Source organism: Lynx canadensis, chromosome B3 (genome assembly GCF_007474595.2).
Source record: "Lynx canadensis isolate LIC74 chromosome B3, mLynCan4.pri.v2, whole genome shotgun sequence".
In the NCBI taxonomy this organism is placed as follows: Eukaryota; Metazoa; Chordata; class Mammalia; order Carnivora; family Felidae; genus Lynx; species Lynx canadensis.
The window spans coordinates 46,577,819-46,703,138 of record NC_044308.2 but is presented as its reverse complement, the minus strand read 5'-3'; the positions used below and the strand labels follow the sequence as shown (position 1 = coordinate 46,703,138).

The window sequence follows — 125,320 nt, the reverse complement described above, 5'->3', positions numbered from 1 at the left end:
AGGACTTAATACATACAATACCATACAATGTATGTGATACATTTACCATCCAGTTAGTAAATGACTAGATAGCTAAATAAGCAAATGAAAATATGTCATTCTGCCAAGCAATGCAATTTATTTTGGTTTTTATTTATTTGTTTGGTTTTATTTATTTATTTTGGTTTTTAGTTGACTGAAGGTGGTCTCTATCCTGATCCTCATTTCAAACTGTCCATCTAGAATGAAATGGCAGGCCAGCTGAACTTTGGAGGATTTCTTTTATTCAAGTATTTATAACAGATAGTGAGGCTTTAAGGAGTTTTAGCTCATGGCAAGGTCAGATTTGTTTGTACCCTGTAGGGTTTTCGGCAGAATGAAATAAAGTGACGGTAACATAAAATACACAGAATCTGAATATAAACACGTTGAACAGAGCCATGTTCCGGCAGGCTGTGTTGAAATATACAATACAAGGAAAAATGGAGAGTTGAAAGTGTCCACTCATGGTGTACTTTCCCCTTTCACCCTCATATAGAGGACAAAGTTCTCTCTCCACCCAAGACAGGAAAACGTTTTCCTCCTGGATGGTTTTGTTGAGGGAGGGGATAGAGAAGGCGGAAGTGGGCTTCTAGTGGAGTATCCGGCTGGGTCTGGCTCCGTGGGAGACAGGATGCAGGCGAGCCAGGTCCCCCAGCCCCCTCTAATCAGGCTGTTTCCTATATGTGGTGGCCACATGATGCAACAGTAATAAACGCATTGTCCTGAAATCTAAACTGGGGCGGGAGGAAACGGCTGGCATTTATGATATGTCTGTCTTCTTATTCACTGAGAATGTGGTTTGGCGGAGATAATAAACACTGTCGGGATAGTGTTTTCAGAGATCTTTGTGGAAATAACGTCCGCAAAGATGATGAAGGGCTAAGACACTAATGACATCTGAAGCAGGACACTGCTCTCCCAGCCAGGCTCCGCTTGCCCCCAGGCCTTCCCCTCTGCTTCCCTCCTTCCATTTCAGGGTCCTCCCAGGTGTCCACAGCTCACTGAAATTGCCCTTGTCTCCTCCCTAGGGGACTGGTCTATAGATGGGTACAAAGGCCCAGCCCCCTTGCCTCAGTTGAGCACAGCTCTGAAGGGCCATCCTAGCTCCAGAGCGCCCCATGGGATCTGCCAAGGCCTGTGGTATGACTATATCACAGGGCAGGCTCTCCCTCTACCAGTCCTGCTTCCCCTACTCCAGGACAGACATGTCTCCTCGGGGCACCCCTGAACCTGTCCTACACACGTGCCCACCTCAGAGTGTGTGTCCCAGGGGACCTAAGACTTGTGGAGGCATGGAGGTAAAGGTATATAGTGTGTTCCAGAGAGTCAAAATAGTCCAAGCCTGCCAGACTGCAGGATGTGGGGCGGTGTCGAAAATACTGTTCAGGCAGCTCCTCCTGCATTTTGAACTGAAAATGCAGTGAAGGACCTGTATCTAGTTTTCTCCAGAACCTAGCTTGCAATACTGCCCAGTGCCACAGAAGCCTGACCCATTGTTATTTTTTTAAGTTTATTTATTTATGTTGAGAGAGAGAGAGAGAATGAATCCCAAGCAGGCTCTGCACTGTCAGCGCAGAGCACAAATCAAGAGATTGTGAAGTGGGCTGAAATCCAGAGTCGAATGCTTAACCGACTGAGCCACCCAAGTGCCCCTGGGGCTGACCTATTATAAGAGTAGATTGTTTGTGAGTTAGAGAAAATGGCAGTTTCTAACTTGAGTAGATAACAACAAGGAAGTGTTTGGGGATGATTTGGTTTATCAAGGCTTTTGGATGTCATAGCTACAAAGCAGCCCAGAGCACGTCCAGCCTGAGGGCCCTCAGTTACTGCGTGTAGATGTGAAGCCCCACAGAGGGGACATGGCTTCAGGTCAAGACAGGTAGCGCCAGAGCCATCACCGGAAGCCATCGTCGTTAGTCTTTCCACCAGTCCTTAGGAAAGTCTATATGTCATACCTAATAAGAACGGGGGGGGGGGGGGGTGCCTGGGTGGCTCAGCGGGTTAAGTGTCTGACTTGGGCTCAGGTCATGATCTCACGGTTAGTGAGTCCGAGCTCCGTGGCAGGCTCTGTGCTGACAGCTCAGAACCCGGAGACTGCTTCCGATGATTCTGTGTCTCCTGTCTCTGCCTCTCCCCCACTCCCATTCTCTCTCTCTCTCTCTCTCTCTCTCTCAAAAATAAACATTAAAAAAAATTTTTTTTAAAAGGACTGATTTTTTGGTGCCAGGCACTCAAGCGTTGTTCCAGAACCCTCTGCACTTCTCCTCCCTATCAGATCAAACCCAGCTTTTTGTCCTCCAATCATGGTCAAGTTAAATGTGAAAGCCATAGAAATCACAACCGGGGGGGCCTCTACCTCGTTGCACACCTGTTCAGTGTTTAATGCCAGATCTGGCTATGGGATGAGTGGCTTCTCTTCACCGCACTCCTGGGTTAGTGGGAACCCTCTCTTCTCTGGGGAAAGGGTCATCCAGAAGCCAGCCTCCAGCTGGGGCACTTGTTATGACCAATAATTGTACTCAGCTGCAGCACATTAACCTCTGATAAATGGATGAGTCTAGACTCACCACCGTGGGAAACAGCAGAGCTCAATTTTGGCTATGCCATCTAGAACTGAGGCTTGGTCTTTCGATCTCTCTGAGCTTGACAATTATTAACCTACATAATCAGATTCCATGTGAACTTCTCTTCCCAGATTAGGCACATTTCTTTTCTGGAAAGCTGCCTTAGAAAAGTGTCTCCCCAGCTGCTTGTGTGTTGCTAGCTTCCTATGAGCTCAACCTATGAGTTATTAAGGGTGAGGAGGGGAAACACTGCATAGTTACATATCTTTGGAAGACATTCCATCTACTTTAAGGCAATAAGTTGTATTTTAAATATGCCTACTTTTAACTTCGATTCTTTAAATTTTTTTGACTATGGAAAATTTTTTTCTTTTTAATGGAATACCTTTTAACCTCCTTGATGGTACTTTACCTCACATCTTTCTGAGCCTAATTTCTGTCATCTGTCCTGGTTCCTACACCTGGGCTTTCTGCCTGGGTCACTCTGTTGGAGTCACTGTTCTGTGTCTTCCCTGTGTCCCTCCCACACACCAGGGTTTGGCCTTGCTCTTGGGGTTTGCTCCCTGCTTCTGGTCCTGGTTTGCCTGGGACTGATGGGGTTTCCTGGGACCAGAGACTTCTAGTGCCTGAGACGAGAAGATCCCAGGCAAACCAGGACATATAGGTCATCTATCCTGAGCCTGGTTCCATGGCTGCAGCCCTGAAGCTCTCTGGTGGCCTCCCTCCCTGACCTCTCCGGGGATTCCTCATTGCTGGTCTCAGCCTACCTGGTGGAACGTACAGCTGTTTAACCTTCAACTCCCTGCTTCTGATGGATGGTCTGGGGCTATGATTGCAAGTTGTTCCTTGTCTTTCAGCTAAACTCAATCTCATCTGCCCCCTGCAGATGGACACAGACTTGAAGTTCCCTTGCTGCCCCTGTGAGCAGACCCTGTCCTGTCCCCAACCCATCCGCCTCAAGTGGGCTCAAGTGACCCTGACCCCCCCTGCCCCCCACCTCCCGCAGCCCTAGCTCTGAAAGGCGCATGGGGAGCTGAGTGGCTGTCAAGGAGGGTCATGGGACACGACCCTGGCTGAGAGGGAGCTGACATGTTTGTGTGGGAGGCAGAGAGAGAGGCAATGTGTCCAGGAAACAGAAGAAGCAGCAGCCCCCCAGGCCCTCCCCCTACCTCTGCCCTGTCACCACAGTTAAGCAGGGCTTGGAGGATCGGCACCTGGACTGATCACTGTTTGCATCTGGGAGACACACAAGTGTCTGCTGATGAATGAGTCTCTGACATCAAAGGCTCACTCGCAACTGAGGGGATGATGGAGGGATGGGGATGAGCACCATCATGTGTTAAAGCGGGTCCCAGCACAACTGATGGAGTGACTAATTTGTCCCTTGCTTTTCCTGCTGTAGATACCTTTCCTTATTCCTCTTTCCCCAGCCTTTCTATTCCCCTGCTGTAGGGAATTTTGTGTAGGTTAAAATCAGGAGTTCCTTCTGTTCGTTAAAGCTCTGCCTTATTGAGAGATGGGTGACATTTGTTCCTGAAGGGGAGGGCATGAGCTGACCTGTTGCAGGGCAGGAGGCTGAAATAGCCATATCAGAGGGAGGTGTGGACCAGAGGTAGATGTTTCTGCAGATCCTGTGAGCAATGGAGACCAACACCACTCCCATCCAGAGGTGCAGGGACCTTGCATGGATTGCGTATGTGTCGCCCTGGGGACCGTGGTGAAGACCACTCACTTATTCAAGAATGCTCTACTGCATGCCTGTTCAGTGCTAGGCACACTGGTGCTGACTCTGGGTTAGCGGAACAAACAAAACAGACTAAAGCCTGTGCCTTCGTAGACCTTGGATCTTAGGAGAGACAGACACAAACCAAATGCACGAGACTTGGGCTTTTGTAGGAGGAGCTGTGAAGCCACTGGAAGGGCCTGCCCACAGGATTGTGGGTTTACAAGGATCACAGTGACCTTTGTGTTGTGCATGGATTATGGGAGGGCAGGGGCAGAAGCAGAAAGGCCAGCTAGGAGGCTATATTTCAAGAATCCATGGGAGAGGTGATGGTGATGTGAAAGAGTTTAGATATTGGACATATTTTGAAGGTAAAGGTAAAGAGATAAAAGGTAAGGTATGAGATTAAAGGGAGAAATCAAGGAGGACTCCATGGATTCTGGCTTGAGCTACTGGAAGAATGCATCTCTATCAGCTGAACTGCAGAAGGCTATGGCAGGAATGGTTTCTTGGTAGGGAGGGGATCTTTCACAAAAATAACTGACGCCCCATTTCTCCCATTCCAGGCAGGACCACCTAGCCCATATGGCTGTGTGTGGATTAGAAATGGCATCCTTTCAGGTACCTGGGTGGCTCAGCAGGTGGAGTGTTCAACTCTTGATTTCAGCTTAGGTCATGACCCGCCGTCATTTGGATCAAGCCCTGCATCTGGCTCGTGCTGAGCATGGCCCCTGCTTAAGATTCTCTGTCTCTGTCTCTCCCTCTGCCACTCCCCCACCCCACCGCCCACCTCTCTAAAATAAAATCAAAAAAAATTAAGAAATGGCATCATTTCCTCCAGTGGGCACAACCCTATGCCGGGGGGGAACAGCTTACCAAGGGGAACATTAGCTCACACAGCCTGAAGCCCTGCTGCTGTGAACAACCCTCACAACAACCACATACAAAGGCCCTGACTACTGGCATATCAGAAAGACCCCTGCAGACGGGATGGCGCCAGGTGAGTACTTGGAGCAGAGTAAACTGTATTTAGAGAATTGTTCATATCCCCATGTCAAGTCTTTTTATTTTTATTTTTTTTAATGTTTTATTTATTCTTGAGACAGAGAAAGACAGAGCATAAGCAGGGGAGGGGCAGAGAGAGAGGGAGACACAGAATCCAAAGCAGGCTCCAGGCTCTGAGCTGTCAGCAGAGAGCCCAACCCGGGGCTCGAACTCGCAAACGGCGAGATCATGACCTGCGCCGAAGTCAGATGCTTAAATGACTGAGCCACCCAGGCGCCCCCCCATGTGAAGTCTTATAGTAAACGTTATACTTGCCTCAGCACCTATAGTGGAAGCCTGCTCGCATGAATTCACTGGAAGTATAGAGGCAGAAAACATGTTAACGAGTATTGTTGGTCTTCATTAAAAGCTAATGAATGCTGTTTTGTTTTGAAGTTATATGATCCTCTTTCATACATGCTAAGGGTAGATAAGTTCTCTATATGAATCTTTCTTTTTTTTCAAATGTTTTTCTTTATTTTTGGGAGAGAGAGAGAACGAGAGAGAGAGAGAGAGAGAGAGAGAGAGGAAGAGGCAGAGAGAGAGAGAGGGAGACACAGAATCCAAAGCAGGTTCCAGGCCCTGAGCTGTCAGCACAGAGCCCTACCTACGTGGGGCTCAAACTCACTGACTGCGAGATCATGACCTGAGCTGAAGTCACCGTTCAACTGACTGAGCCACCCAGGTGCCCCTCTATATTAATCTTTCTTAATTGAGCAAACCACATATAGGGAAAGAATGCCTTTTATTCTTTTCTGAATGTCTTACATCAGCATTGGTACTGATCATCCAATATATTTGCTTTGAAGAATTTGTTCCAAAGCTGAGGAGTGTTCCATTCTCTTTCATGACCAGGCGATTCATGCTTTTCTTTTTTTTTTTTTTTTTTTTTTTTTTTTTTTTAATTTTTTTTCAACGTTTATTTATTTTTGGGACAGAGAGAGACAGAGCATGAATGGGGGAGGGGCAGAGAGAGAGGGAGACACAGAATCGGAAACAGGCTCCAGGCTCTGAGCCATCAGCCCAGAGCCTAATGCGGGGCTCGAACTCCCGGACCGGGAGATCGTGACCTGGCTGAAGTCGGACGCTTAACCGACTGCGCCACCCAGGCGCCCCCATGCTTTTCTTTAGAAGGGACCTCACGTGCTATAGACTCTTTGTTTATATTCTATACTCTCATTCAAGCCCCACAACAACTCTCCGAGGTGGTAGGGTGACCTCCCATTTCACAGGGGAGAAGAGTGAGGTTTGGAAAGTAGGAATGACTTGCCCAGGACCCCTCAGCTGATACATAGCAGAGCCTGAGTGTAAATTCAGGTTTGTTTGGCTCCAGGCCCCTGCTCTCTATTGAACAGTGTTCCTCACACTGACTTCTCTGCTGTGAAACCTAGAATCCCACAGTCCCAGGGCCACAGATGTCCAGGATTTCAAGGGAATACATTCATCTTCTCTATGCCTCCTTCCCCACCTGATATCTGGGCTCCCTCTAGTCATCCTTGATGAGATGTCTTCACCTGTGGTTCCGGACACTGGTCCGAGCACTGGATGCTCGGTGATAGCATGAGGGAAAGTTTAGGAAGCTTATTAGAATACACATTTCTGGTTGTCATCCCAGAAATGTATTACTAGAAAGTTCCCAAGTGGCTTCAGTGCACAGCAGGCTTGGGGACTGATGATGGAGTGATAGGGAATGCCCTGCCTACTTCTGGAGTGGGACCTGCTCGTCACTTCCCCCCACCCCAAGTTCTGCCCTCTATCCCCTCTCCTCCACTCGCTCTGGCTCTTGAACCCCATCTCCCTGTAACTGTTACCTACTGGGCCTCCTTCTATACTTTGAGTCACACAGAACACGTATAACTGTTCTTGTCACAAGGACAGACTTAGAGTCACCTAACATGTCTCCATGTCCTTCCTTCTCTAGAGACAATATTCCCAGTTGTGTCACCTGCATCCCCCATTATTTGGTGCCAAGTTCACAGACCATCTGTGTTAGGTTATTCTGGAATCATGTGGGCGGCCCATGTTCTTTTAGTTGTGGCACCAGAATCAAAGGCCACACTGTAGGCATGGCGGGGCCAGTGCCACAGAGAAGGGCCCCTTGCCTCTCTGGTCCAGACCTTGCCTTCCTCTGAATGCAACGTGAAATTAGATGGGGTGTTCTGGGTCATGGGAGGATTGGCTTCTGTGGAGTTACTGGCCAAGCTGAGTTACACAGGTATCTTTAGCACCTGATGCTGCTGAGCTGGGTTTCCTGTGTCTGCTACTGGGGCCATTGTTGACTTTGAACCATAGATTTATTCCTATTGCATTCCTTCTTGTCAGACTCTCCAGCCTCTTGATCTTTTGGATCCTGCCTGTTCCCTCAGTAGATTGAGCGTTCCTCTGAATCTTTCAGAGCATCTGTTTTCACACTGGGATTTTTTTTTTCTTTTAAACTGGACTCTCCAGGCCACACAGTGGTTTATGGTTGTTGTTGCACCAGAGATCTTTACTCTGAGCAGTGACATATTATATACCCTTGGTATCTGTATGTATATCCAGGTTTTATATAGATATAATACATGATGTAGTGGACACAGTTGGTGCCCACCTAAATCTTCTTGGCCCTCTTACCAGCTCTGTGTCTCTTTCCCAGCTTTTTAAAGTATGTGTTCCGATGCTAATAGTTTGTACCTGTGACCTTCAGAGGATTTCCTATAGACATGGAGGTTCCTGCCCTTCCAGACTACCACGGAGCTTGGAGTGATACACCTCTCCTACCCTCTACCCCCGTACCACGGAATGACTGGCTAGTGTAGAAGTACAAACACCTTTTTATCTTAAGGCAGGACTGACTCTGAGGTGCAGTTTATACCCCAGAGCTGTCCATGGGATCAGGCTGGATCTGAAGCTTTCCCTAAAATGGTGCCCTTGCTTCCTTCTTCCTCTTCCTGTGTCTCCACTCCCTTCCTGGTTTCCTCTGGGGGCAGCTCCTCAGTAAGCACATGGATCTTTGGCTCAGAGTCTGTTTCTGGGAGAAGAAGGTAGTCATAGCATAAGTAGATGTATCAGATGTTCTACATGAGTATACCTACATAAACATCTCAGGGCGCTTTTATTTTTTAAAAAGCACACAAATATTTTCCACTGTAAGTTAGCTATTTCATTTTTGGTGTAGATTCAAATACAGGTATTACACATATTTTAATCGGTCCAAATGGGATTCACTGACAAGTTACCAATTCAGAAGCTTTGGGGCAAATCTTTTCTTTTTCTTTTTTTTTTCTTTTTCCTTTTGGTTCTCTGACTGGGAATTGAGTGGGTAAATCTAACTTACTCATGGAAGGAAGCACATGGTTACAAAAGGGGATATTCTTTGTACCTTTCTGCTCAGGAAGGTCCCTAATTCCTTTAACATTTCTCATCTGACTTATTCCTTCTGTTATGATCTTGTTTTTGACATTGGGTGGAGCTCACTTCCTCTTAAAGACAGTCAGTAGGCTGTCTTCCTGAAAGAATAAATACGTAAGATTTCCGCCTTTGCACCTGCAACTTTTCTACCACAAGCCCATTTAACTACTTGGAAAAGCCAGAACGACGCCTTCTGTTTAATGTACAGCGAAGCCCCACTGACTCCCTCTCCCTCAGCATCCGTACAGGTATTGATTGGTTGACTACTCACTAGGGTGACCTATAGTTCACAAAAATGCTCCAGCTTCTGGTTCGTCACTAAGTTCTGTTAAATTTCTGTCATTTGAATTTGTTACCTCCTTTCCTTTCCACCACTGCTGACTACCCTAGCACAGTTCCTCTTTATCTCGTGTCAATACCATATCAGTAGGCACCAAAATACTTGCTCTGGAGTCTCTGCCTTCCATCCAGACTGTTCTCTCTGCTGCCTGAGTACATCACTGCCCTGCTCTCAAACCTTCAGTGGCTCCCCATCACCCACAGATTGATTTTCAGCTGTATTCAAGGCCCTTCGCAATCTAACCTCTAGTAGCCAATCCCTTCTGCTCCGAAATTCAAGCTGAACTGGCTAACATGTATCTCCCAGACTCTCTGGCCCCTCAGCCCCAGTGTCCTGACTTTTCCTTCTCATTCTTCAGGGCCAGCCCCTGTGCTGCCTTCCCTGGGAAGCCTTTCTGCTCTTTGCTGCAGCAGCTTGGACCCCGTTCTCCTCTGCCCACAGTGCTTCACGTCTGCTTCTACCTCTGTAGAGGAGGTGAACTGTCAAACGCAAGGACTCTGGAGTCATGTTGCCTGGGCTGAAGCTTAGCTCTACCACTTACTAGCGTTGGTACCATGGATAAGTCACTTCATGTCCCTGCGGTATGATTTCCTCATCTGCAAAGCAGGAGACATAATGGCACCTTCCTCCCTGAGATGCTGGGAAGATTAAATGCGTTGATGTATTTCGACACTTTTAAATGCCGTGAGTGTTGTAGATATGGTAGATATCATTTTACTCTACTAAGTATCCGTCTCTCTTCCCAAATTGAGAGTAAGCTGCTAGAAAATGGGGGCTGTCTTACTCATCTCTGTGTCCCCAGTGCCTGGCACACAGTAAGCCCTTGGTCCATATTTGTTCAATGAGTTGGGTTATTGTTGCTCTGCCAGTGGTTCGTTTGTTCACGGGTTAACTGGCAAGTATAGGATTATTTTCAATAAACTTGTATTCCCCTGAGTGGGCCACCAGCAGGTGCCAGCCCCATGTCTAGACAGGTTGATAAATGCTGTGTATCTGGGTGACTTGGCCAGGGTATTGGGTTCCTCTCAGTCTGCTTTCCTTATCTCTAGGGCCTGCTCTCTGCTTCTCTGACACCCCGTGAATATGAGGTGTTTCTTGTCCTACTTTATCCAAAGGGGCTCTATAATTCAATACCCTTATCCTTGGGTTGGAAATGTGTCCTTCTTTTATTGTGAAAGTTTAGCCTCTGTTTAGCATTCAGAGCAGGAGACTATGCCAGGACTCTGGGATGTTGTGACAGCTGAATGGCAGAGGAAAAAAAGGGAAGCTTCAGAGATGTAAGAGTGAGGGGGCCACAAAACATCATTTGCTTGGGCTCACCTACTCTGTGTCCTTGTCCAGAGATTCACTTTCTGATTGTTTCTGCCCAGAGATAACGACAGACTCTGCTTCTCAGGACTTTGCTGGAGAAATGGGTCCCACCATAAGCCCCTCAACTAAAGATGCCAATAGAGAGTTTGGAGAGGGTTCAGCAGAGAGCAGCAACGACAATTCCGAAAGCAGAGGCTGGGAGGAGATGAGAGAGAATTCTAAAAGTAGGGCAAAAGAAGGAGGGGCAATTCAGCGATTGATTTCAAGAAAATAAAGGGTGTCTATACAGACATCTAGAATTTTCTATAGGCCTGTGCTTCCACAGGGAAATTCAGGGCAGCTCTTAGGAATGTGCGACTGGTACTGTGGATGGGAAGGGTGGCAGCTAAGACCTTTCTGTCATAGCTCCTGTTCCCGTGATCCCCAAGCAGTGATCCTTGGTCACCAAAGCTCAGGGTGGGCTCGGAGTAGACTGGAGCCATGTCGATAGGGAAGAGGGTGACCCTCCACCCCAGAGCCCTATGCTTATCTTTCTTATGTCCTGGTCCCTTCCAATCCTTCAGTTCTGCAGACCGTGGAGGACTGCTGGCCAGGGCAGAAGTTCTCAGCTTTGATTCCCCTTTGAAAGGAGTCAATCTTTCCTTTCTATCTTCTCCCAGAACTGTTCATAGAAACCTGTGACTATGACTTTGTTTGGATGTTGCTTCCATTTTAGATCCACTTTTCCACTTTGCATTGATCCCTCGATCCTGAACTGTCTTCCCACTTTCCTTCCTTTTGCTCCTCTTCCATTTTGGAGGTTCCCCACTCTCCTCTCTCTTGCAGTTCCATATGTGTTGGGCTGGCAGGGAGGGGCTGTGGTATCTGCCCATAATGGCCCTTAGTGAAGCCAACGTGGGGAGCTTTCGTAGCTGGGATAATCCTGGGGGTCTGACTGCTTCAGCTGGCAAACTGCTTGGAGACCCTAGCCTACCCTAGAAGCTGGGTTGGCAAGGATCTTGGTTTCTGTTTGGCTTGACCTTGAGTGAGTTGAAGTATTGCTCTCTAACTTCTTCATCCATTCAGCATTTAGTGTGCACTTGCAACAGGCCAGTTACTGTTCTAGGTACTGGGGAGGCAGAGAGGTAAACAAGATCCAGTTACAACAAAGAGCTCACAAGCTGGTGTTTAGTCTGCCGCTTTTGTACGAAACTATAATACAGTGTGGAAAGTATTATATTAATAATATGAAAAAGATTTGGGTAGATGGAGGGAAATTGAATCCTCGGACCACACTTTCTTTCAAATGCTGACTCCATCCTGGGTGGTCACTTGGGTGGTTGCCATAATATAAATAAACATTGATGATGCCAGGCTATTTGGGCTCTGTCTGAATGGCAGCCCATTTCCTTTCTCCTCAGGGCAAATTACAAAACAACAATAATCATTAGCTTCTTTCTACCAAGATAACCATGAAGATATTTCTAACCCATGCTGGCTTTCAACAGCCACATTCTGACCGTTATTTATTGAAGGGCAGACCCAGCTTTTAGTTTTACAAGACTCTCTGGAGAATACTGGGCTCTGTGAAAGTAGGATGGGAAGAGATCTCTCATGAATGACCTCTTTTCAGAAGGGTAGGTGGATGGGAGGGTAGTAAAAAAGCCGTAGACCTGTAGTTAGAACACTACAGGTCTGGTCCCAGTCTATTCACCAATTAACCTAATGTCCTTGAGCCTCAGTTTCCTCATTTGCAAAATGGGGACAAGAACAGTCTCCATCTTTTGGGTCATGGTGAGGCCTGGATGAGAACATGCATACAAAGCACTTAGAATGCAGGCACAGCTATGGTAGTGATGATGACAGCATATGTGACTTTGGGAAAGTCACTTAGATACTCTCGCCTGTTTCCTCATCTACAGAAGGAGTGAGTCTCACAGGAGCATTTGGAACCTTATTCAGCAACATTTCTTGAGCATCTTTCATTTTGGGGCCTCACTGGGGATTTAGCAAAGGGCAAGGCCTGGCCCTCACCCTCCAGAAGCTCACCACTGGGGAAGGGGAACACACACACACACACACACACACACACACACCGCTAACAGAATACAAGATCTCAAAGAGCTGTGAGGTTCACGAGTGTAAGTGTTCAGGGCAAGAAGGTCCTGGAGAGCTTGAAGGAGAGGCAGTGTTTGACCTGGGCTTTGAAGAGTGAGTGGAGGGAGATTGTCTTCCCCTGCTGAAAGACACTTTATCTTCAGGGTAAGGGCCAAACCGCTTGCCTAAGGACACCAGGTTCTCTGTCTCAGCATCCTGCTGCTTCTCTACCTTTGCCTCTACCAGGGCCCCTTGCACTGTGATATTTTCAGCACCTAAAAATATATTGTACCTTCTCTTGCCTTGTGCCCATCGTTGCACATACCGGTTCTTTTGGTCTGTAACTTGCTCCTCACTCTACTAGAGGGCGTAGCAGAGTGGACAAGCAAGGCACTAGGGGCTGACTGTGGGGTCTGTCATAGCTTTGCCCCTACCAGCTGGTGGGGCTTCTGCTGTGTTAGTCTCTTGGTGAGTTAATGTCCTCATCTGCAAAATAGGGGTATAGGATTAAATGAAAGTGGCTGTGAGGATTAAATGAGGTAATACATGCAAAGCACTTGCCAGCTGGGCCCACAGTAATCACTGAATAAATATGAGCAGTTGTGATAAACACTCTACACCTGGCTTGCTCCTGCTTACTCATCACCTCTGTTAGAGGTCTTTTCCTGCACAGGCCAGCAACTAGGGTCGGGTTGTTTTTTCCCATAGGTATCTCCTCTTCTACCAAAGCACCCACACCTGTCATCTATTCTAGGCGTCCCGACCAGATTGCAAACATCATGAGGACAGACAGCGCCAGTCAATTGTGTCGGCTGCTGGGAGGGACACACAGTAGGCACTCAGTAAATAATGAATGACACGGGGTGAAGTTTCCAGGGATGGGGAAGGAAGCCTCTTGGGGCGGGGGGGGGGGTGGCGGTGGGCCGCTGAGTACTGTGAAGATGAACAGGCAGGTGGACCTTGACACCGCAGGCGGCAGGGAGAGCCTGGGCGTCCAGGGGTTCCAGGGCTCCCGCCCGCCCCTGAACAGACCCTAGGCGGGCGCAGCGCCCGGAGCGGAGGACTGCGTTCCACTTTGGCCAGGTCCGCGCCCTGGGTAGAAAATGCAGCTAGACGGGTCGGGCGAGAGCGCGCGGGCCCCGCCCCCGGCCCCGCCCCTCCGCGCACCCTCCCCGCCGCAGCCGGAGCAGCTCCTGGGCCGCACCGCCCCCGCGCAGGGCGGGCTCCGCGCGCTTATTCCGCCCGGAGGAGCGCAGCTGCGGGCTAGCTGCCGGCCGCCGCTGCGGGATGCTGCGCTCCACCTCCACCGTCACCCTGCTGTCGGGCGGCGGCGCCGGGGCGCCCAGCAGGAGGGTGAGTAGCTGGGGGCGGGAACTGCCGCCGTCCCGCTTCCCCGACCCGGCAGTCCGGCTGTAGCGGGGTCTGGCGTTGGGGACGTGCGGGAGCGGGGCCCCGACCCCGACGCCCTACCCTGGACTCAACTCTCCCGTCCTGTCCCAGCTCCGGCCGTGACCCTTCTCTGGATGCCCAGCCAACGGCTCGTAGGGCTTAGGGGACTTTGTGGAATTCCCAGAAATTTCCTCTCCTTCCTGCCTTCTCTGTCAGGCCACGTTTATTGGCGGCACGAGTTTAAAAAGCAAGGGAAACAATTTCTGTGGTGTGCCTACTTGAGACTCACAGATAATGAATATCTTTAACACCCAAACTTGCCTCCTTTCAGCGATTAAAAGCAAAGGTCACTGGTCCCCGCTGGTGATAGAATAACACCGATTCTGGAGTGAGTTTAGCCAAGGTAGGCTTCACCTGACAAGGTAGAGATCAGCAGCTGGACACCTGGGAGCTCAGTGGTGTGGGATTTGGGTTTATGCAAACCGCTTTGTTCATTCTGATTTAAATATTGCATCTTTCCTCACCTCCCCAGATGCTTTGTGAAAGATGCTAGGCACGTGCTGTTGTATCTTTCCCATTCTGTATCTCTTCCAAGATCAGTGCCTCAGAGCGCACTGCCAGGGCCTTGGGCGGTGGCTTTTTAGTTCATCCCTTCTTCATAATATTCATATTTATCAATCAGTGCTTCTTTTCAGTGGTTGAGATTTCTCTTATCATGTTCCCCAAGTTTTAGCTAAACAGATGCTTAAGTCCAAGCCAGGACCCCCTTCGGCACTCCCATCTTCTAGTCTCATAGACATACCTGTTTACATTTCCATACCTCAACCAGGTGACTAGCAGTCCCCTTATGTGCTGCCTTCCTTTAGCTCTAGAAGGAAGACCTGTGTTACTCTTGGGTGTAGGCCAGGTGATGGATTCTGAGGGGGGCAGATGTGTGCACACGTGTGTGTGTGTGTGTATGTGTGTGCATGTGTATACACCAGACACCCAGGGTTGACAGAACTCTGGCTTCTCAGTTATTAGCTTTGTAAAGCAAGATCCCCATTGGGTCCAAGTGGGTTTCCAATCACAGTCCCAACCTTACTGCAAGACAGGCATTTGCCTTTTTTTCTATGGAAAGCTTGCTCAGTTGGAACACAATTGTGATTGAGAAAGAATGAAGTCACTGAAAAACCAGCCCTGGGCCTAGACAGAGGCACGGGGGGGACCAGAATGCATGAAATAGTCCAGTCCTTTTCCACAGATGGGTGGCTAGAGTGGGTGACTGCAGATGTGATTAGTGTACTAGGTAGCCCTTCTGAAGATTGTTTTTCTCAAATGTTCACTTTCAAGTATTTCATTGTAAGAACCACAGTGGACAGACTATTGGAAAGGCTTTGCCTTTTGAATAAGACAACCAAAGTACCTAGGACCAGAGGGGTCAGGGAGCTGAATCACCATGTAGGGCTGTTCTGAGTGCATGAGTACTGGTGCACTTGTTCAGGAAAGAAGATTTTTACAGGTTCTAGGATTCTCTTCATGATTTCCAACTCTGCTCATGATTTGCAAATGCCACGGGTCCTGTCTATGTGTATGTGTATGGGGGGCATTGTGAGAAGATACGATCTGTTGCTTGATTTTTTTAAACAACACTTGGAGATTTCCTTCTGGATGATACAGGGCTAGGTGTTGGGGCTTACTCTACCCATGGAGGCAGTCATTGTCACAGACTACCGTCGTACAAAGTGATGGTTGTTATAGTGGGGTCCATTGTGAACAAAGTCGGGTGAAGCTAACAGGAAGGGTTCTTCCCAAAGCATCTGAGGAAGACCTCCCTTTTCAGGAGATACTGGAGTTCAGTCTTGAAGGGTGCATAGGAGTTTGTCGGGTGATTGACAATGGGATACTGAAAGGAGGAAATATCACTCATTTAAATGAAGCTCTTGGTATATATTGTATCATAATGGCACATTGCATTTTCTTTAGGGCAAAAACGTTTATTTCTTGGAAAGATAAGAATGGGATGTCTTGAAATTAAAATTGTAGACTAAGTAATCATGGAAATTGTTCCTGAAGTTGAAAGTCTGTCAATAAACTCTGTATCATCCCGTCTTTCCTCTTGGCTGTTATTGGACAAGTGATGGTCTTAAACAAGAACATGCTAGCCATCAAAATAGCATTTCTGTTTTGTCCAAAGAGCTTACCAAATTAGGGACTGCAGAGGAACCAGGCTATGTTGGTCCAGATATTCAAGTAAACTAGCAATGGTGGTGACAGCTGACACTGAACAGGGAGTTTTCTGAGTCAGCCAGCCAGGGAGGTGCAGCCAGACCAGACTGTCACCAATTATCCCTTGTTCAATGGCTGCCACCTACAATTTGTACTTCCTTTTTATCTGAAATCATCTCTCAAAGGGGGGAAAAAAACTGGTGGGAGAGTAATTTCTGTCAGCTGATAAGCAAAGCTCTGAGTGGCATTTACGGATGCCAACCCATTTACGGGTTGTGAAATTAAAAAAACAACAACCCTACCTTCAGTTGCGCGCTAAAAATAGTTTTATCTGTGGCAACAACAGGAAGATAGATTGGCTGGAGAAGAACCATGGATGGAAGGATGACCTTAGAGAACGGGGGGAAACATTAAAAAAACTATGGACATTGCTTCATGATTTTGAAGGGAATTTTGTAAATGAAGTTAATCCCACTAAATGAGCCTTTGACATGAAAGGTCAGTTGTGTGGCCAGGTTGTGCTCTTTGCGGGGGGAAGGCACGTGTTGCTTTGTGCAGCCAAATACTTTTGGTTCAGCTGTTGAGCCGGGGCGATGAGAGGCATGCATCTGTCAAGAGTTTCCTCCAGCATCACACTGTCTTGATAATAAGAGACTCTTGGCTGGTGTTGCCGGTATCCTGGCCCCTGGGTGGTTCGTAAAAAGAAAAACAAAACAGAGGCAAACCCAAAAAGGCCACAAGGATAGGACTGTTTCGTAGCCTGCTCTTGCTGATAGTTCTTTCTATTTGGCAAGGGCTTTTTCTGTCAAAACCCAGCTGGCCTGCCAGTTATCCCTCCTTCACTAATGCACACTCTCCTAGGTCCCATTTCTGTCTGACTGGCTCAAAAGAATTTTCCTTAGGTGGCCACTGAACGGGTCAGACAGGTGTTTACCTCACTTCCTTTTCACAGAAACATATGTGTGCATAACTTCTGTATCTGTGGGCTCTGTAGGAAAGGACATGGCATCGGGTGTCTGGGAGAAGTTAGCTAGCTGCAGCACCCACCAGGGATGGGTGGGTCGGGGGCCCATTGCACCCAGGAAGCAGGCTGGCTCCCCACCAGGGCCTCCTGGAGCCAGCCCCTGACAGACCAAGTTGCAAAGTTTTGGAACCCTGGCATCCTCAGGGCTTAGCCCAAAAGCCTCTCCCACTAAAGTATGACATCTGTGCTTTGGTTCACCCATCTTCCTGTGTCAGAGGTAGGACGAACAGACCTGAGTCTTGGAGACTCTTAAGGAAACTCAAGATAGCGATCCCTTGGTTGTCCGGCAGAGGGTATGGAGTGGGATTCTGGCTGGTTCCTTGTCTCCAGTGCCCCGTGGGAGGGCTGCATATGTGGTCTGTGTCATGGTTCGTCTGCACTGAGTGTGCACACAAGAAACCCAGATGCTCGGCTTCTGATCTCTTGGAAAAGCCTTTCAAGTCAGTCAGCCTTAAAAATCGTCTAATCGAGCTCAAGGAGCTGTGGGTCCAGGGCTAACTAACCAGAGACCATGTTGAAAAGGTTCCATGTGAAATACTTGAAGCAATTACTTGCGTCATGGCCTTAGGGCTTCCCGCAGTGAGCTCTCCCAGCCTAGAACAGTTGCAGTGTTCTCCAAGCACACGGAAGAGTCACACGGGGGTATTTCCCTCTGCCCCACTTGAGGTGAGGGATGGTGCTAAATTTCAGTCACGCTGCTGACTCTTACTTACACTTTAAGGCCAGAGTGCTCTTTCTAAAATGCAAAATACAGAGCCCAATGACTCTGCTTCAGGAGCCCCCTTTGTCCTGCCAGCAGCGGCTACAAATTCCTTACTTTAGCATTCAGGCCTTTCTGATCTGGCCTTAGGCTTCCTTGTTCCCATCCCACACTTGTTCCAAATATTCCAAATTTCTTGCCATTCCCAAACCTTTCATGCTGTTCCTTGCCTCTTTCATGCCTCTCTGATGAAGGGGCAGCTTCCAGGAAGCCTATCTGAACTCTCCTTTTCCATGTTCCCCTAGTGGCCTGTGCACCCCGTCATTGCTTGCATCTACTGGCTGTGATTAACTACTTGAGGAGAGGGGTTAGGGACCCTGCCTCCCCAGGCCTAGTGTAATTGGTATGTAAAAAGAGTTGTGTGTCATCAGGGTCCTAAAGAAGCCACACTTCATACTCAGTTGGCAAACAGAAAACCAGGAAGAGAAGCTTGGGCTAAAGCCAGGCCATCACCTCTGGCTCACCTGGGCAGGAAGCAGGTGACAGAAGGATGTGAGTGCTGGCCCAGGTGAAGAGTTTGATGGTTCTGGGAAAGCCTCCAAATATTCCAGTCTCCTCATCCTGTTGAACAAGTTGGAGTTTCATTCCATTGGTTAAGTCAGTGGTTCACCCTAGTTATATGTAGAATCACTGAGAAGCTTAAAATATCTAAGCCTCAGACTCATTTAAGCCAGACTGTTTAAATGAGAACGTCTGAAAGTAAAGAATAACACCAGTATTTTTCAGGAAGCTCCTCAGGTGATTCTAATGTGCAGCCAAGAATGGGAACTATCTCTTGAATTATGACTGTCTCCTTATAGCTTTCTTGGAAATACCCTCCTGAGACAGTGTTCTGGAAGCTTCCTTCAAGTTTGGAAGGAGCAAGGTGGGGGTGTGGGGGCAGAGCAGGAAGTCCTAACACCCCGGGTCGCACTGCTATTTGTGTGCATTCACTTACCTGCATTTCCTGTCTGTATTGTGGCATTCCTGGGCACACTGTGTGCTTGTCCAGAAGGGAGCCATTGAGGGCAGGAAGGAGGAGCGCTCACTGTCCTTGTCTTTATGAATTTTGTCTGGTGTCAGTCCTGACACAGGAAAGAGGGGCTCTAGAGCACTTTATACCACCTACAAAAAGTGTCCCTGTATGCAGATAAGCTACTGTCCCCCGGGCCATATTTGGCCTTCTTGGCTTGTTTTGTTTGCCTCTGAGATATGAATGTTTTTTATGGTGGTCTGCAAAACCTAAATACTTAGTATTTGGCCCTCTACAGAAAAGGTTTGCCCCACCCTGATGTAGATCATCAGGCCTGCAAGTTCAGAGCCACAGCAGAGCTAAGAGGCCTACTCCAGGTGGGGCATGCCGTGTCTCACACAGCCTGACCCACATACTCCAAAGATTTTATGCTTGTGCTGAGCAGAGTGTGGTGTGTGTCCTTCCAGCCACAACCACAGGGACCACACCTGCTCTTGTTAGGTGGAACTGGGCAGGAACCCACAGTCACAAAGTGGACCAGGCCTTAGAGAAATGTAAATACATTTGGCTAATTTCCTTAGGGAAATCTTTGTAAACTGATTAGCAACACCATCCACCCCCACCCCGTCCCTGGGTCATCTTCTCCACCCCTTTTTATTCGAGAGGATAGTTTTCTCTTTGGTAAGCCCAGGTGCTGAGGCTGAGAGCATGATGGTATGTGGATCTCTGGATTCCCCCATAGATGGAGACCCAGCTTTCTGCCTCCACAAAGAGGGGTGGGTAGGTCAGAAACAAAGCCCCAGAGGACTTGGGGGAGCTCCCAGGTGCCCTGAGTTGCAGACAAGGGCTTTGTTGTGAATTTTCATGTGGAGGAGGCTTGAATACTAGCTGCTCCTCCCTGTTGTCCCTACCAGAGGGTCTGGTTTGAAGAAAGTGGAAGGCTCTCTGGGGAGTTTCAGGCTGTGTTTTAATTCGTCTTAAAAAGAAACTCATACTGACATTTAATTTACCGAGCAAGTGCCCATTATGTGTTGATACTATGCTAAGCAAAAACATTCAGAACATTCGCACATCTGTGCCTTTGGCCAGCCTGGAGCAAATTCCTTGCCTGGTAGTTGTTTGCTGTTATTCTGATGATGGATTCTCCAAACCTCAATGGACTGCAAAGTCTTATTATCTTTCTATACCTAGCTCAAATGTCACCTCTAGGAGCCTTCAGTATACTCCCGTGTCCAGTTAAGACTATTGTTCTTCTTATATTCTTACTGCTATATAAGGAATGCAGTTCTACCATGCCTTAACCACCAAGGTACCCTGCCTCTCAGGACTTTGTGTTGGTTACACTGAGTGTTCTTATTTGCTTTGTTTGGGTATGTTTTTGGATTCTGAGCTCTTGGGAACAAGGCTGTTTCTTTTTTATCTTGGTACCCTCATTGCCCTTAAAAATATTTTACAAGTAGTAGGTGCTCTGTAACCTAGTAATGAAATACACTGAATCTACCACCTTCCTGCTTTTGGTCCACTGGAAGATTCCCTTGCCTGTAGGGACAGCTAATCCCATAACTGTGGTGTTCCCACTAAGTAAGATTCAGTTTTCCTCAATGCTCAGAATACAGGGCTGAGCCTGCTGCTGTGGGAGCAACGACAGCTAGTAGGTGTTGACACATGTATGTGTGTGCGTGTGTGCACTTGTGCAAGTCTGTATATGTGTTTACACACCTGTGTGTATACATGTGTGTGCATTGGATGGGGTGCAGGAGAAAAGCACTTTTCTCTGCAAAATTATGCTATGGATTAGAGCAGCCTATCACAGAAGATTATTGAATATCATAGACTTGGATTGCCTACCTGGTGTGAGTTACACTTTGATGTTTGTGCAAATGCCAGCTGGTTTCAACCGGTCCAGGCAGCCTGGAGTCAGAGGTTTGCCTTTCTCTGGCAGAACTCGGATTCCTATCGGTGCTCCTGCCTGTCAGCTGGGAGAGCTGCCCCCTAGCTGGAATGGGTGGTTTGTCTTTGGCCAACATGACTGATGGTGAGCTCTGAAGGTTTGGTGCAAAGTTGGCCACATTGGAGGCATATAGTCCTGGGGCCATGAGGGGATGAAGCTTGCCCGTAGGAACGTAAAGATGGAGAGTGATTGTGAAACCAAGTCACTGAGTTGAAAGAGCTGGGGTTTTTAGATCCAGAGGAAAAGAGGTTCAGAGGGAAGGAGGCCCTGTGTAGAGAAAGGGGAATTCTATTCCTGCCCTGAGGTCAACCCCAGGTCCATTAGGGAGGAGTTCTGAGGGAACAGGAAGCTGGAGGTGCTGGGTAGCAAAATGGGGTATCTCGAAGGTAGGTGACCATGTGTGTGGAAGTGCTAACATATATCCCACATGGGCTCTTTTACCTGTGCATGGAAAATGTTATCCTCAGTCTCCCACCTGGCAGGTACATTGGTGGGTGGGGGGGTTCCTCTGTAGGTTGGCAGTTTGGACTTAAAAGGCCTTTTACAATCCCATCCCATTCTGGGTTTGTGGGCTGCAGGGTGGTTTGCTCAGAAGCCACCCTGTGGATGGGTGCAGACCAGGTCAGGGGGTATATTAATTTGCTAGGGCTGCTTGAAAAGTACTACAAACCAGGTGGCTTAAACAACAGACTTTTATTATCCTCTGGTTGGGAGCTAGAAGTCCAAAATCAAGGTATTGACAGGGTTAGTTCCTTCCAAGGGCTGTGTGGGAGTGATCTGTTCCAGGCTTCTCTCTTTAGCATGTTCACATGCTCTTCTCCCTATATATGTGTCTGTCTGCAAGTTCCCCTTTTTATAAGGATATCTGTCATTTTGGGTTTCTGTTTTTTTTTTATAAAGTTTTTTTTTTTAATTAGTGAGAGAAAGAGAGTGTGTGTGTGCGCGAGTGAGTAGGAGAGGGGCAGAGAGAGGCGGAGAGAGAGAGAGAGAGAGAGAGAATCACAAGCAGGTTCTGAACTACCAGTGCAGAGCCTGATGAAGGGCTCAAACCCACCAACTGTGAGGTCATGACCTGAGCCAAAATCTAGAGTCAGATGCTCAACTGAGCCACCCAGGTGCCCCAAGGATATCAGTCATTTTGGATTAGGGCTCACCCTGATGACCTCAGTTTAACTTAATAACCTCTGTAAAGACCCTTTTTCCAAATAAGGTCACATTCTGAAGTTCTGGGGTTAAGACTCCAATATACAAATGTTAGGGGGACACAGTACAGCCTATAACAGGGACAAGCCCATGGGGCTGGGTACTCTGGGTGCTGCTGGGGCCCTCTTTGGACTTTTCCAGTGGCCAGATACTTCTCCCTGGGAAATCACAGCAGGTTCTGGCTGTGACATTGGGGTGAAACAGACATATGGCGTTAAGCATATTCCCATTGTTGTGCAAACATCACCACCATCCACCTCCAGGATGTTATCATCTTCTCAAACTGAAACTCCATACCTGTTAAGGAATAACTCCCCACTTCTCTGTGTCCTCAGCCCCTGGCAATCACTGATCTGCTGTCTGTCCCTAGGAATTTTGACTATTCTATATACCTTGTATAAGTGGAGTCATACAGCTGAGAGAGCTGTCATTGTGTCATACCCATGTCTTTGCACGATTGGCTTCCTTCACTTAGCATAATGTCCTCAAGGTTCATCCATGTTGCACCATGTGTCAGAATTTCCTTCCTTTTTAAGGCTGTGTGATATTCCGTTCTGTGTATATACCACATTTTATGTATCCATTCATCCGCTGATGGACATTTGTGTCGCTTTCAGTCATTGTGCATAGTGCTGCTACGAACATGAGTGTATAGACTTTTAAATAACTTTGTGCTTCTGTATATGCATGTCTGTTAGAGAAAAATTCAATATATAGCCAAGGAGAAAGCACTTTCACAGTCCAGTCACCACTGTGTATATTTTGGCCTTTGTCCCTCTAGTTGTATTTTGACCAGTGCAGGTGAGATACGATCATTCTATACATACTGTTACAGAACTCGAGCCAAAATCAAGGTATCAACAGGGTTAGTTCCTTCCAAGGGTTGTGTGGGAGTGATCTGTTCCAGGCTTCTCTCTTTAGCATGTTCACATGCTGTTCTCCCTGTATGTGTGTCTGTCTACAAATTCCCCCTTTTATAAGGATATCTGTCATCTTGGGTTTCTGTTTGTTTGAATGCTATGACATTACTCGGTAATGTCCTCGTTTTGAGCAGCAGGGTGGTGAGTTGCCTGATCTGGGCCAGGCAAACGTTGGTCTTATCCTCAGAGTCCCCTGTGTGGTTGGTACGATCACCTCATTGCTAAGTGGGGGAGACGGCACCAAGAAGCACAAGGTCACCCAGCTCTTTGTACCTCTGGCACGAGTTTGTAACTGGCTTCTCCTCTCCGTCTCTCCTAGGCAAATGTCTGCAGACTGCGGCTGACTGTACCTCCCGAGAGTCCAGCTCCAGGGTCAGGTGAAAAGAGGGTCGAAAGAAAAGAACAAGTAAGCCGTCTCCGAGCAAAGCTCTGACAAGTTCTCATCTTTACTCTCTTTTATTTTCACCCCGTCCCCCGCGTCCACCCCCCACCCCTCCACCCCGGTCCTCTAGCCAGTGTATTCACAGAGTCTGAATGTCAGTGATCTGCTGATGAAAAGCCCTCTCGACCTTGCCACCCCATCTTCCATCTTCCCAGAAGCCAGACTGCCCTGCCCGGCTGGCCCTGCTGGCCTCCTGCCCCTGCTCTTGTTTCCTGGTGAACGCTGGCTCTGTGTTGCCTCAAAGCTGTGGGGACGCTGGCCTTAGTGGCAGGTGCTGTGGCAGGGAACGAGTTTTTCCTGAAAGAGCCCAGTCCTGTTGAGTCAAAGGGCCCATTGTGAGCTGCCTGCGGCTGAGCCTTTCTCAGCAGCTGGAGGCGGAAGGCCCAGCTCATGGTGGAGGCCGCCTGGAGAGGAAAAGCCCAGCAGGCAGCCCGGGCACAGGGCGAGGGCACTTGGCTGGAGGGAGGGGGAGGTCATCAGATTTTTGTGCCAGCTTCTGTGCTAAGTGCTGGGCCATGAAGATAAGTCTGACCTTGTCCTTGTCTTGGAGGAGCTCGAAGGTTTTCGGGTGAGGCAGACCTGTGAACAAGGTTGATGTGACACTCAAGTGTTAGGATCCGGAAGTGCAAGAAGAGCTCCAGGACCACGGGGCAGGGAATAACTGACTGCCTGGGGAGTCACTGAAGCAGACTTAAAGGCTGCATAGGAGGTGCCACTCACTTCCGGGTCTGTTGTCCCCGGCAAGCCATTTTTCTCATTCACAAATAGTTATGGGGCGCCTACTGTATTCCAGGCGCTGTGCATGTGCGTATAGTATACCACAGTATATACTACACTGTGAGTAGAGTAGTGAACAAAGCAGTGAGCAAAAACATGCCTGTCACTCACCGAACTTATCTTCCAGTTGGAAGGAGAATGAAAATTTTTAAATAAAGCATATTTTATGGAGTTTAGAAGGTAGTAAGTACTGATGGAGACACCTAGAGCAAGAGAAGGGGATGAGAGTGCCAGGGGTTAGGTAGTAATTTTTCTTGTGTGTATATTTTGTGTAAGTATAAAAGAAAACAGTGAAATGATTTAATATATGACCATATAAGTTTTATAAATGGAATGACAATGACACGCCTTGCTGTGAAGTTGACCACACGTGGCCACCTGTGGAAAAGGAAGCTCTTCATTGAGTGGTAAATGGTTGATCATGTCCCTAAGTTTACTGTTGGGCTTTGTCTCTCCTTCCCTTCTCTTATGCTCTTTTCCCTGCTTTCTCTAAGGACCAAGCTGCCTGAACTAATTTTAATAATGAGTGACAGAGAAAGGAAGGAGGGAGGAAGGAAAATGAGGTTATGATGAGGTGCAAGGTTAGAGAATGTAGAGTTGCTTATCTGCTTAAAGAGAGAGGAGAAGTCCCACCAAAGGATCCAGAAAAATGGCTGGTTGCAGGTGGGAACAAGGCAAGTACCTGGTGAACCTGGAACATCTCATGCCGGAAAGCAAGATGGCACTCACCCAAATGGGGTCATAGCAAAGGACCCAGAAGCTGGTTTGAAAGTGGTCTCACTGCACTGGCAAAATTGGAACAGCTTTACATCAAAACTTACAACAAACTTTACAACAAAATTCCATCAGAAAGTGATGACAGTAATGGGCTTTGACACATTGAATAATTAAAAAAAAAAAAGATTCAGTAGTTTACAGTAATCATCAGAGATTTAAAAAGCAAAAGCTCTTTTATAGAACTTCAACTGACAAATTTGGAAAGTCCCTATTTTATAACCCCAGGTTGGTTCCTCAGTGGATGCAAAGACTAGTTAGTGGAAGGTTATTGTAGAGCAGTATTTTCACATGGCCCCAGAGTATCACCTCATAGATTACTTTCACTTCCACACTCAAAACTCACAGGGGCGCCTGGGTGGCCAAGTCGGTTAAGCATCCGACTTTGTCTCAGGTCATCATCTCACGGTTCAGTTCATGAGTTGGAGCCCCACGTCAGGCTCTCTGCTGTTAATTCTGAGCCCAGTTCAGATCCTCTGTCTCCCCCTCTCCCTGCTCCTCCCCCGCTCTCGTGCTTGCTCACTTTCTCTCTCTCTTCCTCAAAAATAAACATTAAAAAAGCAAAGGCACAGTGGTGCAGTCTGGCAGCCAGCGTTTCAACCACGTGGTCCAATCTGGCTTTACCAGTAGTGGGCCAACCTGGTCTGTGCGCTTCCGAGGTGATGCAGTCAAGTAAAGCACAGTATCACCTACGTGATATTTGTGCCAGATGGTTTCAGCTGAATCTAGTAATGAGGGAATAGCAAATCCCAAAATGTGGGACATTCTTTAAAAACAGTTGGCCAAAGGGAGGCTAGGAAGAGTTAACTTCAAATGTAACAGGCGAAGCTTGGTTAGATCAGGGATCAAAAAAATAAAAAATATCTGTAAAAGTCATAGTGGGATAACTGTACACTTTTGAATATGAACCACACGTTAGATATTATTGAACTAAATGTGACTCTTCCTTATATAGTCAAACCATTTTTTCGACTGTGTGTAGCTTTGAACATTGTCTGAAGAAAAAGTTTGGGGGTAAAAGCTCCTAACCCAAACGACCCAGCTGGATCCCTGTTGTTGACTAGATTGAGTGGGGTGCTGTGCTGCTGGGGGGTGTCCCCTTCTGCCCTCTCTGCTCTCCTGACTGTTCTTTTAGAGAACTGGCCCTGAGCTGTGATCAGGAGCTTATGGGCTGCTCAGCGCACGAGGAATCGGAGGGAGCACTTTTAGTGTTGTTGTTGTTTTTAAATTTTTTTAGTGTTTATTTTTGAGAGAGAGAGCATGCGTGCATGCGCAAGTCGGGGAGAGGCAGGGAGAGAGGGAGACACAGAATTTGAAACAGCCTCCAGGCTCTGAGCTGTCAGCACTGGTAGAGCCTGATATGGGGCTCAAACTCACGAACTGTGAGGTTGTGACCTGAACCGGAACCAGACACTTCACCAACTGAGCCACCCAGATGACCCGAAGGAGCACTTTTTGAGGGGGTGGCCTAAGCTGGAGAGAGTGACAGGACAAGGGCCACAGTGGCTGCCCCATATGCATGGCACGGGAGGTGGGAGATTTGGTCTGTTGGAGTTAGATCTGAGCCGCATGCCTGGGCAGATGTTGATGAAGGGCACTGACCCTGGTGCTATGAGCCCTTGGAGGGTGCGTCCCCACTAAGAGGAATCAAGCATTCCCAAGGATGGAAAGCATGTGTTCTATGTCAAGCGGGAGTTGGTAACCAAGTCGTGTACTTCGATCAGCCCCTTTGTCTTAAACAGTGCTTTTCAAACTTTTCAAAGCAATAGGTCTCTTTTTTGTTTTTGTTTTTTTAAATGAAAATAAATGTTATTCTGGGCCCTCATGTATAAACCAGGCAAAAGTGTTGCTAGTGGGGGCCAGGGTCCCTCCGGTTCTCCCCGGCTCCTCCTGTGGGTACGTGAGAACCTCAGGGCTGCGAGGAGCACAGGGCAGAAGCTGTGAAGACAGCATGTGCTGTGAGCCCTCTCACACTGGGTGGGCCCGGTATGCAGCCTAAGTGCCCGTCTGCAATGCATTGGTGACTCACTGCAGAAGAGCTGGCGTGGACAGGGAGAGGGTAGGGCCGGCTGCTTCCCCAGGACTGAAGTCCTTGGGTGGTGGTTGCACTCGAAGGTACGGGTGGTAACTGTGAGGCTGTTCTGAGTGGTTCCGTCACCACGTTCTGGCCAGATTCCTGGGCCTGAGTCACTGGGAGCCAGAGGCCAGGCACGAGCGAGGAGGCCCTGAAAGGGACTGCCTGCTCTCATGTGCCATCAGCATTGTTGCCCCTCCCTGGGACACCATAATCCTCAAAACTGCAAGGTGCCAAGAACTCTGGATGACCTTCCCTGGTGAGATGACTTGGGTTCCTTGGAGGGGCCCGTGGTGTGCAAAGGTGGGGGGATAGGAGCTCGCTCAGGTATGGAAGCGGAAAGATACCAGAGGCCTGATGGGCTTCTGATGAAGTGACACTGCTCAGAGAATATCCAGGACCCTGTTAGAGCTGTAGCTGACTGAGGGAAGGCCTGGGCCTTATTCTTTGACACAGTCATGGAAGGTGCTGAGCGTATTTTCAGGGCCTGGGATTCCATGGGGCAGCTGGCCACACATAGATGCCCTGCCATTTGGGTCATTCTTCTGTGCACTCTTCCTGAAATCCCTGGAGAGGAATCACTCACTCACAGAGGCAGGGTGTGGCAGATGGTATATTTTCCCCAGCTTCGTGATGGTGTGTTTGGAGACTTCTGGGAGCAATCACAGCAGAGGCAGTGTCTTTCTTTGGAGTTCTGGGTTCCTGGGGCGTATGTGAGAGGCTTCCTGCCCTGTGGCAGACCATTCCTGCCTGCTGCTTTTAGTCCTTCTCTTATAGAAGGTACCTACTGCCCCGAGACTGCCTTTTGCAGGCCACAGTTGAGCTCCCAAACACTTATTTCTCTGCTACTTGGTTTACTTACCCTGAAAGGAAACACAGTAAGGCCTGGTTGCAAAGAGTAACTGAGCTAATATATGGGAGTGACTGCCACAGTGCCCTGTAATACTGATTACAGAGGCAGTGACTCAATGCCAAATCTCAGCTCTTTGAATGCCAAGCCCAGTCCTTTCTTTGCTTTTCTCCCTCAGACCCTCTGGGAGTCATGCCCCTTCCTGCAACTGTCTGTCCGGCATCTTCCTCTTAGGCTGTGCCTGCAGCATCTTTGTTTGCTGTCCTTAGGTCCTTCTCCATAAATCTGAGCATCCATCTGCCATATCCTCAGGCCTGGTCTCCTCTCTCGGCAGACTTGACCTCAGAGAACTCATGCTCTCACGGCACTGAGCTTTCTGGGGAGTTGCTCACCCCACCCGTCAGCTCTTGGCCATGCCAGTTTTCTGTGTTCTCCACATGGTGGTATTTTTTAGAATACAGATATTTAATCACCACATTACCATTATTTTGGTATTTAAACATATGAAATCTGGATTATTTGTATGAACCCAGAAAATTCTAGGCTGCATTACGTTTGGAATGGAACATAGGTATTCTCATTTCGAAAGGGTTCTGACCCCATTCTTCTGTTTTAGAGCCTCTTGAGGCATCTCACATTCCCATTGCCCGATGACCAGTGAGGATGATTGTGTTTTCCTAACATTTGTTCTTCATGTATATTTTACCCAGAGCCATTTGAAACGAGGGTATGTCTTTTTATTTTGTTTCCCAGAGCCTAGCTCCCTGCCTTGCACATAGTAAGTGCTTAAAGAGTGACTTAAGATTCGGTTTTTGTATTAGCTTCTTGGGCTGCCGTAGCAAAGTACCATGAACTGCATGGCTTAATCCACAGAAATTCATTGTCTCACAGCTTTGGAGGATAGAAGTCTGGGCTCAGGGTGTCCGTCAGCAGGGCCATGCTCTCTCTGCAGGCTCTGGAAGAATCCTTCCTTGCCTCTTCCAGCTGCTGATGGTTCTGGCGGTCCCTGGCTTGTGGCTGCATAACCCTGCTCTTCCTGTGGCATTCTCCCGGTGTGTGTCTGTCTCCAAATTTTCTCCTTTTTGTGAGGATACCCATTATCCTGGATTAGGGCTCACTCCAATAACCTCATTTTAATTCACCCTATCTGCAAATAAGGTCAGATTCTGAGGTACTGGGGGTTAGGGGGTACAACACATTTTTTCCTTTTTTTTTGCAGGACACAATTCAACCTGTAACAAGTTTCTTTGTAGAATGTTATCTTAAATTTTTTTTAATGTTTATTTATTTTTGAGAGAGAGAGAGAGCGTGAGAGAGCATGAGGGGGGGGGGCGGGGGGCGGGGAGAGGCAGAGAGAGAGAGGGACACCCAGAATCAAAAGCAGTCTCTAGGCCCTGAGCTGTCAGCACAGAGCCTGACGTGGGGCTCGAATTCACGAACTTTGAGATCGTGACCTGAGCCGAAGTCGGACGCTTAACTGACTGAGTCACCCAGGTGCCCCTGTGGAATGTTAACTTAAGTTGTATCAACAAGTCAGATAAATTAGTCATGGGCTTTTATTTATATATTAAAAATCATTAAAAATATGGGAGAGGAAATGCTATTAGTTTGTGGGTACAAATTTCATGTTCAGAAATTGGTAAATGTGGAGTATAATGTTTACAAAATTGTTGAATATTAAAATTCACATTGGTGTAGAATATTTTGAAATTAACTCCCTATCATTTTCAAAGAATTTTGTGAGTGTATATACCCCTGTTCCATGTAACTCTATATGCAGTGTATTCTTAGACACACATATATACACACACATAGCAGTAAGAGACAGAACTAACACCAGCTGTTGCAGATTTATCAGTTAAATTGGGTCTCACTGCATGCTTGAATTTTAGTGAACATGACCTGAGCTCTCCCGATTCTGAGTCTGTGTGATAGTGAAGTCTTTTGCAAAGTGACAGGGTAATTTGAAGCAGATAATATTTTCAGTAGCTGTTAACATGCTGCCATTGTAGATGTCCTGTAATGACTTCTGTTTTTAAAGAAGCTGTCTCTCTTTAGACCTTTAAGAACTCCGGTGAGGGAGAGCAGGTCCAGGTGTATGTATGAAAAATGGGGAACTTTCATACCCCAGTGTAATGTTTCAAAGGAGGAAACCCTTGCCATTCAGTTTTATTGTCCCCTTTCCCTTAAAAGCCCTGGATGAGTAAGCATGCTGAGTCCTCGTCCTTGTCCTTGGTGTGACTGTTTATACAACATCATGGGCTGTTGCCAGGGGAGGGAGTGTCCTGCCAGGATTCAGATCGAGGTCAGGGCTGTGCTGAGGGTGTGCAGGACTCCACGTGCCTCTCAGAGAGAGCAGCCCCATGAGGATGGGCAGAGGCCTGGGTTCTAGTGCTGGTTCCTTCACTATGGTGGCCTTCCAGGCGAGTCATCTCTGGGCCTTAGTTTTCTCTTCCAGCAAATGTAAATATTAGACTAGAGTCACTGTTTTTCCAAATTTCTCTAGCTGTGGAACTCCTTATTCAACTGAATACATATGAGAAGTCCATCGGTAAAAGAAGAAAAGTGTAGTGGCTGTGATTTCAAGTAAGGCCAGGGCTGTGCCGGCTGCTGCAGCAGTATCCCAGGCCCGAGCCTTCTCAGACACCACAGAAGGGTGTGGTATCATTTCTAGACCCACTGGACCACACAGCTCTTCTCTTTTCTATTTTCCTGACCTCCTGAGACTGTGATTGTCTCCCCATGCAGAGAAACAAGGCCAGTCAAGGGGTGAACATTCCTCTGTCACAGCAAGTCTGATGGCTGGGATGAAAACAGCAAAAAGGCCCAATAAGAGGGAAGCAGACAGACAGAAGCATCCAGACAAACACGTAGACTTTAGCAAGATCCTAGATACTCAGAAATATAAAGACATGACACCGCCAAAGCATGACAATGCTAGAATCTATCAGAATCTACTGGTATGGCCCATGGCATACACTGGGTTTTGTGTATATTATTCTGTGTATTTCTGGAACCAGCCTCTGAAGTGGGTGGTATTATCCCCCCTGTACTGTTCAGGACCCTGAAAGTCAGTGCAGTAAATAACTAGCACAGAGCCATGCAGCTAGTACACGGTGGATTTGCAGTTCTCACTTGGGTCTGTGCCATGGCCATGTTGCCATGGGAATGTCTACTTGCACACTTTCTCCTATCAGGAAAAGTCTGTCTAGGATATTTATATTTTATCAGTCAAGTTTATCTAAGGTGTGTACTCTACAACTGAGTTCTAGCAAAAGAGTTCCTGATTTTCTTCTCCAGATACTCTTTTCATTTTCCCTGGAGTTGTTGGGCCTAAGCAGCTGTTGTCTGCCTAGAAGCTAGAAGACAATATCTGTAAGAAGTTACCTCCTATCAGGATACTATTATTAGAACTACAGTCTCTTGGGGATTTCTGCTTGGCTAGAAGATTTTCTTTTCCTTCTCATCGTTAAGCATTCAAAAGTATTGGTCTGTGTCCAAGCATGACATGATGATTTTATATAAAATGGTCTCTTCAGTCTGAGATTCACAGAAATGACAAGTACCTTAATAAGCCAGAGATCTCCATTTCCTTGAGGAGACTGGTCTCTCCCTCCTCTCCCTGCTTCTCTCCCAGGCTGTGGGAAGGCTCTCCGGCTCAGCTATGTTGTTGGTTCTTGTTCCAAGGAGACAAAACGGTGTCACAAGTGAGTAATGATTAGGGACTAGTAATTTTCTAGGATGGGCACACAGGTCAGACAGGCCCCAGTACGTTCCTAAAGTGCTGTCCTCTGCCTGCAAGATGAGTGGGATGCCCCTGGCTCATTGCTCAGCAGTCCCTGCATCAGCTGCTGCCCTCTGGCTGGAAGGAGAGGTTCAAAGCAAGAAGGTTTGGAAATAACTCAGCTTCTAGTTGGCATGTCATTTACTTCATGTAATGGTCCATCCTAAGTCATTCGGGCTGACTGGACATGTGACCACTGCCCGTCCTGGTCTCTGGGGCTGGGTTACCACCATTGGTTTGGATTTATGTTAAGCTGTGTGTCTGCTGTTACTTCTTCCCTGAGACCCTTTCTTCACCAAAGGATTTTCTTCCTTGGTGAAGATCAGTGTTTCCGATGACCAGATACTCCAAATCTTCTGGCATAGACCCAATTGCAAACATTCTGTCTTCCTTCCTTCCTTCAAACGTATTTATTGAGCATCTCTTTATGCCGAGTATTGGGGATACTACAGTGAACACGGCAGATTCAGTCTCTGCATTGTGGAGCTCATGTCATGTAAGATCAAATATTCTGATTTCCGGTTTGGGAAATACGGTTGCCTGTTACCTCTCTGACCCTTGTTCTCCAGCAGCGATAAAGCCCTTGCAGCAGGAATTTAGGTGGGGAGTAACTTTTCTGTAGTCTCTCCGTCTTTCTAAGGCACCTTCCACAGGCATGAGCATGTAAGTAAGTTGTCAGCTCTGAGTACATCCCAGGGAACAGTTTAACTGAGAGATTCTCTATCTGTTTCACCAATTATGCCTGCTGTTAATTATGCTGCATTTCACGTAGGGGTTATGGGATGCATTTCAGTTGGCTGTTACCTTTTCCCTTCTTTGGCACGGACTTTGTTTTCATGTATTTCTTAGGGCTTTGGTTTTCAAGGCAATTTTGCCTACTACTGTTTCATACCCAGGAGGCTTTTATTAGGCCTAGGACGTTTTTAAGAATTTGATATTTTAATATCAACCAAGCAGCCTTATAAAGAAGTTAAAAAAATTTAATTACAGAGACTTTCAAACATCTACAAAAGGAAACTGAATCATGTGATAAATCACTGACCCTCCACCCAGCCCTGAAGCCCTCGACCCATGCTCAGTCCTTCTCTGTCTGTACTCCTGTCTGCTTCCTTCACCCTCTATCCCAGATATCATAAATATTTAAGCATGTTTCTCTAAAAGATAAAGGCTATCTCTTAATATAATCACAATGCTCTTATCATGCCTAAAAAAACTAATATTTATCTTATAGGGAGATATTTTAAAGGACCCGGGAGGAGAAAAATTCAGCCACGGTCACAGTGCTAAACATGCCAGCTCTTTTCATTTCTTTTCTTTCTCTTCTCTTCTCTTCTCTTCTCTTCTCTTCTCTTCTCTTCTCTTCTCTTCTCTTCTCTTCTCTCTTTTCCTTTCCTTTCCTTTCCTTTTTTCTCTTCTCTTCTCTTCTCTTCTCTTCTCTTCTCTTCTCTTCTCTTCTCTTCTTTTTTCCTGTGTTCTCCAATTTTTCACCAAGAGCTTACTTAAATTTCATCACAATGATAGCAGTCTCGGGCTCCTTTGCAACTCCTAGAGATTTTATGATGGGGGCAAACCGCAGCTCCCTGTCCCTCCCTCTAAGAAGATCAGAGGGTGTTCCCTTCAGCTGGACTGTATTTATGTATACTGGGAAATTCCCCAGAACCTCTTCCAACTTCTAAAACTCCCTCTTTATTCAGCAAATATTTATTGAGAAACTCATCGAGTGTCTGTCACTGTGAGATGTCAGGGATTATGATGGAAAAGAAGACAAAGGAGGCCCAGTGGATTGGGGAACAGGCCTTAATAGATGACGATACTAATAATCACTCCACTGTGGTTGTGGTGAGGGTGTAGAGGCCTAACCAGTCTGAAGAGGCCTTGAAGGAGAGACATTTCAGCCCACCAGTGGGCACCGCGTGCAGAGGGAATAGCCCGCATAATGCCCTGTGGTGAGAAGGAGAGGTTTGCTGATAAAGGAACAGAAAGGAGGCAGTGAGGGCAGAGGGGAAGACGGATCCCAGGAGGGGAAGATGGATCTCAGGAGGCTGGACAAGGGCCTCCCCATCCTGAGCCTGCCTCTTCCCAGTAGCCCGACCGGACTGGGAGCCATGGTGTTGGCTTCCCTGCCCCTGAGGTTTGGGCTGCCGCATGGAGACATGATTTTCAATTTCACTCTTGACTCTTAGCTATTTTGAAGGCTTTGTGGTCAAGGGAAGAGCTTAGATTTGGGAAGATGTACTCAGGCACTTGGATGTTGCACTTTGGAAGAACTAATATTTACATGGTAGGGTTATTGTGAGGATTAAAGAAAATACTGTATAATAAAGCAGACAACAAATATTTATCCCCTGTGCTTTCTTGGCAAACATCTCTTCCCTGTCCCCGTCACAGTACAGTTTCTGCTTACACTGCCTCAGGAACCCTCTCCTCGGGGAATGGCCCATCCTCATGGCCCTTCTCTGGGCTCTTATTTAGTCCCTGACTTTGTAATATTCTTTTAGGTTTAGTTTTTTGAAAGTTGAAATGAAAGCTGTCCATTCAAAAATAATCCCCCCCCCTCTTTCTTTGGCTAAGAGGCATAAAGGAAAAAATGAAATCCTGTTTTAACTGAAGACACTGGTATTAAAAGTCTGGGTTCCATCCTTTCCAGTGTTTTATACACACAAACAGACATTTAAAAGAAAAAAAAAAACAAGAATAGGGAAATGACTGGTTCTCACTTAACAGATCTTCGCTGTCTTTTCACGTGGGTAACCGTTAGGTCCATGAATTTCATAGACCTTGTTGTGTTGTCCGTGACATTTTGTGTGTTTTCTTCCATAGGCGGTGGTCCTCGTGTCCCGGCAGGGCAGGGAGGCAGAGTGGTCTGCGTGCGGCCACCTGAGCCTTTTCCTGAAAGCCGGTCCATATGGGAAAGGCTTTGCTCTGCAGAAATGCATTTCTGCTTCTGTCAGCCTCAGCTTGTTTTTCAGGAAGTGGGTGGGGTCTGACTGAAAGAGTTTGCTTTTGTTTCCTGGTACATAGAGAGTTTCATTAGAGCTTTTCCTCTTCCTAATTTTATGTCTGGGAAACCAGAGGCCTGGACTCGGAGCTCATCATTCCACCAAGAGCCATCTGACAACGTCTTCATCTAAATTTATGTACACATTTCAGGAGTTGCATTAGTGCCTGTGGGGCCCAAGCACGAAGGCCTCAAGTGGAATCATTTTCTGGAAGTAAATGCAGAGCATCATAATTCCTTATGTCTTTCCATGTATGGAAGGGTGGAAGCAATGGGTGTTTTGTTTTTTAGTTTTTTTTAAAAAAGCTCCCACCACAGAGAAACAATACAAAAGGGTATAAAGACAGAATTGAAAGTCACCACGATGCCCAGTATCCCTGCTCACCCCACTGTCCCCTCCTTAGAGGTCATTACTGTTAATAATTTGCCATGTATCTTTCTAGACTTTTCTTTGACAAAGTTTAAAGAAATGGACTTACAAGATTTTCATTCTGCCACAAATGAATGATTTTAAAATGCAGATGACAGTTTTGCCTGCCAAAAAATATGGTGTGAGTTGCATGGAAGGAATTTTTGCAAAAGTGGCTTAAAACTCAGTGGGAGGGCAGAGTCGCTCTTATGGAATTCAGGCTTCTGCAAGGTGATTGCCAAAGTACAGGGGTTAGCCCAAGGGGATATGGGACGTAGGCCGGTTTGTCTGTGAAGTCTCAGTCCCTGGTTTTTTCTCGCCCTTCTATGCTGTGGAGGCTCTGACTCTATCCCCCTGCATCTAACAGAGCCTGCAGTATGGGGAAGTATACTTTGTGTCGCACAGAATTGGTCTTGAATCTAGACGTGTGACTATCAGCAAGTTATTTAACCTCTCTGAGCTTTGTTTTTCTCATCTGTAAAGTGGAGAGGACAATTGCCACGTCATAGGGTGGTTGTCTTCACAACTTAGGTGTACTAAGGGACACACCCAACCTATAGTAGAGGCTGAACAGATCTTAAGTTCCCTTTCTCCCACTTCTTGAGCCTTCATAGTCTACACGGGTGTTAGGACTTGGCCATGTTACACCTTCCGAGAGTATTTGCATTTCAACCCTGAGCAAAGCTTCAGGTGAAGGAAGTAAGGCACAGGAAGATGGTTTTGGAGTGAAGTCATGCTGCCTCTGCCTGGCTTTTCAGAAATATTTCATGAATGGTCACAGCAGGTTGTGTACTCACCCCCACCTCCTTTTCTCAGAGTGGGCTCCAGAGTCAGTCCTGACCTCAGGGGATAATGTGGCTGCCAGGGGGCAGCCCACATTCTTCTCCTGCTATCTCAGCCTCCTGTATTGCAAGTGATGTGTTTCGTGATGAGGTTGAGGGCACACGGAGGAACTGAGATCAGGGGAAAAGCAGCATTACCAGCTTACTAGGAATGTGAGAATGCAGGCACTTGATGTTGTCATGATGGACAACACAGGTCTGTCTGGCACCTTTGTAAGAATGAGAAAGGTGCCCTGCTCCGGGGCGAGGTGCCCACTCTTGGGTGGGTGGTTAGGGTTTCTGTAGAAATTTGAGAAAGGTACCCTTTCTCTACAGTAAAAGGCTGGCTCCACCCATGCTGGGTGCCAGTGGGAGAACAGCGAGCAGGCAGTGTTTCCCCTGTTTCTCTTTGCCCCTGGGCTCCTCTGTGCCAGCACAGCCCGCACAGCCATATATGGTGCGCCCATTATCACAGCTGTTTCCACGAGGCCTAAATGACCATTACCCTTTTCTCCTTTCCACCTTCGTAGCGTCCTGACTTAAGCAATGGAGAACCGACCAGGAAACTTCCCCAGGGTGTTGTCTACGGTGTGGTGCGGAGATCAGATCCCAACGAACAGAAAGAAATGGTGGTGTATGGGTGGTCCACCAATCAGCTGAAAGAAGAGATGAACTACATCAAAGACGTGAGTCATTTAAGGACTTTTGTTTGTTTATCCTCTTTTTGTAGCATGTGAGAAGGTGGAGTCAGAAGCATCGATGTGAATGTAATAAGACATTTTGGAAGAATTCCTAGCGTCGCCTTTTTGGGTGGAAATATTTCTACATATCTTTATGGTAATGTTAAAAATACGGATGTAATTCTGCACTGAGGTACAGAGTGAACTTCTGGATGTTACTAAGCAGGGGTACTCAGGAGACCAAATGACTCCTTTCCATGAATGATACAGATGCTTTTAAGCAATTTTGCTTATTACATTGTATATTCTACTCTTAATATATAAGTTTGGAAAACTATAAATTCGTTTGCTTTTCACCATAAGTAACGGAAAAGCCGACAAAGGAAATTTGTGTCATGTGGGGCTAAGTCCAGGGGTGGGTGGGCTCCAGGCAGGGCACGTCCAGTCTCCAGTCCTACTTCTCTGAGTTTCGCTTGGTTCTTTCCTCCTTCATCCTCAGGCTCATGGCATCATCTGAGCATGTGATGGTGTCTGGAGGAAGAGAAGAGGCCGCTTATCTCTGGTTTCTTTTTAGAGGCCCTCTTTTAGGCTTCTCCTCATGTCTCATTGGCCAGGACTGGGTCACATGCCCATTCCCAAATCTATCGCTGGATGGATCCCCTGCTGAGGAGAATGAGATTGATGATGGCTGGCTCAGACCAATTAATTATGTTCAAACAGATGCTGAGAAGTCAACCACACTAGACACAGTCTGTCCTAGGCCAATCAATGCCATTTCTTTGTGTTTAATATTCCATTTCTTCTTAATTACACACTCTTTGAAGAAAGAATGGGAAATACAAAAATGTATGAATCCATACATTTTTTATTATGAATCCATAATTCTGACATTTAACCAGAACAGTTGTTAAGGAGCATTTCCTTCTAAATTTTTTATTTCTTTTTGTCTTCTCTCCATCCATCCATCCATCCATCCATCCATCTATCCATCCCTCCATCCATCCATCTATCCATCTATCTATCTTCATTCCTTTTTGGTTATTTTGGCCTCTCAGTGCCCTTGTTTTCCAAATCAGTGTGAGTAAATAGAGAGCACATGAGTTACTTTCATGCTCATGGGCCCTGAACACCAACCTGTGGCCTAGAAAGTGCTCTTGAGAAACAGAGCCAGGTGGGGGCAGTGGCCTACCCCAGAGGTACCATGTCTGTTTTTGGCCCAGCCAAGGTTTTGTTCTCTCTGGGGTTCAGTTTTCTCCTGTGTAGATTGCAGAGTTTGGGAAGGGGCCCCCAAAGTCAAAACTGCCAGCTTTGTGGGGCACCTGGGTGGCCCAGTCGGTTAAGCATCCGACTTCGGCTCAGCTCATGATCTCGCAGTTTGAGTTCGAGCCCCGCGTTGGGCTTTGTGCTGACAGCTCAGAGCCTGGAGCCTGCTTCAGATTCTGTGTTTTCCTCTCTTTCTGCCCCTCCCCCACTCGTGCTCTGTCTCTCTCTCTCTCTCAAAAATAAACATTAAAAAAATTTTTTAAAACCTGCACACCCCATTTTATTTGGTGCGTTTGCAGGCAAGATACAAAGTCATGTTGTCAACTTTTATATGGATTTTTTAAAAGAACATCTCTGATCAAATATTAAAAATAACTGTTGGACACCTTCTTTCATGTCTTGAAAGATTTGGGTATTTGTATAATTAAAAGGAATAAAACATAATCTTGTCTTGATTAAAAGTAGTATAATAAATGCTTAATAGAGAAAATAAAAGCGAAACGAGCTATACACATACACAAATGCATAGGACATGTGTTATCTCAAATCCCTAGTCATCCTATCCCCGAATACAATTTGTAATCATTCAGAATATATCATTCCTGATTTTCATATATAAGAGCAACTTGAACATTCCTAGTCTCCAGTATTTTTCTCACAGAAATACTTAGTCCCTCTTTACTTAAAGTCCTCAGATAACATGGCAGTGCTTCAGACGTAAGCCTTTTAAACAAGGCTGAGACTTGCCATTTGCCCAAGACAAAAACAGCAGGTGGAGGCTGGTTGTGAACCAGGGGTGACATGTGCCTAGGTCACAGGAGTGGTTCTGACCTGAATTGCCAGCCTCCATTAAAAAATTAATTTCCAGGTTCCACCTCCTATAGTTGGCTTCAGATCCATCTCGCGCTGGCTCATCCCTAAGCATGTTTATGGGGTTGTTTGTTCTTTCTTGCCATGAGTGACTCTGGCCCAGTTAGCTTCCTGCAGTATTTGCCACCCAGCTCCCCCAGTCCCCACTGGTGAGCAGTACCAGAGCCAACTCAGGGCCACGGTAAAAGCCATTCTGTCTACCCAGAGTGAAGAGTTGTGCTTTTGGTCTCATTTTTCTAAAATGTTTGTAGATGACAGGAAGAAAGTAGACTCTTATCAGAATTCATCTAGTGAAGGCTTGGCCTCTTGCCTTGCACCCCCCTCTCCTGCACCCCCTGCTGAAATATTTACCAATATGCAGTCACCCTGAATAAACATGCAGTCTGATTTAAAGCCATGTGCTAGCTGTGCAAATGCAGCTTCAAGGTGAAGTCTCCCCATGCTGTCCCCAGCACACTGGTTATTCCAACCAACTGTTGCCTTTGAGCCCTTCTGGCATTGGAAGTTCTGGAGCCTCCCTATAGAGGGCTCCCTTGAGACCTCTTTTCCTTTTTTTTTTTTTTAATTAAAAAAAATTTTTTTTTAATTTATTTTAGAGAGAGAGAGTGAGTGAGAGCAGAGGAGAGAGGCGGAGAGGGAGAGAGGGAAAGAGAGAGAGAGACTCTTAAGCAGGCTCCACACTCATCACAGAGCCTGATGCAAGGCTCAATGGCAGGATCATGACCTGAGCTGAAACCAAAAGGTTGACACTTCACCAACTGAGCCGCACAGACGCTGTGAGGCTTCTTTTCTGTTGGAGGATTCCTGAGTTCTCCATCAATCAGAGGGGTAGCAGAAGAAGGGAGGAGACAGGGACAAGGTTTTTTCCTTTTATTTACAAAATTTGTAAGGCTCTCCTTACCACTCCAGAAGTGCTACTATAGAAAAAACTTAAACAGTGATTATGTAAACAGATGTTAGGGGTCACCCTGACTTTTGTTCTATTTTATGCCTTATTGTGATTATTGAAGAACTGATGTTCAAATTTATGGGCTTTCTAGGCTCCTAATTCCCTGCTGTACATCCCAGGTATTTAATTGCTCTTTGTTGGTCAGAGTGGAGATAGAGAAAATTAGAAGTTGCTTTTTGCTTTTTGGATTTTTGATTCCTCTTAGCTGCCTGTTTATAGAGTCAACTTGTTAAAATTTTTGTACTTACAAAAATGTGCAATAGAAAGAAGGGTAAATAAAGAAAAAAAAAAAGAAGAAAAAGAGGTAAATCTTACCTGAATGTGGTTTAATAGGTGATAGGTGAATTTCAACAAACCATTTTTTCTTCAGAGCTTATTATTTAGTAATTAATCTTTATTAATAATTATATACAATCATAGTACATATTTATTATCATTGTTACTGTTTGGACAGTACCACTGGCTCTTAACTAGATGTCAGGATGATTTTTCTCCCTTAATCTCCTCAGTGTCATGTACTTAAAATTATGTGTGTGTTTTTTTTGTGTGTGTGGGCCCGTCTTCCCATTAGGGTTTCTTAAAACCTTTAAATTAGGGTTTTGGCAGTCTTAATGTAAAAGTGTTATAACTTGATCTTTAACCAGCATCTTTGTGGGCTGCAGGTGAGAGCCACTTTGGAAAAAGTAAGGAAGCGAATGTATGGAGACTATGATGAAATGAGACAGAAGATTCGACAGCTCACCCAGGAACTGTCAGTAAGTCAATGTCCCAGTGACTTGGAAATATGGAAGGATGGTAGGTCTTAGAACTCCCTCCCAGTGGCTGGTACCTGAACATATCTGAGTTTATGATGTTCTTTGTGAATGGCATCCTATTTTTTTTTTTAAATTTTTTTTTTCAACGTTTATTTATTTTTGGGACAGAGAGAGACAGAGCATGAACGGGGGAGGGGCAAAGAGAGAGGGAGAATCGGAAACAGGCTCCAGGCTCCGAGCCATCAGCCCAGAGCCTGACGCGGGGCTCGAACTCACAGACCGCGAGATCGTGACCTGGCTGAAGTCGGACGCTTAACCGACTGCGCCACCCAGGCGCCCCTTTTTTTTTTTTTTTTTAAATTTTTTTTTGAATGGCATCCTATTTTAAGTGAACTGAGATTTTATCACAGAATTAAGCTTATTATTTTGAGGAATATTTTTTGTGGCAAGGATAATCTTTGCCTTCAAAGCATTCCCTGTAGAGTCAGGAACAAGACAAGGAAGCCAGCTATCATTGTTACTATTTAACATTGTACCTAAGAACTAGCCAATGGAACTAAACAAGAGAAATAAATTTAGTGGTATAAAAACTGGGAGGGTAGATGTAGGGCTGTCACTGTTTACAAACTATATGATCATATACCCAGAAAGCTCAAGTGAACCAACGAAAAAAACACTACTATAAAAAATAATTTTGTAAGGTAGCAGGATAAAAAAATTAATAGATACAAACAAATGGACTTAATCCTACAAAAAACAACCAGTTAGAAGTAAAAAGAGCAACAGAAAACCACCAGATACCTAGGAGTAAACTCTAACAAGAGGAAAGACATACCATGTGCTAAGACGGGAAACACCAACATCAGTCAGTATTGTTCAGGTTAATATACAAATGTAATGTAACCCAATAAAAATACGAACAGATTTTTATTTTATGTTGTGTCTTTACAGCTGGACTAGGTGATTCCAAAGTATACAGAAAATAAATATGAACAGTTGAAATTCTGGGGGGAAAAATACAGCGAGGGAGACTAGCTCTATTAATATTACAAGAAACTGAGAGACCGTCAGAGATTAGAAGAGTATCACATTGGCACATAAATAAATAAGCATCCATGAAAAAGCCCAGAAATTTACCCCAATATATTATAAACGCAGCATCTCAAATAAAGGGAGGAAAATGGACCAGTCAGCATATGCTGTTGGGACAGACATACATTTAGATAAATTCCAAAGAGATCAAAGATTTAAATATTGAAGGTAAAACTTAAAAGTGCCAGAAGAAAATATATTTGAATTCTCTTATACTCTAAGGGTGAAAAAGGCTTTTTATTACTCTGACATGAAATCTCAGGACCATAAAAGAAACGTTTGGTAATTTCGACTACGCTGACATGAAAGACGTGTGCTGGCAGGGCCACTAGTCAAAATCCAAGGACAAACCTAGGAAAAGTGATTTGCCCTTCATCTCCTAGATAACAGGCTAAGTTTCTGAGTATTCAAAAAAGTGCCCAGGCATCAAGAAGAAAAGGCCACAAGCCATAAAAATAGGCAAAATATTTGTTACAAGTAACCTACAGCAAGATGAAGGTGAAGACTTCTTCAGTGTCTGACAGGATGCTCAACCCCACTCCCAATAAGAGGGATGCAGACGCAAACCAGCCTGAGATGGAACTTTTACCTATGAGATCAGCACACCTGCAGGAACAGGACAAGACATTGTTAGCAGTGCTGTGGAGAAACAGTCAGGTGGCTGGATAGGATGTCATTGTGTAGTACTCCCAGGGACAGCAAAATGGCCGTATCTGCCACATCCTATATCCTGTGACTCAGCAATTCCGTTCTTAAGAACATACTCTATAAACTCTCACGTTGTGAAATGACCTATGTGTGAAAGTAGTTATCACAGCACTGTTTGTAACAGTAATGAGATTGGAAACCTAAACATCCATGAAGAAGGGGAAAGTAAAATAAATTGTGACGCTACAGTAGAATATGCAGAATTTAAAAAGAAGGTGGGGAGGAGGTGGGGAGGGGAGAGGAGAGAATAAAAAGAACAAGTAAGCTCTTCAAAAACAGATATGGAAAGATTTCAAAGATACAGAGTGGATGGTAAAAAAAAAAAAAAAAAAAAAAAGCAAGATACAAGAAAATACCTACAATGAGCCACCACTTATGTAAAACAGAAGGGGAAAATAAGTGTTTAGCTAGTTTTGCGGGTGCAAAAGTAGTTACTAGAAGGATGATCCAGAAACTTAATTTTTTTTAATGTTTATTTTTGAGAGAGAGAGAGTGAGTGAGCACCAGCGCGAGAGGGGCAGAGAGAGAGGGAGACACAGAATCCTAAGCAAGCTCCAGGCTTTGAGCTGTCAGCACAGAGCCCAATGCGGGGCTCAAACTCACAGGGTGTCAGCCAAAGTTGGATGTTCAACCGACTGAGCCACCCAGGGACCTCTGATTCTTTTTTATTTTTCAATGTTTATTTTTGAGAGGGGGGCAGACAGAGAGGATCCAAAGTAGGCTGTGTGCTGACAGCAGAGAGTCCGATGAGGGGGCTCGAACCCCTGAACTACGAGATCATGACCTGAGCTGAAGTTAGATGCTTAACCAACTGAACCCCCGGTGCCTCTCAATAATTGTGATTCCTGATTGAAGATCAGAGTGGGCAAGGTGGTGCCTGAGTAGATGGGATGGGAGTGATAGATGTATTTGAATGTGTACCTTTTATACTTTGTAAGTGTTTGAACTGTGTGGATGTATTACAGATTTAAGAAAAAATAACATTCCTGTGGTTTAAACAAACTAATGCCTGTGAGAAAAAAAAATTTTTTATATTTGAAATTCACAGTGTTGAAGAACAAAAGCCCATGCATATATGACCTACTTTCCATAAAAATTAGTTTCTGCAGGAAGGAAGCATAGGTACAGCAGTCGTGCATTAGGGTTTAGCATATGGCTTGGCTGCGAGATGGTCTGCTTAGGTAAGACCCGCTGCCTTGACGATAGGCGTGGGGCTGTGTAAACATACCCACCTAGCCCATTCTCACTGGCTTGTGGGAGGACACTTGTGAAATTCTCACATACTTGTGGAAATTTCACTCTGCCTTCCACTGACACACGTCAACATCTGTAATTAAAGCCAGGGGATGGGATTTGCAATAGATGCACAAATAGTCTCTGCCCCTGGCTTTCCATTACCATCTCCTGCACACCCTCATTTTCTTTTGTGAGAACGGTCATGGGAACGCCGTCTCTCTGCCTATAGTCTTCTCCTCCTCCAGGCCACCCCACATTCCACAGCCGGAATAAGATTCCTAAATTCCTGCTGTGTGAACACGCCCGTGAACAAGAACGTGCCACACGCTCCTGGTCCTGGTCTGCTGTGTCAACTCTGCCTCCCACTCTTGGAGCGCACCTCCTCTTCTGTCATTTCTGACTGCTTGTGGCTCCCACACACCACGCAGGGCTCTACCCTTGAGCCTGCTCGGAACCCTCACCCTCTAGTTCTGCCTCCCTGCTTCTGTATGTCCAGCCCTCCTTGAAGGTCTAGCTTGGGACTGGTGGGGTGGAACTGTCTCTGATGAAACAGTCTCAAACATGTTCAACACACACGCCCAACAAAGGTAACACAGCAACAGCCGCGAAACAACTCTTAGGACTGCGTGAGCCCCGAATGTGTTCTTTCTGTGGTGAGGAGAAAGAGCAAGATGGCCCGAGAAGGTATTGGACCTGGGTTCTCATTCTAGCTGTGCCACTGCTCATCTGTTGGGGAGCAAATCCCTTAACTCTGATTCTGTTTCCTCTGTATAAAAGGGGATGTTCCGGCTGCTGCACGATGTTGTGAGGACTAAGTGAGGCCCCACGGGTGAACGTGTAAATACTATACAAAAGAAAAGCGTTCTTGTCTGTCTTCTCTTCGGGTCATGCAGATGTTGATACTGTAATTTTAAGCTGTACTTCACACATCACTGAAATGGATGTGGCTCCTGTCAGGAGAAGGTTCCGGCCTAACCTAAGATTGTTGCTGGTATATATGGTTTTGTGTAACCACTTGACATCCTGTCCAGGTTTCACAGGCTCAGCAGGAGTATCTGGAGAATCACATCCAGACACAGTCGTCAGCCCTGGACAGCTTTAATGCCATGAACTCAGCCTTAGCATCGGACTCCATCGGCCTGCAGGTACTCATCTGCTCACTGTTGCCCTCTGTGACAGGGTGAGCACGCTGAACCACACGTGGGCCCTGTGCCTTTGTAGAAGAGTAAGCCACGGGATGTCCTCAGTTCATTATTCAGTTCCTTCAAGCATGGCCACAGTAAAGACCCTGCTAGGAAGCCAGAGAAAGAAGTTAAAGAAGGCGCTTCCAAGCTGAGACTCTAAACCTTTGAGCTGCATTTGTCTTTGCCATCATTAAAATGGGGGTTCAGATTCTGAGTTGCACACAGAGGTGTCACTTTCTCCAGGAGGTGCCCCGGTGGTCATAAGTGTCAGTGCCTTAAATAACACAGAAGCTCCTGCTCTTTGCAGCCCCAGTGTTACAGGATATTCCACCCAAGCATGGAGAAGGCAGACTTAATCAAAGACAGTCTATATTTATTCATGGCAAGTAACTCTCAGAGGCTGTTAAGCACTTTTTCCTAATTTAGAAATTCTTTCTTTCTCTTTCTTTCTTTCTTTCTTTCTTTCTTTCTTTCTTTCTTTCTTTCTTTCTTTTTTAAAGTTTATTTATTTTGAGAGAGGGAGAGGGAGCAAGCAGGGGAGGGGCAGAGAGAGAGGGAGAGAGAATCCCAAGCAGGCTCCGCACTGTCAGTGAAGAGCCTAACGCAGGGCTTGAACTCACGAACTGTGAGATCATGACCTGAGCTGAAATCAAGAGTCAGAAGTTGAACTGACTGAAGCAGCCAGGTGCCCCAGAAATTATTTTCCAGTAAAAGAAATCGTGTGCCCAAGGAGTATCTTATAGCACCAGACAGGGAAGAGAAAGACTGTGTTGTTAACCCACTTCCAGAGGATTGCTCTCGTGGTTAATCTGATTTGCTAGGAGTTAACCACTCCAGTGTTACCCATTGTTACCCTTCCAACCCGAGTCCTCTATGTCCTATGCAAATTAACTTGAAACTGTTCAGAACAAAGTGTTATGTTCACCAGAAACAGCTTCCCTTGGCTTTAGCTTCCAAATATGTAAACAATAGTTTCTGCCTCTCCTCCAAGTTTATGTGGCTTTTATCTTTTTACCCTCCTCTTAAAGGTTCCACAGCTATTTCCTATCCTTTCCGGTTCTGTATAAATAACTTATCAGATAAGCATGCACATTTTCATGTTGGGATTATCCACTTCCCTATGAACCGAATATTCCCTAACAACAAGTGTTATGGCAGTAGTACCAACCGCGAAGCGAGGCCACTGTCCAGCAGTGGGCCTGGGTGGGCGTTGTGTTTGGATTTGTCTGGGAGAACATTTGCTTCTTTCTTTCTTCTACTTCTTCTTCTTTTTTTTTTTTTTTAAGTTTTTATTTATTTTGAGACAGCACAATGGGGAAGGGGCAGAAAGAAAGAAATGGAGAGAGAGAATCCCAAGCAGGCTCTAAGGAACCCAGAGCCTGATGTGGGGCTCGATCTTACGAAGTGTGAGAACCAAGAGTCACACGCTTAACCGACCGAGCCACCCAGGCTCCCCTGGGAGGCCATTTCTGGTTGGGTCTCTGAGCCTCACCCTTTTCCTGTTCCTTCTTAGTGCATGCCAGTTTTCCCCCACCTCAGGCCAACCCCTACTCTGGCTCTAGTTTATTCAGAAGCCTTTGTTTTTCCCTTTCTCCGGCCATCAACTGGTCTTAGAAAGGCTCCCTTTCCTTCTCTCTTGGACATCTTCTCCCTGGCCATCCAGGAAGTGCTGTACCTCATCTGAGATCAGACCTGGTCTGCATTGATACTCCTTTTCTGGTGTTTCGTCCCTGCCATACTTCTGCTCTGCCATCCTCACTGGTACCCCAGGCATTTACTTCAGAGGTCAGCTGTTAGCACAGGGTCATCTATAACCCAGGGACCCTGACTGGTTCCTAGTTGTGATCCAGTGTCTTGGCCCAGGGCAAACAGCAGAGCTTTATAATGAAAAGATTAAAAATTATTGTTAAAAGTTAGAAGCAGAAGGGGAAAGAGAAAATGGAGAAAAGAAAGGCATCATCTCACAGACAGGAGATCTGAAGATAGTTGTCATCTTATTTCTGCAAGACCCTGACCTCTTCCATTGCCAGTCTTTCTGTTGTCATTTTTATTAAAAAAAAAAATTTTTTTTTTAACGTTTATTTATTTTTGGGACAGAGAGAGACAGAGCATGAACGGGGGAGGGGCAGAGAGAGAGGGAGACAAAGAATCGGAAGCAGGCGCCAGGCTCCGAGCCATCAGCCCAGAGCCCGATGTGGGGCTCGAACTCACGGACTGCGAGATCGTGACCTGAGCTGAAGTCGGACGCTTAACCCACTGAGCCACCCAAGCGCCCCTCTGTTTTCATTTTTATTGACAGAGAGACCAGACTGTTGGTTTGATATCATAGGATGTTGGAAGTGGAAGGAACTGTTGCGATGATCTCCGGTCCCTTTGTTTTATGGATAAATAAACCGAGGCCAGCAGAGAAATGACTTGAACAGGGTGTCTGCCTCGTAGCAGAACCATGACTAGAGCCTTGGCCTCTTGGTCCAGATGTAGGTTCGTGAGCACAGGAGTTGTATCTGTAATGCCGGTGGGCCTTGGAGAGGGCGTGGTTGGGCCAGGTCAGGTGGTTTCTAAAGCCCCTTGCAGCTCAAATATTTTTCTGATTCTGTGCTTCCAAATGGCTTCTCTATTTTCTTTAATGCCTTTGTACCACCATCCAAAATCCTTGCTCTTGATTAAAGTCAGTTTAGGAATGGGAGGCTTTTTATCCAAATTGGAGGCTAAGGATTTGAGGAGGCTTCAGAGACTGATCATCTACAAAAAGGACAAAAGTGTTGAGACGTGTGTCCAACACCAGTCTCCGGATCTTCTGCCTGACAGTTGAACATGATTTGGGGAGGTGTTAGATAATGCCCATAACTAAGGCTCAGTGGTAAGAATTCTGGGTTATGGAAGCTGTTCTGTGTACGGACAGTTAACCAAATAGAACCCAAAGCATTAAATAGCAATTATCAGTATAATCACTCTCGATCCGGTGGGTGGCCCGGAGTAATAATCAACGGGCTTTTGACACTTGTGAGGCCCTTGTCTGAGTCACCAAACTCTGTTCTCTGTGACTCCTTCATTGCCACCCTTCTGTGCCTAAGAGGAGAAGGTGAAGCATTTGCTGGCATTACAGGAGCCTCGACCACGCGGTGGCTGTCCTGGCTGGGGGTCTCTGAGTACAGAAGTGACAGCCTCTTTAAGGGAAAAGGGGAGTATCTTCATTCTGCAAAACATGTGTTTTGTTTTATTTCGTTGTGGGAATTTGAAAGATACAGAAGACACATGGAAGGAAATAAATATCCTTCATAATCCTATGACACAGAGATAACCACTATTTGGATTTTGGTGATGTGCATCTTAGTCTTTAAAATTTTTTTTCTCTGCATAAACACATTTGAACACATGCTTATACGTTTTCCTTTTCAAAATAGGATTGTTCTGTCCACGATTTTCCAACCCATTTTTTTCCATGTGAAATGATGGGTTATGAATACTTTTCCTTGGAAAGTCTCCTTTTAATCCATTTCGGTCCATCCTAAGCAGTGGCAAGCGGTGTGGGCAGAGGTTGTGGGGTGTCATGGGGGATGCTCGCTGGCCCATTTGACTACAGAGCTGCAGACCTCTTTACCATGGTATGGGGGAACCCACAGCCCCTTAGACACCAGGGTCCCGGCTTGCAATTGTTAGGGCCTGACATCTGTCTCAATGGTTAATGGCAAAGGGATGTCCTGGTGCATGACTTGGCCATATCGTCTCACACCACCAGATCTGGTTTTGCTTTTTTTTCATCCCACTAGAAAACCCTCGTGGATGTTACTTTGGAAAATAGCAACATTAAGGACCAGATCAGAAATCTGCAGCAGACCTATGAAGCATCCATGGACAAGCTGCGGGAAAAGCAGAGGCAGTTGGAGGCAGCGCAAGTTGAAAACCAGCTGCTGAAAATGAAGGTAACGTGTAGAGGCAGAGACTTCCGCCTGACCCTTCTCTTCTTTCCTTTTTCTCTCTCTTCCTAGCCTCAACATTCCATCTCCTTTTCTCTGTTTTCTTAGTTGGCGTTTCCTTCCCTTTAGTGGCCAGCTCCACCGGGTGTGGCTTGAAGGCACCGAGGGGGTTTCTGTGTTCCCTACTGTCAGTCCGGATTGGGGTGCACCATGAATACTCCCAAGTGGGCACTCCTTCCTGGCCCCAGTGGCCTCAAGGGCTGCTGAGACAGTCACCATGGCACTGCTGTTTCATATGGAGAGGGCACTGGGGGTGCCCACAGACCTAGGACTTCAGAAGCCCCACTGTTTAGATTTGCTCTGATATCTCTAGGTTTTTCTGTCTGGTTTGATAATAAAGAGCCTAAGAGCATGCAGGAAGAAGACTGATGGGTGACCAATGGCTCTGGACAGTGTTCCTCTTGCCCACCAGGCTGGGCTTATTCCTCAGCTGGGCTTCTGATGCCTTGGAGGTCTTAGTGCCCCTTCCACATTTGACACAAGATTGAATTCCTACCCACTGGCAGGAGCAGACCCGAGAATGGCTCATAGGATTCACTCAGCAAATTATTTCCAGAACGAATTTGTTTTTACTTAAGTATGTGGTTTTTAAAATGCGTTCCACACAGCATTAGGCAGTCCTGGAGGAGCATGCCTCATAGAGAGTACATCCATATAATTCATTGCTCAAAGCAGAATACATTTGGGAATGAAAGGTGGTGCTATTAAGAATTGATTTATGGGGGCGCCTGGGTGGCGCAGTCGGTTAAGCGTCCGACTTCAGCCAGGTCACGATCTCGCGGTCCGGGAGTTCGAGCCCCGCGTCAGGCTCTGGGCTGATGGCTCGGAGCCTGGAGCCTGTTTCCGATTCTGTGTCTCCCTCTCTCTCTGCCCCTCCCCCGTTCATGCTCTGTCTCTCTCTGTCCCAGAGATAAATAAACGTTGAAAAAAAAATTAAAAAAAAAAAAAAAAAAAAAAAAAAGATGGTCTCTTTAAAAAAAAGAATTGATTTATGGAGACGAACTGGGACAGGTGGTCATGTGGCCCCCCCTCTGTGTGGGCTGCCTCAGATGGGGCGGGGGGCTGCCACCCTGCACTGTGTAGTCACAGTGATTCTCATCCCACGGGTTCGTGCCATCACAGTCCACTTGGCCCAACCCAGCCACCCTGACCAGGTAGCTCTAGAGCAGATCCTCTCCTCTTTGCTTTGCTTCAAGCAGGGCGGCTCTTCTCTTTATTATTGCATATATTGTATTTCTGAGTAAGAGTTACTTTGGAAAAAAGGGATGTGTTGCTGAAAAACCCCAAAATTACTGTTTTAAGTCTTTTTCTCAGCGTAGGATCTTGATCCAGTCGTTCATCCCACTAGCATGTATTCAGTGCGTACCATACATGTCTGCCCTGCACGTTCCTGTGTGTTCCAGGACGGTGTGGTGTCAGGCGTCCAGGGACATCATCAGGCAGTGTGGTTGTCTGGCTGCTTCCACGGAGACCAAGCCTCTACGCTATGTCTCATCCTCAGTTGCCTGTTTTAGAGGCTGATGCTGTACTTCACTAGTGTTCCCAACCCCCACAGAAAGAGTTGCAGGACTCAGAGTATTTCACACGACCTAGATGCAGAGCAGGACAGGAGGGACAGAACCCTTTCTAGAAGTCCGTGTGCGCAGTGGAGATGGGGTGCAGGACACATTGTGTGTCTCCCAGCTGATGATAATCGATGTTCAGGATATCCCATTTTGTGGCCCTTGCAGCAGAACTTCTCCAGTGATGGAGAAGGTTGAATTAGAGGGCGCCAAGAGAGACTTTTGTGAAATCTTAGAAATAAACGTCATGTAACCTATTGAGGTTGAAGTATACCTTCCTTATCCAGAGGTTACATATCCAGAAAGCAAACACCAGCCGCTTCCAGCCTTTGCCCTGCTCACCCACAATTCTGCTGGCCTTTTTTTTTTTTTTAATCTCCTAAACTGGACCTGCACATAAACACTAGCCTGATCTGGCTTAGTGTTCCTCAGATCAAGTGGAAATGTTTCCAAATGCAATATTTGGGGAAGGACAAGGTAGAAAGGCTGACTCCAGCTTTCTCGTATGAGCTGAAGTGTTTCCTAGGTGCTCTTGGGCCAGCATACTAATGGGACAGCTTCAACTTCATGTGGGCAGCATGTCTTCAAAACCCTCCTGGCTTTGACATAACAAAATTTTAAGTACCGGGTGCACATGGTGGGGGAAAAAAGCCAAACAGTTTGAAAAATAATCTAGAAATACACTTGCAGCCTAGGATTCTGATTTCTCCACACCCTCACCAACACTTGTTACTGTCTCACTGCTTGTGGCCATCCTAGGGGTATGAAGTGCTGTCTCTTTGTGGTTTTGTGTTTCCCTGATAGCTGATGATGTTGAGCATATTTCTTGTGCTTATAGGTCATTTGTGTATCTTCCCAAAGAAGATACCTATTAGTTCCTTTGCCCATTTTAAAATTGGATTATTTATATTCTATTATTGAGTTGTACATTTTTTTTTTTATATATGCTGGATACAAGTTATTAGAGATGTGGTTTGTGGATCTTTTCTCTATCTGGGTTGTCTTTTCACTTTCTTGATGGTATCCTTTTTTTTTTTTTTTTTTTTTTATTTTTTTTTTTTCAACGTTTATTTATTTTTGGGACAGAGAGAGACAGAGCATGAACGGGGGAGGGGCAGAGAGAGAGGGAGACACAGAATCGGAAACAGGCTCCAGGCTCTGAGCCATCAGCCCAGAGCCCGACGCGGGGCTCGAACTCACGGACCGCGAGATCGTGACCTGGCTGAAGTCGGACGCTTAACCGACTGCGCCACCCAGGCGCCCCATTGATGGTATCCTTTTGAAACGCAGAAGTTTTAATATTAAATACTGATGAAGTCTTTCTATTTATCTTTTTTTTTAACTTTTAAAGTTTATTTGTTTATTCTGAGAGAACGAGAGAGCGTGGGGGGAGGGGCAGAGAGGGAGAGACTCCCAAGCAGGCTCTGTGCTGTGCTGTTAGCATAGAACACGTTGTGGGGCTCGAAACCACAAACCAGGAGATCATGACCTGAGCTGAAATCAAGAGTCAGACACTTAACTGACTGAGCCACCCAGGCGCCCCTCAATTTAGCTTTTGTCACATGTGCTTTTGGTGTTATATCTAAGAAACCATTGCCTCATCAAAGGTCAGAAAGATTTACCTTATGTTCTCTTCTAAGAGTTTTATAGTTTTGGCTTTTATGATTAAACCTTTGATCCATTTTGACTTAATTTTTGGATATGGTGTGTTAGGTTTCTAACATCATTCTTTGTATACGGCTATCCACTTGTCCCAGTGCTGTATTTTGAAAAAACTATTCTTTGCCCATCAAATGGTCTTGGTAGGTAATTTCTCAGAATTTAATTTTTTTTTGGTAACAGATAAACAGTTTATGTGATTCAGAGTCAAATCTACGAAACAGTATGTTCAGAAATCGAATATCTGTATCTGTATATTCCCTTTCCTGTCTTACTCCTTCCTTCCTTCTACAGGTAACCTTTGAATTTTTTTTTTTTAAGGTTTATTCATTTTTCAGAGACAGAGACAAAGTGTGAGTGGGGTGGGACAGACAGAGAGGGAATCACAGAATCTGAAGCAGGCTCCAGGTTCTGAGCTGTCAGCACAGAGCCCGATGCAGGGCTCAAACCCATGGACTGCAAAATCATGACTTGAGCTGAAGTTGGATGCTTAACCGACTGAGCCACCCAGGCACCCCATGAATTTTTTTTAATTTATAATTTATCACACTCTGACCCAATTCTAATAATGTACTGATTTTTGGGCCCACAACAGAATACTTGAGAATTAAAAAAGTTTATCGTTTTGATGCCAGTTAGGGCATGGAAATATTATCCAGAGAAAAAGTTTGTTGAAATTGATAGAATAAAAGATAATAAAACTTCAGGATCAAAAGACATTAGGCAGGAAAAGTCATTGAAGAAAAAGGGGTTAAGAAGATAGCAAATCGTGGACACATTTTCGAGAGAATTCAATTTAAGGCTAAATTTGGGAACCAGGGCTGATACTTAGGTAGGTTTCTGTCTTGTGAAAGCGTCACTCGTGTGGAATGTGTTTGTCCTGATACCATAGTGTGAGGTACTGCTCTTTCTTTTTCTGCCCCTCCACTCGCCCTCTCCCTTCCTCCCAACGGGGTCCCTCTCCCGTTAGCTCCTGCTGCTTCTGTCTCCCGCAGAGTCTTGGTCCGGGGGTTCACCCCAGAGTGTCCACAGGTGACACACATGGTGCAAAAGGTGCTATTCCCCCGGAACCTGCAAGAGCTGGAGCTCTGAGATGAGTGTCTCTGTAGGTGGAATCCTCCCAGGAAGCCAACGCCGAGGTGATGCGAGAGATGACCAAGAAGCTGTACAGCCAGTACGAGGAGAAGCTGCAGGAAGAGCAGCGGAAGCACAGTGCGGAGAAGGAGGCTCTGCTGGTGTGTATGTCACAGCTGCCCAGGAGGCAGCAGGGAGCGTCGGGTTCGTTACTGCTGGCGAGGCTTGCGTAGCAGGGCTTCTGCTTGGAGGGGAGTCCGTGGACTCTAACACGGGCGAGGGGCAGGTTGTTTATTCACTTGCTCACTCCCTCCCCCGTTTCTCCCTCCCTTCCTCTGCTCATCCCCCTCTTTTCCCACAGTGGCCCCCAGTCTCTGCCTCCAGGTACACTCCAGCCAGCCTCAGGCAGGTCCCTGACTTACCTGCAGCCACGCCCTTCCCCCCTCCCCCTGCTCCTCTCCACCTCAAATACCCTCCTCCCCTGCCCTTGCTCCCACCTAAGCTCCTGAAAGGCCTTGAAAATGCCACCCTCTTGGTGAGTGAAATCTTTCCCGTTCACTAGAAGTGTCCGCTGTCTTTGGGAAGCCCCTGCTCTCTCTCCGCTCCTTGCTTCGGCATTCTGTTGTTCCTGTTATTAGAGTTGGACTGTCCGTCTCCCATCCTGGGTTCTCTAGGAGAGAGTACAAGTTCCTTGAAGGCAGGGAGTCCGGGGCTGCCTTATCTTGTGTTCTTAAAGCTCAGTAGATGTCTGAATGGTTGACTGAGTTGGTGCTTTGCATTGTGGGAGAACGGTCTGGACATTCTGCATTCAATTCCACATGGGGCCCCTGCTCCACTTTGCACTGTGGGCAAATACAGTGACCCTTCAAGCATCCAGTCAAGGGAGAAAGAACATTTGTAGACTTCTTTCTTTTTTCAGACATAAGGACTCAGGTAGGGAGAAAGGAGAAAATATAACTAGGCCCGTTAAAAGGCCACGTGATGTTTCTTTATTTACGTATGAGAACCAGAATCATGGGAGTTGAGTTCATGATCTGAGTTCACAACACTGCTAAGCCCCAAGGCTATGCTTTTAAAGAGACATGATTTAGCAAGGCCAGCACCATTTGGACCCTAGTTAGCAGCCTAACCTAGACTCCATGGCTGTGCTGAGGACGGTGTGTTTCTTTTGCAGGAAGAAACCAATAGTTTTCTGAAAGCTATTGAAGAAGCCAATAAAAAGATGGAGGCGGCGGAGATCAGCCTAGAGGAGAAGGACCAGAAGATTGGAGAGCTGGACAGGCTGATTGAGCGCATGGAAAAGGTAACAGACACTGCTCTTGGCCCAGCACCCACTTGCCCAGACCCCCCTACCCCGTCTCTGCAGTCCCCTGCAGGCCTGTCTGAAGGTGTGAGAAGCCCTCAGCACCCATCCCTCCCATCCCTCCGATTTGTGATTTAAACAGGAAAGACAAAGCTGTAAGAAAAGCATGAAGTCCAACAGAACTCTCATTGGTAATTATTTTGATGCTTTAAAAAACATTCCACCTGTAATGATTTATAAAAATTAATATTTTAGCACCCTGCTTTGCTGGGGTCCCAGGCATGAATTTCGTTTACTCATTGAGTAACCAAACCTTATTTAAATGTTACATCAACACCCTGAGTCTGCTGTTTCTTGGGCATGCATCTGAAAGGTTGGCTTTTCTCTCATATGGCAGAGCGGAGGAGACCACATTTTCTTTGTGTGCGGGTGGGGATGGGGGTAGGCTGTGGAAGGCGGGAGATGAGCTGAGATAACAAAGCCAATTTAGAGAAGGGAGGAAGCTGAAATTAGGCAGAAAGTGGAAAACAGGAAGAAGGGGTGGAAGAGAGGAAAGAGAAAAAGCAGGAAAGAAGAAGAGGGAAGAGGGACCTTGAGCAGGTGACATCTGACTTCTGGGGGAGGAGTGGTAGTTTAGGGCCAAAGCTGTGGCTGGTTTCTGGAGGATGGCTCTTACCAGCGTGTGGGTCTGCAGAATAGCAGTGACCTGCCAGGACCGTGACATAGAAGTACCCAGTAACTCATGCTGAGCATTCTGAGGCTGGTGATGAGCAAGGGATAATGACAGTGTGAGCAAGGTCAACACTTAGGTTTCCAGTGATTCTGAGAGAGGTCTCCTTACCCCTGGTATCTGCAACATAGGCCCCTGTACAGTCCCCGGACAAGGTGAGGTGTAACCAGCGTGGGAATGGTATTAAATTCAGTGTTCTGGATTCAGCTTCAGGGCTTGTGGGGGCCTCTGCTTTAGGATCTGTCTTTATTTGGGAGAGACTTGAGAAAAGCGAAGGATCCGTTATTGCCTCACCTCTCTTCCTTGGGAAAACAGAATCCTATCTTTTATTGAAGAGAAGAGGGTAAAACTGTATGTTTACAACTCACATCAGTATAGGTTGGAGGTGGTAGTCGTGAAGATTGTGCCATGATGGCATTTTTCTAGAACATAGGTGAGCTTTCTCCCACATTCTGCTTCCCTGAAACAAGAGAAGATAGTAGTCATGCAAATGCTCCCTGTGGATGACAGATTTTCCTGCCACGCAGAAGCACAAAGTGAGCGGGCAGCTTGTGTTTTGAACAGGATGCTGTCTTACAGAGACTGCCCATGGGGTGGCTAAAAATACAGGTTTTAGAATCAGGCAGCCTAGGGTTTGAATCGTGCCTCTCTTTTGTATTTGTGGGCAGTTACTTGACTCTTCCAAACTGGGTTTCCTTTTCTGTAAAATGCTGATAATAATAATTCTTAAGGCTTTGTGAGGAGTAAATGAGAAAAGTCCACACAAAGTGCTAAGCATGTTGCCTGGCATATAGTAGTGGCTCTGAAATGTGTGTCTCTGATTCGATTTTGTCACAGACTTGCCTGAGTGTCTGTCCCCAGTCAACTTTTTCTTGGCTGGGCCTTTTTTATGGCTTATCTTCTTTTCTTTTTTTTTTTAAATTTTTTTTTTTAACGTTTATTTATTTTGAGACAGAGAGAGAGCATGAACAGGGGAGGGTTAGAGAGAGAGGGAGACACAGAATCTGAAACAGGCTCCAGGCTCTGAGCGGTCAGCACAGAGCCCGATGCGGGGCTCGAACTCACAGACCGCGAGATCATGACCTGAGCCGAAGTCGGACGCTTAACTGACCGAGCCACCCAAGCGCCTGGCTTATCTTCTGGCTTATCTTCTTTGTACCCTTGGGATTCTGAAAGTGTCCAGCATTTTCCCCCACTGATTTCCACATGGAGCCTGTGTGAGAGGTGATGGGCGGGAGGCCAGGGGAGGTGGTAAGGCCGGCCGTCCCTGTCAGCATTTATGTGACACGTGATGTTCCTCAAGTCCTGTCACCTTTTTCTGACAGAAAAAGATTTGTTCTTTTTCTAAATTTTCTTTTCCATTTAGGCTTGAGGTATGCTAGCTTTATTTAGCTAGGATTAGGTATTCCAATTGACTGCTCCTCCTCCCTCAGGGGTACCTCTTTCAGAGCAGGAATTGTGCCAAATCTCTCTCACACACTATGTGAACAGCATGTCCACAGGCATGAACTGTGGCAGTGTCATATCCTGCTTGCTCCTATTTTTGGATTTTCCAAACACCTTTCTTTTCTGATTAGTAGAAATCTTTTAAGGGGTGTGATCTCTCAGGGACCCTGCTGTGGAAAAGGTAACATTCTGTGCTTGGGTGGTGGTTTCACAGTTATATACAAATGTAAGAACTTGTCGCATAGTGTTGACTTAAAATTTATTGTACATCAGTTTAGAAAAGCCCTGACTCTATTACAGCTTTTTTTTTTTTTTTGAGTCTGCCTTGGGGGGGCTCACTCGTGGGACATCTGTCACTATTATTTCGGGGCTTATGTAAACTTCCAGCCAGCAGGCAATCATATGAGAACAGGGGAGCATTCTGCCCAGGTGGGCGGTAAGAAGGTCTTTGCAGGAGAGATTGATTGATTATTTTAAACAAAATGCTTAGTTTTGAGAGACAGAGTGTATACAAGGGCATGGGAGGGGCAGACAGAGAGGGTGATAGAGGATCCGACGTGGGGCTTGAACCCACGAATCATGAGATCGTGACCTGAGCTGAAGTTGGCTGCTTAACTGCCTGAACCACCCAGGTGCCCTGCTGGAGAGATTTAAAAACAAAATCAAAACCCCACCCGAAGTTGGTCTTCTTTTATCCGTCAGTGATAATACGGTCTTCCTGCCAGAGTGGGCTGTTCCCCCATCTCTTTGGTCTGTTCCTTGGGGATCACAGCTTGTGGCATCACAAGTTATGGGAGTTAGATTGTCAAAGATTTGCTTTTAATAATTTGGTGGTAAAAACTTGTTGGGAGAATCTCTGAGAATAATGATGAAGCACAGTAATACTTAGGGCCCAATAGCATGAGCAGAATTTGATAAATTTCATTTTAAGGACATCTGTTACACTAACATCTGTAATGTATTTAGAGCAATTTTGGTTATGATGGATGCTACGATTTTGTCAACATTTTCTACTTTGTCCACACAAATAATTGTCCGTGTTCTTATGTTACCTTTCTGGATGAACTTAAATTTTTTTTTTTTAATGTTTGTTTATTTTTGAGAGAGACGCAGAGCGCGAGCAGGGGAGGGGCAGAGAGAGGGAGACAGAATCCGAAGCAGGCTCCAGGCTCTGAGCTGTCAGCACAGAGCCCGGCGTGGGGCTCAAACTCACAAACTGTGAGATCATGACCTGAGCTGAAGTCGGATGCTTAACCGACTGAGCCACCCAGGTGCCCCTTTTTCCTAGCCTTTTCTAACTTCTAGAAACCGCCTGCATTCCTTGGCTGAGGGCTGTAGCTGGCAGCTTCCAAGCCAGCAGTGTAGCATTTTCCAATCTCTGTCTCCAGCCCTTCTTCCTCCTTCAATAAGGTCCCAGCTGGATAATCCAGAATCATTCCCCCATTTTGACACCCTTAACGTAATCACATCTGCAAGTTCCTTTTTATGTGTAAGGCAACATACTCACAGGTTTCAGGAAGTAGGATGTGGACATCACTGGGCGGCCATCCGTTATTCTGACTACCACAGTACATTGGTACAACTGAACATACATACCTGTATAAACCCCACCAGCTTAGTGTATAGGATGTTACCCAAATCCCAGAGACTCTTTTCTTGATAATGCAGAAAATAATCAAGTATTTTGCAATATCATAGGACACTGACTTCAGAGTATTGATTGTCATATTTTAGAACTGTAAATTTTCACAAGATACCTGAACCTAAGTTGATTGGTTCCTTTTTTAAATTTTTTTTTTTTTCCAACGTTTATTTATTTTTGGGACAGAGAGAGACAGAGCATGAACGGGGGAGGGGCAGAGAGAGAGGGAGACACAGAATCGGAAACAGGCTCCAGGCTCTGAGCCATCAGCCCAGAGCCTGACGCGGGGCTCGAACTCCCGGACCGCGAGATCGTGACCTGGCTGAAGTCAGACGCCTAACCGACTGCACCACCCAGGCGCCCTGATTGGTTCCTTTTTTAAAAAATAAATCTGGCTTTCTCCAGCATATTTGTCTCTAATTCACAAATACATCTGTAAATGCAATCCAAGAGATTTGGTATTTTTGAGCTCTGTTTGGACTCTGGTGAGTGGATGTGGAAATCCCACAGGGAACTTGAACTGACCAGCGCTGGAATTGCTCAATACACATTCCCTGTCCAGCCTGGAATCCATTGATTCCAATGTCGGTGTCTGTTTTAGGAACGCCATCAACTACAGCTACAGCTCCTGGAGCATGAAACAGAAATGTCAGGGGAAATAACTGGTTCTGACAAGGAAAGGTAAGACCGCTGCCCTTTATCTTGTACTGGCTTTACACGCTGGGGCGGCCATGCTGTGTTTCTGCGGGCTCTCCATTTCCTCGCCTTTTCCTTCATTTGGCCATCCTTGCTGCAGACTTCTGTTTGTAAAATCTCGGCCTGAGAGCTTCCACTGCAGGGCCAGTTTCTTCAGTAGCTCACAGCCACGTCTTCCAGCCTGTGGTTGATTGTTAGCACGGGGGGAGCACACCACAGACTGTCTTGGGTGCAAAAGTTCAGTCTATAAATGTTCTTCGTAACCTTTGACTCCACAGGATGCACCTTGTTGATGAGAAAACTCAGTAGCTGTGACTAATACCATTGCAATGGAAACTAATTTTAAAATGCCTTTTTTTGGTTTCCAAACATTGTTGACTCAGACCTTGCCTCGTCCCCTGGCTATGGACGTATAAAGCCCTGCATGGAAAATGAGGGGGCAGGACTTGGTCCCCTCTAGAAATCAGAAGGCAGAGAGGACATGCATGGCCCTCTGGTGAAGGAAAACGAGTGGAGATGATTTGAGCAATTTGAATGAGTTACTTAACTTAGCTGAGATTCTTTGCCGATCTGTAAACTGAGAATTGTTTTTTGTTTTTTTTTTTAATTTTTTTAACGTTTATTTTTGAGACAGAGAGAGACAGAGCATGAACGGGGGAGGGTCAGAGGGAGGGAGACACAGAATCTGAAACAGGCTCGAGGCTCTGAGCTGTCAGCACAGAGCCCGCACAGAGCCCGACGCGGGGCTCGAACTCACGGACCGCGAGATCATGACCCGAGCCGAAGTCGGCCGCTTAACCGACTGAGCCACCCAGGCGCCCCGAGAATTGTTTTTAAAGGGGAGGGGGTTGCGGTGACTATGGCAGTGCCCATCTTATGGGGTCATTAATAGTGAGGGAGCCTGTGGGCATGCTGCCTGCCATATGGTACACGCCGAAAAACATCTGTTTTCTTGCCTCTTGGCAACTTCACAGTTTGCACTCTGCTGTAGATTTGAACGTAGTGCTGAGGAGGGACCTGGCAGAGTGCTGTAGTGGTCAGCAAACCCCACCAGACCCTTTGTCCAGTGCTCCATTCCAGTGGCCCCGAAGAACTGAGGCGTCTGCCTGCTGGTTCCTCTGGTTTCATTGAATGAAGCAAAGTCAGAAGATAGTTTGTGCTGGTTATTTATTTATTTATTTTAAACTTTATTTTTGAGAGAGAGAGAAAGCAAGTAGGGAAGGGGCAGAGGAGGGAGAGAGAATCCCAAGCAGGCTCTGCACTGTCAGCTCAGAGCCCAACACAGGACCCAGACCTGCAAACTGCGAGATCATGATCTGAGTCGAAACCAGGAGTCGGATGCTTAACCGACTGAGCCACCCAGGCGCCCCAGTCTGTGCTGTTTTAAAACAAAACTATGAAATGTTTTATGATGCAGCCCAATCTGTTTTGATGCAGAGAAAGTCCTTCAACATGTTCCCCATTTTCCCAAAATAAATGATGTGTAGAAGACTACAATTCCAGACTTCCCAGGACTCAGCCACTTGGTTTCAGATATTGTGTTCTGCATACTAGACTCCTCTCCTCCTCCGTTATCTGAATCAAGGCATTTTATTGGATCTTCCAATATTGTATTAGTTCCAGAACAGAGAGCCCCTCATTCTGTAAGTGGTGCAAAAAAAATACCTGTTTTAGTCCCTGGAAAGTAGAGTCACTGTCCTTAAACAAGGTAAAACTTGCAACTGGGGGCTTGAGAAAGAGTCCCATGGTTCCTCCTGTAGCAGGGTGGTCGAGCCCTCGTTCATCCCCAGGAGACACGATGCATGATGGAGTTCTCGTTCTTGTTCTGGCAGTGTTCCCTGGGTGGTGACTCTCCTTGCTGGTGTTGCTGCTTTGGTTTAGGACTCCGTGCCTCTTTGTTCTCTTTTGGTCAGGTATCAGCAGCTGGAGGAGGCATCTGCCAGCCTCCGGGAACGGATCAGACACCTAGACGACATGGTGCATTGCCAGCAGAAGAAAGTCAAACAGATGGTTGAGGAGGTAAGCTGCTGTGAAAGGTCACGGGCCAGCATTATTGTCTGTTATGGGGACACTTCGGCCCTGGATCTGGATCTGACTCTCAGCTCAGTTTTGTGTGGCTCACAAGTGAACGTGCTCAGGCCACTGTCTTCGTGGCCCAGAGGAAAATTTCCTCATATGTCCCCCTGCAGGCTGGTGATTATCTTTCTAATCAGATCAGAGGGTTATAGTTAAGACAACTGGGAAGCACAGTCGTAAGGTCACTCACTTTCAGAGGGCAGCAATTCCCCAAATGGGCACCTGCAGCCCAGGGGACCCAAGGGTGTGACAGGAAAAGTTTCCTTTAGTCAGGTCTCTGCACTTCTTTGTACCTGGCTGCCTCTCTCCCAGTGACCACTCCATCTTTCCTTCCTCTGTGGACAGGTGTCCTTTCTCTCCCCTCCCCTCTCCATCTCCTCCTTCCTCTTCTCCCTTCTTCCCTCAGTGTCTTCTCTATCTCTTCTCTCTCTGTCTGTCTGTGGGATATCAGACTATATGCTGGACATAGCTTGCTTGTCTGTTTTTCTAAACGGAAAAAAAAAAACAGGTAAGTTGAACATTAATATTTCTGCAGGAGGAAAACAAATTATTTTAATTGTGTTACTAAAATCTGTTTCTCTCTCTCGTGGTGCTCGATAGAGGAAAGCCCAAGCTGTGGTATAGCTAATCTCATGTTATTGTATCTTTCTTGCTGAATTAATAAATTGGATAGAAAAAAGGAACAGTTAGTACTAACAGACTTATAAGAATTCCCTGCAATCTGATTCTCTATCTTGCAAAGAAAAGAAAAGGCTTTTAGTTTAATTAAACAATTGGTTGGCACTGGAAAAACTGAAAAAAAAAAAACCCACATTTTCCTTATATTAAACACTACTCTAGGGGCGCCTGGGTGGCGCAGTCGGTTAAGCGTCCGACTTCAGCCAGGTCACGATCTCGCGGCCCGTGAGTTCGAGCCCCGCGTCGGGCTCTGGGCTGATGGCTCAGAGCCTGGAGCCTGTTTCCGATTCTGTGTCTCCCTCTCTCTCTGCCCCTCCCCTGTTCATGCTCTGTCTCTCTCTGTCCCAAAAATAAATAAAAACGTTGAAAAAAAAAATTAAAAAAAAAACACTACTCTGAAAAGTTATCTATTTTATTAATGAATCATTAAAATTAAAAGCCTGTCTACTTCTAGTAAAAACCACACACACGACAAAGATACCAAAAGTATATGTATTTCATTAATCTGTAAACTGTTGGTGATACTGGTGGAGTGAGGTTAGGGTCAGGGAACTGTGAAGCTATGGAGGGCTACTTTGTTCTCTTGAAGGGTAAATGTATACATTAGGTGAAATCTGTTGCCTAAACAAGAAATCCATTCATACTGCGTTAAGTCCTGTGTGCCTTATATTGGCTCATCTCCAAGCCTCAGGGAGCAGAATAGTGGAAGGAGGAGTCCCTGTGCACTCCCATAGCACAGGCAGGCTGGAGCAGTTGTGAGAAAAGCACTTGGGGAACCATGGATGTCAGATCATAGCTTCTCTGCTTCTGAATTTCACATGCAAGATGTCTGGGGCAAGGCTGGCCCTGTTTCCATGGGGCTCTTTGACTGTAGAGCACTGCATTTCTCTCAACTTTGCATTGTTTTCATGTATTAGGGAACCAGTGAACCAAACCTCATACTAGTTGGCTTCTTTTCAGTTATTCTCTGTAAGGGTTTAAGATCGGTCCCCAAATCAGAGATACTTCTTAAAGAGACACAGTCAAGTAGTTTAGGATTCTGTTTTCTAACTTCTGGAATATAACAGGCATACCGCTTTGAAGGGAGTAGGGGAAAATCGATATATGAAAATAGGTTGGTGTATAAAGATCACTGTCCATGCCTTGCTTCTCTACCTGTGACTTACTATCTCCCAGATAGACTTCTCTAAGTCCCGATGATGTGGTGTAGAAGATGCAGTCGTCAGAATGAAATCACACGCTGACATTTAGGGTGGCACCATCAGAGTGAGCACCACCTAGGGGACAGCTGGGTTTCAACAGCGCATGGAGACTGGAAAGAAAAGAGATTCTAACTTTAAACTACTATCTAAATCAGATGCTAAGAATTAATGTGTTTGCCCAGTATTCCATGTTAACTTACACAACAAAAGGATGGTTTAAAATATCAGTTGCTGCAGCCATTGATGTGAATACATTTTTTTTTTCTTTTAAGTTAGAAACATGGAAGAGGGACATCGACAGAGGAGCACATTTAGAAGAGCAGGGAGAGAGAAAGGAGTTGAGAGCTGCTCTGATTCAGGGCATGGCTGAGGGCTGGGGGAACAGATGGCCAAGGAGCGGCATGAGAGCTGAATCCACATCTTAGAAAACAGCCATGGAGATGAGAGAATGTATTCTTAAATAATACTGCAATGCAAGGCCAGGCCAGAACCACTGGGTGGCACTTGCAAAGAGGCAAACTTCAGCTTTTCGTTTCACATAAAGAAAACACTCCTAGTACTGGCTGCCTTGGGAGGGTATTTAGCCCTTCCTCACCAGTGCATTCGTACTGATCTAGGAGTTGAGCTAGAAGCTCCTTATATAAAGAATGCTTTATTGTTTACTGGGCTGTTATTATCATCTCCTCATTACGTTGCATAATAAGCAAAATCACAAATTCATAACCTCTGACTTGAGAAGTTTATATCTGTGAACCCCACCTCTCTAGATATCGAGACAAACTTGACCTAGAAGTAGAGGCGAACTTTATGTGTGGCAGATGTTAGGGACAGTTTTGCTTCCCTCATGAAGCCTGAAAGCTTAGCCATGTGATAGCCTCACCTTTCCCAAGGGTGGGGACTCAGTCTCTGTCCATTGCTGGCATCATTTTAGCCGCAATGTCTGTGAAGAAACTCAGTTTACTGAGATGGGCTTCTTTTTTTCAGCTTAAAACTGAAAAAGGTATTATTATGGAGGTTTTTGGAATCCTTAAATATTAAGCCATGTATTTCCTTCAACCTGAGTAGAATAGAATTTAATAATAATAATAACAATAATAATAAAATAAAAACTAAGCCATCCTTGGCTTGATAAGGACTTGATTTTCACTGTGTGGGACAGTATATGTCAGTGAGGACTTGTGCATATAAGATGGGCTGACTGCAGGTCGGGCAGGATGGGCCCTTGTGAAATCAAATGTTGTATATATCTTATGGGGTCACATTCAGTGCAAAGTGTTATCATAAGTGTGGCAGCAGATACCCCCACTAGGCTAGATTTGTGCAAAGTGTTGTGATAAGTGTGGCACCAGATACCCCCACTAGGCTAGATCTTAATACCGAATTAAGTCTCCTTTTGTGGTGGATGTCAGGGATTGGCTCCCTTGCCAATGTACTTACCAATACACTCCTATCCACACTACTTGTATTTATCGCATTCTGATTACCCCAACTAAATATCTACGCAGAAAAAGCAAGCCCCTACGAATGTGGATTTGATCCCATAGGATCTGCCCATTTACCCTTCTCTATGAAATTCTTCTTAGTAGCCATTACATTTTTGCTATTTGGCCTAGAAATTGCACTATTACTCCCCCTTCCCTGAGCCTCGCAAACGAACAAGCTATCAACCATGCTCACTATAGCTCTCCTACTAATCTCACTATTAGCCGCAAGCCTAGCCTACGAATGAACCCAAAAAGGACTAGAATGAACTGAATATGATAATTAGTTTAAACTAAAACAAATGATTTCGACTCATTAGATTATAGCTTACCCTATAATTATCAAATGTCCATAGTCTACCAGTTCTTCTAACTGGTTCTGGCTCTGACAAAAAAGTTAAAAACAAAATAAGCCCGTATATGACCCTTTTAGACTTGTAAGGGTTTGCTGGAAAATATGGAGACACTGGAAAAAAAAAATAGCACTTGTAGGGAAATTGAGTGGTCTGTTCACTAGCTAAGCACCAGCACTTTCTTTGTCTGTGTGGGGGGCTGGGTGCAGGGTGGGGGGCAGTGCACCTGTGGTCCTGCCCTCCTGGGTCTTCCCATCTGGTGTTACCTGCCTTCCAGAATCCTTGCCTTTGGGCTTCTTTGTTCTGTTGAAAAAGCCTTGTTGGGGTTAGGTTCTGTGTCTTGAGTCCATCTGCATTCTTTAGGTTGCCTTTAAAGGAACCAGGAGATGGGGGTGGGGAGCAGAAGGCTGGGCGGAGCCTGAGGCCAGAGCTGTGAAGCCTGGACATCTTTACGTGTGAGCTCCTCAGTCAGCAGGATCATTCACCCCTCTTTACCTGCTCACACCAAGGAGGTCCCCAGCAAAGCAAAGTGGCTTTCTTGCCAAGGGGAAAATTGCCTGGAGGAAAGAACAAATTCTTGTTTGTCCTCAAAAAGGGGGTGGGGGAGGCTTACATTTTTGCCAGTAGGCCATGATATTATTCAGGTGACTACTTAGTAGTTTAATAAATAGCTTCTTTCATTTTATCGCCTCCTTCTCATTTCCCACTGCCATTGTGATGGGTGAAATGGTTCTTCCAATGGGAAGCGTCTAGGTTTCCTTTCCAGTGTGGAGGATGCATCCTTTCTTTAGACTTCTCTTTTGCGGAAAGCAGTTCCACTCCCTGCTTGTCCCCCTCTATGATTTAGATGTTTAATGAGTGCAAAGGTAGAAGGAATGATTTTCTTACTAGTGCTTCTCCGCCCAGGCTGCACATTAGAATCATTTGGGGGGCTTTACAACATGGCCAAACCTGGCAGACAGAGGTGGGAAGAAGGCACTGGGTATTGCAAGGATTTTGGTTTTTCAAGCTACACGAGATTCCAGTGTGCAGCCAGCATTCAGAACCGGTGCTCTGAATTTTTTTTCTTTTTTTTTTTAATGTTTATTTTTGAGAAAAAGAGAGAGCGAGCATGAGCAAGGGGTGGGGCAGAGAGAGAGGGAGACAGGCTCTGAAGCAGGCACCAGGCCCTGAGCTCTCAGCACAGAGTCTGATGAGGGGCTCGAACCCACGAACCGTGAGATCATGACCTGAGCCAAAGTTGGATGCTCAACTGACTGAGCCACCAAGTTGCCCCAGTGCTGTGAATTTTTCATTTCCACGTGTTAATAGATTGAGCCAGCTTCCCTCAGAAGCTGTTGTACCTGAGGTGCAAAGCTGGTAGTGAACTTGGACTGGAATAGGAAGGGCTGAAGGGAAGAGAGCCAAGGAGACCAGTGAGCAGAGACCAAAAGCACGGACACCCAGAGAGCTGGTCCGAATGTGTGATCTTCTGGTCTTGTCAGGGGATCTAGTGCTTGTTGCCAGCCCCATCAGGAGAGGATTCTTTGACAGCTCACTCTGAGTGCTGTACTGGCCTGGTGGTATCCAGGTAAAAAACTTTCCAGAGGCTCTCCAGGTGCATCTGAAGAGGAGGTGTTATTAAGGTAGATGGATGAGGCCTACTTGTTAAATAGATACTAGACTTAAAGGGACAAAATCCAGTCCACCTACTGTCCTCGGAAGCTGAGAACCTACCACTAACAAAGAGACCAGAAATGGTTCTCAGGGATCCTCTTCCCTCCGTGCTTGTGCGTTCAGGTGTCTGGTCTCACCCTGCTTCTGTCTACACAGAAGACCTTACACTTGGTCACAGTGTACCTCTTAGAACACAATACCTTGTTGAAATAAAAGTATTCATAGTGACTGCTTCTCAAGTGCAAAACAAAGCAGAACATTTTTGCAATTCCTATGAAATGAAAGTATTTAATTATCATCCCTTAGATTTTTTGGAGAATTAATGTCATAATTCAACAGTTTAAAAAAAATTTTAATGTTCATTTATTTGTGTGTGTGTGTGTGTGTGTGTGTGTGTGTGTGTGTGAGAGAGAGAGAGAGAGAGAGAGAGAGAGAGAGAGAGAGAGAGAGAGGGGGGGGGGGGTTGGGAAGGGGCCGAGAGCGAGGGAGACCCAGAATCCGAAGTAGGCTCCAGGCTCTGAGTCGTCAGCACAGAGCCCAACGTGGGGCTGGAACTCATGAACTACGAGATCCTGACCTGAGCCGAAGTCGGATGCTTAACCAACTGAGCCGCCCAGGTGCCCCAATGCAACACTTTTTGGGGTGAAACAACCTGGGTCAGGGAGAATAGATGGCGAGGAACTCTTCAGAGAGTTGAGGTCTGGGTTTTGGGTTTTTGGCTCTTGAGCCAGTCAGCAAAAGCAGGGCTTTTTTGCATTCTCTTTTTTTCAAGTCCATGTAACTTGCCACCTAGGCCCTGAATTCACAGGCACCCCCTGCAGTTAGAGACTGAGGAAGAAGTGCAGTGAGAGACCTTCATGGGTAAAAATGAAAGGTAGCATAGAAAATGGAGATGAGCAAGGACTTTTGAATCAGACCTGCATTTACTAGTCAGGGACCCTTCAAAGAGTTTTCTTGTTTGTAAAATGGGGTTAATAACAGTATCCAAAAGGATTTTTTGTAAGAGTTAAATGAGATGATGTACATAAAATACTTTATAACATACTGATTGGAACATAGGAAATACCCAATAAATACTAGCTGCTATTATTATTATTCCTGGTGGATGGGCTCCTGCTGTGTATACCCAAAGTCAAACTAAATGAATTAAAAGCAAAAGTAGCTGAGGTGATTTCTTGACTAATGCACAAAGCTGCCCTTCCCTCTTTGGGAGTCTTCTGAGCCAAATGGAACCTTCTGGATTTGCTTCTGTCTTTTCTTCTGTGCTCTGTGCTGCATTCCATCTCAGCCGCCTGTCCTTGGAGGAGAGTATTTATATACAAAATAATTTTTAAAAATTTAGTTCTCCCCATCCTAAGAATCGTCCATTTTAAATGGTTCAGCCATTTGTTAGCACTTTAAAACTGTGCTATGCTGAAATGCATAACACAAAAGTACATTGTTGCCTAATGTCCTGTGTTGAAGTGATTCAGAGTACTTCCCATCAGTGATAATGTAGCCACATGGGGGCAGGGTAAAGGAGCCATAGCACTGAGTCCACGACCCTAATCCACTCAATTGAACTGTTTCTAGATCATGTCACATGAGCTCTTCTCCAGATTTAGTCTCCGGTTCTTTGGAAGATGATAAAATGGTAGCCTGGGTTGGAAGCGATTGTGTTTATTGTTCGTGATTAGAAGAATCTTGTACTTTCTCGGCTGGGAAGAGGTGGCATGTATTGGTGATGAGCCGACGAACAAAACAGGAAGGACATGATGTGGAAGGAAAAATTGACCACGTAGGGCTCTCATTTGTGAAAACACCACACATTGTCACCTCAACCTGTCCAGCCTCACACTGCAGAGACAAGAGAACTCAAAGAATATTTTTAGAAACGTGGGTTCCTAGACATCAAAGAAAGAACTGCAATGAAAAATAGTGCTAAACTATAATTCAGGAAGTGCCAGGTGGAGGCTGGTTCTGAGATCTCCGAAAATGAAGCCTTACCTACAGAAAAGCGGCCAAGCACACCTGCTAAGGAGCTGGGAAGCAGGCTTGAAGAACTCCTGCCTTGTTCCAGGAAGGAAATGCTCCCCTCCAGATCACAGTCCAGATAATACTGAAGAAGTGTAGTTTGATTATATTTGCATGTGGGAGGCGGCCCTGAGGATGTCCTTCCTGAATGGAGATCAAAAGCGCGAGTCAATTTAGCATTCTTTTTGCTTAAGCCAGGTTTGGTCTGCTTTTTATCCCCATGGGCAATCTACCTGAGTAGACACTTCAACTAACTTCATGAGAAGGAGAAGTGTATCTGAGGAAAAGAGACATCTATTTGACTGAAATATATTAAAGTGAAATATATTGCACAGCTGCTTTATTTTTATAGAGATCTCCTTGAGACAAGCCACAGGTGCTGGGATGTCATCAAAACTTAACCGTGTTCCTGAATATGGGTAGTGGTAGCAGCAGTGGGAGTAATAATGGGTGGTATTAGCCTAATAAGCTAGTGGACGGGGCTGACTTCCCTAAGGGGCTGGGTGTCCCTTCCATGTTGGGTGGTTCTCTGCTCTGACTTCTCCCTGGCAAAGTGGGTTTCCTGTTAATATTTGTCTTTGTGTCTCATTCAGATGCTTTTGCCCCACTTTAGCAAGTAGGCAGTGCACGGGAAGGAAGCCGTGGATTCTAGGGCTAGAGTTTTGTCTCTTGGCCACTCACAACCCCACCCAAAAGAGGTGCCACTCTGAAGTTTGAGGCAGGATTCATTTATAGTAACTAAAAATGTTTCAAATTCTCATGTTCAACATATTATTCACTTCTTTATTTTGAAATCTTGGATATACTAAAATGTGAAGGTTTTAGAAGGTACCAGGAAGCTCACCACGTGTGTGAGACGTGTTTTTTTCTGTGCATTGTGGAAATATTGCAGGTTCATTTTATGACGTGTGCTCATTAATATATTTATGATACAAATTGTTCTTTTGAGGGAGAAGGTTCTTTTGTTTGCAAATGCCATTGAATTCACTTTCTCTTTCTTGAGATTGTTTCTAATTGGCTGTAAAATATTTCTCAGGGTCCTGGGTGCCCACGTTCTGCCTGTAGTTTGTACAGCTACACTCTTGTTCTAAGTAACTACCAGCTACGGAATGTTTCTCACATCTCAAACCCATGCATCTAGGCCTAACATTCCCACACGAATCCTCTACGGGGCATATTATTAGCACAATTTTTTTTTAATCCCAGAAAACTAAAACTTAAAGAAAAGTAACAGGTGGTCTCTCAGCAAATGATGGTGCTCCTGGGACCACAGCAAGACCTTTGGCTCCAAAGCCAAGTGTGCATTCTTTCACTTGTTTTTTATTTGCTTCTTTTTTTTAATTGAAAAAATTGTAAATATGGAAAATCATAGAGAATGCTAGAAACAAAGACCCATGTATTGTCCTCTAGAATTGAGTGTTAACATTTTGGCATATTTCAGGTTTCTTCCAAGTCCTAGAAAACATTACAGACAAAGAATTGTCTTTTTATTCCTCTGATCTTTTTCCATCTTCTCTACTCTCTCCCTCTTCAGAAGCAGTTTGTTCTCCATCCAGGGCATGTTCTGATGCTTTTACTACGTACATATGTATTTGTCATCAGTATTTAGCCTAACTTCGGTGTTTACAAATGGATGTGCATTTTTATTTATAATAGATAAGTAGATTTTATTGTACCTCTTATTCAACTTTTCCCCCAATTACATTCCTGTTTCTGATGTTACAGATAAATATAAATTATTTATTTTAATGGCTCTGTAATATTTCATTGTGTGAATGTATTGTCATGTGTCCTATCGATACTTAGCTTGTTTCCGAATTTCTGTTCTTTTACAAACAATGCCAAGCAGTCACTTGGTCCCCAGAGAGGGACTTCCACCCACCTGGGGGGTGGATTTCCCCACATCCTCACCACCTCTTGGCATGGTTGGATTATAAATGTAGCCATTTGTGAAACAGTATCTCCTTTAACTTTCATTTGCTTCAGCCCAATACCACTCATCACTACAGGTGCGGCTGAGCATCTTCTCATTAGCTCGTTGAGCATTCAGGCTTCCGCCTTTGTGAACTGGCTGTTCATGTCCTTTGCTCCCTTTCCTGTTTGGCTGTCTTGTCTCCTGCTGATCTGTCGGAACTGTGGATCCTGCCAGCGTCGATCGTTTGTCAAAATGTGTTTGCATGCTATTGTCTTCTCCCAGTCAATGTTTGTGTTCGTTTCGTTATGGTATCTTGTAAAATGTACAAGTTTTAAATTTTGGTATAAATGTATCCATCCTTTGGTGCTGTTTGTGTGTCTTGTTTGTCTCCTGTAAGATTATTTGTGTAATACTTTTATGAAAGTTTTGTTTTTTATCTTTAATTACAGCCTCCCACACTCATACCCTTTATCTTCTTCCTTACTCTTTCTCTGTAGCACTTATCCTATTATATATACTACACTTACCTATTTTGCTTACTTATTGTCTGTTTTCCTTCACTAGAATGTAAGCTCCATGAGGGCAGTGGTTTTTCTCTGTTTTGTTCTTGGCTGTGCTCCTAACATCTGCAACAGTCACTGGCATATAGTAGGTGCTCAATAAATACTTGTTGAACAAATAAAGAATAATCCATGTGGAATTTATTTTTGTGTATATACTGTGAATAGGAATCCATTTTGTTTTTGTTTTTGTTTTTGTGGGGTTTTTTTTTGTGGTTTTTTTTTCTTTCTTTTTTTTTTTTTTTTTTTTCTCACGGGAAGCTTGTTTCTCTAACAGCACTCATTGAATAGTCCATCTTTGCCCCACTGATTTTTTCATGACCTCTTTATCACCCTGGACTTGTTTTCCTTGTGCCACTGTCTTTAAATATTCCTGTTCTTCTGCCCTGATGGGTTAGTCAACATCTTACAAGTGTCTTTTAGGAATAAAATGCAAAAGTGGACGAGTTCTTGCCCTCAAAAGACTTTCTGGTTGACCCTAAAACTTGTTAGAACTCAAGGCAGAATATGACAGGTATTAATCAGGTGTATGAGCTGTGTGCTGGTGACACAGAATCTGGAGACGGTAGTGATTAAGTTCATGGGCTTTCAGTAAATTGAACCTGGCTTTGCATCCTACTCCTTTCTTGGCTCGGCTTTTTATCTTGAACAAGTTACTTATTCTCCAGCATTCAGTTTCCTCACAAACAAAATGAGTACGATCATAATAGTACCTTCTTCGGAGGCTGTTGTAGGATTGATTGATGAAATGCATGCTAAGGGCTTAGCACAGAGCCCATAAATGTCTACTGTTGCAGGTATGGGTGCAGAGGCCTTAGGGAGGAGGTGATATTTGACCAGGTCTTGCCGGGTGGATTGGATTTTTCTAGGCAGGGATTGAATGGGTGGCAAAGGACATGACAGACAAAATACAGAATAAATAACAACGGTGACAACAGAAGAAAACAAAAACACGGACAGCAGAAAAAATGTAGGGTGGGTTCAGAGAGCTATTAATCCAGTTGGACTGGATTGCCATGGGGAGTGATAATAAGTTGTGGGTGAGCAGTTGTGGGTGAGCACCCACTCAGCACCAAGCTGAGAAAATATCCTGTGTTACCCTGCTCCTGATTCCTCAGTGATGCCCTTTGCCTGGTCGGATCTGACCACAGATGTCTCTGGCAGGAGGTGCTGGGCGAATAGGAGAGGAGAGAAGCAGGAAGGGCAGCTAGGAGGCTCCCAGGAGAACCCTGGCCTGTGCAGGTGAGGGTCTGTACTCCAGGACACTTGAGCTTTAGGGACACTTTAAAAACTAACATTTTTAAAGCACCAGCTGTGTACCACGTGTGGAGCTGGATGCCTCCATATGCATCATCTGACTACATTAGACTGAAACAGGTTTCTCCCTGGATATACCTGTTCCGTGTAGGGTCTGCATCTCTTGAGGAAAGCATGGGGGTAGAGAAGCTGAGAGTGCCCGCTTCCCCACCTCTCCATTCCACTTTCTTCCTCTAAAGTCAGAGGGAAAAAGAACAGCCTAAAGACGTAAGGTCCCAGCAAATGCTTTGTGAAAGAAACTACCTGCCAACAGTCTTCCCCGCCTTGCCTAATTTCCACGCAGCATTGCAGTGATGAGTTGTTATCATAGGGAGGGTGGAAGCAGACCTCTGAACTTTACTGTGCGGAGAGAAGGAGCTAGAGCCTTGAAATCAGAGAGATATGAGCTTAGATTCAGCCCTGCCAGCCTCCAGTCTTGGGTGACCAGCTGTCCTGGTTTGCCAGCGAATGAGAATGCTCCAGGCACATGAGACTCCCAGTGCTAAAGCCTGGGCAGTCCCAGGCAAGGAGGGGTGAGCTGGCCACCCTCTTCAGCCCCCAGGTCTGACCCCTTCCCTCACCCCATCTGCAGTCGGCAGGTGCATCCTGTCTAGGGGGTATGAAACATCACTGTGTTCCTCCCTTTATTGTACTTGCTTGTGAGTTTCATTTTCTGCTTACTGCTTGCCTTCCTCACCAGGACAGGTGGCCTATGAAGGTGAAGGTCAGATCTTTCTAGCTGACTGCTGTGCTCCCAGCATCTAACACTGAGCCTGAAATGGAGGTGATCAGAGAGGACTGCTGAGGGAATGATGGGTAATAAAACTCTAGGAACCTCAGTTTCCTCCTCTGTAGTGGATAACCGCTCCTAGGGTTGTTTCTGAGAATAATAAGTGAACCCAGCAATAACCCTGGTACGCAGGACACCCCTAGGCCTTCCTTCCCAGTGGTCCATTATTCTCCCTCAGGTCGGAAAACCAGTTGATTCATCCTTCCCTGATGTTTATGTAGCCCACCATGTTTAGGCACCTGAGAGAATCAGGGTGCTATTCCTCTCCTGAAAGAGAAGTTGGGTTGTCTTTACTTATAAGATAGAAATCAAACCAAATTAGATTATTTTACCTCAGAAGCCAGTTTCAACTGATCCTTTTGAATGGTATAGTTCTATTATTATATATTACTTCAAACTTAATAGAAAAAAATTGATTAAAATATGTGCCCTGTTCATATCTAGCCTGGCTGAATGCCACAAGACACATTAATTGGAAATGAATTTCTACAAACCCAATCAAGTATCATGAAGATGAAAAATGGACCTTTTTTCCCCTCCGTTCCTTCATTGATTTTTCATTTTCCCCACTCAGAGCTTCATTTAGCAATTTTTCAGTTTCGTTTTGTTGTGGCCTTAATTCATTCCCTTCACTCCCCCCCAAAATGAGATAATGCACCATTTTCCTTGTCCTTTTTAAACGGTTCTTTTATGTTGCATTAGTGTAGGGCAGATTCCAATCTTGTCATATTTCCCTGCGCTTTATTATTATTATTATTATTTTTTTTTTGGAAAACAGGGTAACTTTATTATTTTTTAAATTCTTACTGTGGTGGTTTTTATCAAGGAGAATGCACTTCAAAAATACAATAACTATGAAATTACAGTGTTACAAGACTTCTGAAATAGAATTAAGAGCAGCCGTAGCAACTATGAAAAACCTTTTCAGAGGAAGAGTATAGAGTGTCAATTATTCTCATTTTTCATGGGGGTGACAAATACATGGACATCAGGCAGGATTCCTATTTTGGTAAGGCTGAGGAGAACAATTATTTTCTAGATCACAGAGGGGAACACTGAGTTTGGTTGGAAAACAAGGACCTGTCAGGACAAGAGGAAGCAAAAGGACACTAAATCCAGAAGTGAGCCCTAGAAGATTCTTGGCTATCCAAATGATCCATGTTTGCCCTGGTCGGTTCACTGATCCACTGGGCCTCTAAGGGGGGTTGAAAATGATAATGGGAATCTTCAAACTATTTTCTTGTGGATTTTTCAAATACTCTCACAGCCACTGAGAAGTCTACAAGGACTCATAATAAAGTATCTTCCTGCTTTTACCTAGAATTCATAACCCTGGTTGTCGCGTTTTGATGAGAGGCTTTAAATGGAAGTTAGTCATCTTTGGTATGTTTTTCAATGGGAAAATTATTTTTTTCTTCATAAATGTGGTTCAAAGCAGTCTTTTGAAATGAGGGTCCATGGGAAAGAGTAACAAATTGGAGTTGTTGGTGATAGAGGTTGGGAGCTTTATTTATTAACGTGTGGTCAGGTTTCACAATACACGCGCACGCACACACACAGCTCTCACACCCTGATTTTGAATAAATGTGCCTGTGGGCCTTAATTGGTTATTCCTAAAATTTGAATGAAGATGAAAGTAAACAAATTTCCGAGAAAACAACTGGTTAAAACTTAGTTTGGATTGAAAAAAAAAATCTAATTCCTTTTTCCTTGCCTGATGTTGATGTGATTCAGTGTGATCATCAGTTTTAACATACCTTCTAGTATTGTGCTCCTTTTTGGTGTATGTTTACCGTTTCATTTAAGGCATTTTCCAGATACACATATATTGTCATTTGCCAGCTGGTAAAACACAACACCCTACAACACAGTTTCTTGAAAAAACATACCAAGTGCTGCCTACTATTTAGTATGTATTTGCTGCTGCATTTCTTACATTCGTTAATTTCTCTTCACATCCTCCGCCTCAATAGTGAGTTACGTTTCATGAGTTTTGCACAATTGGGTACTATTCACGTAATTCTAATTATAGGGCTGTATTGTATTCTGACATTAACACGAAATGACCTGTGACCTGCATGTCTGTCACTAACAAGAAAAAAAAATCAGGAAGCTGAGAAGCCTCGCAACTTTCAGGGTTGCTCTGAATCCATAACAGGATCTTACTAAAATTTTCTACAGTTTCACTTCGTTCTGGCTGACACGCAAGCTGTTTTTGAAAGAAATCGGTAGGAGTCCTTTCACTACAGCTATCTGTTTCCAGAAGCAGGTTGTAAAAATGTGTGAATTGACAAGGGTGATTCCATCTTCTAAGAGAAACAGTTCTTTTATATAAGATCATTGATAGAGTAAACACATCTTCCCTGTGGGTGTGCTATCTAGTGCAAGAGAGATATCGACAAAGGATGGTGGTAGTAGCAGTGAGGTGTCTTAACGGGTTGTTCAGAGGGCTGAGGTAGAACAGAAGAGGGAGACACGAAGCCGGCCTGGAAGACTCGGGAACTGCTGCTCTGGGAGGTGACTAGTGAGTATCTTGTGACAGCAGGAGATTTCTGGGTGGAGCGGGGGATAGAGGGTGGGAAGGCATGGTTGGTGGAAGCACCAGCCTGTGCAAAGGCCCAGAGGCAGGACCACTGCATGTCCATAGAGTGCTGAGAGGATGGAGTGGCTTAAACGTAGGGTTCATGTGGGACAGGACAGGCATTGAAAGGACACTGGGGAGATACAGGGGGGACCATAGCAGAAGGGCCTCACATCCATGCTAGGGAGTTTGAATGTCAGAAGCTTGGGAGGGCTTTTAAGTAGGAGAGTGATACTATTCAGCATCTCTGGGCGGTTGGCCTAGAAGTCAGTGTTTTGTAAAAGCTCCCCCTAGGTGATTCCATCATGCAGCCATGGCTTAACAGGGATTGCTTAGCTAAAATCACCCATGGAGGTATCTCAGTAGTGGCAAATGTGAAGAAAAGCCATTATCAGTTCTAAGAAAATAGAGGATACACCTTTCCCCCAAAACATACCACTTTAAACATCAGACTGGCTGTAGTTGTAAGAGACCTAGCATCCCATGTGATCATTAGGCTGCAAGACGTATATATTCAGCTTGAGTTACAAAGAAACATGCTTATCAAGACAAAAATAAGAAAAAAATTCTAACGTTAGTTAAGAGATTCCAGATTTTACCAGACGGGTTTCTTCTTTTGTTCTAGAAGGGGGTCTGCTATTTGATACTGAAACTTAACGGTTGTGACAAGATTCTGTTCTTAAGTAAAATGGATGAGGTCTGGAAAGTAAGTGCTTCTAATTTCTCATTTCTTAATGTCTTGATTCGAGCCTGGTAGCTTGGTCATTTACCACCACCTGGTGACAGCTAGACCTAAACGCAGCTTCATGAAGAATACATGAACCTCTTCAAGGTCAAATTTACATACATGAATGTATCAAAAAGAGCAAAGGCTGCATGCCAGCTGCATGGTACCCTGCATTTTGGAGTAGCCCTGATGTGGGAGGTGCTCTTAGGGATACATTCACCTTGGTTCATCAAGGACTCCAAGAATCTGTTCCAGACAGTTTTGCCCCAGAAGTCTAAGGGATGGATTGTTGAAAGATAGATGCATGGAGCCACTGATTCACTCATTCATTGTCTGGGAATATGAAGATGACCAAGGTCTTTACTCTCAAGAAGCTCACAGTCTAGGGAGGGAGAAATACTAGTAATAACATAGCAGCTAAATTTTGAGAGTTTATCATGTGCTGGGTTCTATAGGAGACAGTGTTTGAAGGTGCTTTGATGTTGGCAGTCGTAAATAACACTGTTTTCCACACAAATGTGTCATTTAGAGATTGCGCCTCACAACAGATGTCTTCTAGGAGGACACTGGGGTGTGTGCAAGGGGCAGACCCCAGGGAGACTCAGTTGGGATTCAAGGTTGGCGCCCCGTGTAGGGTATGAAAGGCAAGGCATGCAGGTCTGCCAGCCTTGGTGTCCTTTTTTCTCTCATCTGAACAAGTCAACCCTGGCCACAGAACACACCGTACAAGATGCCTCTGTAAGGAATGGTCAAGGATGAAAGTATTCACTTAACACAAGAGCACGATCGCTTCTGGAAGCTTCAGTTGCTGGGAAAGGCAAGTCCTGGCAGCAGAAGCTTCAGCACCCCCAAACCCTTTCCACAGTCCTTCTGTCTCTCCCGAAGGGGGTGCCTCTTTTGCTCCAGCATCAGCCCTCTGTCCTCTTAGAACACCCAGGATTTGCCTCCCTCAGCATCCTCCAGGTGACATCTCGGCCCCATAGCTCCTCCTTTCTTTAAATGACAATCCTGTCAGTATTTTCCTGGGAACTGATCATCAGGGTGCCTTTCGATCCTAGCTTCCTCAGACTCACAAACTGCTCTGATTACTCCAGAGATAGTGAAACAAGTGTATTTGAAGTCCCTTTTTAGGTTATTTGATGAAATTTACCCCAACCTCCTTGGAACATTGTAGCTAATTTCACTACCTGTTTTGACTTTTGTTTAAAGAACTAAAGTCCATTTTTAAAAAATCTTAATACTGTAGGAAGGAATGAAAAAGGAACACTATAAGGATGATTTTTGAAAACTCTTCCTATAAATATTGAAGGACATTTTAAGAAACAAAACTTTCTTTTTGCCTGTAATCCTACCCAAACGTCAGAACTGTTTCATTTATCTAACTTCTGGCTTTTACCTTCAATCGTTGTGAGGTTGGTTTTTTTTTTTTTTTTTTTTTTTTTTATCCCTTGAGGCTTTTCGTAAACACTTACGTTTTGCAATATATTTGTTTGTAGCTTCTGTGTAATATATTCCATCAAAGTGAAATTCCGTAATGTATTACCTAGTCCTTTAGTGCTAGGCATTAAGGCTATTTCCATTTTCTATTATAAATAATAGGACCAAGAAGATCTTTGTATATACAGCTTTTTTCCTATGTCTGAATGATATCCTTAGGATAAATTCCCAGGAGTGGGATTAGTGGGTCAAAGGGTATGAACAGCTTTATGGCTCTTAATATTTATTGCTAAATTGCCCAAAGGGTCATTCTAATTTACAATGCCACCTGCAACACACGAGAGAAGCTGTCTCTCCCAGCCCTTTCAGCACGGAGTTCTTCAGCCAGTGGTTTGGGGCAAATTTAATTGTTATTAAAGGGTAACTTGTTACTGTTTTTAATTGGTAGTTTCTTTAATTATTATCCACATTGGATGGTTTTTCTTAAATGTGTTTCTTATTATATTCTGTTTAGTATGGCTTGCTTTTTATGTCAGAGGATTATATTTTTTGACACTAGGTGGAATTTAAAATATTTTATCGTGAAAATGTCAAATGCACTCAGGACAGAGAGACTAATCGATGAAACCTCCTAGGCTCGTTACCAGATTCAACAAATAGCAAGGCTTGGCTCTGTTTGCTTTACTTGTCCCTTCTTTTTCTCTTTTTTTCCCTTTGTGTAGTTATTTTAAAGCAAGTCCCAGATATTCTGCTTGTGTTTTTTATGCTCTTCATTATACATCTCTGAAACATATGGCCTTTTTCTTATTTAATCATAATGCCACTGTCTCATCTAACAAAATTAATGATAGTTCCTTGGTATCATTTAATACCTATCCTAAAATTTTCTGAAATGTCTTTAACATGTCCTTTTCACTGTTGCTTTGTGTCACTCAGTCTACAGAGAAGGTCCATTATGTTTGATGGTTGTGCTTCTAACGTCTTTTAATCTAGAGTATGCTTCTCCCCATCCGCTCTCCTCTCCCACCAAGTTTCCCCCACCCAGTGACATTGCAGGACCCGAGTCCGTTGTCCTATAAAAGTTCCCACATTATGGATTTGACTTTTTATTAGCTCCGGCAGCCTGGTGAGATTCGGTTTTAAGTTTCTTGTGGGGGTAAGCAAGAATACTTCATGGTGGCACTGCCTGATTTACTCCGTATCTCTTCTGCAGTCACCGTGGGGATTGTCCCGCTTCAGGTGATGATGCTGAGGTGGATTGTGGATTCAGATGGCGACAGCCCAAGACACAGTTGTAAAGTTTTTCATTAGCTTTGCCCCTGACCATTTCATCTATTAATGATGGTTGCTTGAGTTTCCTAGGGATTGCACAATGGTGATTTTCAAAATCTGTCACTTTCCCATTAACTGGAATTCTTCTGAAAAGTAAAACTTTTTCCCCTCGTAAACTAGGACTTTTTAGTAATCTCAAAATGCAGTTTATACAAGAAAGGCAGGATAAATGCCTTGTTCTTCCTTAAATTGCCAACTTTTTTTTTAATGTTTATTAATTTATTTTTGGGGGAGAGAGTACAAGCAGGGGCGGGACACAGAAAGAGAGGGAGATAGAGACTCCAAAGCAGGCTCCATGCTGTCAGCATAGAGCCCGACCTAGAGCTTGAACTCATGTACCATGAGATCATGACCTGAACCAAAGTCGGACACTTAACCGCCTGAGCCACCCTGGCACCCCAGATTGTCAGCTTTCTAAGTAAGCACTTGGTTCCCTTGTCACTCCCAGTGATGTGCAGTGGGTCACTGTTGCTGTTGGTTTTGTTTTTGAGGAGTCCTAAAGTACTCAGGGTCTTAAAAACATGTATATTTCATGTGTTTTACTCAATTACATTCATGATTCTTTTGACACTCACATTGTCCCATCCTTGGCCCAAGGGAGACCCTTAACATATTTTTTTTTCAGGCATAACAAGGTGTCTTGGGTTCATCTAGCATATTTTTACGTCTTGAAATGAGCTGTTCCTCCAAGATGATTGGTGTTTTGTTGGTGAGGGATGGTATTTAGGTACCACGATCTGGATGTATTCTGTGCTTATTGTTATTATTTCTAAGTTTTCTCAGCAGGCAGAGTTAGGAAATGCATATTTAACAAAGGAAAATAAAATACTATGAGTTCATACTGATATTTTCATTTCAAATTTAACAAAACTTTCTTTTTCGTTCTTTGGTTTCACATTTGTTTCTCTCTCTTACACGAAAAACCTTGATGCCAAACATTATTGTATGACAGTATTTCAAATAGTTTCAAAACAACAGGACCAGTATTGTCAACAGTTTTCCTAGTGAATAAGAGACTTCTTTGCAGTTCTGTTTATGTTTAGAATACATTCTACTAAAAACAAAGTCACATTAGCTCGTTCTAACAACACTTGGGTTCTTTTCACCAGTTTGATATACAGTTAAGTTCCTTTATTTCAATTTGTTTTCAAGTTCTAGGATTTGCTTCTTTTTTCCTTTTTCGTTTCATTTTATTGTTTGAATCTGAAAAATGTGCTTTCAAAACTAAACGTAGGCAACAAGGTATTACCAAAAAAGTCTTTCTTCTGTCTGCTCTGAGTTCCCGCCTCTCCCTATTGGCAGCTCTTTCTTAATAATTATGGTTTGTTTTATCTTTGCAGAATTTTTTTTTGTAAATATATATGCATTCATATGGACTCACCTGTTTTATACTGAAGTTCACATACCATATATGATCCTTACAACGCACCATATCTGGTCTAGATATCTGCATAGCCATCCATGTCATGATGAGCCATGGTTTATTTAACCAGCCACTTATTGATTAATGGAGTTCTGTTTTCTTTGTGTCTTTTAAAAACAAAAATCCTTTGTCCACATCATTTTATATTTTGGCCAGTGTGTCTTTGGGGATCTCTTTCTGGAAATGGGATTGCTGGCCCGAAGGGCAATGCAATTATACTCCTGTTAGATTGACTTCTAACACAATTGTGTCATTTTGCACTGAGAAGGATTATTTAAAAAGATCTTGCAAATGTACAAATTCAGTATTCGAGATTCTCGGAAAGTTAGCGTGTTCTTCAACAGCACAAGTTAGTTATTGATCCTGCACACTGTTTCCACTATTGTTTATGACATAGCCTGGTACACAGCACCCTGGTTTCTGCCTTTTTCTTTTTTAAGTTTATTTATTTACTTAGAGAGAGAGAGAGAGAGAGTGAGCGCAAGCAGGGCAGGAGCACAGAGAAGGAGAGAGAATCCCAAGCAGGCTCTGCTCCATCAGTGCAGAGCTGATGCAGGGCTCAGACTCACTGAAGTGTGAGATCATAACCTGAGCCGAGATAGAGAGTTGGGCGCTTAACTGACTGTGCCACCCATCGCACCCTGGTTCCTGCTTTTAGGGCATCCGTGGTTTGTCTCTGGAACATGACATGAATGAAAAGCAAAGTTAGAGTAGCTGAAGATAGACTGTGTTGTAAAAGCAAAGGTGAAAGCCCAGCTCAAGTCTCTCTGTTTAGGAAGCCTTCCCCGCTTATCGCAGGCCACGTGGGTGATTGATCCTGTCAATTCCATTTGTACTTTTAGGGACAGTGACCCTTATTCCAGGCCGAAACTTTTGACCCCTGGTTGAACAGATACGAATGTACTAACAGGAATAACGGGGCTGAATGTTTGAAATGTGGGCCGCCTCACAAATTTAAGCTGAATAATTATTTTCTGTAGAGCTGTGTTTGCATTCCCCAAAGCATGTTCTCTGGAACATACAGGGGACATTAGTAAGGGTGACCCAGCAAAATCAGTGTGGAAATGACAGGTTAAACAAACCCAGTGAGATGTGACTCCAAAATCTTGTGCTGTCCCACACTTACATGGCCACAGAGCCCTCTTTTCCAGGGAGCATCTCGTGTTCATGGTGTTCCATGAAACACAAGGAACCAACATGTGGCTTCTGTTTAAATGAAAACCAAAGGGGTCCCTTCTAGTTGATTAACTCGTGTTTGTACAATTCTGCATTTTTTTATTAACAGTTTTTAATTTGTTTTTTTCTAGATTGAATCATTAAAGAAAAAGGTGCAGCAGAAACAGCTTTTAATACTGCAGCTTTTAGAAAAGATATCTTTCTTGGAAGGAGAGGTAAGAAACTGTGTTTCTTTAAGCTGGTGTCTTCCCTACCATTATATTTTATGTTGCTGAGCCTACCACCGACACTTAATTAAAAATATGGCTATTTCCTGGCCTTATAAAATTGATTGAAGGTTAACTGCCAACACTGAAAATGAGGTTCTGACAGCTAGTTTTTCTTTACCACCTGACTCTCCTCATTCCTGATTGCTGTGCTCACCCTTGCTTTTTGGCTCTCATTTTTCTTGTTCAAGAATTTTCTTAGCAAGTCGGATAAGCTGTTGAACAACACTGATAATTTCCCACATTTATGTAGTGCTTCATACTTTTGTGAAATATTTTTCATGCACATTCCTCACATGGTTCTCTCAGCAACTCTAAGAAAGGCAAGACAAGGATCATTATCTTTATATTAACAAATGTTTTAAAAGGAGGCAGGTGGCTTTGCTCAAGATCACCCAGCTTAGTTAATGACAGAGCCAGGCTGAGAGAAGGGTTCCTAACCAGTGCTCTGCTGTGACATTGAGTCAGCAGGTTTAGAGGTGACTTAATTTCACCTGAAACTTTCAAGATATTTAGTCTTCCTGATGAAAAAGTTACTTTGGAGATTTGGTGTAGGTTCCAGAAAAGGAAATTATGGATTTGGAAGAACCTGAAGAGCTTAGGCATTAATAGAAGGAGAAGCCAAAATCTATTTGCTCTGAATGCTCTTTATTAACAACTTGGCACTGAGCCTCTTCCTTCTGAGCCTCATGAATCTCTCCTTGTCTCTGCTCAACATAGTTCTTCCCCAGAGGGAGACAGCCCTGGAGAGAATGATGAAGTGAGGAAACAGGAAAGAAACGACATTTGTTAAGCACCTGGTATCGTTGGATGTTGTTAATTGCTTTCCACATCCTTTGTAGAACATAAGAGGTTAAGAGCAGAATAGGACTTGCCCAAGTTGGAACCCTAGATCTGCCTCTTACGAGCTGGGTGACGCTGGGGGAGTTTCTTATAACTAGAACAGGAGGATGGTAATTGCACCTACATGTGTGTGACTGTGCAGTAAGGATGCATAGAAAATGCCTGGCATGTTTATTAAGAGGGATGTCTTATGAATTAGATTATATTTCTCCCATTTTATAGATGGGGAAACTGAGGTTCAGGGGCATTAAGGAAGCTGTCCAAGGTGATAATAGAAATGGGTAAGACTGAATTCAAAGCCTGGGCTCTTAACTGCCGTGTTTGTAGGAGGGACAAACTGTTTTCATTTATTCTGTTTCGGGAGCTCCCTATAAAAGTCAGGACCAGAAGTCCCTCATGGCCCACAGGGACCTGGTAGCAGATTCAAGCCCAAGGAGTCTCAGCGTCCTGACAGCTGAGTAAATGGGTTTTTGCCCCGTCCCTCTCCTGCCTTCCCCTCCACAGTCCCTAGGTCCAGCTCCAGCCTTACAGATGGCCATTTCTGAGATTGCCCTGTGAAGTCACCATTCCCTGTGGGAAGAGTCACACCTTCCCCAGTGAGATCAGAGAGTGAGGGCCCTGGTGCAAGCCCATGGGTCCAGAGAAAGGGAGGCTCCAGCAGAGCGGAAGGAGAAGCTGACAGGAGGCACAGCAGGTCACCCAAGTAGTGCCCACCAGCCCTCCCCTCCCCCCGACTGTGCCACTCAAGCCAGCTCTACTAGTAGATGACGAAATATATGAGGGGATGTTATGCAGAGAGAACAGCCTAATGCACGTGTATGCTTTAATGCTTCATTTCTTTTTTCTTTTTTTAATTTTTTTTAAATGTTCATTTATTTTTGAGAGAGGCAGGGACAGAGACAGAGTGTGAGCAGGGGAGGGGCAGAGAGAGAGTGGGGGGCACAGAATTGGGAGCAGGCTCCAGGCTCTGAGCTGTCAGCACAGAGCCCGATGTGGGGCTCGAACTCACAAACTGTGAGATCATGACCTGAGCTGAAGTCGGAGGCTTAACCGACTGAGCCTCCCAGGTGTCCCTGATAGATACTTCATTTCTTAAACTCCTTTCTTGTCCAGACTCTGAGATGTAGATATTCGTCCACATAGTTTATTTGGTAGGTGATCCCAGGAAGCCCCAGTAGAGGAGGGGGAAGTTGAGTCAGGGAAAGGCCGAAAGCCGATAATGGGTGACTTGCTGAGGACATTGCCACCGTGGGCACCTGCAGCTCACTTTCCTTGGGGGTCTCTAGGAGGTGCTGTGCAGGGCTCTGGGTTATCCTTGCCAAAAGGTCAGAAACCTGGGCATTTCACCACTAACTCCCATCTGCCACTGGTTGAGGCCTGCTCCTAGGGGAGCAGGGGGAGCAATTGTGGTCTGTCTCGGCACAGCCACCTAGACTCCGGTGGTTAGAGGAAGCCCCCAGGAAAAGTCACAAGTGCCTGTCAGGAAATGGATATGAGCAGGACCAGCAGTGTCTGCTGTGTATATCCAATAAGCAAGACTTTGAGAGCCCGTTTTCCTTGAGAATTTAAACTGATGGTAAATTTGTTTGACTCAATTCCAATAAACTATTTAAAATCCACTACAAATGTAGTATGGCTAATTCCTCTTGATTACTTCCTACATCCACTTAAACAGCAGGTAACACACACACACACACACACACACACACACACACACTAAGTTACACAATGATAAGATTTAATAATATATTTATACTTGAACTTTATCTAAAATATATAAATATCTTGGACTTAATTTATTTCTTCGTTGTTTGTTTTATATATCTTCCCAGGGCTATTGTTTTAGTTATTTCAGTGTTTTCTTAGAGTTAACATTGTAACACTTTCCAGACAGGTGCAGGGCTCTTTCAGATCGGAAGGAGACAGAATAGCTTTTCTGAGTAGCTCTAAGGTTAAAGGGTACAGATTCTGGGGTGAGCACACAGGGTGAGGTGACTTCAAGGTGATTCAGATTCAGGACCCCTTATCATCATGATGTATGGACCTAGTTTTTAGAACTATTAAAAATTTATGTGTTCCTTATTGGCATTTTACCATACTTTGTTGGGCCAGGTAGAGGTTTCACCTCCTAGAAGATGAGAGATTTGAATTGAGAACTTGGTTTCCTCTTTAGGTTGTTTGACTAGTTTATCCTGTTACAAACACACTGTTGTCTTTGGGTTCCTTGCTAATTGTGTGTGACCACTAATGGCACTGATCTCTGCCTCTCTTTCCACCTGGTTGTTGTATGATTACCAATGCCAAGCAGTCCTTCCGTGGGCCCTAAGGTCCTGGGATGACCCAACTTAACAGCTTTTGTTATTAAATTTTTTTAGAGACAGAGCATGAGCAGGGGAGGGGCGGAGAGAGAGGGAGACACAGAATCTGAAGCAGGCTTCAGGCTCTGAGCTGTCAGCACAGAGCCCGATGCGGGGCTTGAACCCCCAAACCTCGAGGTCATGACTTGAGATGAAGTCGGACGCTTAACTGAGTCAGCCAAGCACCCCCAGTTTCTTTTGTTACTATTTTACCTGATACAGAATTTTTATAAACAAACATTTAATACTCTATAAAAGAAACTACATCGCCTTATATGTTAATGCTTTCTAGTTTTAAAATCATAGCTTATAACATAGCTTATCTTAGTCACCTTTTTTATTAAAACAATCTTTGTGTACACTTGATATTAATTTTTCCTTTGAAAGTGTTGTGAACACAAGGCATTTCTAAGACTCAATATGTTTCCATAATAATAATTTCCTTCTCCTTGGCCTTTTTTGATGCCCAAATTGTCACAACTCAGCTAGGGCGAGTTCTCTTACATTAACTTCTTTGCCCATGTAGCAGGGTTCTTGATGCTTTTGGGTTCATTATTGCTGTCCTCGTTTTTGTCCTGTTTCACGATATGGCATTGGCTTGTCTCCGAGGAGTCCTGGTTCATTTTAGTGGAGAACTATACTGAAAACTACTCGGGCATGAGAACTGGTCATGGCTAAAGCTCTGTGCCTAGTGTTAGGTCAGTTTTAGTAATGACAGAACTGGGGGAAAATGTGTCTTTTTAAGATGATGAAGTCCCACCAACATTTCCAAATTCGTCTAATTATATTGCTTTACAATGCAGGGTTCTGTTGGCCACTAAGAATTTCTATGATGTTCACCTGTTCTAACACCAGTAATTTTTATATCACGCTTTCCATCCCTCTGCTTTAAACCATAGTGATGCCAAAGGTGGTGTTTCAGAGACCTCTGAAAAGTTTTGACAGACAAATCTGATAACCTCTTGTATTCCATCTTATTAATAAAGTAGCTACCTTTTATTAAGGGCCTAAACTCAGACTCTGAAGCTAAGCTGCCTGAGTTCAAATCTCCACTCTGCCACTTTAGGTAATCTTGGGTGAGTTACTTAACTGTTCTGGGCCTTAGTTTGCTCATCTGTAAAACAGAGTCTTCTCTTTACCTTGGTATCTTCTCCATAGAGTTGTTACGAGGATTAAATTAATACTAAGTGATTAGAAAAGTACATGGCTCATAGTAAATGCCATATGTGTTTACTATTTCTCCAGCTGTATGGGTCCCAGCGTCTCCTCTCATTTTATGTATTTCCTTCTCCTCCCTGCCTTCTTTTTAAATTTTTTTTTTCTTTTTTAAAAATTTTGAGAAAGTGTGAATGGGGGAGGGGGAGAGAGAGGAGTGAGAGGGAGAGAGAGAGAATCCCGAGCAGGCTCTGCTCTATCAGCACAGAGACCCACATGGGGCTCAAACCCACAAATTCATGAGATCATGACCTGAGATCATAAGTTGCATGCTTAACCAACTGAGCCACCCAGGGGCCACACCTTTTTTTTCTTTTTTTTTTTTTTTTAAATAGAGAACGTGGATCATTTTGGTCTCTGAATTCATCGTTCGTACTTACTAATGCTTACACTCATTAGATTTTGAATCCCCACCCCCCACCAGATCCCTAAAAGTTTGTTCCATTAACCAATTCAAAATCTCCCCGGTACAAAAATATGTCCATTCGTTTTCCCTTTTCTTTTTTTCCAAGCAATTTTTTTTTATGTGCCTGCCTCTTGAAGGACTATCCCGTCCCCGATTTCCGATATAGAAAATGTTATTAAAATAAAATTATAAGCATATGCCTCCATAAGGTCGATAAGCTTTCTGAAACTGAACAGATTCCATTCCATTCTTCTCTGCTGCAAATCCTGAACCTACAGTTAAATTCAAAGGTAAGAGGAAAGGAGTCAAATGAGTTGGTTTTGTCCACCCTGCATTTAATGCATGTTGTATGGTACATAAACCTCTCAATGTGTCTGTTGTGCATTCCTGGGACTATTAGTAATTTTCCAGTGTAGTAGTGGGGAGGCAGCACCAGGCACCAGGGCTCCGCGTCCGCATTTTATTGGACACGCGTTCCTGTTTAGTGCGTGTGCTACACCTCCAGCCGTTCCCTCCCCTGGGCCCGAGGGAGTCAGGGAGGAGGTGGCTGCCATACACTTGTGACCTAATTGCCAAAAAATGCCACAAGGTGCTGCACCAGGTCCTTCCTTCCTGGAAGGCACGGCGCCTCTAAGCTGCATTTCCTATCTGAACACAAGGGGGTGGTATTTGAAAGGACAACCCTGGGACCTGGAGGTCCAGCCTGAGAAGCATTCACTTGAGTTAGAGTCTGTGGGACTGAGAGCAGAGGCTTTGTTTGCCTGTACGAGTCCTGGCAGTTTTCTGTTTTAAGTATTTGTTAATATGTCCCTCCTTCTCTAACTTCCTCCTACTGACCCTGTTGAGGCTCCCACCTTCTCTTTTTTTTTTTTCTTGTGTGTTCACTTACGTGAACAAACTGCATCTATGTAAAGTGTATGGTGACAGATAGGAACTAGGCTACTTGTGGTGGTCACTTCACAATATATTCAATAGTGAATCATGGGGTGCCTGGGTAGCTCAGTTGGTTAGATCATGAGCTCTCAGTTTGTGGGTTCGAGCCCTGCATTGGGTTCTGTGCTGACAGCTCAGAGCCTGGAGCCTGCTTTGGATTCTGAGTCTCCCTCTCCTCTGCCCTTGCCCCACTTGCTCCCTGTTTCTCTCCTTCTCTCAAAAATAAACATTAAAAAAAAAAAATAGTGAATCGTTGTATACCTGAAACCACTATAATGTGATGTAATACCTAACAAAAATTAACAGGTATAATTCAGTGACTTTTGACAGCTGTATGTACCTGTGGAACCCCCACTACAATCTAGATACAAAACATTTCCATCACTTCCCAAAGAGTCCCTGGGTCCTTTTGTGGTCCCTCTCTCCATTCATTACCCCCTACCCCCTGTAGGCAGCCAGTGATGGTTTTTTTTGTGTGTGTGGGAGGGTCACTTTATCACTTTGTGTCACTGTGGACTTGTCTGCATTTTCTGTAAGAGAAATCATGCAGTACGGACTCTTCTGTGTCCAGCATCTCTCTCTCGGCATGATGATTTTCGCTGTACCCATGTTGCATGCACCCGTTTTTACTGCAAAGTGGCATTCCCTTGTATTTGCTCATTTGCTGATGCACATTGGAGTTTCCAGTTGGGGGCTCTTGTGAATGAAGCTGTGATGAGTATTACTGTACAAGTCATGATGTGGATATACGTCTTCACTCCTCTTGGGTAAAGTCCTAATAGTGGAATAGTGATGGAATGTATGGTAGACGCAGGTTTAAAAAGAAAACTGTGCTTTTGGTGTCCTCAGAAATCTTTGCCTACTACAAGCTGACAGAGATTTTCTCCTGGGATTTTCCCTAAACATTTTATAGTTTTTGCTTTTTAATTTATACCTGTAATCCACTTGAATTTTTGTGTTTGGTGTGAAGGAATAGTATATATACGTATTTTCCCCACGTAGATACCCAGTTACTTCCTTTGAGCATCCCTTTCATTCCTGTTATTGATAATTTGTATGCCACCCTCCCCTACTCTCTCTCTTCTTTGATCAGTCTAGCCTAGGGGGTTCTCAATTTTCTTGACGTTTTGACAAATTAGAACAGCTTTTGGCTTTGTTGATATTCTCTGTTGTCTATTTTCCATCATATTGAGTTTTGCTCTGATATTCATTATTCCCTTCCTTCTAATTATTTTGGTGTTACTTTGCTCTTTCTCTAGCTCCTTTGGTGGATATTAGGTCACTGATTTTAGAGCTTTCTTGTTTTTTAATTTTTATTTATTTTGAGGGAGAGAGCATGAGCAGGGGAGGGGCAGAGAGAGGGAAAGAGAATCCCAAGCAAGCTCTGTGCTATCAGTGCAGAGCCTGATTCAGGGTTGGAACTCATGAACCGTGAGATCCAATGACCTGAGCCAAGGTCAGATGCTTAACGGACTGAGCCACCCAGGCGCCCCCAAACTTTTCTTCTTTTTTAATACCAGCAACTATCAATGTCCCTGCATGCTCTCTTCAGTAGCACCCCTCAACTTTGCTGTTGTATTTTCATTATCATCCAGTTTGAAATATTTCCTAATTTTCTTTGGGATTCTTCTTTGACCTGTAGGTTACTTGGAAGTGTGTGGTTTAACCTCCAAATATTTCAGGGTTTCTTAGATATTGTATTGTTTTTTATTTCTAATTTGTGTTATAGTCAGCAAACATACTTTGTATGGTCTTACCTATTTTAAATGTATTGAGTCTTGTTTTATGGCTCAGCATATGATTTCTCTTGGTTTGTGTAAAAAAATAGGTATTCCAGGGGCGCCTGGGTGGCGCAGTCGGTTAAGCGTCCGACTTCAGCCAGGTCACGATCTCGCGGTCCGTGAGTTCGAGCCCCGCGTCGGGCTCTGGGCTGATGGCTCAGAGCCTGGAGCCTGTTTCCGATTCTGTGTCTCCCTCTCTCTCTCTGCCCCTCCCCCGTTCATGCTCTGTCTCTCTCTGTCCCAAAAATAAATAAAAAACGTTGAAAAAAAAATAGGTATTCTATTTTTGTGTTCTATAAATATCAATTAGATTTAGGTTGTTGATACTATTGTTTATGTTCTTTCTGATTTTTGTGTAATTGTTGTATCAGTTGCTGACAGAAGGGTGTTAAAATCCATCACTATGGTTTTAGACCAGCTCTTTAATTTTGTTATTTTTTTTACTTCATATATTTTGAAGCTCTCTGATTAGACACACATTTTTTTATTCTTGGTGATGAATTGACCTTTTCATTATTATAAAATGTTTGCCACTGCTTTGTTCATACTGTGTGTCTTGTAGCCTATTTTCCCCGGTATTAATATAGCTATTCCTGACCTCTTAAGTTTACTGTTGGCCTTGTGTGTCTTTCTCCATCCATTTAGTTTTAACTGATCCATGTCTTTGTCTTTAGTGCAGATCTCTTGTAGACAGCACATAAATATTGCTTTTGTATATATTGTGATAGTCTCTGTCTTTTACTGGACTGTATAGTTCATTGGCATTTGATAATATGATTGGATTTAGGTCTATCATTTTATTGTTTTTGTTTATTCCCTCTAGTTTGTTTTTATTATTTTTATTTTTTGCTTATTTGTTTTGTTCCCCCTTTGATGATTTCAATATTTAGAATTTCATTTTACTGTATCAGTTGGCATTTTGCTCTATCTCTTTTCTCCAGTATATTAGTGGTTGCTCTGGGTATCACAATATACATCATTAACTGTTCACAATCCACTCAGAGGTAATACTGTACTACTTCATGTCGAATGTAGAAATCTTGCGATGATATAGGTCCATTTCCCCCTCCCCCTTCTGTTATTATAGGTATTCCATCTGCACACATTACAAACCCAAATACACTCATTGCAATTTTTGCTTTAATAGTCTATAATATATACAATATGTACAAGTAACATATATAATGTATAATCTAATGGTATTTTAGAGAAATTAAGAGAAAATCGTCTTTTATATTTACTCATATAGTATCTATTTCTGATGTTCTTCATTCCTGAAAATCTGTCTCTCTCTGGTATCATCTCCCTTCAGCCTGGAGACCTTTTATTTAGCATTTTGTGTAATGCAGCTCATATAGGGACAAATTGACTTAGTTTTCCTTTTTCTGACAGTAAGCTCTTTATTTGACTTTCATTATTGAATTATAGAGTGTTCTGGGATGACAGTTTCTTTTAGCGCTGTCTTCTGGCTTCCATCGTTTTTGATGAGATATCCATGGTAATTCAAATTATTGTTCCCCTATATGTAACAGGATTGCTTTCAAGATTTTTTCCTTATTGGTGGTTTTCACTAGTTTGACTAGGATATACCAATGTGTATTTCTCTCTGAATTTATTGTTTGGGATTTGCTGAGATTCTTGAATTTGTAAATTTATGTCTTTCACCAAATTTTGGAAATTTTGAGCCATTACTTCTTTGAGTATTTTTCCTGCTCTAGTTTCTTTATCCTTCCTTCTGTGATTCCAGTTAGGCATTAGAAATTGTACCATAGTTCCAGGAAGCTCCATTTATTATCTTCAATCTTTATCTTATTCTTATTGAATGATTTGTTAATGTGTCTTCAAGTTCACTGACTCCATCATCTCCATTCTTTTCTTCAGTCTAGTGATTTTATATTTCTTTGATTTTTTATTACATCAATTAGAAGCATATTTTCTTCGACCTCATTGTGCTCAATAGTTATAATAGCTGTTTTAAAATCCTTGTCTGAAAATTTCAACATCCAAGTCATCTCTGGACTGGCATCTATTGGTTCTCCTTTTTCCTGGGAATGGTCACATTTTCCTGACTCTTCGCATGCCGAGTAATTTTGGATTATAACCTGGACTTTGTAAAGGTTTTGTTATGGAGACTTTGGATTCTGTTTTATTATTGTTCTGAGCAGCACTAAGGTTTTTGTTTTAGGTAATGAATTTGGTTAGCCCCAAGTCTACCCTGCCATGCTGTGATGGCTCATATCTCAGTTCAGTTCTTTAAGCCTTGGCTGTAAACCTCTTTGAGTTTGCCCCATACATGCATGGTTCAGGGGTTTGCGGGAGACCTGAGCTGAGTCTATACACAGAATTTAGAGTTTCTGCCTTCATGGACTCTCCTTTTAGTTTCCCCTTTACTCTTGGCAGTCCTGGTTACGCTGGACTCCTTCTGTTTTTTTGTTTCTACCAGAAGATCTTTCTGTTGAATTTTTAAAGTGTCTGTGTGGTCTCCATGACAGTACTGCTCCTGGGCAAAGCTGCAAACAAAACAAACAAATGAGTCACAGAGAACCCGTTCTAAGCCTATCACTCCCCTCTATAGCCTGCCTGTCTTTGGTCTCCAAAGACCTTAATAGATGCTTTTTTGTCTTCTGTCCAGAGTTGATTGATAGCTAATTTTTGCAGGACCAACCATTGGTTGAGTGCTCCCTGCTCAGTGTTATAAATGCAGCTCTCATTCTCTGAACTAGGAAATTACAGTGGCCTCCTTGACTAATCTTCCTACCTACAGTTTTATTTCCTTCCAGTACAACTTTCACTTGGAGGGCCAGTGGTTGAAATAAAATCTAGGGCTGACTCTGGGCTTATAGAATTGGGTATAAAGTCCTTGTAAAGGTGCATGTAGCCTTTCACAAGCAACTCTTGTTACCTGCATACTTCACTAAGGTTCTTGTTCTTAACCTGGTATGTTCCCCAATTCTGGACCACTCATCCCTATGTATCTCTTACTCTCTTTCCCTTGTATAACTCCAGGAAATCTTCATGGACAGTTCAATCCTTTTCCACATCTTGCACTCAACATATTCTCCAAGTCCCCCCTTATAGTCTGTGGATCCCTCTGGCATTGGACTAATGATTTTGTTCTGTTATTTTCTCTTTGGTAGTCTGTATCCTCATAAGACTGAAATCAAGGGTTGCAACTCATGCCCTATTTCTTTAACTGCTAACTAGCTCCCCTAACTTTACACACGACATGATACATAGTAGATAACTCATATATATATATTTGGCATTAAATTTTAAGAGTACAGGGTTTTCATATCAGCCTTCAGCAGGTATCTGATGTGCACACAGAGTCCTTCTGAAATAGAACAAAGGATTTGTGTCTACCAGTCTGCTATGCACTGTATTCAATGTACCAATAAGGGTACTAACCTTGTCTTTTATGCCTCCTAACTATGGGTAGTCAACTCAGAATTATGTGAAATCGTCATTATTACTCTATTCTGAGAAAAGAGACAAGGCAGTGGGATTTCTGGAGCTTGTTAATGGGCAAGCCTCTTCTGCCTTGGTCTTTCCTAATGAATGGGAGAGTCCAAATATTGCTGGGGAAGCCATGTGTGTGTGTAGATGGTGTACCTCAGGCAGTAAGCCAGCAGCAACATTTTTCTATCCTGAGCATTAAGTGATAGGTTTGGAGCCCATCCAGCTGTCGTGGCTTGTCAGCTGCTAGCGAATCTGGAATGCATTCTCCCCCTGTACACCATTTCCCACTTTTGTGCAAGGATCCATAGACTAGCAGAGCATGGGTTTGTACCGGAGCCGCTGCTTTGCTCCTCGGAATCAGCCATGTGGAGCAGGAGCTCCTGAGCTGTACCCCACTTTCTTTTGAAACAAATGAGCTTCTTTTTCAAAGGACTTTTCAACTTTCATGTGTTAATCTAGTGTCTTACAGTAGTGCTTTAGCTTCAGGTCCAATTTAAAACAAAAAAAGACAAGAAAAAAATTTTTTTTTCTAATTATGCAAATAACATGCTACTTGTAAAAGTACTTATACATTTATTTATTCCATAAATATTTATTTTGTATTTCTGACATGCCATGTTCTGAGGATATAGATAAGTAGATACGGTATTGCCTAGTGAAAATTTAGTCTAAGTTGGCAAGAATGTGGAGAAAGGGGAATGCAAACTCATGCAGCCACTGTGGAAAACGGTGTGGAGGGTCCTCAAAAAAATTAAAAAATAGGACTACCCTACCATCCAGCAATTGCATTATTAGGTATTTTCCCAAAGAATACAAAAATACTAATTCAAGGGGATACATGCACCCCTATGTTTACTTCAGCATTATCTACAACAGCCGACTTATGGAAGCAGCCCAGGTGTCCACTGATAAAGATGTGGTCTGTGTATATATAAGTATATATATACTGTGTTATATATGTGTGTATATACATATAAGTATTTTATATAAATGTGTGTGCATATTATTCACTCACATGCACACACAATGGAATAGTATTCAGCCATAAAAAGAGTGACATCTTGCCATTTGCAACAACATGGATGGACCTAGAGAGTCTAATGCTAAGTGAAATACGTCAGAGAGACAAATACCATATGATTTCACTCATATTTGGATTTTAAGAAACAACACAAATGAACAAAGGAAAAGAGAGAGAGAGAAACCAAAAAACAAACTTAACTATAGAGAACTGATGGTTACTAGAGATGAGGTAGCTGGGAGAATGGCTGCGATGAGGTAGCTGGGAGAATGGCTGCATAAGGTGATGGGGATGAAAAACTATGCTTCTCATGATGAAAAAAAAATAATGAAAAAATTAAGCTAGTAATGTACAAAAAAAAAAAAAGGAAAATTTAGCATTACAGAGAAATATACAGAAGAACTTAAAAAAAAAAAATTGAAAGCTCTCAATGCACAGAGATAATCGTGTTAACCCCGGTCTGGAATTTGCATGTTTGCACTTTAGGTGTCAGGCACCGTCACTTCTACTCTCATTCCAATATCCTCAACCCTCCTGCTCCTTTGTCCTTCATTTCCCCCATGGGGCAAATTTCCAATTCCTGAGCATCTAATCATCAACCTAGGTAATGTCTGGCTCTGGCCTGAAGAAAAACTATTTAGAATGCTAATTTTAATCCCAAGGAGCTTGTTCTACTTTATATGTTTGAGATTCTGAATTTTCCAAACCTAAGAAATACTAATTATTAAGTTATGGAGGTATTTCCCACTAAATTAAATTAATAGACTTACTCATTTTATAGTTTAATAAGGGAGTATTAAAACATGAGCTGTACCTTATTTATAATTGCAAGGAAAGTGGTAAATATCTAAGTGCCATCAATAAGAGACTAGTTAAATAAATAATGTACATCCATACAATGGAATGCTCTGAACCCATTAAAATATCTTGCTGACATAAAAAGAAAACTAATAAACATGGCAAGATAGTCACAACAAATTGCTGAGTGAAAAAGACCCCAAATTTAGCACAGAATAGGGTATTTCGTTTGTTTCCATTTATGCAGAATTGGATCCATATGTATGTACATGCACAGAAAACTATCCGTAAGGATGTGTTTCTTTAATTCCTACTGTGTAAGAGGTGCTCGAAAAATACATTATGACATGTCCATGTCACAGGGGAAAATCGGGTAATACATGGCATGTTTGTGGGGGACAGATTTGCTTTACTAAAAGTACTTTTTTCCTCCTCTCTAGAATAATGAACTACAAAGCAGGTTGGACTATTTAACAGAAACCCAGCCCAAGCCTGAGGTGGAAACCAGAGAGATTGGAGTAGGCTGTGATCTTCTACCCAGGTATTTAGGAATTTCCTATTTTTCTGACTCAGATTCCTCTTTGACTTAGGAAAATACTTTACGGGGCTGTTATTACCAGAATTGCATTCTTTCTATCAAAAATATTTCTGCAACAGTAAATGATCGCTGCTGAGAAGTCTGGCTGGTTTCTGAGGGAGCAGGGGCATTGTGCAGGGCAGAGGGTATAGTGAAGAGAGGCCTGGAGAAGCCACGTCGGAGAAAGATTGGCCCTGTCCTAAGTGCACGCATTTGTTCCTCTATCCATTCATTCATTCACTCAGCAAACATCACTTGAGTACGTTCTTTGTGCCAGAGGCATATGGAGAGGAATGAGATTTGGTTCCTGCCCCACATGTGGTCTGGGGAGACAGATATGGAGGCAGACACTTACGACAGTGCCAGAGGGGCCTGCGAGGGGCTTTGGTAACACAGAGGAGAAGTTCTAAGTCTTGAACAAATGCACCTGTTCCCCAGGGCCATAACACTGTATTGTCAAGCACTGGCGCAAATAAACGGATCTGTTTCAGTCATGACAGACAAACAAGAACGACCGCCTTGTTTAAGTTGCACTTCTGAGCTCGAGGACTGACCTGTTTGTTCTTAAGCTGCTCCACACACCCATGCCTGGGTCTCTCACTAGTAAGAGGAGAGTCTGTGACCTAGTAACTAACCCACCATCTCTAGGAGCTCCAATCTGTGCTTGGCCCAAAGAGGACATAAAACAAGTTTATAAGCATGTGGCTTGTGACTTAGGTAGCCAAAATCACAAAGTACCTCATCTACTGTTTGTGGGAGGGTGTATTTGTGTGTGTTGCATTAGACATTAGCAAGCCAGAAGAATGTAGAATCCTGGAACCTTGAATGGTTACATCTGGTGGGAAACGGCCATGAGCCGATCACCAAGCTGGGATGTAGAATACCTGGGTCTAGTCCCCCTAGCTAGTGGCGGGATACATTCAGGCTGGACTCTCTTTGCTGGGGCCTCAGTTTCCCATTCAGTAAAGTCAGTGGTTTGAGTAGGTGATTGCTCAGATTTAACCAGCACAAGCAGGGAGAAGGGTATGTAAGTAGACTCGAGGTCTCATCAATGTGGGGGACAAAGTACCGGATAAAAATAAAGCCAAAAAGAATGATCATGTCCAGGGCCTCCTTGTGAAATATAAAGTTTGATCATTTCTGTCCTTTTTTTGTTTTTCAAGAATCAAGTGGTTTAGTCCACTTTAATTGCCCACATAATAAATCTTGTTTGGCTAAGACGTGTATAAAACTATGTCTGAAACCAATAAATTGTTTGTTTTCCAATTCCCACATTTTGGCTTAAAACAAGGTTTTCAATTTGTATGCCGAAGGATAGCCTGCAGCAAACTTTTATGGCTAAGTTATGAAACCACAAAGTGGTTTTCATAATGGAAGTGCTGACAGACCCTTAACTTATGGCCATGGTGGACTTGGAAGCCACTTCAGTATCTAAAAGCAGCTTTTCCATAAACGGAACATTTGGTTTCCCCCAGGATCCATCTTAGCACTTTAACTGCGTAGGTCAATCAGCAGAGGAAATGAAAACTACGTATCCGCATTTCCGGAAAGGCAGAGTAAGATTTCATTCGCTTCCTCACAGATATTTATTAAGTGCCTACTATGTGAAAGGTGCCACGCGGGCCTGAGTGGTGAGGAGCTCGGGGTCTTTAGAGAGAATTCAGAGTAGCAGTTTCGCACCTGTGCTTGGTGATGCTGGGCTCTGTGCTGGGGCTCAGGGTCAGGCCTCCGGATGCCTCAGGGGGTGAGAAGGTGAGCAAGGAGCTGGCCTGTGGGGACCCTCCCCCTCCTGGAAAACAAAACAAAACCAAACCTGAGAAACTCAGCTTTTAGTGTGTTTTGTGTGTTGTATTCCAAGTGAGATTTTGTTTGAATAAAGAGTTCTATGGTGAAAAACAAATTAGAACCCCCTGGTCTAGTTTATTATTTTTTTTAATGTCTATTTTTGAGGGGAGGGGGTAAGGCCAGTGAGAGAGGGGGACAAGGGGATCTGAAGCAGGCTCTGTGCTGACAGTGGAGAGCCCAACGCGGGGCTGGAACTTGAACCGTGAGATCATGACCTGAGCCAAAGCCAAAGTCGGATACTTAAGCAACATAGCCAGAAGCTCTTCCAACCCCCACCCCAAGTCTAGTTTAATTCCCATGTTTGAAAAATACCAAAATCAAGGCCCAGAGAAAAGTGATTTACTGGAAACCACACAGCCAGGATTAAAACCAGGTCTTCAAAGTCCTGGTGTGGTACATGTGTGATTTAAAAAAGAATAAATAGAGGGCTCCTGGATGGCTCAGTCACTTAAATGTCCAACTCTTGGTTTTGGCTCAGGGCATGATTTCATGGGTTCTTGAGATCAAGCCCCACATCTGGCTCTGGGCTGACAGTGAGGAACCTGCTTGGGATTCTTTCTCTCCCTCTCTCTGTGCTCCTCCCCGGCTCTGCTTTCTCGTTCTCTCTCTCAAAATAAATAAACATTCAAAAAATAACAATAAACAGAGTTGCTGAATTGTGTCGTATATGTTTTAACAAAATTCCTGGTTCTTACTTGGACTTTAAACTTGCATCTAATACAAGAGCCCATGGTGTTTTCCAGAATATTTTAAAAACAACTTCCTCCAAAAGGTGCCTGGCTGGCCCAGTCGGTAGAGCACGTAACTCTTGATGTTGAGGTTGTGAACTTGAGCCCCATGTTGGGTGTAGAGATTATTTAAAAAAAAAAAAATCTTAACCCAGCCTCCTCCAAAATGTTTTAGATCAATTAAAGTATTGAATTAAGCCTCAATTATGCAGATGAGTTTTGTTCTCACTTCATGTTCTCTCAAAAAGAACCTGACAGGGGTGCCTGGGTGGTTCAGTCGGTTAAGAGTCCAACTTCGGCTCGGGTCATGATCGCATGGCTCATGAGTTCAAACCTTGAGTCGGGCTCCGTGCTCACAGCTTGGAGCCTGGTTCGGATTCTGTGTCTCCCTCTCTCTCTGCCTCTATCCTGCTTGCTCTCTCTCAAAAAAAAAAAAAAAAAAAAAAATTAAAGAAAAGAAAGAAAGAAAGAACCTGACAGTGTGGGGAGCCTCAGGCTGTGAGGCTTCCCTGCCCAGCCAGCTGCTGAGCACAGCCTTGGGCAAGGTACTTAATCTCTCTTAAGCCTCAAAGATTTCATCCTTAAAACGGAAGTGAAGAGGACAACATCAAATCTCACAGGGTTTCTATGAGGATGAAATGAAACCATGTATATAAAGCATTTAGCATGGTAACTAGTTAAGCACTTAATAAATAATAGTTATTATTACTGTTAACTAAACCAAAACTCTGGTTATTATTTAAGACGCTGTATCAAATAGAAGTGAATTTGGGTATGCTATGATAATTTCATTAATTTTTACTGATGGTTATTAGTAATTTTGTGAGATGGATTGATTGTGAAATGGATTCAAGCCTATCATGCTCCAGTATGCATTAAGCTCTCCAATTAAACTATCAGTGGTTTGGAACCCTCTAGACATTGCATAAAGAAAAACCTCTGGAAGGCCCAGTGATGGATGAGGTCTCTTCCAACTGAAACGTCAGAAGTAAAACATAAGTCCCAGGGTGTTCCAGGTACCAGGCACGAAGCCCCACAGTAGAGCAGGCCACCCAGGACTCATTTCTGCCTGTACCTGCAAAGCCTGCTGTGCTGCTGCTAACCGTGTTTGACTTATAATTAGAGCTGCTTGGTTTTCATGCTGGGAAAACTGGAAATCAGCCTTTTCTTTACTTTTAGAGCCAATAAGCCCCTTTTGTGAACTCCTCCCCCTACCACCACCATTTCCCCATTTTTGCCAACACCGTGTACTCCTGTGGACAGGGACTCTAGGCTTGCTCACCCCCTAGTCTAGCACTTTCTTGATGCTCAATAAACATTTGTTGGCTGAATGAATGAAAGGTACATACCAAGTGAGGACCCACGCAGGTGATCTGTACTGTAATACAACCTATTTATTTACTTCATAAAGGACCCCGAAGAAGCAATTTTTGCTTATGTTTTACTTCTTTGTGATTATTCTCCCTCTCCTCACTAGAACATAAGCTCCATCAGGGCAGGGATTTTCATCTGATCGCTAATTACCACCTCCGATCCTCATTATGGGAGCTTCTCATGGCTCTTGCAAAGCTGGCGGCCAGTCTCCTGGCTTTACTTCTGCCCTTCCTGTGCTGAGCTCTCAGGTACTTCCAGCCTCTCCAGACACAAGTCCTCATTCCCTGCGGGGTGCTCCCAGCGTGCTGGCTGATTGATCTTCATACCCACCTACAGCATCCATTAGCTGACTGCATCATTTTTTTTTCCATCGAAGCCAGTTCCTCTTAGTAGTGGTTAAGAACGCTGGCTTAGAAATTAGACCTGGGTTTAGGTCCTGGGTCCGCCTCTCACTACATCTACAGCTTTGGGCAAATCCCTAACCTCTTTGAGTCTCAGTTTCTTCACTCAGAACTGGAAGGTTTTTGACAGTAATTCCCTCAGAAACTTGCTGGGATGGTGAAGTAAGATACAGGTTTGAAGTCCCAGCATAGAGGGCGCATTTTCCTATTTCCATTGGTGGCCGCCACCATGGTACCAGGTCCCTAAGCTCAGTACACTGTGGGCACTTCTGCTCCAGGATGGCCTCAGTGCCCACAGTCCTATCTCCTCCCTGCATGACCTGCTTTGTGACCTCCATACCCCCTGCCACCAGCCTGCTGGAGACCCAGGTTCTCTGTGTCTAGTTGACTCAAATACCACCTTCTGCCTCGTTTCTCCTTTTCATCTAACCCTTGCATTCCATACATTTCTAGAGAGCACAGATCTTAGAGCAAAGACGGAAGGAAAGGGCCGAGAAGGCACTCACTGTCATTTCAGGGGTTTTAAACACCTGTTTTTTAGAAAAGACTTAAGAGTTTGATTTGAAAGTTTGATATATATTAAGTAAAGCCACTGAGAGCAATTTCCAGTCTGCTAGCCTTCAAAGAGAAAATGAAAAACAAAAAATGAAAAGAAAAAAAGACTTTTTCTCCTTGCCCCTTAGTGAAACTTGGCTTCCAGCAAGCTCATAAATTATGCCTGAATAGGTGTGATGTAATGGAAACATATTCCCCGTGGTCACAAGTGCCCAGCACATAGTAAGCGCTTTAAAATGCCTCCATCTCCTATTTCTATCGTAGAGACCAGAACACAAAGTAGTTTTTTGTCAAAGCTCTATTTGCTGACTCTGCTATTGTTTCCCCTGGGGGAACTGCCTCTTTATGGATTAATAAAAGGTTAACAATAGCCTTAAAGTGTTAAAGAAAATGGTTGAATTTTAGTTCTGTGGTTGAAATTATTTGTGTTCTTGAAATCCTGTTGTTTCCTAGTGATCAACCAAATAAAATACCTCACTTCCTTTTGAAAGGCTGGGATAGGAAAGCCTGTTTTTGAAACCCAGAACGTTCACCTTTATAAATATTTCTGGACTTTATGGGCTTTTAGGATATTATCACCAGAGACCATTTCCGTTATGTGGAATTTTCACAGTGGTTGGCACAAATCACCATCTGGCTCCTGCCCCTGGCACTCCACCAAAGTGCCTGGTCAGGTCACTGGGGACCCCTCGACTGACAGATCTTGTGGATTCCTCTATCTATGGCAGGGGACCTGCTGACCACTTGCTCCTGGGAATCCTTCATCCCCTGGTTTCCTTCGTCATCCATACATTGAGTGATAGCTGTGTGCCTGGCCTGAGTGAGCTGCTAGACTCATGGAGAGGGGTGAGCTACGGTTTTCACCCTTCACGAAATTGTAACTGGCAGAGGATGTGTAGACCAATGGGGGCTGTGGGATGCTTCCAGTGGTGTGCCAGAAGCCCGTAAGTCCTTTTCGCGGTGTATGTGGGGAGGATGGTTTGGAGAGCATGGAGAAGACATACTGAATCTCTTGGAGAGAGACATAAAAGTTTAAAATTTCCCCCAAGCTTCTAACACACCACCTAAGAAGCTGTATCCCAACTATAGTTGCAGATCACTTCAGGGTAGTGGGAGGTGTTACCTGCTGGGAAGGTTTAGCAAAAGTGACCTTGTGGAAGCAGAAAAGTGAGCACCACTGTTCAAGGAAACTGAAAACAAGCACAAAAAGAAAGGAATGATCGTTTCTATCCTTGCAGTGCAGAATCAGGGAAACTGTCATATTGGAGGTGATGTCTGAGTCTTGAAATACAGGCAGGGATTCACCAGACCCATTTGATTAGGGGAGCATTCAAGGTGGAGGGGACAACATGAGAACGGCAGTGTGGCCATGATGAAAACCATGGGAGAAATAGCAGGAGATGGTAGAGGGCCTTTAAGACCATGCACAGGAGCTTAGACTTCATCCAGGAAGCAATGGGGCAACATTGAAAAGTCTTAGGAACAGTAATGTGCTTCTTTTATCAGTGAGATCTCTTTGACAGCAAAATGGGTAGAGGATTTGCAGAGGGGGAAGACTTGCTGAGACGGAAGGCAAGGAGACCATTTAGAATACTCCTGAAGTATTCAAAGTAGTCAAAGATAGTCAAAGATAAATGTTGAGAGCCTGAACTCGGGCAGTGGCTGAGGGAATAGAGAAGACAGATGACAAAACAGTAACTAAGGAGGTAGATTCCCTATCACTTTGTGAAAGATTGGCTACGGGCAGTTCAGGGAAGGGAGCGGACTCGTATCTCATACATACAATTGGTCATTGCAGTAGTTGGGGTAAGAAATGTTAGCTGCTGTAACAAAAAGCCCACAAACCTCAGCTTGGCAAAATACTGATTTCTCATGATACAGTCCAAGACTAATTGGCATGGGCCTCCTTGCACACAGTCATTCAGGAGCCCAGATTCTTTCAACTAATGACTCTGCCTGGGTTTTGGAGACCTTTTGGGCCCTCCGCTACATCCTCTGCATGAAAGGGAAGAGATTGGGCATGGAGAGTTATGCAGAAGGATTTTATGGGCTAAACCTGGAAGTAATATACATCATTTTTGCCCCTTTAGTCATATGGCCCATTACATTGCCAAGGGGGCTGGGAAAGGTAGTTATGTGTCCAGGAGGAAAAAGAAGTGGGATATTTTCTCCATCTCAGTCACCAAATCCTGGTTAATTCTACCTTCCCAGTATCTCCCTACCTTTTCCTTGCTACTTCACCTCGAGTGCTACAGTCAGAATTCAAGTTCTCATGACCTCTCTCTCGCCTCCTAAATAGCAAAAATCTGTTCACTTTCTGCCTTCAGACTAATCCCTCTGCAGCCAACCATCAGTGGTGCCAAGGAATCTTGCTAGAATAAGAACATGAGCACATCACTCCCCTTAGTGGCTCTGTGTCCCTTTCTGAACTCCTTAGCAGGGCACACAGGGCCCTTCCACACCAGGCCTCATCATCTGCCATTTTCCGTCGTGAACTCTGCTCCAGTCCTACCAAGTGTGTCTTTCCACACCCAGAGTCCTTGTGTTCACCCTTTTTTTGCCTTTGCGCACACTATCCCTTCTGCCTGAATTCCCATCTCCTTGTCCACTAGAGGAACGCCTAAGCACCCTTCAAGATGCCCCCTCTGTGCGAATTTCCAGATGCCCTCCTCCTAAGTGCCGCGAACTCGTTCTGCCCTCAGTTTGCCCATAATATGTTAATTCTTGTATTGCTCAAGGTCCTGGCAAGACAGGAAGATTGAAGAGACTTAGATGAAGGTTTGGGCAGCTTTGAGAAAAGTAAACGAGGGACAGTGGCTTACTCTGGAGCTAGCACAGTGGAAGTGGTCACCAGACTGGGCCTCTGCAGAGGCAGGGGGAAGAAGCCAATAGAACACACAAAAGGGGGGTGCTGGGAACTGTCGCCTCTTCTAGAGGAATGCAGCCAACCACCAACCTGCAGCCTGGCCAGAAGGGAACAAATGTGATGACCTCACCATCCTTCCATTCTCTTATCCCCTGCTACCAGTTCCCAACTGGTCAAAACCAACTGGAAGCTAAATTCTAAGGGAGCCCATGGATGCTGACATCAGGTCAGCTTCCCAAAGGCACAGAGTGGGGTGGAGAAGGGGGAGAGTTATCCGAATGGGCAAATGGAGAATATCCAGCTCGTTTTGCATCTATTATAGTACCTAACACACTACATTAAAATCATTTTATTTTTTTATTAAAAAACATTTTTTAATGTTTATTTGAGAGAGAGAGACAGAGTGTGAGGTGGGGAGGGAAAGAGAGACAGGGAGACACAGAATCTGAAGCAGGCTCCAGGTCCTGAGCTGTCAGCACAGAGCCTGACGCGGGGCTTGAACTCACAAACTGCAAGGTTGTGACCTGAGCCAAAGTCAGACACCTAATCGACTGAGCCACCCAGGCTCCCCTACATTAAAATAATTTTGAGTTCTTTAAATACATGTTTTTTTAAATTTTTCTGAATGATATTTAGCATGACCTTTCAAAATTGCTAAGATTAATGGTCCCTCTTATCATATTTAAACAAAAGATTCAACTGCATTCTGTCAGTTTATTTTCAGGCTGCCGTGGCTGCAAAACCATTTTCTAGAGCTGTCTCACTTGAAGACTGTGGGGAGTTTTGGTCGATCTTCCTGACTTGCCTTTTCTCGTTTCTCAGCCCAACAGGGAGGACTCGTGAGATCGCAATGCCTTCCAGGAATTACACACCGTACACACGAGTCCTGGAGTTAACCCTGAAGAAAACTCTGACTTAGGCGCCTGGAGACAGTCGCTTTGGACAGAGGGACAAAGGCCCTAGAACCCTGTGGCTTGAGGCTGGGAAAGGAGGCTACCACCTCGTCCTATACAGGTTTAAGCCAGAAAGGAGATTGCTGACTCTGATGTACTTCTAAAACATGAAGGAAAGCGGAGGTGGAAGGGGAGGGCAGGAGAGAGAGGTGTTGAGGTCATATTTCAAACACCCAACTGTGCTATACTGGGCCGTCATTAGCTTTGGGAGTAGACACTGAAATTCTGTCAGGAGAATTCCCTCACAATTTATTTTCTGTTTTACTAGCCTTCAGCTGGGAGGAAAAAGGGCATTAATTTGAAATTTCACGTTATTCACGTCAGGATCATTTGTTACAGCATGAAGGTTTTATTTACCCATAAAAGTATTAGAGGCAGTGTTTCTCTGGTGCCGAGAAGCCTGTCTGCGGGAGCATGGGCACCTGGGGAGACCTGGCCAGGAGGGAAGGCTTCCCAGCATGCAGACGCTCTCTCTTCTTGGTGCCAGGATGTGTGTGGGGTGTGGGAGCCGCGGTTGGAGACTGGCCTCCTGCGGGCATGGGTGCCTCATTCCCATGTGCTAATCCTCCGGTTTAATTTGTGCCTTATGTCTGTATGGGGCTCACTGAAATCAACGTATTTATTTTACCTGTGATTTTTTTCTTTCTCATTTTAACTGAAAAAATTTTGTATGTTGTGGAAATGTAATCATTTCATGTTTTCAGTATCGACTGGTGTTTTTGTTAAATAATTTGTTCATGCATGCTGTACTTTGATATTACAATCTGTGTCACATATGTTTAATAAATGCCATATATTGGGGCGCCTGGGTGGCGCAGTCGGTTAAGCGTCCGACTTCAGCCAGGTCACGATCTCGCGGTCCGTGAGTTCGAGCCCCGCGTCAGGCTCTGGGCTGATGGCTCGGAGCCTGGAGCCTGTTTCCGATTCTGTGTCTCCCTCTCTCTCTGCCCCTCCCCCGTTCATGCTCTGTCTCTCTCTGTCCCAAAAATAAATAAACGTTGAAAAAAAAAAAAAAAAAGTTTAAAAAAAAAAAAATAAAATAAAATAAATGCCATATATTTTGTTCTACCCGTGTTGGCTCTGTGTTTCATCCATGGGCAGGTAGAAGAGGTAGACAGCGGAACCGGGATCTGGAATGTCAAAGTGAGGGCACAGTGATCTTTCAGTCAGTAGTCCTTAGAAGCATTTATAAACCATAAGAGAGGGTGTGTGTATGTGAGAGAGCACCAGCGTGTGTGTGTGTGTGTGTGTGTGTGTGTGTGTGTGTGTGTGTGTGTTGTGTAAACCCTGAACATTATCTGCAAACTCTAATATTACATAGTAATTTTATCTTATTGAAATGAAAAATAGCTTTGTATGCAAGGTTTTATCCTAAATAAAAAAGTAACATTCTAGAATAGTGCCTCTATCAATATTTTCATTTCAGTCCTTCTTGGCTTTCTTCACACACACACACACACACACACACACACACTTTATTTTGTTTTTAAAACAAGCATGGCAGTATACTGAGAAGCAGAATCATGATATTTAGTAACATGGGCTCAGGGGACTGAGCTCGGTCACTAGTATATGCTTTGGGCAAGTCGCAGAACCTCTTCGAGCCCCTGTAAGATGCAATCAGTGATAGTTCTTTCTTAACCGGAGTTGGTGTGAAGATTACATGAGTTAATGTCCATGAAGTTCTAACGTGATGCGTGGCACATAGTAGGCACTTACTTACTAAGTGCTATTATCAATACATACCTTTGTAATGTACTTACTATACTGTGATCAATCTAGATATGGAAATAGGTATATAGATCTATGGTACTGCTTCTTATAATTAATTGGATTCCATTTTATTGGCATACTATGACTTCCTGGACCTATCCAGTCAGGTTGGAATTTTGGAAGTTGTCTCCTTTTCTTAAGCAGTCCTCTGATGAATCCTCTTCTACACGCATCTTTGTACGCTTGCCTAACTACTTTCTCAGGATAAATTCCTAGAAGAGGAATCCCTGGGCTGAGACAAAAATGATGTAAACTTGGGGTGCCTGGGTGACTCAGTCGGTTAAGCGTCCGATTCTTGATTCTGATTCAGGTCATGATCTCACGGTTCGCGAGACTGAGCCCCACACTGGGCTCTGCGCTGACAGCACAGACTCTTTCTTCTCTCACTGTCTCTCCCCCTCTCTGTCCTTGCCCCTCTCCCACTTGTGTGCGCATGCTCTTTCTCTCTCAAAATAAAGAAACATTTTTAAAAAACTATGCCAACTTAAGTCTTCTGGTGCATATGCTCCAACCGGGGCTGTGGAAGTTTGTGTCCATTTAAATTCTTATCAACAGGATGAGAATGTGGTTTCCTGACCCCTTTGCCAACACTGGGAATGAGAAAACAAAGGAGTATATAAAGTTGCTTGCTTGAGGCAGACCTGTCCCCCTAACAGGCAGTGAAAAAAGTTCCTTCAGGATATTGCCTTTGGATACCTGAGCTCAGGGACTGTGCAGGTGTGAGCTGCAGGCCTGTAGGCGTCCCTAGGGCCCAGAGAGAACATGGGCAGCAAACAGGAAGCAGGCCTGGACTTAGAGGAAGCGGGCTTGCTTTCCCCGGGATCCTGGAATCAGAGAAGGCCTGCTCCTTAGTCAAAAGCAAGAGCCAGCCATGGAGACAGAAAATATTCAAGCCCTGTGACCGAAATGGGGTTAGAATCTGGGTGGGACCGGCCCCAGAGGGCAGACTTCAGGGCTGGCAGGGAAAGAGACATCTGGAAAGAGCTCGGAGTTGCTTGATGTGACAGGCCCTCCCCCCTGTAGAGGGGGCATCAACCAAGGCTGACCTCTGAGCTGGTGTTGAGTCTACCCTGGGCACTCTCTTCCTCCCCCAACAAATGCTGTCTTCCTGCTCCAGGAGCTCTGGGGGTGGTCCCCCTAGGGTAAGGGGTGGGGTGGGAGCATGTGACAGGAAGGGCAGGATTCCCTCGTGTGTTGGCTCAGGCCACCTCAGACCACAGTGCTCTTCTTCACATCCAGACTCAGAGGCCCAGTTCAGTTCAACCAGCGCATGCCATCGGCGCTGGGGAGACAGACAGGTGCACCTCGAGACCCTCGCCTCTGCAAAATTGTTCCCAGTGAGTCTGGCTCTTCCTGATCTCTGCTGTCTCTGAAATCCCAGGGGTACTTTTTCCTAGGCCCTCCTTCTTCTCTTATATCTAATAACTGATCATCATGTCCATTTCCTGTCTCTCCAGTGATGTGAGCTCCTTGGGAGGTAATTTCCCATAAAGGAGGGTACCCATTCCAAACCCTGATAATCATGAAGAAATCTACAAATGCAAAGTACTCCAGAAAGAGCCCTGGCTGGGGAAGTACAGGACACCAAGAGTTACTGAGCTGGACCCGGCATATATACACTAAATCTTGGCAACCATTCTATGTGGAAGATGTTACTAGTGCCATTTTGTGGACAAGGAAACAAACTCAGAGATGAAAATTGTCTGAAACCACACAGGGTTAATTCCAGAACACAGGTGGGAAGTCCGGAGTCAGTCCCGGGTCTGCAACTAAATCACAGTACCTGTTTGGTGAGGCCACTTGAGCTCTCAGGCTCAGTGCTCTGAGTAGTTTTGCCTCGAACTCAAACTGTACCCCCCTCATAGGCCTGCTGTGCAGATCATGTGAAAGAATGTGGGAAAATTTGCAAGCACTACACCAGACACATGCCAACAGTTGCCACCTGCCATTATTACTAGTAATCATTGGGAAAGAGGTGTGGCATCATGAATATTTGCAAATCCAAGCATCTCCTCTTATTGAACACAGATTAGAGACTCCATGAAGACTAGTGAGTGGGATTGTGTGGGAGGGAAGTGGGGGAAAACATGTGGCTGGATACACAGATTAAATAAACTGTAGTGTCCTTTTCCTCCTATGCAAATCTGAGAATAACCCATTTGATTTTGTCAGGAAAGGGAAAGGCCAAAAAGGAGACTGGAGATGTATTTCTGGAAAGAGAGACCAGAGGCAAAAAGAACCAGAGGGAGCCTGGTGGCTAAATTTTGGGATAATGTGTCAGGACAGGATTAGATTACTAACACATGGTGTATAGTATAAATTATTTGAGCACTCTTTGTTGAAAAGACTACCCGTTTTCCACCTAATTGCTTCGGTACCATTGTTGAAAATCACTTGGCGATATTTGCATCAGTCAATATATACACTCACTACTTTGTAACATCGATCTATTTGCCATCTTGATACCAAGCCTACACTCTCTTGATCATCAGAGTGTTCTAATAAGGCTTGAAGTCAGGTCGCACAGGCTCTCCAACTCTGTTCTTTTTCTAAGTGGTTTAGGGTATTCTGGGTCCTTCACATTTCCATATGAGTTTTCCAGTCTGTCCATTTCTACCAAAGGCTGCTGGGACTTTGATTGGCATTGCCCTGAATAAGACAGATCACCGAGGGGAACACCAAGACCTCACTGCTGAGTCAGGCCAATTTGGAGCGACATCATGGCCTAGCTGGCAGTGCTAGTCAGGTCCTGAAGGTTGGGGTTGCTTCCCCGTCTTCAGTTGGGAAGGTGCCCGGTAAAAACTGCCATCATGTATTTTGATAAAGGCATAGTATAATCTTTGTGGAATTCCGAACAAAATATTATAAGAAACATTAATTTGTGCCGAAGGGCCGTAAAACCCATGTAATTTGAATGCAATAAAATATAAATAAATAGCAAACAGTTCTTAGGGGTTTTCTCTTAATTTTTCAACACATACTTTTGACTTTTAACATACAGCATTTACAGCATTCACCTTCCTGAATTAGGGGTGGGAGGGGGTTAAGAAATAATTAGTAGGCAATTTTTTGGCCCTGGGACTTTTCTTGTAAATGTTTTCTTTGGCAGCCATACTCTTGAGAACAGGAAGTTACTCTCTTGTTACAGATTTAAGACTTTTCTGAGCCAAATAACAGAAAGCTGGATTAGTTCTGAAATGAAGAGGGGGGGAAAAAAAAAACAACTCTAGGCTCTTGCTGGAGATTAATGACATCTTGCAAATATTTTAATTCTCTCCTTTCCTCTTAACTTGCCACCCTCCTAAACAAAACACATTCAGCCTGAAAAACTTAACCGGTCACTTTGTGGCCCAAACCCTAAAATAAAATGTCTTTATGGTACCCATGAATTTATTTAAACATTTTTGGGGGGCTGGGAAGGAAATTAGGGCTGTCTCAAGTTAACCTTGTTTTGGTCCCCAAATCCTCCATATGGAATTAAAAATAGAAAATATGTTATAAAGATGCTAATGTTTCCACAGTGATCATAAAGATTCATAATTTTCTTTGACGTTTTAAAACGGCTTTTCTTAAAATCGGTGACAACGTTGTGTCAAGCTTTGTAAACAATGACTATGTATTCAGATGCTTACAAACAATTCTTTAGGAAATATTCAAAACAACAGAATTAGAACCTTTGATTCTAGCACTTATTTAGTTGGACTATACAAGGAAATTGGTTTCCTCCCAGAAAAGGCTGAGTCTTTCTGAGTTAAAATTCCCTTTTTATACCTAATTCTAGAGAAAATAAACCCTGTAATCTTAATGAAATTTGTACTCCGGGGGGACGTTAATTCTATAAATTATCTGAGAATCGTTTATGGGGATTCTTAAAACACAGAAGATGTTAGGGAAACTGAGATTCAGAGGTAAAGAACACTTCCATGTAATAAGTATGTATCTTCTACTAGTGACCTAGGAAGTTTCCATGGGATTTACTGTAGCCTCTCAGAAAAGAAAAATGTTGGGCAAAAATTTTCATTTATACTCCTGACACACACAAACTCCAATGCCCTGGTACCCAGGGTCTGCACAGAGGTGGAAAGGGTCTGGGGTAGGGTAACGGGGTGAGTGGCTGGCTGAGGGGATGCTCACCCAGACGGTCAGTACATGCCCATCTGAAAATCACTCAAATTCATGATTTTGAAAAACTCTTTCCTGTCAAAAAAATCCATTTGTAGAGTGGACGTGGCCAAAGACCCACAATTTGCAACACTTTACTTACATTATCAAACATTTTTTTTCTGTGCATTATAAAAAATAGTCCTTCAAACTACCTTTTTCTCTTGTCTGCTGGAAATGATGTTCCTCTCACATCATTCATTATAGGACTTTTTTTTTTTTGTCTTCTGACAACTTCAGGGTTTTTTTTTAAAGCCTTATAGACAATCTTAAATTACTCAGAGCTGTCATCCACTAGATATAAAAATTAAATTAAGCTCAAGAATTCTAGGTGATGGAAAACATTATCCAGTTCCATAAGATATGGGCAAGTATGGGAGTACAGCAAGGGTTGATAAGACCCGAAATATCATCAATGTTGGAGGAGTATTTATTTACAGGGAGCTACCTGCTTCCTGGTTTACTGCATACCAAATATTTCTTCTCAACATTTATGAGCTTAAATAGATGCAGATGTTGCCAAAGAATGTATTAAAACATTAATCATCCTAGAATCATATCATTTAAGCGTTGAAAGGCATCTTGGAGTTTGTCTGGTTCAATACCCTCATTTTAAACAGGAGGAGACTGAAATCCAGAGAAACTGGCCACAAAGTTAGTGGTACATAAACCCTCTCCCCATAAAGACATAGTTGGAGATTGACAGCCACCCCTTCAATTTTCTGATCTCGATCACCTTTATTGTCCTATTTACTATGCTTGACTGTTCTCTCCTCCAAAGTTTTGGGAAGAAAATCAAGGACTTTTTCTTTTTTGAATAATTCTCCCTACTATATATTTCATGGGCATCCCTTGTGCCTCCCCCTCACTTCCCCTAGCTGAAGCTTTCCAGAGCTGTGTTCTTTTTTGTGCAAGACAGAACATTAAAGGTGACCAGACACTTGATTTTGGCCAGGTCTAGCAAGAGGAGAGGGGTCGCCAGCTTTCTCGAACTCCATCCTGCTGCTGGTCACCAGTTTATTTCATAGCCTCTGATAGACCTCAGACTGCAAAGAGTGAGATATATTGTGTGCTGACATTATAGTCAAGGCCTGGTTCTTCTTTCCCTCCACGCAAGGCTCAACTCCAAACTCCCTTCCACGTAAAATTTGAAAGGAAAGGAAAGGAAAGGAAATTGTGACATCTCACCCTTTAGTGACTTTGCAAATTACCTCCCTTACTCTCCTTTTCTATTTTCTGATAAATATATGTGAAAACCACTTTCTTTGAGCACAAAAGAAGCATAAGCATATTTATCTGCATTTATTTTTGATGAAATAATTTTTGTAGCCATCTTATGATATACGATGTACTCAATGTTTTATGAAAAATCTTAGACAAGGTCCATTTACATATAGGAGGTCTGCCCTCCAGCATGGAATCTGAACCAATTCCAAGCCAAGTTTTGTTTTGACATTCTCCTACTTTGCCTGTTCTACATATTCTCCAAATCCTGGATAGGAGGCCCTCTAGGGTCTTCCTGCTATGTAAACCCTGTTGTAATACTCTCTCTGGTCTACTCTTCCTCTCCAGTTGTTCAAAAACCTCTCAATTTTCTCCCTTTACCTCCTATCAAACTCCACTCCTTTAGTAGAGGTTATCACCTTAGGTCAGATAGCCATTTGGAACCAATTCATACTGGTGTGTAAATGACTGGTCGGCCACAAACCTTTTAGAAATATCTATGGTCTCAAAGGAAGATCCTTGTTAACCTAGTAATCTTGTTGCCGGAATTTCAGTGTGTCACAGGGAAGTGAACTAAGTCAAGGGGATGAGAAGATATTTTAGGTCAAGAGTCTGTCTTGATTCTGAAGAGATTCTTTCTCCTAAACTGAGAAGAGAGGCCTCAGCTACAACATCTATGCAGCCTATACCACAAATCAGTACATGTGACCTTTTAAGAACTTTTTTTCTGGTTTGTGAGTTTGTTCATATGAAAAATCAAAGAAAAGACGTTATTCAATCACAATCACTTATCTAACCGATAATCTTCATTAAATTTGCTAATTAAAGTAACATTACATGAATTTTCAGAGAATTAAACATTTAATTATTTTTTTCTCTCAAATCTCTCTTCCCACACTATTGTAAAGTTCATAAAATGCTGTGGTGGCCAGAAATGGAAGATTTGTCACCAAATAACATTCAACCATGTGAAAGTCTGAAGAGAAAAGAATTCTTTCCCTTCAACTTGAACCTTATTTGGCTGGGATTTTCTCACCAGAGTCTTCCTATTTTTTTTCCATGGGCAACTGCCCCCTTGATTAATCCCATTTCCCTCGGTCTTAGTTTTTCCAAGCAGCTGAGCAAACAAAAAGGCAGGCGTCCATTTTAACGTGCTTCCTCCCTCAAGCCCTCTGGGATGGGCCGTCTGTTCATCCTGTTCATAAACCAGTGGCCTGAATGTGCTTAGAGAAAGCAGCAAGGATCTTCTATCAGGATTAATTTTAATAGGCCATAGTCTGTTACTGGGGAGCCACAGCCCTGGTAAATGGCTTTAAATTACTATTTGCTGATAAAGAGGCAGATAGGAGTTGAAAATTTCGTTCCTCATTTCAAACAGTTTGGATAACTAATACAAGAATTTACTTTTAGTGTGGAGTACATGCACTTTACAGCCTCAACCCCCCCGGTAGCCCAGGAAAACCTTTTGTTGAGGTGGGATTACAGTAAAATACAAAGAAGGAGGAATGTGACATTTTGTACAACAGAATTCTAGAGCTGTAAGGGAAATGAAGGATTTATCTGTGACTTTCTCAGCATAAGACTTCCTACGAAGCTTTCTGTGTCTGGTTTCTGTGCAGAGAATCCCTACTGCCACTTCTACTGTTTTATTTCCCTCTTTACCAGTTCCTTTCCTTAACTGTTTTTCACTCTGCTTTTCTCCTGGCAGACTCCAATTCCGTTTCCTTCTTTGTTTCTCTCCTCTAACTGGCCAGGCTCCTGCTGGTTATTTGTCAAGTTCTGTGCTGAGGGACCGACAGACAAAGTAGCAGGGCAAGGAACGTCACAAGATGCTGGCACTTGTGTCTCCTTCTGTAAAGTGGGCTGGTCCCCACTGCCCTCTAAGAAAAGCAGTTTGGGGACTGACCGGAAGAGCTGGTTTGGGAAATGGTACACAGATGTCGGCCATTATTGTTCAATAAAGTCTAACATTTACCATTTTTTATTAATTTTTCATTAGTTATGGCTGCAATGGTTTGAATGTTCAGCATGTTCAATTCCCAAACGAATGCTTGAAAAAAAAAAACATGAAAGAAAACAGAATTTGATCCAAATTTGTTTATGAATCTTGGTTCCTGTGTCTTCTCCATATGCCCAGCTCATAGCAGGGGCAGAGCAAAGGCCAGCCTTTGCTTTCGTCAGCCCTCTCTCCCTGAAGTCCAGCTATGATGGAGCCTTGATTTTCCTAAAGACTGATGCTATCAGGCTCTGTATCAGTCAGGGTTCATCAGAGAAACCTATGCAGTAGGATGTGTGTGTGTATATAATCATGTGAGCCAATTCCTTAAAATGAATTCCAGAGAAATAGATTTGGTTCATGTGATTATACTTGCAGGTAGGAAGCAGGGTGGGGAGCCAGGGAAAAACACTGCTGCGGTTCAAGTCTGAAGACTGTCTGCTGGCCGAATTCCTTCTTGAGTAGGGGAGGTCAGTCTTTGTTCTGTTAAAGGCTCCAACTGATTGAATGAGGCCCACTCACATTATGGGGAAGAATTTGCTTTACTCAAAGTTCACGGATTTGAATGTTAATCTCAGACAAAAAACACCTTCAAAGAAACATCTAGAATAATGTTTGATCAACTATCTGGGCACCATGACCTAGGCAACTAACACACAAAATTAATCATCATAGGTTTCTTTTTCGGTGATCATTATTCCCAATAACTTTGGTTGAAATATCAGCCTATCCTCTCCTTTACATTTTTTTGGGGGACTAACCTTCCACTAATCATCATTCTGCTTCCCAAGTTCCTACCATTTGGCAGGAGTTGGGCTAAATCTGTCATTTATACTTTCATCGCACACCACTGCCACTGTGACCACACACCACTGTCAATTCTAGGCAGAGATACTGGGCATGCTTCCACGTGGCCCCCCACAATACTCTCCCCAATACCCTCCGGTGATCCCAACATGGTGGAAGGACCATATGTGAGCTGAGAGGCCCAACAAGTGTGGAACTGAACACTTCTAGTCTTTGTACAATGACATTAGTGTTTTCCACATCATCACTCCAAGTGAAGGAAGAAAATTAGATTTTTTTAATATTTACTTTTGAGAGAGAGAGAGAGAGAGAGAGAGAGAGAGAGAAATGGAGAGGGGGGAAGGAGTAGAGAGAGAGGAAGACAGAGAATCCAAAGCAGGCTCCCGGCTCCAAGCTGTCAGCACAGAGCCTGACGTGGGGCTTGAACTCAAGGAACCATGAGATGGTGAACTGAGCCGAAGTTGGACGCTTAACCTACTGAGCCACCCAGGTGCCCCGAAAAATTAGATTTTTTAAGGAAGAAAGCTCTCTGACAGCAGTTAGAAGGAAAGCACAGATAAGACAGGGATAGGGAAACCTTTTAGGAGCTGTTATAGTAGTTCGCTCAAGGACATGGACAATGGCAATGGAGGCAATTCTGGCTGTGTGGGGAGGTGTTGAAAGGGTGCAAAGAGGGAGAGTGTCCAGAGAAGAAGGTATTTAGGCTGTTGGGTTGAGGACAAAGAACAGTGGGAATGAATACTTGGTTTTTGGCTTGGGCAACTAGGTGGACGATGATACCATTAAACAGTGGGAATTTTAAAAAAGGAAGAGTGGGTTGGGAGAAGGAAAATTAACTTCAGCTTTGGACAAATTGAACCTGAGAAACCTTTGGGACATCCAGGTGGTAAGGTCCTTACCCTGGCTCTAATTCTAGCCTTAGAGCAAAAGTCTCCAGAGATGAAAATCCTGAAGAGATTGGTAGCATGGGACTTACATTAGCAGAGAGTTCTAAGAAGGAGGAAGTGGTCACAAGGTCAGAGGCAGCAGGGAGGAGAGAGACTAAAACCTGCATCTTGGGTGTGACAAATATGAGAGGGTTTGTGGCACTGGTGAGAGTGGTGAAGATGTGGATTAATAGGGTGCGGATAAGTCTTTCAGGAAGTTTATCCTTGAAGACCCAGTAAAGGGTGGAAGCTAGATGGGGTACATTTAACAGCTTCACTGGGGGTATAACCAACATGAAATGCACCAGACATATTTTAAGTGTACAGTGGGATAAGTTGTGACTTCTCAAATGAATATAACTCTCATAACCATTATGACAATCAAGACAATGAACATAATCACTTCCCGAACATTTTCTATCGCCCCTTCATAATCCTTCCCTGCCACCCCACCATCATTAGGCAATCACTGATTTGCTTTCAAGTCACTAAAGTTTAGTGTGCATCTTTTAGAATTTTATATAAAAGTAATTGTACACTATGTACTTCTCTTTTCTTGGCTTCCTTCCCTCAGGATAGTTGAGAGTCACTGACGTTGTTGCATGTGTGACAGTCTTCGGTCCTATGGACATACACAATTTGTTTATCCATTCACCTAGTGGTGGACATTAGGTTGTTTCCAGTTTTCTGGCCACTACAAATAAAGCTGCTATCAACATTTAGGTATAGGTCTTCAGATAGACACATGCTTCCATTTCTCTTGGGTAAATACCTAGCAGAGGAATGTCTGGGTTAAGTGATAGGTTTTTAGAAACTGCCAAATTGTTTTCCAAAGTGGCTATATTATTTTACATTCCTGTTAGCAGTGTATGTGAGCTCCAGTTGTCTCACATCCTTTCCAACACTTGGTATGGTCAGTCTTTCTAATTTCAGACATTCTGATAGTTGTGTTATAGTATCCCCATGGTATTTTTAATTTGCATTTTCTTAATGAGTAATAACACTGCTCACCTTTCATGTACTTATTTTTTCATTTGTACACTTTTGATGAAATGTCTGTTCAACTCTTTTACAGCCTAACTTTGGAAGTGACACCCTGTCACTTTTACCATTTGTATTACTTTTTACCATATTCTATTTGTAAGAAATGAGTCCATAAATCCATTCCACATTCAAAGGGAAGGGATTCCTATAGGACAGGACCATTGGGAGGCATCCTAGAGGGTGCCTACAATGGATAGCTTCCCATTTCTCTTGGAGTAAAATTTAAACTCCATATCCTAGTCTACAAAGCCCTGCAAGATCTAGCCCTGGCCTTTTGTTTGTTGTTTAGCCATGCTGAGCTCCCTCTCCTTTTAGAGCCTTAGTATTTCTTCCACCCTTTACTTAGGATGCTTTCCTGTCAGACTTTCCCACAGCCAATTCTCATCATTCAGGTCTTAGCTTATAAATTACCTCCACTGAAAAACCAACCTCAATCACCCTCAATCAAGGTAGCCTCCCAATCACTCCTTATCAACCCACCCATATTAATTTTCTCTGTGGCACTTAGTACCATCTAACAGAATGGAAGTTTCAGTGTGGCAGGAAACTTGTCTCATTCACCACTGTATTTCCAAAGCCTAGAACAGTGTCTCACGTGTGATAAATAAATATTTATTGAATGAACCAATGAATGGGGTCTCCAAGGAGGTAAAACACATGGGATTCAAATGACAGCTGGAGGGTTAACCATGATTAATGCTCCTGTTATCACTGTTGTTTAACAAACCACCCTGAACTTAAAGATATAAAACAACAACCATTTTCTTATGCCCCAGAACTGTTAAGTCAGGAATACAGAAAGAGCCTAGTGGGGATGTCTCTACTCTACAGTGCCTGGGGCCTCAGTTTGGAAGCCTGGAAGGCTGTGCCAGTTGGGGGCTGGAATCATTCAAAGGTTTGTTCACTAGTATCTGGTGGTTGATGGTTCCTTTTGGCTGAAACCCCAGTTTAGGCTGACAAAACACCAAATACCCATACAAACTCAGGTTTCTGCATGGCTGGCTTGCTGGCTGAGTTCCAATAGTAAACACCCCAAGAAAATTAGGTGGAAGCTGCATCACCTTTTACTATGAAGACTGAAAAAATCACTTTTGCTGTAGTCATAAGCATGCCCAGATTCAAGGATAGATTCATTTCTTGGGAGGAGGAGAGTTAAACTCACGTAGTAAAAAGAACACGCGGGATGGGAAATAGTTTTGCTGCCATTTTGATGGACTCCAGACATATCACGGCCAGTTCTGTGGCCTGATAACTAACGGGAGAAAACAGAGAAGAGCAACCTGGAGATTCTGAGGATCATTGCTACCAATTTTATAACTGATTTGTAATTTTTATCTTCAACTCTTTAAGGACAAATGGAAATCTTTCCCAGGTTTGTTTTTCGTCTTTTTAAATTGCGTTCAAACAACACCCTAAGCAGCTTGGTGGCAATGGAATGGCTAAATCATCCTGGCAGAACTTCACATAATGATGAAATTGTCGTTTCCTTTAATTCTTCATTTTGAATTTTTCTTGCCTTCTAATAGCCAAATTCATTAGTTTACCCTGTGGGCTATTACTATTCTGGAGATTAGTCCAAGTACCACCAGAAAAGTGATTTAGATTTTTTTAAAAAGGGCAGTGAAAACCAAAAACAAACAAAAACTAAAAACACTTGTCTAGATTCAATTTTATAACAGGTGGGCTCTTGATATGCAGTTGGAATTCTTCAGCAGAGATTAGCTGCCTGTGGTCTGTGGGCTCTTTCAAAGTGTTTTCCTGGTTAGTATGGAGATGTTAAAACCTATGGCACTCATTGTTTCTCTTTGTGTTAAATTTCTCCATTTTATATCATTTCCCCCGATACTCCTATTAGAATCTGTGGGGTTTTTTTTTTAATTTTTAAAAAATGTTTTTTGTTTTGACAGAGATAGAGCATGAGTGGGAGAGGGGCAGAGAGAGAGGGAGACAGAATCTGAAGCAGGCTCTAGGCCCTGAGCTGTCAGCACAGAGCCTGACATGGGGCTCCAACTCATGAATGGTGAGATCATGACCAGAGCCAAAGTCAGATATTTAACCGACTGAGGCATCCAAAATCTGTGTTCTAATACTTATCTTTTGTTTGTTTGTTTCATGGATCATAAAATAAGAGTTTGCCTATTTTCATTCTGAAGAGAAAACAGAGTGCTTTTGTTTTAGGGTAATGTTTCCTCAATTGCCAAACCTCTTGGTTACTGACAAGAGAACTAGACAGTTTGTGTATGGGAGGTTGGTTATTAGGAATTCTGGTTTGTATTATGACATCCTGGAGTCCTAAGCTACATTGTGTAAAAGATTCTATCCCAGGAGAGCAGTTAAGATGGTGGAGCACCATGCAGACCCTGAGCTTGTCTTGTCTCTGAAACACAGACAAATCAGGACCAAACCATTTTTCAACACCTAGAAAGTTGATCTGAGGATTAACGCAACAATCTGCATAAATTGAGCTACAGAACTAAGCAGGTACACAATGCAGAGAGCTGAACTGGGGTAGAGAAAAGCCACAGAGGGTAGGGAGTCATTTTTGCGGAGACAGGACAGAGAGAGAAAGAGAAAGGAGGAGAGTGTCATGCATTGGGATCATGTGAGAAAAGCACTCCCCCAGAAAGCAGTCAAAGAGAAAGAGTAAAAACACCGAATAAGAAATCCGTTCCACAAAACCACGGGCAGGGGGAAAGTAGAGGGTTTCAATATCACCAGGATGCTATAAACAGTGGAGGAGCTCAGTGCCTGGCAGGGCTTGGGTGAGGAAGTAGGGTGAATCCCCAGGAGCAGGATATGCCACATGGGGAGAAGCAGTTCCCCTGCATGGAGAGCATATGGTGGAGGCCATACGGCTTCCCCACAGGCAAAGGTCCCAGTGGACCCCGGAGTGCAACCACGTTTGCTGGTATTGGGACAAAGATGCCAGAGTATGGTGAAGCCTGGAACCAGCTATGTGTTGTGATTTGCCATAATCTTTGAACCTCTGCTGCTGTGTGATTGCACAAATTTTTCCAGGGCAAGCCAGCACCTGACCATTGGTCAGTGAGACCCTCCCCTAGAGAGTTGGGTCCAAGCTGTGGGGGTCTCTGAGGGTGGGGTTTTGAAACACAATCCTATCTGAGATAAAACTCTGGAGAGAGGTGCCACCTGGCAGATGGACAGCTTGGACTTGAACAGGGTAGAGGTGGGGAGTGGACAGAAGCCTGAGACAAAGGAGGGGTGCTTGATCATGGGTTAGTGAGAGTGTGAAGTTCCTGTGTCAGAGACTAGGGAGCTGGGTGAAATCATTTCCATCTCTCCCACGCACGCAACCACTCACACTGATCCACCCTAATAAGTGCAGCAGGGCCACCTGGTGGAGAATGGAGCCATTACACCAAGCCCCACCCAACTGTGCCCTCCAAGCACATCCCAAGACCACCAGCACAAGTCACTTCACCTGCTTAGTGTACTATAGAGGGCTACATAGTTTTGGTTATAGGGGAAAGCAGATGTAACTTCATTTGGGTTTCATTCTGTTTGCTGGTTCATTTATTTGTTCGTTTTCTTTGTTTCTGTTTTTGCTTAAATTGTGTTCTTTTTTTCTTTCTTTTCTTTCTCTTTCTTAGACACAAAAAGAGAACATTTTTTCATTTTTTTCACTTTTTTATTATTTAATTTTTTTAATTCTATTTCATTTCATTTTATTCTATAAATCTTTTTTAATTAAATTTTTTTCTTACATTTGCTTTTTCTTTCCTTTCCTTTTTTTCTATATTCTATCAAGCTCTTTCAACAAGCAGACTGAAACACACCCAGGATCTAACTTCCTTTGTTTTTTTTGTTTGTTTGTAATTTTTTAATTTTAATTTTTTATTAATTTTTTCCCTCCTCCAAAATGACAAAATGAAGGAATTTACCCCAAAAGAAAGAACAAGAAAAAAAATGACAGCCAGGGACTTAATCAACACAGATATAAGATGTCTGAACTAGAATTTAGAATCATGATAATATGAATACTATCCAGGGTTAAAAAAAAGCAGAGAAGACGCCAGAGAATTCCTTTCAGCAGAGATAAAAGAAATAAAATTTAGGCAGGCCAAAATGAAAAATGCTATAACTGAGATGTAATCTTGAATGGATGCCATGATGGCAGGACGGATGAAGCAGAGCAGCAAATCAGCAATACAGAAGATAAAATTATGGCGAATAATGAAGCAGAAAAAAAGAAACAAAGGCAAAAGATCATGATACAAGACTTAGAGAACTCAGTGACTTATTAAAAAAGAATAACATCTGAATCATCAGAGTCCTGGAAGATAGAGAGAAAAAAGGGCAGAAGGTTTATGTGAGCAAATTATGCCAGAAAACTTCCCTAATCTGGGGAAGGACACAGACAGCAAAATCCAAGAAGCACAGAGAACTCCCATTAGATTCAAAAAAATTGACCATCGCCAAGGTGTATCATAGTCAAATTCACAAAATACACAGACAAGGAAAGAGTTAGGAAAGCAGCAAGGGGAAAAAAAAGTCCTTAACCTTTAAGGGAAGACAGATCAGGTTCGCAGTAGACTATCCACAGAAACTTGGCAGACCAGAAAGAAGTGGCAGGGTATATTCAACGTGCTGAATCAGAAAAATATGCAGCCAAGAATTCTTTATCCAGCATTATCTATTGCCATTCACAACAGGAGAGATGAAGCGTTCCCCAAACAAAAACTAAAGGAGATTGTGACCCCTAAACCAGACCCTCAAGAAATTTTAAGGGGGACTCTGAGTGGAGAAAAGACAAAACAAAACAAAAAAGAAAAAAGCAACAAAGACTAGAAAGGACCACAGAACATCACCAGAAACACCATCTCTACAGGCAACATAATGGCATTAAATTCCTATCTTTCAGTACTCACTCTAAATGTCAATGGACTAAATGCTCCAATCAAAAGTCATAGGGTAACAGAATGGATAAGAAAACAAGGTCCATCTATATGCTGCTTACAAGAGACTTATTTTAGTAAAGACACCTACAGATGGAAAGTAAGGGGATGGAGAACCATCTATCACGCTAATGGCTGTCAAGAGAAAGGTGGAGTAGCAATACTTAGACAAACTAGATAAAACAGTCTTTAAAATAAAGACTGTAACAAGAGATGAAGAAGGGCATTCTATCATAATTAAGGGGTCTAGGGGCGCCTGGGTGGCTCAGTCGGTTGAGTGTCTGACTTCAGCTCAGGTCATGATCTCGCGGTCCGTGAGTTCGAGTCCCGCGTCGAGCTGACTGAGCTGCTGACAGCTCAGAGCCTGGAGCCTGTTTCGGATTCTGTGTCTCCCTCTCTCTCTGACCCTCCCCCGTCCATGCTCTGTCTTTGTGTGTCTCAAAAATAAGTAAACGGTAAAAAAAAATTTTTTTTAAATAATTAAGGCATCTATCCACCAACAAGATCTAACAATTGTAAATATTTATGCCCTCAACTTGGAAGTGACCAAATATATAAACCAATTAATCACAAACATAAAGAAACCCATTGAAAATAATACCATAATAGTAGGGGACTTTAACACCCTTACAGATGGACAGATCATGTAAGCAGAATATCAACAAGGAAACAATGGCTTGAATGACACACTGGACCAGATGGACTTAACAGACATATTCAGAACATTTCATCCTAAAGCAGAATACACTTCTTTTCCAGTGCACATGGAAAATTCCCCAGAACAGATCACATACTGGTCACAAATCAGCCCTCAACAGGTACAAAAAGATCAAGATCATACCTTGCATATTTTCAGACTGTAACACTGTGAAACTTGAAATCAACCACAAGAAAAAATTTGCAAAGATCATGGATACGTGGAGATTAAAGAATATCCTACTAAAGAATGAATGGGTTAACCAGAAGTTAAAGAGGAAATTAAAAAGTACATGGAAGTCAATGAAAATGAAACATCACAGCCCCAAACCTCTGGGATGCAGGAAAGGTGGTCATAAGAGGGAAGTATATAGCAATCCAGGCCTTCCTAAACAAGGAAGAAGTATCAAATACACAACCTAACCTTACATCTAAAAAAGCTGGGGAAAAAAGAGCAAATAAAACCCAAAACCAGCAGAAGACAGGAGATTAGAGCAGAATTTAATGCTATCAAAACAAAACAGAACAAAACAAACAGTAGAACAGATCAAGGAAACCAGAAGCTGGTTCTTTGAAAGAATTAACAAAATTGATAAACCCCTAGCCAGATTGATCAGGAAGAAAAAGCAAAGGAGCCAAATAAATAAAATCATGAATGAAAAAGTAGAGATCACAACCAACAATGCAGAAACATAAACAGTAATAAAAAAAGAATATTATGAGCAATTATATGACAATAAATTGGGCAATCAGGAAGAAAAAGACAAATTCCTATAAACATATAAACTACCAAAATTGAAACAGGAAGAAATAGAAAATTTGAACAGATCCATAATCAGTAAAGAAATTGAATCAGTAATCAAAAATCTACCAACAAACAAGAGTCCAGGGCCAGATGGCTTTCCAGGGGAATTCTACTAAACATTTAAAGAAGGGTTAACACTATTCTTTTGAAGCTGTTCCAAAAAAACAGAAATGGAAGGAAAACTTACAAACTCATTCTACGAGGCTAGCAGAATCTGGTGATTCCAAAACCAGACAAAGACCTACTAATAAGGAGAACTACAGACCAATTTCCCTGATGAACATGGATGCAAAATTTCTCAAGATATGAACAAACTGGATCCAACAATATATTAAAAGAGTTATTCACCATGATCAAGTGGCATTTATTCCTAGGATGCAGGGTTGGTTTAATATCTGCAAATCAATCAATGTGATACATCACACTAATAAAAGGATAAGAACCACATAATCCTCTTATCAGATGCAGAAAATGCATTTGACAAAATACAGCATCCCTTATTCATAAAAATCCTCAAGAAAGTAGGGATAGAAGTAACATACCTCAAGATCATAAAGGACAAATACAAAAGACCCACCACTAATATGATCCTCAATGGGGAAAAATGGAGAGCTTTCCCCCTAAGGTCAGGAACATGACAGGGATGTCCACTGTTATTCAACACAGTGTTGGAAGTCATAGACTCAGCAGTCAGACAATACAAAGAAATAACAAGCATCCAAATTGGCAAGGAGGAAGTCAAACTTTTACTCTCCACAGATGATATCATACTCTATGTGAAAAATCCAAAAGACTCCACCAAAAAACTTCTAGAACTAATCCATGAGTTCAGCAAAGTCGCAGGATATAAAATCAATGCACAGAAATCGGTTGCAATTTTATACACAAATAATGAAGCAGCAGAAAGAGAAGTCAAGGAATTGATCCCATTTACAATTGCACCAAAAACCATAAAATACTGAGGAATAAACCTAACTAAGGAGGTGAAAAATCTATTAGCTGAAAACTATAGAAAGCTTATGAAAGAAATTGAAGAAACACATAAAAAAATGAAAAAACACTCCATATTCCATGGACTGAAAGAACAAATGTTGTTAAAATGCCAATAGTACCCAAAGCAATCTACACATTCCATGCAATTCCCATCAAAATAGCACTAGCATTCTTCATAAAGCTAGAACAAAGAGTTCTAAAATGTATCTGGAATCAGAAAAGACCCTGAATAGCCAAAGTAATGCTGAAAAAGAAAACCAAATCCGGAGGCATCACAATTCCGGACTTCAAGGTGTATTACAAAGGTGTAATCATCAACACACTATGGTAGTGGCACAAAAACAGACAGATCGATGGAACAGAATAAGAATCCAGAAATGGACCCACAAACGTATGGCCAACTAGTCTTTGACTAAGCAGGAAAGAATATCCAATGGAATAAAGACAGTCTCTTCAGCAAATGGTGCTGAGAAAACTGGAGGACAGTGACATGCAGAAAAATGAACCTGGACCACTTTCTTATACCATACACAAAAATAAACTCAAAATGGAGGAAAGACCTAAACGTAAGACAGGAAGCCATCAAAACCCTGGAGGAGAAAACAGGCAACAACCTCTATTGACCTCAGCCACAGCAACTTCTTACTTGACATGTCTCTGGAGGCAAGGGAAACAAAAGCAAAAATGAACTATTGAGACTTCATCAAGATAAAAAGCTTTTGCACAGTGAGGGAAACAATCAGCAAAAGTAAAAAGAAGATATTTGCAACTGACACATCAGATAAAGGGTTAGAATCCAAAACCTATAGAGTACTTATCAAACTCAACACCAAAAAATAAATAAACCAGTGACAAAATGGGCAGAAGACATGAATAGACACTTTTCCAAAGAAGACATCCAGATGGCTAACAGACACATGAAAAGATGTTCAACATCACTCTTCAGCAAGGAAATACAAATCAAAAGCACAATGAGATACCACCTCACACTTGTCAGAATGGCTAAAATTAGCAACTGAGGAAACAACAGATGTGGAGAAAGGGGAACCCTTTCTGCACTGCTGTTGGGAATGCAAACTGGTGCAGCCACTCTGGAAAACAGTATGGAGTTTCCTCAAAAAATTAAAAGTAGAACTACCCTATGACCCAGCAATGGCACTACCAGGTATTTACCCAAAGGATACAAAAATGCTGATTTGAAGGGGCATATGCACCCCAACATTTATAGCAGCACTATCAACAATACCCAACATATGGAAAGAGCCCAAATGTCCATCAATTGATGAATGGATCAAGAAAATGCGGTATGTATATATACAATGGAGTATTACTTGGCAATCAAAAAGAATGAAATCTTTCCATTTGCAACAATGTGGATGGAACTAGAGTGTATTATGCTGAGCCAAATCAGTCAGTGAAAGACAAGTATCATATGATTATACCCACATGTGGAATTTAAGAAAAACAGATGAACATAGGCGAAGGGAATCAAAAATAATATAAAAACAGAAAGGGAAACAAACCATAAAAGACTCTTAAATATAGAGAACAAACTGAGGGTTGCTGGCGGAGTGTTGCATAGGGATGGGTTAAATGGGTGATGAGCATTAAGGAGGGCACTTGTTGTGATGAGCACTGGGTGTTTTATTTAAGTGATCAGTCACTAAATTCTATTCCTGAAATCAGTATTACACTGTATGTTGGCTAACTTGGATTAAAAAAAAAAAAAAAAGATAACAGTATCATGTCAGGGCTATTTAAAGCTAAAAAAAACAAACAAAAACAAAAAACCCTGAGGATCTAACTTCTGCTATGTTACATTAAATGCAGTTGTGGCAAATGACACCGCCTGGCAGTTGTGAGACAATTACAGACAAGAATAGAACATGCCTATTACAGCTCTAAGTAAATAATAGGATGTCTGTGTACTAATTTTCAATGTTAGTGTCCTTTAATAAAATTCATTTCTTTTTAAAAAAATTTTTAATATTTACTTATTTTTGAGAGAGAGACAGAGCATGAGTAGGGGGGAGGGGGAGGGGGAGGGGGGCACAAAGAATCCAAAGCAGGCTCCAGGCTCTGAGGTGTCAACAACAGAGCCTGAGAGAAGGCTGGAGCCCACAACCATTAATCACATCATGACCTGAGCTGCAGTCGGATGCCCAACTGACTGAGCTACCCAAGTTCCCGTAAAATTCATTTCTTAAAAAAAAAAAAAAAAAAATTGTATCCCATATTACTGAAAATGTCTTCACGATTATTATGGCTGATACT

General features: G+C 43.9%; 1 protein-coding gene across 2 annotated transcripts; it reads left to right on the top strand.

Moving 5' to 3' along the window:
- Window positions 1–13,723: 13,723 nt before the first annotated feature.
- On the top strand, window positions 13,724–104,497 carry LOC115515878 (myocardial zonula adherens protein). Of its 2 annotated transcripts, XM_030318091.1 has the most exons (14): window positions 13,724–13,822; window positions 23,196–23,282; window positions 36,336–36,491; window positions 40,230–40,322; window positions 44,390–44,503; window positions 48,313–48,465; window positions 52,850–52,975; window positions 53,989–54,117; window positions 58,537–58,616; window positions 60,545–60,650; window positions 75,858–75,938; window positions 81,459–81,542; window positions 94,847–94,947; window positions 103,575–104,497. In XM_030318091.1, the coding sequence occupies exons 1-14, from the start codon at window positions 13,757–13,759 to the stop codon at window positions 103,669–103,671; spliced, it is 1,473 nt and encodes a 490-aa protein (XP_030173951.1). In that variant the 5' UTR covers window positions 13,724–13,756; the 3' UTR covers window positions 103,672–104,497. The 2 variants fall into 2 exon arrangements, with proteins under 2 accessions (XP_030173951.1, XP_030173952.1); XM_030318092.1 differs by lacking the exon at window positions 75,858–75,938 and having other exon boundaries at window positions 13,725–13,822.
- The last annotated feature ends 20,823 nt before the right edge of the window (window positions 104,498–125,320 follow it).

What these genes read in the sequence shown, in the direction of transcription:
- LOC115515878 (XM_030318091.1), top strand. Translation starts at nt 13,757, where the DNA reads ATGCTGCGCTCCACCTCCACCGTCACCCTGCTGTCGGGCGGCGGCGCC. An exon ending in GGGTCGAAAGAAAAGAACAA is followed by an intron (nt 23,283 to 36,335) that starts GTAAGCCGTCTC and finishes CCACCTTCGTAG; the next exon opens with CGTCCTGACTTAAGCAATGG. An exon ending in TATCTTTCTTGGAAGGAGAG is followed by an intron (nt 81,543 to 94,846) that starts GTAAGAAACTGT and finishes CCTCCTCTCTAG; the next exon opens with AATAATGAACTACAAAGCAG.